This window comes from Rhipicephalus microplus, chromosome 2 (genome assembly GCF_043290135.1).
Source record: "Rhipicephalus microplus isolate Deutch F79 chromosome 2, USDA_Rmic, whole genome shotgun sequence".
NCBI lineage: Eukaryota > Metazoa > Arthropoda > Arachnida > Ixodida > Ixodidae > Rhipicephalus > Rhipicephalus microplus.
Window position 1 is genome coordinate 66,501,578 of NC_134701.1, and position 144,179 is coordinate 66,645,756.

General features: G+C 45.2%; 1 protein-coding gene and 1 long non-coding RNA gene across 3 annotated transcripts; one reads left to right on the forward strand and one right to left on the reverse strand.

Annotated features, from left to right (window-relative positions):
• Nucleotides 1-46,509: 46,509 nt before the first annotated feature.
• LOC119169868 (uncharacterized) lies at nucleotides 46,510-95,905 on the reverse strand. Of its 2 annotated transcripts, none has more exons than XM_075886527.1 (5): nucleotides 95,680-95,905; nucleotides 71,757-71,963; nucleotides 64,414-64,494; nucleotides 63,533-63,610; nucleotides 46,510-47,399 (listed from the first exon to the last, which is right to left on the reverse strand). In XM_075886527.1, the coding sequence occupies exons 1-5, from the start codon at nucleotides 95,686-95,688 to the stop codon at nucleotides 47,322-47,324; spliced, it is 453 nt and encodes a 150-aa protein (XP_075742642.1). In that variant the 5' UTR covers nucleotides 95,689-95,905; the 3' UTR covers nucleotides 46,510-47,321. The 2 variants fall into 2 exon arrangements, with proteins under 2 accessions (XP_075742642.1, XP_075742641.1); XM_075886526.1 differs by having other exon boundaries at nucleotides 95,129-95,902.
• On the forward strand, nucleotides 95,252-119,164 carry LOC119170857 (uncharacterized). The gene is made up of 3 exons (XR_005109760.2): nucleotides 95,252-95,340; nucleotides 110,057-110,171; nucleotides 118,230-119,164. It is a non-coding gene; the product is annotated as an uncharacterized LOC119170857 (long non-coding RNA).
• Nucleotides 119,165-144,179: the final 25,015 nt, after the last annotated feature.

Consider the following 144,179-nt stretch of genomic DNA (forward strand, 5'->3'; position numbering starts at 1 on the left):
CAACAGAATTGGTGACATTGGTGTATGTCTAGGTAAAGTTCTCAGTTCAGTGATGAAAATGGGTATAAGAAGTCCTGTGGTTACGAAAGTATTTGCAATGATTTCTTTCTTTGTTATTACCTTCCTACTAGTCAACAACCAGTTTTAGCAAATTCAACCATTTTAACTAATTTGTAACCGCGTATGTTCCTTTCCCGAGACGATGAGCTAAAGTATTGGCTTTGCACAAATCAAGTAACAAAAAGATGTTGACTACCGGCCCATTTCTACGACTTCTCACTTCTTCAAGCTACTCGAACACATAATTTACAACATATCATGACTACTTATAAAACGCGAGTGTACTAAATGACTGGCAGCATGATTTTCGTCGTGATGTTAGCACCATACCTCAATAGAATTCGCGTATAGAAGTGCTAAGCGCTGTACCTTGGTACGCAATTTTCGTAGTTCTGACCAAAGCTTTTGGTATTGTCGTAAACCATATACTACAATTTAGGTTGAGCCTTATTCTAACTAATCCTCAACTCGTAGACTGGATTGCCAGCTTTCGTTCAGATCGCTTGAAATTAGTACACTACAATGCTTCTGACTCGTATTTGCTGATGTTTCTTCTGGCGTGAACCAAGGTCGTGGGGTCTCGACGAGGTGAGCACGCGCCACGCTCTTTGAGTGAAAGGACACAGTAGATGCGGTTGGTACAAACCAAACAACACACTTACACTTTTATTTGCCTAATTTATAACGACGATATCGTCTGCCGAATTGATACATAACTCGTTAGTAATACGCTAATACATTGGTACACAACAGCACGGCAGACACATAACACGACATACCCAAGGTGGCGTCGCCAACGCTTGACTTACCGCGTGGGACCCTGGCGCGAAGCCCACGGTGCCGAGCACCGGGGATCCACGCTACAGACAACCGTTCATGGCATCCGCCACGCGCAGAAGAAGCTCGCTCAACTCTCGCCCGCCGCCCAGACCTGCCTTCCGCCAGGGGTCCCCGCCGGCGCTACCACTCTACGAACAGTGGTACTCAACGCGAACACAACGCCATCTATCGTCCGACGGTTGTCACCCTTGAAGTACGGCTTCTGTGCAGGACATGGGCGCCATGCAGCGCAAACATCTTTACAGAAGGTGTCAGCACCCTCCATTTTCTCAACCTTAAATCAAACCATATCCCGAAAACAAAGAGATCAGCTACACAAGCTTCAACAAAAAATTAATACGCAAGTTCATAAATGTCCTTGCACCATGACACCGCCGCTGGTCGACACTGCTGCACTGTCCGGCCGGACTTCACCTCAGTACCGGCCCCGCAACATCAACGTTGCCGTCGGCACGACGAACCATCGCTAGCGCCCACACGTCATCCAGTTGCGACCAGCACTCACGAGGGCGCCGGACTACAGGCAGTTGCGCAGGTCCCAGGCATCTCCATCGCCCGACCTTACGACCGCATTCCTGGCCAGCGACGCTGACGGGTTGCAGAAGACAGCCGGCCGTGGATGACATCCCTCCCGCTGAACACATCAACAACAAAAAACTCGAAAGAAACAATAGAGCAGGGCCTAGAAAAGGGAGCTTCGGGCTTTACGACCACAAGGCACGATGGTCAGTAATGCTAGCTCATACATCGGTGGCGGCCGAGATGCCCATCAAAATAAAACAAAGATCACTTTTCCTAATTCGTGCATCGCAAGATGAAAAAAGTGAGGGAAGCAGAACGCAACACCTCAACGTCACGATCCACCAAGTTGTGCCACGTACGACAGGCGGCTGCGCCGAGCCTTAGGCCTAATCAGTCGCTCGACAACAACCGGCATCCACCCAGCACCCAGCCTAGGCGCAGAAGAGGCAGCCGCAAGGAGACGGCCACTCTGTGAGATGGCCCTATCGCTCGTCGCACACAGCCGCTTACCGAGCGATCGGCGTCCACCGCCCCGGGCAGTTTCACGACGCCCCGGCGTCGAGCCGCAATAGGAGACAGCAACGACGACCGGCTCCCAGAGCCCTAAGGGATAGAAGAAGCTATTTACAGAAAATAGGACCACCTACGAGGCTTCCGTACTCACTCGCTTCGGTCCTGGCCTACAAACCACGTGCTCTAGGCCTTGCTCACACCAAGAGGCGGACCGCATGGCTCTCGTCCCAATTAAACAACGGTTTTGAAAACTAACAACAACAAAAAACACTTGCGAGCAGAAAAAAATAAAAACTCGAGCGCCAACAAGTTCAAACGCATCCCGAAAACCAATATCCTCGCTTCTCAAGAAAGCACACCACCGACGCTAGCAAAGAAGTCCCCCTAGGCCCACTCTACGCCCACTCTAACAAAAGCTTCTACCGAACCGCAAAAACTGTCGTCCGATACTCCAAGAGCCCCACGTTGGGCGCCAGTGTGGGGTCTCGACGAGGCGAGTGCCTCGCAACGCCACGCTTTTATAATGAACGGACACAGAAGACACGGTCGGTACAAACCAAACACATACATACATTTATTTAACTAATTTACAACGACGACATCGTCCACCGAATTGATACATGACTCGTTAGTAATACGCTAGTACATTGGTACACAACAGCACGGCAGACACATAACACGACATACCCAAGGTGGCGTCGCCAACGCTTGACTTACCGCGTGGGACCCTGGCTCGAAGCCCGCGGTGCCGAGCACCGGGGACCCACGCTACAGACAACCGTTCACGGCAGCCGCCACGCGTAGAAGAAGCTCTCTCAACTCTTGCCCGCCACCCAGATCTGCCTTCCGCCAGGGGTCACCGCCGGTGCTACCACTCTACCAACAGTGGTACTCAACACGAACACAACGCCATCTATCGTCCGGCGGTTGTCACCCCTGAATTATGGTTTCTGTGCGAGACATGTTGACTACGCGACGCAAACAACTTTACAGGGGGTGTCAGTACCCCCACGAGGGGCAGTCACTGGCCCTCTTCTCTTCGCACCTTTTTTTCTTTTTTTTATATAATACAGAAATCACTTGCCAGAAAACATAAGCACTATGCCGATAATTGCATTAATTACCACATTATTAACTCTACTTCATACCACACAGTTGATAATGATGCTTTTTAGTGACACATACTAAAACTTTTGGCCACGGTGCAATTCCTGCAAGATCAGTGTAAACTTCAGTGAAACTCTTCGAATGACATTCACTAGGTGATTTTCTCAGCGTTCTGGTACTTTTTTAGTAGTTTTTGTCTACTTAAACCTACCTCAGTACATCTCGACTTCTAATTACTGGCGATCTATCCTGGAACAAGCGTATTCTCAACTTCAAAAAACACTTCTTAGACGGGCAACGCTGGTTAAAAAACGAAAATGGCGGCTTTCGACAGGGTCAACACGGCATTTTTGATTAGCATTTTGCTGAAGTTTTTTTAAGGTGGCATAAGATCAGGCTGCTTCGTCAAAATCAATAGGTCCACCTCAGTCTCATCGGCATGGAGGGTTTCACTCCCCAAACTGAGGAAATAGTGACACTGTGCACACAAACATCGAGAAACTGTGTAGTAAGCCCGAGGTTGAAAAGGGCAAGTGTTAATGACCTCTGAGATAGGTGCTAGCAATTTAGCACTGCGTTGCTACACTGCTTCAGAGAAAGCCTTAACAATTTCTTGAGGTAACTACGCTGCGCCTCGCGCTGCCGCTTCTAGGTGGGGAACTTTTCTTCGAACTATTGGCACACATATAGCCTAATCTATCCTGGTGAACATTACTACTAAGTAATAACAATTAAAAGTATATGATTATTGCTGCATTTCAAGAACTATGAAAATATGTGTGTGCCAAAATAGCCTTTTAGCTAGTTTTGGTTTTCGATAAGGCCTATTTCGAGAAAAAGCTCTTCATGTATCCCATTGAGTTCCATGGTCGCGTCAAAAGGTCGCATGTCGTTCACTTGGTTGCAGAACAGAGGTATGCCTAAGCCACTGTATCTTTAGAAAACGCAACTCGTAGTTTCGATGGTAAAGTAGTACTCTTTTTCTTTTTCTTTGGTATTCATGTTACTAGGATTTTAATGAATATTGTCGTGCGCTTCCGAACCCTTGTTTTTTTATGTGAACAGCAGTTGATATTCAATACAGATTTACGCACACACACTACGCACGCACACTAGGCACGTTAAAAATGCACGGACATGATATATGCACGAACACGAACATACATACACGCACGCGCGACCCTCGCGCAGGTGTTTGTGTGCCTGTATATACACACATTCGAATTGAAAAAAATGGGGGAAAAGAATTCCAGCTGCCTAACTGGAGAATGGGTAGATCTACTAAGTGCAAGGAAAACAAACATACGCGAAAAATACGGTCACATACAAACTGCAACCAATTTTCTTAAAGCTTTACTTATAAACGAAACTATACTCCGTGCCGGAATATTGATAAAAATGTACAAACTTTAAATATTGATGTACTCACAGAGGAGAATTAAATCACCGCGAGCAAATTGATTAGCACAAGCTATCATGATCTCCGTCACTTTCTTTTCGAAGCGTAAGTTTATAATTTGCGCCGTTCCCTGTCATCCTTTGGAAATTAATACAACGATGGGTTGCCATCTGTCCACCGCGATGACACGCGTTGTGGCACACTTGAATAATTTTTGGACATCGCTTCCTTCTTTTTTAATGCTCACGCAAGCGGAATGGCGAAAATATTGTCACTTTACGACTGCTTCTCAGCGCATAGTATAACACAGGTTCTTTCAAGATTAACCCTGTTAGCGCCACTTCCAGGCTTGCCCACCAGGGGGCGAGCGCTTAGTTGGAGTCGCGAATTGAAACATTACGTAAGAAATCATTAAGAAAACGCTGGGCTATCTCCAACAGACCCTTTCAATTGCTTCTTCAGAAACCAAATGGCTTACGTACAGAACACTAATTCATCCATTCCCCGAATATGCATCTACAGGGTGGAATCCATTTCATAAAAACTATGACCGGATTCAGTCCGTTCAAAAGACAGGTTGCTCGCGTGCAGTTTAGGTACATGCTCGAGCTCAGTATCACCCACCCTTTTTCTAGAATCTGGGCATCACCACTTCACATGGTACCTAAAAAGACTGGGGATCGGCGTCAATGTAGCCATTATCGGGTGCTCAACAGCATTACAGTTCCTGATCGCTACCCGCTTCCGAATATACAGTACCTCATAGTAGAGCGGCACGGTAAGATGATCTTTTATAAGATAGACCTTGTTCACACTTACCATCAGTTGCCAGTTGCCGAGAAAGACATCCCGAAGACCGCCGTCATGACACATTTCGGTCTTTTAGGGGCCAATCTCCTTAAGGTCGTGGCTTGTCCTCTGTTCGTCGGCGTGACACGCAATGAATATCTATAATCACATGAATAGTGGTCTGGTTATCCATATGGAGATCTCAACAACATACGCGCATTGTAATTATTATACAACGTTGTATAAATTGTACACACGTATTCTCACGTCTTTGCATGATCGAGTGGGTGATGTAAGCAGGTTGATGATCCCCCGGAGTTTCGCCCACTTGTCATCTCGCTTTATGAATTTGTTGTGATTTTTAATAACAATACAAATGCCCCTCGGTTTACGAAACACTGGCCATTCAGTCCTGCGATTCTTCGACTCTGTCACCCAAAGCTCGCCTTGCATCTTTGCCAACATCGACAGGCTCCTTGTCATAAGTCATTTCGTCAAAGAGCATGTTCAACACCTGCGGTTGTTGTTTCGCCGCCTTGCTAGTTGAGGAATTGTAATCAACGCCACCAAGAGTGAATTTGGTCGACTGGAACTCGAGTTTTTTGGACACGTGTTCGACACGGACGGCATCCGAGCTCTATCGTCGAAAAATTGCATTGTTGAAGATTTTGCAAGACCAACTACAAGCTTCGCCAATTTCTCGGGTTCGTCAATTTCTATCAGCAGTTGATTGTCGATTATGCATGACGTGTGGCCCCTCGGGACTTTCTCTGCTAAGCTACTAAAAGAAACAAGAGAGAGAGAGAGAGAGAGATAAAGATGCAAGGAAAGGCAAGGAGGTTAGCCAGGCGCACGTCCGGTTTGTATACTCAGCACTGGGGAAGTGATGAAGGGGAGTAAAGAGGTTGTAGAGAGAGAAGAAAGGTACACACAATCACGAGCACACTCGGGGGAGCACGCACAATCTACAGGCGGTCGCTCAGGTTTGTTGTCTTCAAGTAATATAGGAGCGCTTTAGTCGCTGTCTGCGCAATTGACGCAGACGCCCAAGGTCCCAGAATCTTTTTCACAGACAATGGTCTAGATTCCAGTTGGCTCAAAACAATCCGGAGCTGGCATCGCTGCGTGTCATAGCAAGCACAGCTTCACAGGACGTGTTCAATCGTTTCTTCAGTTCCGCAGGAGCCGCATGTAGAGGTGTTAGCCATACTGATGCGAAAGGAGTACACCTCTGTGAACGCAACACCTAATCAAAGGCGGCATAACAGTGTCCCATCGGAACGGCAAAGTTGCGATGGTAGTCGCGATCTTGAGCGAAGAATGAAGTTTATATAAGTGACACCTTTGGAAGCAGGTAGACTACTAGAACGTGCGTGTAAGATCTCTAGCCAGCAAGTAAAGTTGTCTTGCTGCATCAATCCTTAATAGAGGAATCGGAACCACGCCTGTTCTTTCGTGGGCTGAGCGGGCTGCATCAACGGCTAATTCATTTTCAGTAATACTGATATGTCCAGGCAATCATTGATATGTGATATCATGCTCTCGTGCTTAGCTTGATGGTGGCAATGTCTTAGTTCACGTAATAATTGCTCATGATTCTTCTTACGCTTCTTTTACGCATGGCAAACTGCAAACTCTGAAGTGCTGTCTTCGAATCGCAGAATACGACCCATTTTCCTGGACGCTCTTGAACGAGGTATTGTGAAGTGGCTCTTACAGCAGCAAGCTATGATGCCGTAGATGCAGTCGTATGCGACAACTTAAATTTGATTGTCCTTGCTACAGCAAGAATTACAGCGGCATCTGGTGAGCTGCTGGAAGATACCAACTCATCAGTGTATATCTGCGTTAAGTTCAAGTACAACTTATATAATAATAGCAGTGTTGCTTCCTTCAATGTTACTCTGAAGTAATTGCTTTTCTTTTTGATACCCGCAATTCCTAGACGTACCTGCGGCTGGTCGGGGCACCATAAAAGACATGCAATTCTCGTAGCTGGCGTATATTTCGACGGAATGCTGTTTAGGTGCTTGGCTATGACGTCTGAGAACGCAGCATGTAGTTTTTCGGAGAATATAAGGGCCAAGTGGTGGTCGGGGACACGGCTAGCATGTCGAGTATTCAGTCTGAGGAAATCCACAGCTGTACACATGTACTGAACAGATGGTCCTTAGTAAGCCCGATTGTGGCATAGGTATAGAGCGCATCGGGGCAACCCTAGACAGATACGCAGCGTATGACCCTGCAAACTCTCTAATGAATGAATATTGAATTTGCAAGTGTTCGTCAGTACCGACAAGCTGTAGCGAATTATACCTAGAAATAGGGCCCTGTACAACTGCAGCATAGAGGCCACAGAAGTTCCCCTTGCTTTCCCTCACATAAATTTCACTATATGCACAATAGATAGCAGTCTTTTCTTCAAGTACGTGCAATGCAGGCCCCACTAAAGACTTCTGTTGAGTCTTATGCCCAAGAAACGATGCCTCCGCACATATTTGACACTCAGCGCATTGATGTAAATAGGGTATGGCGTCTTTGGTTTGCGTGTGAACGCTACCAAGGCGCACTTCACAGGGCTTGTTTCACGGAAATAAGCGCTTCAGTGGACTGAAGAGGCCGGCCACGCGTTCACAAAAGTCAAGTATGCCCTCACCAGTGCAACGGGGCTGAAACATCTAATGCCAGATGCACCGACTGCTCTCATGACAGACGCCTCGAACGGCGCTGTTGGCGCCGTGTTGCAGCAAATCATAAATGGCGCGTGGCATCTATTCACTTTCTTCTCAAAGACGGTACTTTTCACTCTTTTCGAACTCTATGATATCAGTATGACTACTCTGGCAACATCTCACCAGAAAGAAGGCCTAAAGTTCATGCATGTCTTGACTAGCTTCCTACGTCGTGCCCACCTAAATCACTTCTGCCAATTGCCTCCACCTTGCTGTACTTGTAGCCCACATAATCTTAATTTTAGCCATTAAAATTTTGAAGCCATATATATAAAACAGTTACTTTTCTGCAACAGTTCAAGGCTGGAATGTTCCGCCTGTGTTTTTCGCGCTTTGCAATGACCTATTTTTTGTCTTCGCTTCATATGAGATCTTATAGACACTCCTGCCATAGACCTTGATGCGTTGGAGTGTGTACAAATAAAATCATTATAAAATCTAGAAGTTCACTTGTTCACTCCAAATTGATGTTATGCGATGCATGCGGATGGGACGAAATAATGTTATTCTTTTTATTTAGCGAAATATTACTAAGTTGAGCTAAAGATACGTACAAATGCACGCACATACGTAAACCACTGCTTATATAATTACTTGTTTGCAGTTCTGGAGCAACTTGTATGTTATAAACACCACAAGCGGTAAGCTCAGATGAAGCACTGGTGCTCGCAAGAATCGCAGGCCTGCAAACTGCTACGTAAATCCACTTCAACGGATGGCGCCCAACTACAATTGACGTTGACAAGACATGATGGCTCTTTCACAGGAATATGTTTAAAAAAATTGATAGCCAGCACTGCAAGCACAATGAGCGTTTACCGAATGTCAGGATAGGGTCTATTTAAAAAGCAGTTCTGAGAAGTGGCGTGGCTCTGTGGTAGAATACTTGACCGCCACGCAGAACACTAGGGTTCACTTCCTGATGGGACCATGATTTCATTCTCTGCATTCTTTGCGTCAGCGATGCCAATGTCCCCTTTTCTTTAATGATCACGCGTTACAACTATCCATGTCCATTGTCGCCGTTCAAGGGACAAATATCAGCTGTCAATTACCCGTGGCATATACCTGCATTACTGTGCCACAACCGCCCGCGGGCATAGACCACACGTTTGACGAAAAGCGTTTAACGTCTTACGCGACGGCATTGTAACGGTATTCAATGCTATAACCCGTATGCGCGGAGAAAGAAGTATTTGAGTATTTGAGGAGGAGAAACTCCCAGGCAGCGCCAGCGGGCGAAAGCGACGCGATAGTGTCACAGAGCGATGTGGTTCACAATAACGCTCGGCATATGATGCTTTTGGCCAGTTGCCATCTTTTACATGTGCTTCTATAAACACGACACATAAAAATCGTGATAGCACGTGGTACACTGCAAAGGTATTCAAACTTTGTGTAACATGAATAACTAAGTGTGACAAATGTTTCAGCAGCAGTTACAAACTGATATTGTCAGAATTACAGCCGCAAAGTGCCTGAAACGATCTGCTAGAAAAGGCATGGAGCAGACGATGTCTGCCAGAGATGTGTCTATAAGAGGGAAAAGAAGAGAAAAGTGAGCCCCGTAACTGTCTGCATCAGGGTGCGACACCTCAACATTAGCTCACTGGGGATGGGGGTGAGGAGGGATTAAAAGGATAGAATTAAAGGTATAGAGAGAGAGAGAGAGAGAGATGCGCTGTGCCAGCGAGCGAGGACATATCGAGGGGATAGCAGAGATAGGAAAGATGGAAACACGGTCACAGGAATCCGAGGATGGGCACCACTTGCGAGAGCTCTTGTCGGCCACATGCACGCTCTTTTCGCTGCTCGCTCGCACGTTGTAGGCGCGCACGCGTGGGTGGTCTTGGGGGGAAAAGTTTCCCCAAGCTGTCACGGTTTTCTCTCTCTCTCTCTCTCTCTCTCTCTCTCTTGCGCTCAGTGGCTTCAGTTGCGTTGGCGGCGCTGACCATTTGCGCACACTTTTCACAATTATTTACGTGCGCTTTTCGCACCGCTACAGAAGATAGCGCTTTGTCGAATCAGAGAAATGCTTCTAAAGGATGGGGCACAGATGTGTTGTACTGAATTGTAGCAGTGGTTACGCATCATGCAAGGAGAAGGTAACTACCTTCAAAGTTCCTAGTGACCCGGCAAAGTTGGAAGTGTGGGCTCGTGCCATACCAAGAAAATATCGAGTGCTCACACCTCATGACTACACCTGTGAGAAGCACTTCTCGGACAGTGACATTGACCAGCGGCGCTATTATGGCGAACTTGGTGGCAAAGTTCTCCTTGATAGACCGAAACGACGAGTGTTGTTACCGGACGCTGTGCCTTCAATCTTTCCGCACTGTTCTGCGAAGTTATTGTGAAGTTATTGAAGAATGTAAAGTTCCTGAAGAAAAGCCTGCCCTCAACAATTCAGAGTTCCCCACGATCTTCCAGAAAGCTGACAGTGACCCCTCGCACTTTGAACAGCGAAAGGGCAAGTTATACGGACTTGTTGAAACAGATGATGGGGACTTGGATGATGCTGTCCAGGATAACCAAACAAGCTATGAAGTGATCACCGCGGTCTTGTATTGCTTAACAGGATTTCTGTCAAGAAAGATGAAAACAATGCCGCCGGGTGAAATCTGCAGACACCAACGTTGCCACAAGCATCACTGACAATCTGCGAATCAAGAGGTGGATTAGCTCAACCAAACACGCGGCTTTGCGAGATGATTCGCTATGCAGGAGATTTCTTCTCCTAGAACATGGACCATAACGACGTTTTTTAGGGAACAGTTGATGATGTTCCTCGAAAATTCGACCTCATGTTTCCATGCCACGAACACAAAAAAATGACGCTGTCCCTAAAACTCTTAACTACTACGTAAGAGTGCACATGAGACTACACTGCGCAAACGAAGCATGAAACAAGCAGAAAGGGACCCAGGAGAAGAAGGAGTGGCAAAAGATATCAAAAGGCTGACGTTTGGGAAAGAATGGTTTCGATAGGAGCAACGCTTTTTTGTTGTTGTTCCTATTGCGCAAAGACTGTCAATATTATGAAGAAAACCATTTTCACGCAACTTAATCTGTACACTAATTGTCAATTGAAAGTTCAGCATGTGCGTGGGTCTCTTTCGGTTGTCATGTTACATGACACTGCATGACATTCAAGTATTTTTTTGAAGCAGCTTCCAGCAGTGTTGTTGGTCGAACAGTGGCATGCCACGGCAAATGCGTAAGACATTTTCATATTTCTCAATTTCGCGGTTAAGGACAACGCTGACTTTTTTTTCAGAACCAACCGCGCCACCTTTCTGCGAAACGAGCTTTTTAGCACTGTCGTGTCAAAATTTGCAGCCGGCGAAGACACACTCAAACACATTCAGTTGAACGTGAAATGCGAGCGGCTAATCGGAGCGGAGTGGCCTTGAATGTGAGCGTGGTGAGAAAGCGAGGGTGTTTTTCCTCTTCCGCTAGCGGAATTTCACGGCAGAGGACGCGTAAGTGCTGTGCCCGATTTCGTGACGTTTTGAGGGAGCCCGAGCGAGCACAGTTTCACCTCCTCAAGAATTCTTGCTCCGTGCCCATGAGTAACATTCCAAAAACCATGTCACTCTCCTATACTAGTTTTGGTTTACCACAACTTAAGGGGGTGATTATGAGAGCACCCAGGCGTAGGCAGAATGATAGATAGATAGATAGATAGATAGATAGATAGATAGATAGATAGATAGATAGATAGATAGATAGATAGATAGATAGATAGATAGATAGATAGATAGATAGATAGATAGATAGATAGATAGATAGATAGATAGATAGATAGATAGATAGATAGATAGATAGATAGATAGATAGATAGATAGATAGATAGATAGATAGATAGATAGATAGATAGATAGATAGATAGATAGATAGATAGATAGATAGATAGATAGATAGATAGATAGATAGATAGATAGATAGATAGATAGATAGATAGATGCGTAAAGCGCCTGAGGTACACAAGAAAAGGAAAAAAAACTCAGTAGAATTTCTATGTTTCAGCACCGCTTCTAGAACACGTGCCGCACGTGCTCCCTCTGCAGTGAAACACACTGAATCGCTTGCGCCGTCTGCCGCCCATATTCCCAATTTACCTGAGCTTGCCGCCAGGGCCACAGCGGGGTGCTGTCGTCACTCTGAAAACTGCGGAGGGTATCGCAGGAGTGAAAAGGCCAAGTTACTCTTCAAAGTGTTCTACTGTCGGAAAACATCAGATAGAGTGAAATTCATTTTCAATCTGCATGAAACGAGAGAGTGCAACAGCTTTCTACTGTTCCGCTTCTTGAAAGAGTGAAATGCCCAAATACTTTTCAGGCATGAGAGAGTAAAACATGAGTATACTCCTACCCTTGATTACATTTAGATGTGTCGGCATACCGAGAGTGATTAGAACTACCTATTGAACACATATATATAGAGAGAGTAAAATGTACTGCATTTGTTTTTGAGGCGTTAGAGACGATTAACAAAAAAACAGCCTTTCCAGCGCACACCAGTGAATTTCAGCGCACCAAAAGGCACTTGGAACTCTTATTAATCACCTTTTTAGCTTAAGATCTGTGTAGTGAAATAAGCAAACACTTTCTCATTGAGTCGGCCATGATCGAACCTCCATGCAAACTATTATGACGTTCTTTTAAAATTATTATTCATGTTTCTCGTTATGACGATCCCACACGGGCAACGTTGCCTTAAGCCTAATGTACAGATAGATAGATAGATAGATAGATAGATAGATAGATAGATAGATAGATAGATAGATAGATAGATAGATAGATAGATAGATAGATAGATAGATAGATAGATAGATAGATAGATAGATAGATAGATAGATAGATAGATAGATAGATAGATAGATAGATAGATAGATAGATAGATAGATAGATAGATAGATAGATAGATAGATAGATAGATAGATAGATAGATAGATAGATAGATAGATAGATAGATAGATAGATAGATAGATAGATAGATAGATAGATAGATAGATAGATAGATAGATAGATAGATAGATAGATAGATAGATAGATAGATAGATAGATAGATAGATAGATAGATAGATAGATAGATAGATAGATAGATAGATAGATAGATAGATAGATAGATAGATAGATAGATAGATAGATAGATAGATAGATAGATAGATAGATAGATGCGTAAAGCGCCTGAGGTACACAAGAAAAGGAAAAAAAAACTCAGTAGAATTTCTATGTTTCAGCACCGCTTCTAGAACACGTGCCGCACGTGCTCCCTCTGCAGTGAAACACACTGAATCGCTTGCGCCGTCTGCCGCCCATATTCCCAATTTACCTGAGCTTGCCGCCAGGGCCACAGCGGGGTGCTGTCGTCACTCTGAAAACTGCGGAGGGTATCGCAGGAGTGAAAAGGCCAAGTTACTCTTCAAAGTGTTCTACTGTCGGAAAACATCAGATAGAGTGAAATTCATTTTCAATCTGCATGAAACGAGAGAGTGCAACAGCTTTCTACTGTTCCGCTTCTTGAAAGAGTGAAATGCCCAAATACTTTTCAGGCATGAGAGAGTAAAACATGAGTGTACTCCTACCCTTGATTACATTTAGATGTGTCGGCATACCGAGAGTGATTAGAACTACCTATTGAACACATATATATAGAGAGAGTAAAATGTACTGCATTTGTTTTTGAGGCGTTAGAGACGATTAACAAAAAAACAGCCTTTCCAGCGCACACCAGTGAATTTCAGCGCACCAAAAGGCACTTGGAACTCTTATTAATCACCTTTTTAGCTTAAGATCTGTGTAGTGAAATAAGCAAACACTTTCTCATTGAGTCGGCCATGATCGAACCTCCATGCAAACTATTATGACGTTCTTTTAAAATTATTATTCATGTTTCTCGTTATGACGATCCCACACGGGCAACGTTGCCTTAAGCCTAATGTACAGTAAGTCTACAGTGAAGTATTATGGCTTTAGTCGTAGAAGGGGATCAAGAATGACTGAAATTATGTCCAAGGGGGTAAAAAAACACTAAATTGTTTTGTGCACACTTCAGAATCATGACGTTTTGTACGCAGAAACTACTAACCACATAGTGAGTCAGTGCAAATGACGTTTGTATAATTGATTGTGCTAATATTGCTTTTTCTACTTTACATAAAACATGGCGGATAGACGGTCTGACCTCACGAAGCACCAAACAAACACAATAAACTCATTAGACACAACCCGGCAAGTGTTTAGTAGCGCTGAGAAACTCAAATCTATGCGTCCAAACAAAAAAATTCAGACACGCCACCAACACTACTTATGAAATCAAAAAAGAAACGCCCTTTAGCTGTCTATTAGTGTGGTGTAGTTGTAAGCGCGGAGAGATAGCCATATGTAGTGAGTCTAGAGGTGGAAGGTTTGAGTCCTACTTGGTCATGTATTTTTTTTTCTCATTTACTTACTTCTATATGTCGGAGTGCTTCGTATTTAGCAATTCTTCCAATCCGTGCACGGGAGATCCGTCAAAAACAATTTAAAAGCCCAATTACGACACAAGTACTGCTTTCTTTTTTTCGTGAGTGTACTGTTACTCTCTTCGGTCGGTCCATGCCACTCTGCTTCGAGCAACGTTATGTCACTTTGTTGAGGGGGAGTGTTTTGACCCGTTCGAGGGAATCACTTTACTCTGCCTCAACAAGAGGCGATTTTCTTCGGAAAACAGAGCGAAATATGCTACAAGAAAGTACTGTCCCAAAAAGCGTGACCAGTGCTCTCATAGTTTTGAAAGCGAAGCATTTCATAGCGAACTTAAGCGACTTTGAGCGTATCTATCTATCGATCTATCTATCTATCTATCTATCTATTTATCTATCTATCTATCTAGCCACCTACAACATTTAGCTCTCCTGGCCGTTTCGATAATGGTATCGATACCAAACTTGGTATGGCATAACATGACTGTATGACAAACATATATGACTTGTCGTAGCATGAAAATCATGACATGTATGTCATGAATGTCATGATTTGCATTTCATGGTCCTGCTGCTCTTGCGATGGTTTTGTTCACATGGCATGCATTTCGCAAAATTATTATGTTATGCCATAATTGCATGGCGAACAGAAAAGACAGACCCTAACTAGAAAATTATGACATGTGCGTCATGTAACAACATGACTAGGTGCCGCGCTTCTGATGCGCTCGCGGCTGTTTTGCTAGCGTAACGTATACCAAATTTGGTAGTGTGGTGCGTGATTAGATGACGAAGGTATGTGACTAGTGCAAACATGATAATCATTAGATGTCGTGTCATGTAACAACATGACTACATGGTACGCTCATGATGCGCTCATGGCCGTTTCACTAGCGTCACATGTACCATACTCGGTATTACCCCACGCGACCGAACGAAATAGGTAAATCACACATCCAAACATATCAATCATGACATACTTGTCATGTAACAACATGACCACATGCCACACTCATGATGCACTCGCGGCTATTTCGCTAGCTTCACATATGCCAAATTTCGCATTACGTGGCACCAATGGATGACGAAGGTGTGTGACTATGCAAACATCGTAATCATGAGATTAGTGTCATGGGAGAACACGACTACAAGCCAGAGGCAAGGCGCCAATACATTTCGACGTGGTGCGGTGCGCGTGCTCGGCGGCGTTCATTTCGTTCCGTCACGCCGGCGCTGCCACGCCAGGCGCCGGTCCTGCCATATACTCGCAGGCACGCGCCGCGCTGCGTTGCTTTGACCAACGCTTCCTTTATTAAGATGCCTGATGAATGGCACTTGTTGCCAGCTGAGTCACCCCATAGAGAAATAAAGGTCTTCTTCTTTCTCTATGGTCACCCTGCCTTCAGTTTTGAGCAAGTGCCGCACCTTGGCGCTCGCGACCGACACTGTTATCACGGCGTTTTTCACTTAGCCCCGAGAAGCGCGTCAGTCTAGAGATCTGCCACTATACACGACTGTTTCGGAGGCTATGCAAAATATCGAATTGTTGCACATTCCGCCACAAGTGACTCTATAGACCGAGAGAAATCGAAAGTGAAGGAGAGAAAGGGTGTGGCAGCTGTTTTTGTTCTCACGCGGCAGGCATCTAAATAGAAGAGGCGTTGCTTTGACGCATGCGCGTTTCAACGCTTCCGGTGTCGCTCCGTCACGAAAACATGGAGACGCAGTGTTGCCTGGGAAAGGCATCGGCCCGAAATGCAGCATGTCGCATTTCGCGCCGGTTGCTGTCGGGCCGCGCCGTCGGACGCTGGTCGTGCCAGTCGCGCCTGGCGTCAGACAACAAAGTGCTCGCGTTTTGCTAACGTAGCGTCACTGGGCCCAGCGTGCGCGCGTGTCAACGCTACATTGAAGTATACTTGGCCCTTCATGATGCGCTCACGGCCGCTTTGCTAGCTCCGCATATACTGATTTTGGTGTTACGTGACAATAATGAAAGACAAAATATATGAATAGTGTAAACATGATAATCCTGACACGCGTGGCTTGTAAGAACGTGACAACATACCATGAACATGGAGTGCTCGCGGGTGTTTCGCTAGCTGCTTATATACTAAATTTGGTAGTATGTGACGTGAATAAATGACAAAGCTAAATGACACATCCAAACATGATAATTATGACACGTACGTCATGTACGGCATTATTTACCTGCACCTCGTACTGTTGTGCTGATTTTAAAGTGACATACTAACCTTTCTCATTCGTGCTTCGCATATCATCAATTCCCATTGTACGTAGTATCTGACCATTTTTCTTTAGAATGGTCGCTCCACAAACTTCAGCTTTGGAAGCGTGGCGGTTTGGGCTAATTGCATGGTATGACATGGCGATTGTTAAAGTGCGAGAGCAGCCCTTCGTAGTCATTATGCTCACGCACTATAACAATCTTCATCCATGGGCCCCAATATGGTAGAAAAACGGGTGTTACAAACACATGCCTGCGGAACATAGATTTAGCAATACAACACGTAGTATCGCAGTGACATCGCCCAAGTTTTAAAGCACGCTACCGATTACACAGAATGGTGCCATGTTTGAAGGCTTCACTGACACAAGTCACTATCAACATCACACAATAAAAACAAATCACAGCATATTCACGCAGTGAATGATGACGAGTGGGGTGAAGCGGATGGATGGCCGGTCGCACAAACAGACAGATGAACACACGAGCGAATGGACGGACGGATGGACAGATGCGCGGACGGAAGCATGGACGGACGCACAGAAGGACACACGGTGAATGCAGGGACGGACACACAGACGGACGGACGGATGAACACTTAGACGAACGCAGGGACAGATGCACAGACGCACGGAATCATGGACGGACGCATGAATGGACGCACGGTCACATGCACAAACTGACGCACAAACGGATGGCCGCGTGGACGAACGCACAGACGGTCGGACGGATGGCCGCATGAACGAATGCAGGGAAGGACGCGCGGATGTACGCACGAGATGACGGAGGGATGCACAGAGGACAGACGGATGGACGCACGGATGGACGCATGGACAAACGCAAGGATAAAGGAGCAGTCGCATGGACGAATGCAAGACGGACGCAGAGACGCACACACGAATGGACGCACGAGCATTTGTTGGCAGCCCTATGAAACACGTACCGGCCCTGTACGTGAAACCAGCGAATGTTGCATGAGTCTTCAAAAAAGAAGAGGTTTTCATCGCGGATGTGCCTTCCTGTATGCTAGGCCACCTCCTCCACCACCCGAAACACCAGCCAAGGATGGACAGGACCCCCGGTATCGTTTACAAGATCTAGTGCGCCGAGTGCCCTTCTTCGCATATCGGCGAGACAAAAAAATGGCAGCATATCCACGGAGTGAATGATGGAGAGTGGGGCGAAACATTCGTCCGTCCATGCGTCCGTCTGTGTGACCGTCCATGCGTTTGTTCGTACGCCCGTCCCTGCGTTCGTTCATACATCCGCCCCTGCGTCCGTTCATGCGTCCATCCATGCATCTGTTTGTGTGTCCATTCGTCCATCTATTCAACACTCCAAGTCCCACCGTCTCGCATCTTTTTATGATATATTCCACATATAGAAGCACCGCCATTCAGTGGACATTCCAAGGACTAAACGAGAGGTGGCACACGCACACTTTCTTACGGCTTGCGCTTCAGGTCTACTTCCCACCTTCAACCACCTTGAGTTCATGGTATATACTAGTTCAATGTATTCATAGCACTGCGGCCCAATGCTCGCTAAACCTTTCTGAAACCAAGGAGGTTACGCCCAGCGAGTATAACGTAGCAACCTTTTCTTGTCAGATAGCGCTCAATGTACATGCCAGTGGCTGCTAATGTGAAATGAGAGACAGGAGGATTCAGCTTTTAATTTCCTACGGCTTGCGCTTCATATCTGCATCCCCCCTTTAACCACCTCGAATTCATTCATGGTATATACTAGTTCATTGTATTCATGGCCCTGCGTCTCAACGCTCGCTAAACCTTTCTAAAACTAAGGAGGTTACACCCAGCGAGTATAATGTAGCAACCCTTTCTTCTCCGGTAGTGCTCAATGTACATGCCAAGGGCTGCTAATGGGGATCGCAGCGTGCGCGTTGACTAAAAGCCAAATGCTCCTGTCTCTCAATCCCCATTAGCAGCCATTGGCATGTACATTGAGCACTATTTTATTGTTAAACAACGCACAGAAAAAATCTCTCACTGGCACCACCTTGGTGGTCAAATGTTATACCTATTTTGGGTATGTGCCACTGGTGGTTAAGTACTGCAAAGGACGCCCAAGCCACGCCATAAGGATCTTCGCCCATAAAAACCTGTAGTACAGGATCGACTCAAACCTGAAACAACACGCCAACGAAAACAGGAAGCTCCATGAATACCGCATCCATCATCATCATCATTTATTTTACCCTTAAGGGCCTCTCTCGGGGCATTACATAAGGGGGGGGGGGGAACAATCCAAGTACAAATTTCAATGAAAATGCAGTTCATGGTTACAGTTTTTGCATTACTAAAACATACAGGTAGCAACAAAAAAACAAAAAGAAAACAGAGCATGTCAAACAAAGTATTCAACAGTCAATTCACGGTCAAAAATATACAGGCGGCAGAGAACAAACAACAAAAAAAGACAAACAGCGATTAAGAGTCAAGGGTAGCTAGTAATATATCTCTAAATTTAACAGCAACTTGTTCGCTGACAATAGCATCCGTCAAACCGTTCCACTCATCGATAGCCGTAGGAAGAAATGATTTATTAAAAGCGTTAGTAGAACCAAACAGACGTTGGATACTCAGGGAATTAAATAGGCGACGGGATGTTCGGACAGGCGGAAGTAAAAGTGAACCATGTAGGTGAGGAAAGCTGTAGTAAAGTTTGTGAAAAAGACAGAGACGTGAAATTTTGCGTCGAGCTGACAAAACAGGGAGACTGAGGGATGATTTGATTTGACTGATGCTTGCTCGTTTGTCATAATTTGCGGAGATGAATCTGGCGGCACGATTTTGGACGGATTCAAGAATGTTAATTAGATATATCTGATGAGGGCTCCAAATTGCAGATGCGTATTCCATTTTACTACGAACAAAAGTTTCAAAGGCCAATTTGCGAAGGCTTGCAGGTGATAATGACAATGATCTCCTAAGATAGCCAAGAGTTTTTGAGGCATCGGCAGCTAGTCTGGTAATATGCTTGGTCCAGGTTAGTCTGCTTGTAATTATAACGCCCAGGTATCGGTAAGAATCCACTTGGGATAACACTGTTGAGTTTAATGAATACGGATGGATGACGTGAGTGTGTTTTCGTGAGACAGACATGAACTTACATTTGGAAGTATTCGGCCTCATCATCCACTGAGCGCACCAGTTATCAATGATGTGTAAATCTTGCTGTAGTATTAGCTGATCTTCGGGAGTTGATATGCGACGGTAGATGACGCAATCGTCAGCAAAAAGCCGAACCGTTGATGAAATGCCGGAAGGAAGGTCATTTACGTAGATTAAAAAAAGGAGCGGGCCGAGAACCGAGCCCTGAGGGACGCCAGAGATTACTGGAGTAGTATCAGAATGGGCACCACCGATAACAGTGAATTGCGACCGGTGGGTTAGGAAGCACTTAATCCATGATAAGGTCAGGGGATCGAGGGAAAGTGAAGAAAGTTTGTTGATTAGTCGTTGGTGAGGGACGAGATCGAGGGCCTTTGAAAAGTCGACAAAAATAACATCAGTTTGAAATGACGAATCAAGGTTGAGATGAAGATCAGTCGTAAATTCAAAAAATTGAGTTTCGCATGAGAGCCCTGAACGAAAACCATGCTGCTTATGAAAAAAGAAAGAGTGATCATCGAGGTGACGAGCAACATGTGAATATATTATATGTTCCATAAGTTTGCAAGCGATGCACGTTAGTGAAATGGGGCGATAGTTAGATGGGTCAGATCGCTTGCCAGACTTGAAAACTGGTACAACCTTCCCAAGTTTCCAATCATCTGGGATGAAACCTTCAGAAATGGACTGTTTAAAAATTATCTCCGAAAATTTACTAGAAATGATATTAGTAGCCTTTAAGACCTTGGCAGGAATATTGTCAGGTCCGGGGGAGCTGGATATTTTTAGTTTCTTTATCAGACTGCTGATGCCTTCGGAGGTAATGTCAATGGGCGGCATTTGTGAAAAATTAGATCTCGGCATGACTGGAATACTATGAAGTGGTTCAGAAGTGAAGACTGAAGTGAAGTAAGTATTCATAAGGTCCGCCCGCTGTGGGAGAGGAACGTGTGAACCATCGGAGGTGGTTAAGGATATATTTTGCGTGTTATTTTTAGGGTTGAGAAGTTTCCAAAACTTCTTTGGATTAGTTCGGGCAATGTTAAGCAAGTCATTATGAAAAAATTTCTTTTTGGAGCGCTTCAGCAAGTGAGTGTATTCACGAAGGCATGCGAAATATCTGTTCCATTTTGTTATTGACTCAAAGTTTTTAGCAGCGCGAAAAAGACGTTTTTTCTTTTGAGATAGTTTCTTTAGGAGATTAGAATACCATGGTCGCTGAGCATCGCCTGGAACACGAATAAGGGGGACGTGGTTATTGATAAGGGTTAATAATTTCCGCTTGAACAATAACCAGTTTTGGTCAACTGTTCGGGTAGAAGCAGACAGGGTGAAGGAGACCAAAAATTTATTAAGTTCAGAGTTAATCGTCGAGAAGTTGGCGTTGTTAAAGTCGCGTATTAATTCTTTCGAAGGTCTTCGCGAAGGTAAGGCAATGGACAATGAAAACAATACAAAATTATGGTCACTCAGACCGCGAATGCATGACACTGACTGAATTAAATCTGGGTTGGAGACAAGAACAAGATCAAGAGTGGTTGTGCCACGAGTTGGCATTGCGACCGATTGCGATAGGTTAAAAAGGAGACACAGTTTGAGGAAATCTCTGGATTCTCGTGAACTAGCACACAAGTTGTCCCAGTCAATATCAGGGTAATTAAAGTCCCCGCATAGCAAGAAGTTTGCCTGAGGAAACCGGAATGTCAGATCAAAAAGAACATTTTGAAGGTCATCTGTGAAAGAGTGGTCGCAGTCGGGTGCGCGGTAACAGGCTATAAGAATGTTTTTGCACGTGGGAAGGATTATTTCAACGCAAAGAATTTCAAAATTCGTACTGATTGTCACAGTTTGGGAGGGTAGGCTGTCTTTCACGAAAACTAAAATACCACCCCCTCTGCGTCTGTTCCTATCAAGTCTGTAAGACGTGAAATGCGTGTTGCTGTGACGTAATTCATTGTCGTGAATATCAGGGGTTAGCCATGACTCAGTTAGGATTGCGATGTCGGTGCTGGTGTCCTCAAGGAGAGTTTGCACAGCTTCCTTTTTGGGCATATAGCTACGGATATTCGTAAGCAGGATAGATGTAGTTTGATAGACTGGAGGAGCGATTCTAGTTGGGATGGACTCGAAAGGAGGGGAGGACGGAACCCTGGAAGCACACAGTGAACGCTATGCTTTCAGTTCTATAACTCTGTCCGATTCAGCATCATAAACGAAAGGCTTTTTGTCAATGATAAGCTTGTCGAAACGGATTTTGAAGGACACGAATTTGCTTTCCTGCGCATACAAAAAAAGCTTCTTCCTTGCCAATCTTACACGCGCTGAATAATCCTCGCGTACAGAGAATATTGAGTCCTTCAGTTTCGGGCCAGCGGAAAGTATTCTAGCCTTATCCTTAAATCTGGACAGGGTGACTATAATCGGGCGGTTTTTATTAGCTTGAAAGCGGCCTAGCCTGTGTGCTCTTTCAATATCTATGGAAGTAATTGGAACTTCAAGTTTTTCGGCGCAAAACGAGATTATACGGGATTCTGATTCGGCCCATGTTTCGTTAATGACGTCGGGTATTTCAAAAAATAGCAGGTTGCACCGGTGGAGGCGATTCTCTGAGTCATCGCATTTTTCGGCTAGCGTTTTAATGCTGGAAGAAAGGTTAGATAGGGTATTACCATTCTCGGTAGTGGGATCAGTGGCACGGGCTGCGTTAATTTGCTCAAGAGCGTCAACACGTTGGGAGAGGCGATCGACCAAGCCTTCCATGTTTGATTGTGTTGCTCGGATAAGGGCCAATTCAGAAAGCACTGTGTCTTGCGATTTTTCAACGCGAGCGATGCCTTCAGCAATACTTTCAAGTGTGGGGGAAGGACCAGGGTTAGATTCAATGTCTCCCGCGTGCATGAGCAGAAGGCAAACTAAATGGGCATTCACGGCGAAAGAACACAATGATTCACACAATAATCTACGCCACCTACGCCCGCAATCAAGGATGTCAGGGGGGCACGACACCGCAAGTAGAAAGGAATCACTTGATCGAAAAGAATTAGCGTGTTGCAAGTAACTGACCTGCATTAGGAAGGGCATTTTCATGATCGCGTTCGATGCGGTGGCATGCCCCGACTGGCCTCCGAGCGAAGGCGGCTTTTGTAGGGATGCGGCGCTAGTAGATGTCCGAAGTTGCCAGGCGATGAAGTGGTCGGCGACTGAAGGTGGCGGAACCGGTTCGGCTTGACATTCATCGTTCTCGTCGGTGAACAGAAGTGGCGGCTTGATGGTGAGGTAAGCAGGAGGTAATCCGAGAGGACATACGGGCAGCCGGAAAACGCAGCATGTAGTCGAGATGAACCCGAGCAGAACAACCTGCATTAGGAAGGGCATTTTCATGATCGCGTTCGATGCGGTGGCATGCCCCGACTGGCCTCCGGGCGAAGGCGGCTTTTGTAGGGATGCGGCGCTAGTAGATGTCCGAGGTTGCCAGGCGATGAAGTGGTCGGCGACTGAAGGTGGCGGATCCGGTTCGGCTTGACATTCATCGTTCTCGTCGGTGAACAGAACTGGCGGCTTGATGGTGAGGTAAGCTGGAGGTAATCAGGGAGGACTTACGGGCAGCCGGAAAACGCAGCATGTAGTCGAGATGAACCCGAGCAGAACAACCTGCATTAGGAAGGGCATTTTCATGATCGCGTTCGATGCGGTGGCATGCCCCGACTGGCCTCCGGGCGAAGGCGGCTTTTGTAGGGATGCGGCGCAAGTAGATGTACGAGGTTGCCAGGCGATGAAGTGGTCGGCGACTAAAGGTGGCGGATCCGGTTCGGCTTGACATTCATCGTTCTCGTCGGTGAACAGAACTGGCGGCTTGATGGTGAGGTAAGCAGGAGGTAATCAGGGAGGACTTACGGGCAGCCGGAAAACGCAGCATGTAGTCGAGATGAACCCGAGCAGAAAAACCTGCATTAGGAAGGGCATTTTCATGATCGCGTTCGATGCGGTGGCATGCCCCGACTGGCCTCCGGGCGAAGGCGGCTTTTGTAGGGATGCGGCGCTAGTAGATGTACGAGGTTGCCAGGCGATGAAGTGGTCGGCGACTGAAGGTGGCGGATCCGGTTCGGCTTGACATTCATCGTTCTCGTCGGTGAACAGAAGTGGCGGCTTGATGGTGAGGTAAGCAGGAGGTAATCAGGGAGGACTTACGGGCAGCCGGAAAACGCAGCATGTAGTCGAGATGAACCCGAGCAGAACAACCTGCATTAGGAAGGGCATTTTCATGATCGCGTTCGATGCGGTGGCATGCCCCCTCTGATTCGGCCCATGTTTCGTTAATGACGTCGGGTATTTCAAAAAAGGGGCGTACCAACTCTTTCGCGAGGCGGGAGGGGGGCAAACCTGTTTTACTCGCCCGCATATATATATATATTCATATATATATATATATATATATATATATATATATATATATATATATATATAGGCATGGTGGTTGAGTGGCCGTAGCGTTGCATATAGTCTAGTAGATCCTCCGTGAGCGGTCACAACGTGGTTTATTTCGACGTTTCGGCCTAGAGTCTGGCCTTCATCAGGAATAAAGATACAGTTTGTCGGTGCTCAGCTTTATACAATCTCAAATCAGAGGGCAAGGAAAGAGGAAAAAAAGGAAAGAAAAAAAGAAAAGAAAAGGAAAGAAAAAAAGAAAAAAGAGAAAAATAATATACGGTGTACGTCCCTCGGGTGCCCCCCTTCCAGTTTTCCTTCTACTGCCCCCCTCTCCCCTTCACCTTTCTGATGTCAGCGGTCTGTGTATGTTTCCGTTCACTAGCGCATTCCTCCCGATCAGATGGCCCCTCCTGGCACTGCCGGTTCGGTGTGGGGCAAAAAAGAGCTTTTCAGGAAGTCCTAAGCCTTTAACTACACGGGGTCCCGTAAAGAATTCGTCGTAGAAGGACGGGGACCGCGTATTGTGGCAGAGGCTGGTCAGCGGGCATTTTAGGAAGTTATAAGCCTTTAACTACTCCGCGCCCTGTCAACATTTCGTCGTAAAAATAGGGATGCCTTGTATTGCGGTAGGCTGTGCAAGCGCGTGCAATGCGAATTCCTGGCCCGCTTCTAAATTACGCGTATCGTGGGGGCCTCCCGGCTGTGCACATGGTTGCTGTTGGGCATGTCGTGCATGGCACAATTGATTGGGTAGTCAAATAAAACAGAAAACAGACGACAGTTGCACTTAGGAAGAGTAGTTACACTTGGAATTGTTTTGGGTTGTCCAGTGCCCTTCGCAGCTGCAGTGCCGTGAACTCAGTTACTATTTTCATTGTTGCCGTTATTGTTTTCTAATGCTTTAATTGCTGCAAGTGTACCAGGATTCTCATTTATTCCTCCATTGAGGGTGTTAAATCGGTGGATAAGGTATGACTCTCGTTGTTCACGTTCTCGATTTGATTTAAATCCCGTCTCTAAGACCGTTACTGATAGTTTGTCGAATGCATGGTCGGGAAGATTGAGATGTTTTGATAGAGGTAGACTTAGGGCTGATTTCGCATGGGCTCTGTGATTACTGAAGCGAATCCTAAATGGTGTTTCTGTTTGTCCGATGTACTGCATACCACACACGTTGCATTCGAGTAGGTACACCACATTAGAGGAATCGCATGTTAGGTTTCCTCATATGTTAATCAAAAACTTGGATTGCGTGCTGGTTGCTTTGTCTGTTTCTCGCATCGCCTTACATACAAGACATCGTGGCTTTAAGCAAGGGCGGCATGAATTATTGGGGGGTGATGTGTTCATTTGGGAGTGGACAAGGGTGTCTTTGAGGTTACGTGGTCGTCGGTAAACGACGCCTGGAGCGGATGGGAATGCGCGTTTCAGACGTTCACTTTGTTCCAGAATGTTGTAATGTCGTTTAAGGATTTTGTTTACATTGGGGAAGTTTGTGCTTTAAGTCAAGCAGAGGTTTCTTCGTTGTGGGTCTTCTCGTGGTGGTCGCTTCATAAGTAAGTCTTCACGCTTTAGTTTTCTCGCTTTTTGAACAGCGTCATTAATTACATGTGGGGGGTATTTTTGTTGCTCGAGCATAAGTTTTAGCCTCTATGAGCTCGTGTCAAAGTCAGCGTCTCTAGAGCAGATTCGCTTGAACCGGTGAGCCTGGCTGTATGGAATACTGTTTTTACAGTGGCGTGGGTGATCGCTTTGGTAATGAAGGTATTGTTGTCGATCCGTTGGTTTGCGATATAGGGTTGTAGAGAGCTTCTCTTCGTCTATCGATATGGTAACATCAAGAAAATTTACGGTAACTTGTGAGTATGTGTGTGTGAAGTGTATGTTTGGATGTACAGCATTGTAAGTGTCTATAAAGCTGAGAAGTTTGTCCTCGCTGTGGGTCCAAATAAGAAAGCTGTCGTCTATGTATCTTCTGTATAACATTGGTTTCAAGGAACTTTGTGCAAGAAATTCAGATTCTAACTTTCCTATAAATATGTTGGCATAATTAGGTGCCATTTTGGTGCCATTTTGGTGCCCATAGCGGTACCGCTGATTCGTCGAAAATACTCTTGGTTAAACTCGAATGAATTTAATTTGAGGACCATCCTCGTCAATGTTGCAATGGCAGAGGAATCTGGGGTGTTAGATTGTCTATGGTTTGTGTACATGTTTTGTAATGCAGCTATGCCGTCATCGTGAGGAATATTTGTATATAATGAAGAGACATCAAGAGTAACCAAGTACGAGTTTTTCGGCACACAGATACCCGCAATGTCTCGAAGAAAATGTGTGGTGTCTTTTATGTACGACGCGAGGGTGCATGGAATGTGGCTTATTAGTTTGTCCACGTACTCTGATATGGGTTCAGTTATTGTACCGATGCCTGATATGATTGGTCGACCTGTGTTACCGGGTTTATGAATTTTTGGGAGGATGTAGAAGCGACCTGAAAGAGGGTAGGCTGCTTGCATCAGTTTGTGGTCAGTGTTGGTTATCTTTTCTGCGTCCAGCAGTTTCTTTAGTTCTGTTGATACGATACGTTTGTATTCGTCTGTCGGATCACCTGGGAGGCGTTCGTAAAATCTTGAGTCGTCTAGTTGGCGGTATGCTTCTTGTAGGTAGTTGGTTGTATTAAGGACTACAATTGCTCCTCCTTTGTCAGCGGGTTTTATTGTTATGTCTGTCCTAGATGCCATAACATTTTCGACAAATCAGCGGGATTGCTATGGGCACCAAAATGGCACCTAATTATGCCAACATATTTATGAGAAAGCTATAATCTGAATTTCTTGCACAAAGTTCCTTGAAACCAATGTTATACAGAAGATACATAGACGACATCTTTCTTATTTGGACCCACAGCGAGGACGAACTTCTCAGCTTTATAGGCACTTACAATGCTGTACATCCGAACATACACTTCGCACACACATACTCACAAGTTACCGTAAATTTTCTTGATGTTACCATAACGATAGAAGAAGAGAAGCTCTCTACAACCCTATATCGCAAACCAACGGATCGACAACAATACCTTCATTACCAAAGCGATCACCCACGCCACTGTAAAAACAGTATTCCATACAGCCAGGATCACCGGTTTAAGCGAATCTGCTCTAGAGACGCTGACTTTGACACGAGCTCACAGAGGCTAAAACTTATGTTCGAGCAACAAAAATACCCCCCACATGTAATAATTGACGCTGTTCAAAAAGCGAGAAAACTAAAGCGTGAAGACTTACTTATGAAGCGACCACCACGAGAAGACCCACAACGAACAAACCTCTGCTTGACTTACAGCACAAACTTCCCCAATGTAAACAAAATTCTTAAACGACATTACAACATTCTGGAACAAAGGGAACGTCTGAAACGCGCATTCCCATCCGCTCCAGGCGTCGTTTACCGACGACCACGTAACCTCAAAGACACCCTTGTCCACTCCCAAATGAAGACATCACCCCCCCAATAATTCATGCCGCCCTTGCTTAAAGCCACGATGTCTTGTATGTAAGGCGATGCGAGAAACAGACAAAGCAACCAGCACGCAATCCAAGTTTTCGATTAACATATGAGGATACCTAACATGCGATTCCTCTAATGTGGTGTACCTACTCGAATGCAACGTGTGTGGTATGCAGTACATCGGACAAACAGAAACACCATTTAGGATTCGCTTCAGTAATCACAGAGCCCATGCGAAATCAGCCCTAAGTCTACCTCTATCAAAACATCTCAATCTTCCCGACCATGCATTCGACAAACTATCAGTAACGGTCTTAGAGACGGGATTTAAATCAAATCGAGAACGTGAACAACGAGAGTCATACCTTATCCACCGATTTAACACCCTCGATAGAGGAATAAATGAGAATGCTGGTACACTTGCAGCAATTAAAGCATTAGAAAACAATAACGGCAACAATGAAAATAGTAACTGAGTTCACGGCACTGCAGCTGCGAAGGGCACTTTACAACCCAAAACAATTCCAAGTGTAACTACTCTTCCTAAGTGCAACTGTCGTCTGTTTTCTGTTTTATTTGACTACCCAATCAATTGTGCCATGCACGACATGCCCAACAGCAACCATGTGCACAGCCGGGAGGCCCCCACAATACGCGTACTTTAGAAGCGGGCCAGGAATTCGCATTGCACGCGCTTGCACAGCCTACCGCAATACAGGGCACCCCTATTTTTACGACGAAATGTTGACAGGGCGCGGAGTAGTTAAAGGCTTATAACTTCCTAAAATGCCCGCTGACCAGCCTCTGCCAAATACGCGGCCCCCGTCCTTCTACGACGAATTGTTTACGGGACCCCGAGTAGTTAAAGGCTTAGGACTTCCTGAAAAGCTCTTTTTTGCCCCACACCGAACCGCCAGTGCTAGGAGGGGCCGTCTGATCGGGAGGAACGCGCTAGTGAACGGAAACATACACAGACCGGTGACACCAGAAAGGTGAAGGGGAGAGGGGGAGAGAGATGAGGGGGGAAGTGGAAGGAGAAGTGGAAGGGGGGCACCCAGGGGGCGTCCACCGTATATTACTTTTCTCTTTTTTCTTTTATTCTTTCCTTTTTTTTCCTCTTTCCTTGCCCTCTGATTTGAGATTGTATAAAGCTGAGCACCGACAAACTGTACCTTTATTCCTGATGAAGGCCACACTCTAGGCCGAAACGTCGAAATAAACCACGTTGTGACCGCTCACGGAGGATCTGCTAGACTATATATATGTATGTATATATATATATATATATATATATATATATATATATATATATATATATATATATATATATATTGAAATAACTTGAAGATAGCACATAAGAAAAAGATTGTATTTACTAACGTTTCGGCCGTGGCACGGCCTTCGTCAGAGTAAGTAGGTATGATACAATGCAGCCGCTTTTATAGGCTCACGTGATGAACTCTCGGTTTTGCAGCTAGGACAATCAAAGTAAAAAATGGTAATCTGTCAAGACCTTGTGTTGACATGACTGACATGTGACGGGTGCATGAATATAAAAGTTTCAAGTTTCCTTGCGCATCGACACGTGGGGCACAGTATGGTTGGCAGGACATGTAAAAGAGCTCAGAAGTAAAGAAACCACGGTTGACTAATATACAATTTAATATACACTAAAATATTTTACTAATCTAAGAAGTCGTGTTGTTATAGTGCGAGGCAGGTGAGCTTTCCTACGTTTTCATTGATACCTGAACGAATGGTGTTAAATTTGTGGATCAAGAAGGATTCCCTCACTTCCCTATCGTGATTTGTCTTAAAACCGGACTGAATAATCGTGGCCCTAATTTTGTCGAAACCATGGCCAGGCATACTGACGTGCTTCGACAGCGGTAGATTAGGGAGGCTTACGGCATGTGCACGGTGATTATTAAAACGAATTCCGAAACTTGTCTCTGTTTGACCTATGTACTGAGCACCGCAAGTTGAACACTCGAGAAGATAGATGACGTTGATACTATCACACGTGTAGTTCCCATTTATCTTTAAAGAAAAACTGGACGATGTACTTGAAACTGTTTTAGATGTCGTCATGTGCGCGCACACTTTGCAACGTGGTTTGTTGCAGGGATGACAGCCTTCATGATGGGAACACGTGGTTTTAGATGAGGTTAGTAAATCACGAAGGTTCCGCGATCGTCGGTAGACCACGCGTGGTTGTTCTGCAAAGATTCCTTTGAGCCGCTCGCTCTGTATTAAAATGTTAAAATGTTTCTTTAGGATATGGTTCACATTTGGAGCTGAGGCCGCATGCGTCAAAATTAGATTAGTCCGCGAACAATCTTTGGGTCTTTTGTTAGTACTCAGCAGGTCTGAACGGTCAAGCTCTTCTGCACGTTTGATGGCGTCTGTGATTATGCTGGCCGGATAGCTCTGTTTTTCGAGCGCGCTCTGAAGTTGTTCGCAGTGGCGGGAAAATTCGCTGCTATCAGAGAATATTCTTTTAAAACGGACTGCTTGGCTGTAGGGAATACTAGTTTTGTTGTGTTTCACGTGACTACTACTAAAGTGAAGATATTGCTGCCTATCCGTGGGTTTCCTGTAAAGATTAGTTATCAGCTTCCCGTTATGTAGAGTGACCATGACATCAAGGAAGCTTATGTTCACAGGTGAATATGAGTGCGAAAAAGAAATCGCCGGATGAGCGTTGTTAAGATCTGCTATGAAAGAAAGAAGTTGCGATTCACTATGGTGCCAGATTAGGAAAATGTCGTCGATGAACCGCTTATAGTAAAATGGCTTATATTCACAATTTGCAAGAAATTTGTTTTCAAGGAGCCCCATAAATATGTTTTCGTAGTTTGGTCCGATTCTTGTGCCCATAGATGTACCGCTAACTTGAACATAATGTGTCCCATCAAATTCTAAATTGTTAAGTTCAAGAATGAGCTTAAGCAACGTAGCTAACGTAGATGCGGAAACTGGTTTGTTGGCGTGGCAATCGTTGTACGCGCAGATAACTGCCTCGATGCCATCTGAGTGAGGGATATTAGTATACAGTGACGTGACATCTAACGTAACGAGAAACGAATTTTGAGGGACCTGTAGGTCAACAATATCTGATTGAAAGTGATTGGTATCTTTAATGTAAGAAGAAAAGCTGGACGGAATGGTGTTGATGAGGCTATCTACATAACGGGAAAGGTTCTCAGTCACTGTTCCAATTCCAGAAATTATCGGTCTACCGGGATTATCTCTCTTATGAATTTTGGGAAGAAGGTAAAACCTGCCAGCTACTGGGCTCAACGGTATGAGAGATTTCAGAGTGCCATAGCTTATTTCTTTATCATTAAAGAGCGCAGTCAAGGTATCACGAACAATATCTTTGAACTCGTTTGTTGGGTCATGATCTTTCCGCTTGTAATATGATGCATCACTGAGCTGCCTATGGCCTTCGCTGATATATTTGCTTCTGTCCATTACAACAATGGCGCCTCCTTTATCTGCAGGTTTTATAATTATTATCATTACGACCAGCGAGGGATTCAATTGCTTGTTGCTCTCTGTCAGTAAGGTTGCGGTGCAATGGTGTACGTTCTTTATATGCCTGCATGACATCGCGTTGTACAGCTCTGATATAAAGGTCCAGACATTTGTCTCTTTGGGAGGGGGGTGTCCAATGCTTGTAAGATGGCAATGATGAGCTATCGGTATTGTGAGCCGAGGACCGATCATAAAAGTACTCACGGAGGCGCATGTTACGTTCGAAATTGTGAAGATCCTTCACCAACTGAAATTCACTATAGCCTCCTGTTGCAGGGCAAAAATTAAGTCCTCGAGATAACACACTACGTCCCTCAATTGATAGATCGTAACATGACAAATTTATAATGTTATCCTGTCCAGAAGATTTACTTTCCAGCTCGGGCTGGCGCATTTCAGCTGTAGTTAGAATGTTTCCTCGTCGGGAGCATTCCTTTTTTTCTAAGTTCTCACGCGCGACCTTCTTTGACTTTTTAGCATCCAGCTCGGCTAACTTCTGTGACCGATATAATTCGAGAGTTTTTAATTCTTCAGTCGTAAACTGAGATGATTGCACAAGCTGTTTTTCCTGATTCCGCAGACCTTTTTCTGATGATTCATAATGGCTAATAAGTATGTTGGTTAGTTCAACAGACGCCCGATTTAAGGTGTTGTGCCACCTTGACAGGTTTTTCTTTGACATCTCTGATGTGGCCGGCTGCAGTTTTAGTTGTAAACCTTTAGGAGCACTTGTTGCCGCGACATACATTCTAAGCATAGAAATGTGGGATTCACAACGAGTCCGTTTTTCTATAACCTTCCTGGTCCTTAAAAAATTCATTGAGCCAACAGATAAAGTACTCTCACTTAGCTGGCGTTGTGTTAGTCAGTTGGTTCCTCTCGTGGTTGTGCCCCTGTTCCGGAGTCCGTAGCGTGGTTGAGACGGCGAAAGTGATGCAACGACTGCAGGCGGCGGTAGGCAAGACGTAGGCTGTGTAGATTGAGACTTGTTCATGTGGGTGCGCGCTGCTTTCGAGGTGACGTTCTCTGCTACGGAAGGCTTGCTCGTCATGGTGAAGGTTGCTGTCGGCGCGGTGTTGTTTCTTGAGTTCGGCTGTGCTGTAGGATGACTGGGTGCTGAAGGTCGCCCAGCTCGATCCACTCGATGCGGAGAGTCGTCATTCGTTGAAGAATCTCACCAGGCAGCTGATGTCGCATCCACCGGTCTCCTGAAGCACAGGCGGCGGATGTGGTTTGCAAGCAACGACACACCCTCGAAGCTCATATGAAGGCCGTCTGCTGCGAGGACGCGTGTGGGTGGTAACCATTCGATTTCATGATCGAGGTAGCAAACTAGCCGGGAATAGCGGCAAAAATTCCGAAGCATGTTGTTGAACACTGATGCTTCTCTGTTGCAGCGTCGGACGAATGTCAGGTTAGAGTTCCTTTGTCGACGGTTTCCACTTCTAGGCAGTATCAGCGTGGCGTAAATTCGCCGAATTTCTGGGCGGTATTTTGCAATGCTTTCAAGTAGATCGCGGTACTTTGCCAACGCCTCGTGTCCCGAACACGAAGCCACATCGACCGTCCCAACATGAAAAATAAGACAGGATGCTGAGCGGGGCACTAGACCCAGTAAGTCACGCACATCACCGATTGTAGCACCACACTGCGAAATGAAGGCTGGTGCGCCATTGCTGAGGGGGTCGAAGTATTGATGTATATACTTTGTTTGTGAATCTCCCACAACTGCTGTGGTAGGAGTGTGCACAGGGTATTTCGAAATCATCCTTTTTTTCAGTGCTGTCCCAGGACCCATGGTTGAAGAAGAACTTGAAGGGAAGGCACGACAGGTCCGGGTATTTTCTATATTGAAATAACTTGAAGATAGCACATAAGAAAAAGATTGTATTTACTAACGTTTCGGCCGTGGCACGGCCTTCGTCAGAGTAAGTAGGTAAGTAGGGAGATTCACAAACAAAGTATATGCATCAATACTTCGACCCCCTCAGCAATGGCGCACCAGCCTTCATTTCGCTGTGTGGTGCTACAATCGGTGATGTGCGTGACTTACTGGGTCTAGTGCCCCGCTCAGCATCCTGTCTTATTTTTCATGTTGGGACGGTCGATGTGGCTTCGTGTTCGGGACACGAGGCGTTTGCAAAGTACCGCGATCTACTTGAAAGCATTGCAAAATACCGCCCAGAAATTCGGCGAATTTACGCCACGCTGATACTGCCTAGAAGTGGAAACCGTCGACAAAGGAACTCTAACCTGACATTCGTCCGACGCTGCAACAGAGAAGCATCAGTGTTCAACAACATGCTTCGGAATTTTTGCCGCTATTCCCGGCTAGTTTGCTACCTCGATCATGAAATCGAATGGTTACCACCCACACGCGTCCTCGCAGCAGACGGCCTTCATATGAGCTTCGAGGGTGTGTCGTTGCTTGCAAGCCACATCCGCCGCCTGTGCTTCAGGAGACCGGTGGATGCGACATCAGCTGCCTGGTGAGATTCATCAACGAATGATAACTAATAACTAAGCTGATAACTAATCTTTACAGGAAACCCACGGATAGGCAGCAATATCTTCACTTTAGTAGTAGTCACGTGAAACACAACAAAACTAGTATTCCCTACAGCCAAGCAGTCCGTTTTAAAAGAATATGCTCTGATAGCAGCGAATTTTCCCGCCACTGCGAACAACTTCAGAGCGCGCTCGAAAAACAGAGCTATCCGGCCAGCATAATCACAGACGCCATCAAACGTGCAGAAGAGCTTGACCGTTCAGACCTGCTGAGTACTAACAAAAGACCCAAAGATTGTTCGCGGACTAATCTAATTTTGACACATGCGGCCTCAGCTCCAAATGTAAACCATATCCTAAAGAAACATTTTAACATTATAATACAGAGCGAGCGGCTCAAAGGAATCTTTGCAGAACAACCACGCGTGGTCTACCGACGATCGCGGAACCTTCGTGATTTACTAACCTCATCTAAAACCACGTGTTCACATCATGAAGGCTGTCATCCCTGCAACAAACCACGTTGCAAAGTGTGCGCGCACATGACGACATCTAAAACAGTTTCAAGTACATCGTCCAGTTTTTCTTTAAAGATAAATGGGAACTACACGTGTGATAGTATCAACGTCATCTATCTTCTCGAGTGTTCAACTTGCGGTGCTCAGTACATAGGTCAAACAGAGACAAGTTTCAGAATTCGTTTTAATAATCACCGTGCACATGCCGTAAGCCTCCCTAATCTACCGCTGTCGAAGCACGTCAGTATGCCTGGCCATGGTTTCGACAAAATTAGGGCCACGATTATTCAGTCCGGTTTTAAGACAAATCACGATAGGGAAGTGAGGGAATCCTTCTTGATCCACAAATTTAACACCATTCGTTCAGGTATCAATGAAAACGTAGGAAAGCTCACCTGCCTCGCACTATAACAACACGACTTCTTAGATTAGTAAAATATTTTAGTGTATATTAAATTGTATATTAGTCAACCGTGGTTTCTTTACTTCTGAGCTCTTTTACATGTCCTGCCAACCATACTGTGCCCCACGTGTCGATGCGCAAGGAAACTTGAAACTTTTATATTCATGCACCCGTCACATGTCAGTCATGTCAACACAAGGTCCTGACAGATTACCATTTTTTACTTTGATTGTCCTAGCTGCAAAACCGAGAGTTCATCACGTGAGCCTATAAAAGCGGCTGCATTGTATCATACCTACTTACTCTGACGAAGGCCGTTCCACGGCCGAAACGTTAGTAAATACAATCTTTTTATTATGTGCTATCTTCAAGTTATTTCAATATAGAAAATACCCGGACCTGTCGTGCCTTCCCTTCAAGTTCTATATATATATATATATATATATATATATATATATATATATATATATATATATATATATATATGCTCGTTTTTCCGTGTTTTGACACAATAATAATGAGATCTAACAGACAATGATGCCAAGGAATGATGTATGGGGGAAGTTATTAGAACCATTGTAATGTAAATAAATAAGAAGAAAAGTGGGTAAAGAAAAATAGGTTCTCATGAGCAGGAATCAAACCAATGACCTTCGAATAACACGCTAGATGTTCTAACCACTCAGCAATCGCGACTTTTTTTTCTTTATTCCCTCTGTACATACATTCGCAAACACATATACATCAAACAAAGTAGAAACAGGAATAAAAAAAAGAGGTAAAAGCGTCATATTTAACAGGCTTTTTGAAATTCCTTCATCTGTAGAAGGCTTTGTACTTGATGAAGCCATTCAGGCACCTCTTGCTGAACCTTTTGTGATTCCACGAACGAACAGACAGATTTAAAGAAGTATTGCCTAGCCGGACGTGCACTAACATCAGCATGGCGCACCACCATTATAGATTGCCATATACCGTGCAGGCCCAATAACATAACTAGGTCAAAAGGTATTCCTTCTTCATTTGATACTGGTGAAATCTGATGCCATAGGCATCGAAAGGCAGATCCTTTTTCAAAGTCCTTTGGAGAACGTTCCAGAAAAAGACTGCATCCCAGCAGTCCAGGAAAACATGTTCGATTGTTTCCGGCTTTTTGCAGAGAAGGCAATCAACACCCCAAGGAACAAATAAGCCTTTTTCTTTCATCCATGTTTTCACAGGCAAGGTCCCAGTGTGAAATTTAAAGAAAAAGTTTTTCACTCAGCTATCGCGGCGGCTATCCCCCAAGCCACTTTATTGGGTTTATATGTGAATTTAAACATGAGAGTATTAGTCAGTCTCGTCTGTAGCCATGGCCGCGAGTGGGGAACGCCCTTTTATAAGCATGTGGGGCGTCACGTAGCACGTGATGGCCCACATGCTTATAAAATATAAAGGGTGTGTGTGCGTGTGTGTGTGTGTGGTGGACCGGTCTTTGTCAGGGTTTGTGTATGAACCCTGATGAAGACAGGTCCACCAGTGGAAACCCTTGAAAATAAAACTAAGACAACCGCTCAGTTGTGTCTCTTCCCTTCTCAGGCAAACCTCTCCAGCTCCCCATTAAAATAATTCTCTCTCGCTCTTGTCTTCTCAAGTACGTTTGTCCCATTGAAAAAACTTCTTCAGTATATATATATATATATATATATATATATATATATATATATATATATATATATATATATATATATATGTGTGTGTGTGTGTGTGTGTATGTATATTTCACCTTCACATACTGTAACTCACTTTTCCAGTATGTATTTTGCTTACATGTTCATAAGTTGAACTGCATTTCTTCTTATATTCAATATTTGCCTATGTATGTGTAGATATTGCCACGTTCCATTTCCCAAGTTTTCATTATCGTCCCAAAACACCACACGATTCTCAGCGCAAACCGCGCCTGTAGTTTTCGAGAAGGTTCCGGACTGTAGTAGATCATTTCGATAAGATCACGCCCACTGTGCGAACGGTACAGATTGTTCTGGAACCTACGCCACCGCCAGCGATAACGCTAGAACATTCGACGGCAAGAGTATAAATGCCGACGCGACGCGCTTCGCCGCTTGTCAGTTGTTGAACGAAGGCCGACGCTCCGTTCGCCGCTATCAGTCCGAGACTGCTATCTGTGCAAGACTGCTGCTGTAATCGGACTTTTCGTTTACTGGGCACAGGTTCGCCCAAATAAACAGTTAAATCCCAACACGAAGTCTCCTGTCTTCGGCCACGTCACGACCCCGTGACATCTGGTGGAGGTGCTGCTTCGTTCATGTACCGGAGGCCCCCGTCAAGCCGTGAACCCAGCCCACGTCGCGGAGAAAACACCAACGCCAACCAAGAACAGCAAACAAGCCGCCGACAGCAAGGTCTCCCACCGGAGTACGGGCTTCTACAAGACAAGGCGCGAAAAGCCAAGGCCGTGACCTCTACTGCAGCGACTATGACAACCGGAGCGTCCCTGCCCGCGATCGTCATTCATCAGTCCAGCGAACCACCAACGTTTCATGGGTCATCGTGGGAAACGCCACATGAACACGCTTTCCAGGAGCTTAAACATCGCCTCCAGATGCCTCCGTTACTTGCCCATTTCGACGAATTCGCCGAGACAGAAATACATACTGACGCAAGCAGCATAGGTCTTGGCGCCGTTCTTGTGCAGAGGGCTGACGGACTTGGAAGGGTTATTAGTTACGCCAGCTGATCGCTATCCAAAGCAGAAGCAAATTGTTCCACAACAGAAAAGGAGTGCCTCGCCATCATCTGGGCTACGTCGAAATTTCGCCCCTACCTCTACGGCAGGCCCTTCAAAGTTGTGAGCGACCACCACGCCTTGTGTTGGCTAGCCACCTTTAAGGACCCTTCAGGTCGCCTCGCACGATGGAGCCTGTGACTTCAAGAATATAACAATACTGTCATTTACAAGTCCGGCAAAAAACACTCCGACGCCGACTGTCTCTCTCGTGCGCCTGTCGACCAACGGCTACCAGACGACCCGGATGACGACTACTTCTTGGGAACGATAACTACAGACGACTCCGCTGAACGACAGCGGGCCGACCCGAAACTTAAGGCCCTAATAGAATACCTCAAAGGCAGGACCACTGAAGTCCCGAAGGTATTCAAGCGCGCACTTGCATCGTTCTTCCTACGAAACGGTCTTCTACAAAAGAAAAACTTTTAACCGCTTCGAGCCAAGTACCTCCTTGTGGTGCCTTCAGCTCTGCGACCAGATTTCCTGCAGGCCCTGCACGACGATCCGACGGCAGGGCACCTCGGTGTTTCTCGCACGCTCGCGAGGATACAAGAAAGGTACTACTGGCCACGTCTTACCACCGACGTCACTCGTTATGTGAGGACATGCCGGGACTGTCAGCGGCGCAAGACACCGCCGACAAGGCAAGCGCGACTTCTGCAGCCAATTGATCCACCTTGCCGACCTTTCCAGCAGATTGGTATGGACCTACTAGGGCCATTCCCGACGTCGGCTTTCGGAAACAAGTGGATCGTGGTAGATACCGACTACCTCACCCGCTACGCCAAGACAAAAGCCTTGCCAAAAGGCAGTGCATCCGAGGTAGCCAAGTTCTTCGTCGAAAATATCGTCCTACGTCACGGTGCCCCGGAGGTCCTTATCACCGACAGAGGAACGGCATTCACTGCCGACTCAACTCAAGCGATCTTAGCATACAGCCAAACAAACCACCGCCGGACGACAGCGTACCACCCACAGACCAACGGCCTCACCGAGCGGCTTAACAAGGCGATCGCCGACATGCTGTCAATGTACGTCGATGTCGAACACAAGACGTGGGACGCCGTTCTTCCGTATGTGACCTTCGCATACAACACGGCGGTGCAGGAGACGACGCAGATATCTCCATACCAATTGGTCTATGGAAGGAGCCCGGCAACGACGCTCGATGCCATGTTACCCAACGTCACCGACGAAGAAAGCCTCGATGCTAGCGAGTACCTTCAACGTGCCGAAGAAGCCCGACAACTTGCGCGTCTCCGTATCAAGAATCAACAGACGACAGACAGTCACCGTTACAACCTTCGACGACGCTTCGTGGAATACCAGCCCGGTGAACGTGTTTGGGTGTGGACGCCGATACGCCGACGTGGACTAAGTGAAAAGCTTCTGCGACGGTACTTCGGACCGTACAGGGTGGTTCGACGTCTCGGCCAACTTGATTACGAGGTTGTCCCCGACGGCATCACGAACTCTCAACGACGCCGATCGCGACCTGAAGTCGTGCATGTCGCGCGCCTCAAGCCGTTTCATGCGCGTTAACAAACTGAAACAGTGTTTTTTTGTATTAATGTTTCATCGTAATTTATTCATTGTACTTTCTTGCATTATTATTGTACCTTCATCTTTAGTTAAAGCACCGGGACGATGCCTTTTTTTCAGAGGGGGGCAATGCCACGTTCCATTTCCCAAGTTTTCATTATCGTGCCAAACCACCACGCGATTCTCAGCGCAAACCGCGCCTGCAGTTTTCGAGAAGGTTCCGGACTGTTGTAGATCATTTCGATAAGATCACGCCCACTGTGCGAACTGTACAGATTGTTCTGGAACCCACGCCACCGCCAGCGATAACGCTAGAACATTCGACGGCAAGAGTATAAATGCCGACGCGCTTCGCCGCTTGTCAGTGTTTGAACGAAGGACGACGCTCCGTTCGCCGCTATCAGTCCGATACTGCTATCTGTGCAAGACTGCTGCTGTAATCGGACTTTCCGTTTTTTGGGCACAGGTTCTCCCAAATAAACAGTTAAATCCCAACACGAAGTCTCCTGTCTTCGGCCACGTCATGACCCCGTGACAATATATAAGTATATAAGTATATACATTTTTCTCAAATATTATCTGCACCACACCCTTGTACAATGCCCCTCGAGGGCTCTGTAAGGTGCTGTAAATTATATATATATATATATATATATATATATATATATTAACATACAATTTTATATACACCTCGCACTTTGCTATGTATTTGCATACATAGTGGTTATACGACGCACTTTTTAAGATGTCGCGAAGTTAAAGCAGACTTTAAGAGGCCGAGTAATGAGGCCCTTAGCCCCATTTCCGCGTCCAATATGCGACGCTTACTTTGCATTCAGGTCTTTCTCTTATTATGCTTTGGTGGTTAGCATCTACAAACACCACAGTAGTTTAATAAATTCACTATAGATGTTAGTCGTCCGGATGAAGATGTACCAAGCGTAAAAGAAGACACATCCACGTTTAACGGGGCTATAGCTGCCAAACACTGAAACATACATTCGGCAAACCCTGCTTTTTCAATGTACAGTAAATATTCCTTACCCCTGTAAAGCCGCGTTTTACTTTCGTGTTATATGCCGATTCCTGTGACGTAGGTATTAACAATGATTTTTAAGGAAAGAATGCTGTTATATTTTTTATAAATAATACAATTTCTAGCATAAATTCAGGCATGCATGTATTTTATTTGCCTTACTGATAGCCTGAGCACTGTACCTAGAGTGTTCAATTCTTAATAATATTGCTATTGTTAAATACTATTGTTAACTTATTGTCGACTTCTCAACCCTTTTCTTTGAAACGTATAATTTGTGGGGTTAGGGCCGTAGTATATCATTTATTGCATTTGTATCAAAATTTTTTAACGGGCCACCAGGCACCTGAATAAATACAGCAACACAAATTGTGTAAACAAAAATATCCTTTGAAAGAACGAAATGTGAGTGATCATAACGGTAAGCTATCTTTCGTTGCTTCCTTACGAAATAGTAGTTTACTGTATATTGAATTGAATAGAGTTTATGCGCAACAAGGTTGTGAGTAAACCAGGCGAAAAAGCGGAACTGAGCAGCTTGCGGGGAAGATTGAGGGAATATTGGTGCAAACAGTCTTTGCCATGCACACAGCAGAACCTCATTACACAAGGCAACAAATGACGTGAAAATAACCCATAGTGCAATAACCACTTATTGATGATTGATATATGGGGTTTAACGTCTCAATACCACCGTATGATTATCAAAGATGCCGTAGTGGAGGGCTCCGGAAATTTCGACCACCTGGGGTTCTTTAACCTGCACCCAAATCTGAGCGCATGGACCTACAACATTTCCGCCTCCATCGGAAATGGAGGCACCGCAGCCGGGATTCGAACCCGCGACATGCAGGTCAGCAGCCGAGTGCTTTAGCCACTAGACCACCGCGGAGCAGCACGTGATAACCACTTATGTAATAACCACTTATGCACGATCACGTGAAAAATGAAGAATAAACTATTTTCGATACGGCATATTGTTTGCCATTAGTTCGTAAGCATATAAAATTTTCTATTCGCCACGAAATCGCCTGCTTGTTATATGACGACTCAAAGCTAGAGAGCATCTCTTTCTAATTGTAATTCAAGCAGTCTAGCTGCCAATCACATGAACTGCCGCAATATATAGCAGCTGGCTATATGAGTTATGAGTTTAATAAAATATTTCTACGTGCAGCATAACCGTAATTAGTAGTGTATGCACGTAAGTATATGTGCTTATATTCTGTCCGAGATGTATTTTGAGATGTAAAGTACAATTCAAGTTGAGTGAAAACCAACTAGCCCGATTCTCATCTAAGCCTCTATAGTGCTAAAAAACACGGTATTTAACCTTCTCTCTGGTCCGGTGTATCAAGTTATGGGGCAAGCTTAAAAGCTGAGCTTCCTATTGAGCTCGAGTACACTGCTGTATTCGTGACCACTTGTAAAGCTGTTGCTATGGCTCCGAGGTACCATAAGCAAGGCTGATCAGGTTTATCATAGACTAAAGCTAAAAGAATGTTTGGCCTTTCAGTACGGAAAAGCCTAAACATCGAAAAACAATTCATCACACTCATCGGCTCACAACAGCTTCGGCAGGGCAGCGGTGACAGTACGTCCTTTTGGAAGAAAATTATTTTCTGGCAGCAGCAAATGGTTTGACCGGTTCATAAACAGTTTGCTCGTTCCCATCGGTATCTGCATCAACAAGCCACAGCAGAAAAAAAGCATGAAAAAGCGGTTTACTAATATAGGGCTCCTGTTCAACGCTTGCCTGTTCTGCAATACTTCAGACATACTTCCGCAGCCCCTGTAGGAAAGAGAGAGACAGGGGAGGGGTCAATAACCGCCCCGTGAGTGGCTTGAAGACGTCCCTGCATTGTAGCCCCAGTCACCCCTGAGGAAGGAATGAAGTCGGTTCCGAAACATCGTGTTTACGCCGTGTTCACGTACCTTTTGGTTGGTGTTTTCCAGTTTACATACCCAGCCAGACAGAAATCAGTCGCATGCTTACTTTCAAATAGGAAGTATGCTCGAAGTGGCTGATGTCATATCAGCTTCTTGTGTTGCTAATACGCATGTTCCAGTTGACGTCGTTGCGCAAGTGCAAACAACTGGTTATGTAAACATCTGCAACTCTTCAACGTATATCTGTGCATAAAACATTTTATATTTAGCATCATTTTAAGGCGTGTCGCTCAGAAAAAAAATTGTAATACGGTTACCTTCCCTTCGCATGCTTCGCATAACGTCGACTCCCAGGTACGTGGGATCTGCTGATATTTTTTTTCAATACCACTCTTAATGTAGCTAGAGCATCCTGCGTGGCTTCTATCTAAACTTGCGTTCAAAAGCTTATCTGTCCTACATATTGGCACCAAGGCTCCAAGGAAGAGACTTCCTTAATATCGCCTTTAGCACGTGTGAGAACCAGCTTTGTACTTGGACTTGAAATTGAATGGTTACTGCCATGTATGTGGTCAAGAATGTTAGAATTGTCTATTGGTATACTTCTTTTTCACACACCATATCATTGCCGACGTTTCGCCTTCCGTCCAGAAATGTTTTTTTTTTCATAATTCCCAATTCTCAACAAACTGCAGTGAAGCTCTTGAGATTGCTGTGCGCACGAGTTTCTATAGAGCATGCCCACGCTTTCAATTAAAAAGGCATAGGCGTCACATGATTCCAAAAGCTCAGAATGCTCAGAACATAGCCAACCACTATACATAACCTTCATGAATTACGAGAAAGCGTTTGATTCAGTATAAATATCAGTAATCATGCAGACACTGTGGAATCGGGGCGTTTTCGAAGCATATATAAACATCCTGGAAGAAATCTACAGGAGATCAATTGCTACCACAGTGCTTCATAAAGAAAGCAACAGAATACCAACCAAGAAGGGTGTAAGGCAGGGGGATACAATCCCCTCAATGCTATTTACCGCGAGCTTACAGGAGGTTTTCAGAGGCCTATAATGGGAACAGTTAGGCATAAGAGTTAATGGATAACACCTTAGTAGCCTGCACTTCACCGATGACATTGCATTACTGAGTAACTGAGGGGACGAATTGCAACTCATGATTACGGAGTTACACAAGGAGAGCAGAAAAGTAGTTCTTAAAATAATCTGCTGAAAACAAAAGTTATGTACAACAACCTCAGAAGAGAACAGCGATTCGAGATAGGTAACAGTGCAATTGAAGTTGTAAAATACTATGTCTATTTAAAGCAGGTAATAACCGCGGAGCCGAACCACGGGACTGAGAAAACTAGAAGAATAAGAATGGGATGGAGCACATTTGGCAAGCACTCTCACATCATTACAGGTAGATTGCCGCTATCCCTCAAGAGGAAAGTATATAACAGCTTCACCTTGCCAGTACATAACTACGGAGCAGAAACCGGGAGACTTACATAGAGGGTTCAGTTGAAATTGAGAACGACAAAGCGATGGAAAGGAAAGTAGTATGTGTAACCTTAAGAGACAACAAGAGAGCAGAGTTAATTATGGAATAAACCGGGATTGAGGATATTATAGTTGAAATCAAGAAGAGGAAATGAACATGGTCCGAGCATGTAGCACGTAACCAGGATAACCACTGGTCATTGAGGATAACTGACTGGATTCCTAGAGAAGGCAAGCGGGTTAGGGAGAGACGGAGGGTTAGGTGGGCAGATGAGATTAAGATGTTTGCGGGTATACATAAATTGGCAGCAGCAAGCACAGGACCGAGTTGACTGGCGGAACATAAGAGAGGCTTTTGTCCTGCAGAGGACCCAGTCAGGCTGGCGATGATGATGATGATGGTGGTGGTGGTTATTATGGTGATGATGGTGATGATGATGATGATTATGATGCCACAAGAAGAAATCAAGCGGGGCAGTTGCTTGCAAATTCCGCAAGGCTTGATCCACCGGCAACCTACAGCATCATAATCCTAAACCTATATAGGCTCATGTCTATGTACTGTGCTAGGATTACTTTGAATCTACTCTCAAATCACGCTTGGTATGAACATACTGGTTTGCTTGCAGTTGATTACCTTCAGCTCTGCGTGGAACGTAATGTAATTGTTAAGTCCACACTACCATAATTGTGGCGCAGTCCAACTACGCTTTAGAAGGAACACTATGCGACAACTTCTAGGTTAAAGCAACACCGGAGATTATCTGTAGTACCACTACGCGATGCACTGTGTCTACAAACATATTTTCATGTTCTATAGATGTTTACGCAGCTGCTTACTAAAGACAGTGACCGACCTAACGTTACCAAGTGTGGTAGCACTACATAAAGCACTTGGCGTGGCTTGATTTTACTCATCAGATTACTTCTGGTTCTGTTGTTCGACGCCTGGTTCACTGAAGCACACACTACAATTTTCGCTTTATGGTCTGTGACGACAGACACAGCCTTCCTCGCATGGGTGTGTTAAAGCGTAGTAGCGTCCGTGAACCTTCCTATGTTCGTATTTTTCAGATTATCTCAATGTATTCAAAAAACCATGGAGAATATCTTCTCTCAACATGCCAAGTAGAATCAATGTTATTTGGTGTTAGTAACATGGTGTACCGTTCTCTAAGTTCCTTTGAAAAATCTTTAGTTTCTTGGGTTTTTTTGTAATATTTGATCCCCTCCTGATCTGCCAGTTGGAGTCTGGAGACGGCAATTGTCTTGTGTTAGTAACTACGTCTCGCACAGTTCTTCAACTGTGTTGTGAAGCCGAAGCACCAGTAGTTTGTCGTTTGAAGTTATACGCGGTAACCTTAGGGCTATCTTATAGGCCATTTTTTTTTGTCTAGCTTTTCATCTTCTGTGTTCACATCATGCAGAAGGGTCTCGTAGCTGTCTGTCAGATTTTCGTAGTTGTCTGCCTCGTTGCAAGTAACGCCGTCAAATGGCGCTACTTGTCCAGGCCTTGCAAGCTCATGTTTGCGGTGATCGGCTGAAACACTTACGCTGTTTGGTGAATATTTAGGGAATCGTGTGGCCCACAACGCCGCACCCCTTCCCAGGAAGCGCTGACCGAACACACACAATTCATATCAGACAAGCAGACGCTGCTGTGGTAGATCACTTCCGTCACTGTCGCTACAATGTACCAGAAGACTGTACTTTCCCCTTGCAAAAATCACTACAAATACACAATGTTGCCATCAATTCTGGCAAGCATGGTGAGAGTTTTCGGGCAAGCTCTAAAGATCATTTCAAAATTTGTGAAACTCTCAAGCCTGCAATTTCGCAAGAGTGGCGCGAACGTGCAAATGAATGTATCCAGTGAAATTCATAGAGATTGATTAACCTCCAAAAAGCACCGTAGCTCATTTTAAAGCAAACGGACTGCTCATCAGTAGTCCTCCACTCAGCGGGATTACGAGGTGGCACTGGGAGCATATGACCTTGGCTATAGGATAGTGCCGGACGATAATAAGTTGGTCGGGAGGGAGTTGCGTCACACACACAGTTCTCGCCAACAAAAGCTCCTTGAAGAAAATGGCATGCACTAGAGGTACCGTTTGAGGGCTTGAATCATAGGCATCAGAGCACGTGAAACAGGAGACATAACTTTAGGGTTTTCTCGGATTATGTTCGTTATGTGCTCTACAGTCAACGGTTCCTGTGGTGCAGGTACTTCTTCATACGACCATGTTGCTGCTGTGTGAGGAAGTTGAGCGAACCTATGGCCAGTGCGTCGTCCTTTGGCGGCCTCAAAACTCTGGCATTCTCTGTAGATGGCATATACTTGACCACCGTCCTCCAAGACTAGAGATTGAATGCATCATCAGCTATGCCCTTTTAATATGTGCGCTACCTTCTCAGTCTTCTTCATGCTGTCTTCTTCCATGCGGAAAAGATAGCAAGTCTTCTATGTAAGACAGGTACTACTCCAGCGATGTTTCATCACGAGATTCCTGCTCTTTCTTTGCCGATATCTTAATGTAAAGTGATTCGCCGAACAGTGCGCGCATTTTTTTCTTTGCAAACTTCTAAGCTGCCAATTTCAGCTTCGTGTTTTTGAAACCACACCTTATATGTTTTTTTTTTTTTCAGGCAAAAAAATGTTCGCCAACAGGAGCAGGCCTCTCAGTCAAAAGTATGACTTGTTCACTCGTACACTGACTTTTTCGCTCGTACACTGGCAACTATATCTTGGTGTCGACTTTGTCAGTACCACAGAACAAATATGGGTCTTTGAGCTGAGGAAAAACAACTGTTGCCATTGCAGTTGCCGCTAAAGTAGCCTAACCCTCTTCTGCCATCACAGGAAAAATCAAGCATCGGCAACTGCGTCGCTTCGTTATTCTGTCTCGGCAGCCAGCACTACAACCGAAAGGTCATGGCGGGAGAATAGCCAAAAGGAAGTAAGTAATATATTAACAAATTGTACACATAGTCCTTCAGCCAACATGGCAGAGCAGCAGCAACAACGCAAGTGCTATTTTAGTTGTCGTCTTTATTGCCTTGATGGAACATTTCTTATTGTTCATCATGGCGTGTGACAATATAAAAAATAAAGCGTGCAATAAATTTGTCACACCACTTATACTTGACGAATTAAAAAAATTATAGGGGCCGATTCTCGAGACATGAAGTTCTTTTATAATAGCCATCGGATGCTTACTCCGATAAACAAGACCCCTTTATGCAGGACCCTTTTATAGGGGTCACTGGAAGCCCCTTGACATAATGAACGATAGGAAAGAAGCATACACACATGAACTGCGTAGCAACTCTCTGAATGAGGCGAATGGCAATTCAGTTTCTATCGTGTTCATTCTATTTATTCCCTGGATCCCTGTAGGTATAAAAAAAAGCCCCTATTCAGCATGCATACATTAAAGCTCCTACCTTCTCCTATCCGGAATTTGAGTGGTCTGCAAAACACAGCAAGGTGGTGGTGCGGCAAGCGACGATCTTCCTGAAAGCGATGGTGTCTGCGATACTCTTTGTGCACACAAATGCAATATGTGTTTTGCAAAGCAATTCTAGTACCTAAATGGTAAGTTAGATTTTTGAACGATTGTTATTTTCTCTACACATTTCACATTTCTTGTGAACGGGGTGAGCTGCGAGAAAGAAGAGCTTCTTTTGTGCTTTGGCTAATGCTGCGAAAGTCACAACAAAATGAGAGAGAGCGCACCATGCTTAATCTCAATGGTGCAGCTTCCGCAAACGCCACTACTTCGTGCATCACTGTACGGGTGCTTGAATTTCGGTTATTGTCACTGGCACTCCACAAAGTATATCAGAGAGGCACGGCCAGGTAGCCTCGGCGGGCCCTAACCTTGCAGCACACAGTCGTGGCCAGGGTTAATGTCACCAACTGGAAAGATAATCACAGCAGAGTGAGATATTGGGCAGGTATATCCTGTCAGATTAAAGTAATGCGCTACAGTTACTTAGACAAAGGAGTTAGAAAGGACACGTTACGAAGTCAGCACGACAAGCACATTAAGTTACGCTTCGTAACATCTGTCCTCTCCAACTTATGTCTCGAAAAACGGTAGAAAGGGGTACAGGAAGCTTGCGATACAAGATCCATGAACAGGTCTTGTGTTGAGTCAACGTTTCGACAGGCAGATTTATCTTCTTCAAGGCTAGCACAGAACTGACTTCTTTAGTGTGGGCATGTCTACGCTTCGTACCCTCTCCGCCATTTCAACATGGGAGATGGGGGCAAAATTGAATACGCAGGTGTGAGAGACAAATACAAGGCTGACACAGAAAACGTCAGCCATGAATCTTTACGACTGCTGAGCATCTGGACGCGAGATACAGAACAATATTAGGATCAACACATATAACTACTTTCAAGAGAAATACTGGCTACAAATAAAAAGAGTTGAAAGCCAAAGAACTTAACTAATGCAGAGCACTACGTCTTGAAACAACTTTCAAACAGGTAGGATGTTTTCCTAAAAGCAGCAGACAAGGGGGGTAGGGCCTACTTTCGTAATCTGCCTTATAGCAAAATGTAAAAGCAAAGCTACCAGACAACTTAAAAACAACACTCACAATCAAAGGCTAGCCTAGTACCCAACAAAAATTTATAGTAATATCATAAAACACATTATAACAAATTCTGTAGCAAGGAAATTAATCACACGGTCTAAGCACAGGTTCCTAATGCCCAAAACCAGCAAGCAGGTTGATGTTACCTCTTTCGAAAGATTCATAGGGTTTGCATAGAACTACTCACTTACCGCGGAAATCCCAGGCAGACCTATAGTCTCCAACAACAATGCATTTACTGAATAGTCCCCATCAACATTTCTAAATCATCATATATCTGACGTACCATCCACCCTACCACCAATTGTTAAGACTACTACCCATTTCTTCCCAATATTATATAACACTATTGAAACACAAACACTTTCGGGTCAGGTTATTCTGGTAACATTAAATGTACGATCTTTGTATACGAATATACCTTTAACTGAACGAACTGAAGCGTTGTCAAAGTTCATCGTAGAAAGCCAGCAGGCTCGTAATGCTGAAGTTCACCTCTCGTGACTTGAACTAATCCTGATACCTAATTATTTAGATTTGATTCGTCCTACTACCTACGATGTTTGGCATTAGTATAGAAACCCCCTTTTGTGCAATATAGGCCAATATGTTATAAGTGTAGCGAAGCCTCCGAACTATGAAATGGGTCGAACTCTTGCGTACCTTCTAGTGGGGCTACCCAACAAGGACGCCGCTCGCGCTGGGAGCCCGTGCTTTGCTGTGACTGTCGCCATTGCATATTCTCGCTCGTTGCCGGCTAATAAACGCCTTAACAATTTGGTGGAGAGTGCTGCGATCCCTGTCTATGCCTTTGGAGCTACGATCACGTACCCTGCCATCTACTATGTACCAAGACGCTTCTCAACAAACGCCTCCTCCAATGCCACCCCCTTGTCCCGGTGTCCCCAGAATCCGCGATCCACCCATCTTCACTGGCGCTGATGGCACTGACGTGGAGGACTGGCTCGCCATTTACGACCGCGTGAGCGTCCCCAACAAATGGGACGAGGACGGCAAGCTGGCAAACTTGGTGTTTTACCTTGCCGGTGTCGCCAGTTTGTGGTACAACAACCACGCGTCCGATTTTGCCACCTGGTCCGATTTCAAGACCGCAATCGTCAACGTCTTCGGCCGCCCTGCTGTTCGCAAGCTGCAAGCCGAGCAGCGCTTGCGTGAACGTGTTCAGGAGGCTGGTGAGTCATTCACCAGCTATATTGAAGATGTCCTGGACCTATGCAACAAATCCAATCACACCATGTCCGAGTCTGACAAGATCCGAAACATCATGAAAGGCATCGACGATGATGCCTTCACGATGCTGCTCGCCAAAAACCCCGGCACGGTGGCTGAGGTCATCACACTGTGCCAGAGCTACGAGGAGCTCCGCCGGCAGCGTTCGATGACCCGACGCTCCCCACCACGAGCTGCAACGCTTGCTGGCTTGGAGGCCAGTTGTGACCAAGTAGCGTTGATGGCAGAACTGAAGTCCTTTATCCGTGAGGAAATCGCGCGTCAGTTCTCCCTCCTGCCCTTTTCCCACCAACCTGCTGTTCAACAATCGGCTACTACCCTTCTCCCTCCCATCCGCCGAGCGATTGAACAGGAAATAGCGGAGGTAATGCCTGCTTACCACCCCCAACAGCCTCCGGCTCCTGCGTCCCTGAGTTACGCGCAAGTGGTCGCCAGGCCACCCCAAGTCGTTCAAGCACCCGCCCCTCTGACCTACGCTGAAGCTGCTGCACGACCTCCGTCCGTTGCAGCGGGTATGCCCGCTACGTATGTTGACGTAACCCCTCAGCCTCAGCTTCAGTCCACCATGCAGCCACCGTTCCGTCCATCAGCCCTTGCGACATGGGTGAGACCTACCCCGGTGAACAGATGGCACACACCCGACAACCGGCCCATCTGCTTTGCCTGCGGTTACGCCGGTCACGTGGCCCGTTATTGCCATCGCGTACAGCCGGCTCCAATTTCTTCACCTGTTGCTGGCCAACTCAGCCATCCTTATCGCAAAGAACCACCGTCTATGCCCCCTCGATCTCGCCCAGGTCCGTCTCGAAGATCACCGTCTCCACGACGCCGTTCCCTGTCTCCCATGCGGCCAAGTGCGGCATCTCATGAGCGGGAAAACTAGTCGTCGCAGTCCCTGAGGCAAAGACTGCGACGCTATCGCAATGTGAAAGCCCTCAGAGCAGCCCCTCGAATGTCATTGACGTGCTTGTGGACGGTGTTTGTGCATCGGCTCTTATTGACACTGGAGCTGCCGTATCAGTTATGGACGAAAACCTCTGCCGCTTACTTCGAAAAGTGACGACGCCACTTTCTGGGTTATCCCTTCGTACTGCGAGTTTGCACCGGATTCATCCTACAGCAGGGTGCACAGCTCGCGTTGTCATCCAGGACGTTCTGTATGTCGCCCAGTTCATCATCATTCAGGCATGCTCTCATGACGTCATCCTGGGATGGGACTTTCTCTCCCGCCATGACGCCGTCATCCATTGTGCCGCTGCCGAAATTGAGCTCTCACCCTTCTCGCATTTGACGCCAGAAGACAGTCCCCCGACACTGAGCAAGATTCTAACGAGAGACGATACAACAGTGCCTCCAAACTCGACGACGGCTGTGTCTGTCTACTGCGCTGGTCTCTCCGACACCATTGGACTTGTTTCGCCATCTGACCGCGCTTGCAGCAGGAAAGGGTTGCTAGTACCTTTCGCGACCGTGCAGGTCAACCAGGGCAACACTGCTATTTTTGTAACCAACCCGTTCCCGTACGCTGTTACCTTGCTTCGAGGGGAATGTCTCGGCAGAGTGGAACCAGTCGACGACGCACAAGTCCTGGACGTACCCGATGACACGCGCGCTCCCAGGTCGTGTACCATCAATGCTGTTTCCACTTCTGATTCGTCGTCTGCTGATGTATTTGGCCCCTCCATCGCTGACAACCTTACGGCCGTACAGCGTTCCCAACTTCTGGACCTGTTACAAGAATATCGTTCTTCTTTCGATGTCGGGCGAAGTTCTCTCGGTCGCTCGTCCGTTGTTACGCATCGCATCGACACTGGTGACCATCCACCTTTACGGCAACGTCCATATCGCGTGTCGCCTGCTGAACGTCGAGTAATTAATGATCAGGTTGACGATATGCTCCGACGCGACGTTATTCGGCCCTCCGACAGTCCATGGGCGTCTCCTGTTGTTCTTGTTGCGAAGAAAGACGGTTCTGTTCGGTTCTGTGTAGACTACAGACGGCTCAATAAGATCACTCGCAAGGATGTTTATCCACTGCCACGCATCGATGACGCGATTGACAGCCTTCATGGAGCCGATTTTTTTTCTTCTCTCGATCTGCGCTCGGGGTACTGGCAAGTACCCATGGCTGACGACGCTCGACCAAAGACCGCCTTCGTCACGCCAGACGGCTTGTACGAGTTTAACGTCATGCCGTTTGGTCTATGTAAGGCACCTGCGACCTTTGAGCGCATGATGGACACCATTCTGCGCAACTTGAAATGGTACACGTGCTTGTGTTACCTCGACGATGTCATTGTCTTTGCTCCGGATTTCTCCACGCATCTCCAACGTCTGAAAGAAGTTTTCGCACGTGTGAGCAATGCCGGCTTACAACTAAATCTGAAAAAGTGCCGCTTTGCAGCACGGCAACTCACCATACTGGGGTACGTCGTGTCCAAAGACGGCATTCTTCCTGATCCTGCCAAGCTTCAGGCCGTGGCCGAATTCCCCAAACCTGCATCTGTCAAAGAACTGCGTAGTTTCGTGGGCCTGTGCTCATACTTCCGACGCTTCATACGAAATTTCGCCACGATCATATCACCGCTGACGAAGCTCCTTGGAAGCAACGGGCCCTTCAATTCGTGGTCATCCGAGTGCGACGACGCGTTCGCGAAGCTCCGCCATTTGTTGACGTCGCCTCCCATTCTACGCCACTACGACCCTACAGTCCCAACGGAGGTGCACACGGACGCCAGCGGAGTAGGCCTCGGCGCTGTCCTGGCGCAGCGAAAACCCGGATTCCCTGAATATGTCGTAGCATATGCAAGCCGTACGCTCACGAGAGCCGAGAAAAACTACACCGTCACGGAGAAAGAGTGCCTGGCGATCGTCTGGGCTCTTACAAAGTTTCGACCTTATTTGTATGGTCGCCCATTCGATGTCGTCACCGATCATCATGCACTATGCTGGCTTTCATCATTGAAGGATCCCTCAGGCCGTCTCGCCCGTTGGGCTCTTCGCTTACAAGACTACGATATCCGCGTGCTGTACCGCAACGGACGCCAGCATGCTGACGCCGACGCCCTCTCGCGCTCCCCTCTGCCTGAAGGTGATGTGCTCTGCTCAGTATCCTCGGCTGCTGTTTCTGCCATTGATGTTGACATCATCGCTACCGAACAGCGAAAGGATAATTGGATCGGCCCGCTCATCGACATGCTCTCTGACCCATCCGCAACGCCATCCACGCGTGCATTGCGTCGTCAAGCTCGCCATTTCGCCATTCGTGACGGCCTCCTACACCGACGCAATTACGACGCCGACGGCCGGCAGTGGTTACTCGTGATACCCCGTAGTCTGCGGTCAGAGATATGTGAATCATTCCATTCTGATCCGCAATGCGCGCACTCTGGGGTATTCAAAACCTACCATCGCATTCGACAACGCTACTTCTGGCGCGGGATGTACCGCTATGTGCAGCAGTTCGTTCGCTCTTGCCTCACTTGCCAACGCCGTAAACCGTCAGCCCACATGTCGCACGCCAGTCTACAACCGTTACCTTGCCCTGACCGTCCCTTTGGGCGCGTAGGTATCGATTTGTATGGACCACTTCCTCTGACGTCGGCTGGTAACCGCTGGGCCATCGTTGCCGTTGACCATTTAACTCGATACGCCGAAACCGCCGCTCTCCCTGCGGCTGCTGCGCGCGATGTTGCGTCCTTCCTGCTGCATCAATTTATACTGCGCCACGGACCACCCCAAGAGCTTCTCAGCGATCGAGGCCGTGTCTTCTTGTCGGAAGTCGTCGAAGCCATTCTGACGGAGTGCCATTCTGTCCACCGCAAAACTACTGCTTACCACCCACAGACGAATGGCCTCACCGAACGCTTTAACCGCACCCTCGGCGACATGCTTTCTATGTACGTCGCTGCCAACCACACTAATTGGGATAATATACTGCCCTTCGTCACCTACGCCTACAGCACCGCCCCTCAGAGCACGACTGGTTTTTCACCTTTCTACTTGCTGTACGGAAGGCACCCGTCGCACACCATGGACACGATACTCCCGTACACGCCGGATCCATCTGAGTGTACACCTATTTCCGAGACAGCCAGGCTTGCTGAAGAGTGTCGCGAGCTTGCCAAGACTTTTACGACGCAAGATCAAGAGCGGCAGAAGAGTATCCGTGATGGCTCCACCAATTCTGAGCTCATGTTCCTTCCTGGTGCGCTTGTATGGCTCTCGACCCCAACCTCTGCCGCTGGCCCCTCTTCCAAACTACGTCCCAAATACGAAGGCCCTACCGTGTCATCGAGCGCACCTCACCCGTCAACTATCTGATCGAACCCGTTGAACAATCTTCGGACATGCGCCGCCGTGGGCGAGACATCGTCAACGTGGAGCGCCTGAAGGCTTATTATGACCCGCTAATAATAACAAGCTGTTAGGTCGCCAGGCGGCTCCCTCTTCGACCCCGGGGTAATTGTAGCGAAGCCTCCGAACTATGAAATGGGTCGAACTCTTGCGTACCTTCTAGTGGGGCTACCCAACAAAGACGCCGCTCGCGCTGGGAGCCCGTGCTTTGCTGTGACTGTCGCCATTGCATATTCTCGCTCGTTGCCGGCTAATAAACGCCTTAACATAAGTGAAGCTTCTTTAAGCATTGGTCATGCGTCCCCGATGTAAGTAGTAGTAGTAGTAGTAGTAGTAGTAGTAGTAGTAGTAGTAGTAGTAGTAGTAGTAGTAGTAGTTTTTGTTGTTTGTGTTGTTGTGGTTGAAGTACGTAAACACCTCCTGATTAGTCTTTGGAACGTCCGCTGAATTGTGGTCTTGTATATGATGAATATATAATAAAAAGATGCAGGATGGCAGTATTTTGAGTGTTCATTAGATGGACACACGGACACACGTACAGACAGCTAGAAGGATGGACGGACGGATGGACAGACATACAGGCGATGGACGGACAGATAGACATACAGACAAACTGATGGATGGACGGACGGATTGACGGACGGACGGATCGACGGACGGACGAACGAAAGCACGATCGGACAGATAGACGCACGCATGAACGGACGGACAGAAGCACACAGACGCCTGGATGAATGCATGGATGGACGGACGCACAGATGAACGGATGGACAGATAGACGCATGGACAAACGGACAAAAGTACGGACCCCCGGATGGATGTACGAAGGACGAAAGCAAGAACGAACCGAAGGACGGACTGACAGACACTTCGCCCTACTCATCATCATTCACTCCGTGGATATGCTGTGCTTTTTTTATGGGACACTTACCCCCGTATTCTATAACATCCTTTCACTCAACGCTTCACTTTCACTTGAGAAAGCCCATAAGAGCGCGTCTGTAGGCACGGTAAGTCACTGCATATTGTATCGATCGAGCAATGCTTGTAAGCCATTCACACGCATGCACCACCGTCAACGAAACTAATCTTAGATAATGTCCACGCGTGGTTATCATGCTGCAAACTATATATAAGCGTTCCTTGTTTAAATAAACGGTCTTTTGTTACTGGCTTCCACTCGTCACAGATCCGATACATGTCAGAAGTAGGCGCGTCACTCTGCGACGTAGATAAAATGGGCCCACAAGCTGCAAGCAGTGACCGGTCTATGCAATTAGAAGCCACGACCGCCCAGCAAAATTGAGTATTAGCAATGGAACTTCTCCAGGCACCAAAACGCTTGCTGCTATCCGGAAACACGGCAAAGAACTGGGAGAGATTCACACAGAAGTTCGAGCTGTTCTTGGAGGCGACATCACCAGCGAAGGAACCAGGACTCCAGCTGTCAAGACCGCGCTCCTGCTGAGCTTTGCGGGAGACGAAGCAGTCGAGGTATTCAACACTTTCTATTTTTCTGAGAGTGAAAGCAAGCAAGGCTACGAGACGGTTGTAAAGAAGTTTGATGAATATTGCCAAGAGCAGCAAAATGAGGTTTTTGCGAGATATCTGTTCTGCATTAGAACACAAGCAGAAGGCGAACCCTTCGAGCATTTTCTACGCGACCTCGAGAGACAGGCACGCAGCTGCAACTTCGATTCTTTGACAGAATCTTTGATACGGGACCAGATAGGCTTCGGCACAAACAACGCCAAGCTGCGCGAAAAAATGCTCAAAAATAAGGACTTGACGCTCGACAAAACGGGGCAAATATGTCGAGCTGCGGAAGTATCCGCCCAGCAGAATGAAGCGTGGTCCCATACATGCATCCAGGTAGACGGGGTTAAAAAAACCGCAACAGCACGTTTGTGCCAAATGCAGTCACTCTCATGCGCGTGCTAGGTGTCTAGCCTTTGGAAAAACTTGCTTCGTGTGTAAAGGAAGAAATCACTTCACTAGGTGCTGCACGGAACGTCAAGTAGACGAGGTTCACAAAAAAAGCGATGACTTCAGCGTTTTGGATGTAAAAATTTGCAACATCAACAGCAGGGAAGATTGGACAGTCAAAGCGAAGGTTGCGGGTGAAAAGGTGGTGCTTAAGGTTGACACAGGCTCTCGGGCAAATCTGCTGCCTTACTCTATCTACCGAAGGTGCAAGGGGGACCTGAAGCTTTACCCAAGCTGTGCCGTACTTCGGTCCTACAGTGGAGGTGTTATGAAACACGTCGGCGTGGCAACACTGCAAGTTGAGACGAATGATCGGTCATGTAGCATCCCCTTTTTCGTTGGGAAAAAGAGCAGTTCCACTGTTCCTAGATTAGCCGCAAGTCAAACTCTGCGTCTGGTGTCGCGCAACGTAAACATGGTCAGAAAAGATGGCACCAGTGACATTGTCAAAGAATTCCCGCCTTTATTTCAGGGAACTGGCTGCTTTCATCAGCAATACCACATGGTCTTACGCAAGCATTCAGCACCAGTAGTAATGCCAGCGCGGCGCGTACCATTGGCATTGCGAGGACCACTGCGAGATGAGCTCGAGCGGATGGAAAGAGGCGGCATCATAGAGAAGGTCAACGCGCCAACAGACTGGGTGAGCCCTCTAGTAATCGTAAGAAAGAAAAACGGAAAGCTGCGTTTCTGAATGAATCCTAGGAACATCAATGAGTGTCTAAAGCGAGAACATTATCAAATGCCAAAGCGAGAAGATATTGAGGCTGAGTTAGCAGGGGCCAAATATTTCTCGCACCTTGATGCAAACTCCGGCTTTCACCAAATCCCTTTAGACAATGCAACGTCCAATATCTTCACGTTCAGCACACCGTTTGGGCGATACCGTTTTCTCAGGCTCCCATTCGGTATAGCTTCCGCTCCAGAAGTTTTTCAGAAGGCGATGAGCGAAATCTTCGACCACGCAGCAAGAGTGCACGTGTATGTTGACGATGTCCTAATATATGGAACTACTAAAGATGAACACGATGCGCGCCTCCGTCATGCTTTGCAATTAGCTAGACAGGCTGGTTTGACGTTCAATGCTGATAAATGCAAGTTCGGGTGGACTGAACTTCATTTCTTGGGTGACGTCATATCTAAAGAGGGAATAAAACCAAACCCTTTGTTGAGCGCATCACTGGGCGATTTACCTCACCCGGCCGACAAGGCAGCCGTACACCGGATGCTAGGCGTGGCTAATTATTTTGGCTAATTCATACCTAACCTGGCAGATAAGACGAACCTGCTGCGCAGCCTTTTAAAGAAACACACCATTTTTTAATGGACAATAAACCATGCGCGTGAGTGGGCAGTTATTTGCGAGCATCTCATCAAACCACCACTGCTCGCCATCTTTGACGCGTCTAGAGTAACTAAAATTTCTGCAGATGCTTCGAAATGCGGGCTAAAAGCAGCTCTTTTACAGCGTTACGGTGACGCTTGGCGGCCAGTTGCCTATGCATCTCGCGCTATGAGTGATGCAGAATGAAGATACTCTCAGATCGAAAAAGGGGCGATGGCAATTACCTACAGATGCCAAATGTTTCACCAGTTTGTTTATGGACGCAAGATTGTGATTGGAACTGACCATCGTTCATTGATTACCATTGCTACGAAACCTATTGGTGACATGCCTCCACGACTTCAGCGTTTCTTTCTGCGTTGGTTCACCTATGACTTTGATCTTTACTTCGTGCCAGGCAAGCAGCTGCTCCTGGTGGACATGCTGTCCAGGGCGTCACCAGCGCCGCAGGAGGCGTTGGATTCAACGAGGACGTGGAAGTCCATGCAACGATAATCGTGTCCGATTTGGTAAGCAAAAAGACCATGAATCGCCTAGCATTGGAAACTGCAGCCGATCCCGAGTTTCGAGCTGTTATCGACTCGAGCTAGAAAAAGCTCGAGGGCCCATTGAAACCATTCGCATCCGAGTTATCACTCGTACAGAACATTTTATTTAAGGGATCCAAAGTGGTTGTCCCAAAGTCATTGAGGCGAGAAATACTCGACCGCATTCATGATGGGCACTTGGGTATGAACAAGGTCGAAGCAAAAGCTAGACGTCTGGTTTTCTGGCCAGGGCTTAACGTGGACATCGAGCAAGATGCTACAGGGCTGTACAGCCTGCCGCAAGTACGCTTATGCGCAGCAAAGGGAGCCGTTAGTATTGAGGCCAACACCGCAATACGCGTGGTACAAAGTTGGCGTCGACATTTTTCAGCAAGGTGGAAGTTCATACCTCTGTGTCTTCGATGCTTCGTCAGATTTTCCAGAAGTCGAAAAACTAACGGACTTGACCGCTATATCTGTAATCGAAAAGCTCAGCGCCATTTTGGCTAGATATGGCGTCCCAGTAAAAGTTTGCAGCGATAATGGTCCTCAGTTCTCATCCTATGAATTTGCACGTTTTGCCTCCAAATACGACTTCCAGCATGCGACATCTAGCTTTGGATTCCTTCAGTCCAACGGCGTCGCTGAAAAAAGCGTTCAAATTGTCAAACATATCATGAAAAAGACTGCGGAAATGAAACAGGACTTCTGGCTTGGGCTGTTGAGCTATCGTTCATCACCCCTCGAAGATGGTCATTCCCCTGGTGAACTCCTCCAAGGCAGACGTCTACGCACGAGCCTTCCAAACTTCAGCCACCACTCAAGCATTCCCGTGACTAAGCACTTCAGCCACCACTCAAGCATTCCCGTGACTAAGCACAAACAGTCCGATGATCGGGGCAGATGCTTGCCAGCGCTCAAGAAAGGCGAAGTTGTACGCGTCAAAGACAAGGCGTGGACCAGAAAGGCGCGAGTGCTAAAACGAGTCGCGCCGAGATCTTACGAGGTGGCCACGGAGGACGGCAGAAGGTTTCGACGTAACCGGCGCCACCTACTGAGGACAGGTGAGCAGTATCGGGAAGACTTTGAAAGTGAGTGCTCATCTAGCGATGAACGTGATGGATTTGACGAGCCAGGACTGGCTCGGCATGAGCACAGTGACGAACATAGAAGGCCCAGTAACAGATCATCCGAGAAGCCGCCAGCACAAGTTTCAGTTCCTCAGCAAGGCGTACTTCCTCCCCTACGCCGGTCTGCTCGGGAGACACGATCACCGGATCGACTACGCTATGATAGTAACTTGAATCAAGTAACTTAAGTTGTTTTGTTTTCCCGCGGGAAGATGTATCGATCGAGAAATGCTTTAATCCATGCACACGCATGCACCACCGTCAACAAAACTAATCTTAGATAAGGACCACACTTGGTTATCATGCTGCATACTATATATGCGCGTTCCTTGTTTGAATAAACGGCCTTTCGTTACTGGCTTCCACTCGTCACAGATCTAATACACATATCAGCGATAACCTGCTGTGATTCTGGAGCAGCGCAGCGTCATTTTCAGCTAAGCGGTAGCGCAGTGCTGAACTCTGTCAAGTGAAGGGTGCAAGTCAAGTCGAGGAACGTTTGCGAATACGAGGGTTAGAATAAAATTGTTCAAATCATCTCCAGTAAAAACTTTTACGTATCTCTGATACAAAGACAAAATATTTATTGTATGAGAACATTGCATAGGCACACTAAACGCATTCCCTCATCCTTGTAACAAGTTTCACTCTAGTACTAAATTGACCATGCACCATTCTCCCAATGACATTAACTTCTTTGGCACTACGTATATACTGAACAAGAAAATAATATGCTAGCTTATCTGTTATGCTCGGTCATCGAAGCTAACTGAAGGCAAGGGAAGCCATTTCGATTGATATTGATATGTAGGGTTTAGCGTCCCAAAACCATCATATGATTATGACACACGCCGTAGTGGAGGGCTCCGGAAATTTCGACCACTTGGGGTTCTCTAACGTGCACCTAAATCCGAGCACACGGGCCTACAACATTTCCGCTAAGGGAAGCCATTTTAAATAGTTGATTGCTGCGATCGAAGTGAACCTTTGAACAGCTACACTAAAATCACTTGGAACCAGGCGTTCGGAAGTGCGGCCATGTTTACGTACACCACTCTAACACGGTAACGTTAAATGTGAAAAAAAGCCCACTTTTGGTGAGCGGTACAGGTAATGTAAGTATCTGCGCATGCGCACTTCGATCACGCTAACATGGTGAGCCCGCTATCACAGTATAGCTGGTACACTATAACCGTCTATTCGTTGAAAGAAGTTACCCATGAGACACCCTAAACAAGGTCTACTACGTAACATGTAAACTACAAGGCAAACAACACTAGATAAAAAACCATAGCACAACCCAACCAGCCACCAGCATATATAACTAAATACTCAAATGCGCTCCTGACCATTATTAATATGCTGCGTAAGTGTTATCCAATATTGTCGAGCAACGAGTGCCTTAGAAAAGCGATTCCCGAAGTACCGAAGTTCGTGTATTGCCGCAATAATCACACTAAGGACGTGTTAGTGCATGCAAGAGTAACTTCTTATTCAACTTTCCAAGTAACACCTTGCTCCCGTCCACGAAACAAGATTTGAAACACCTTCAAGATGACCTGACAGTTAAAAGCAACGAGAGTAATTATGCCATCATATAAAATTTAGTTATACCTGCACTAATACTAACGTTATCTACATTATCGAATATTCATATTGTCATAAAGAGTACACCGGCAAAACGGCACAGCCTTATAAAGTTATATTAAATGTCAACGCGGGGACACGGCAACGAAATTGCCGAAAGCAGTGGCGCAGTATTCTACCGCAGCAGGACACAACTTCGAGAATCCCAAGCTCCACACATTGAAGTCGTACTTCCGGTCCGCAAGATTAAAAAAAAAATTGGCAGCATATCCACGAAGTGAATGATGGAGAGAGGGGCGAAGCATTCGCCCGTCCATTCGTTCTTGCTTCTGTCCGTTCATGCGTCAGTCTGTGTGACCGTTCATGCGTCCATCCGCCCGTCCGTGCGTGCGTCTGTTCGTGCGTCCGTCCCTGCGTTCGTTCATGCGTCCATCCACGCATCTGTCTGTGTGTCCGTTCATTCATCTATTCAACACTCCAAGTACCACCATATCGCATCTTTTCATCATATATTCCTCATATAGAAGCACCGTCATCCAGCGGACATTCCAAGGACTAAACGAGAGGTGGCACACGCACACTTTCTTACGGCTTGCGCTTCGTGTCTACTTCCCACCATTAACTACCTCGAGTTCATTCATGGTATATAATAGGTCATTGTATCCATGGCACTGTGGCTCAACGCTCGCTAAACCTTTCTAAAACTAAGGAGGTTACACCAAGCGAGCATAACGTAGCAACCCTTTCTTGTCAGATAGTGCTCAATGTATATGCCAAAGGCTGCTAATGGGGATTGCAGCGTGCGCGTTAACTAAACGTCGAATGCTCCTGTCCCTCATTCCCCATTAGCAGCCATTGGCATGTGCATTGAGCACTATTTCTTATTTCTCAACAACGCACAGAAGAAATCTCTCACCGGCACCACCTTGGAAGTCAAAATGTTATACATGTTACATAGTACAACGGCTACGAGGGATGAACGGGTGGCGCTATTAGAATCTTCACCCCTAAAAATATACAGAGTTGTACCTTATTCACAAGTTCAATACACTCCAGCCAGTAGGTGTAAGCGTTTCTGAAGGAGCTCTTGAATCCATTCGGTAACATACAGAAAGAAAATTACTGTGAGTTAAGCCCTTTCTCTAATAATTTCAAACCTGCCATTGCGAACTTCTGACAACCGTGATTCAGCAAAATGTCTACATCCTCACCTCTGCACCACTTAATTTTTCTTCTTTTTATGTCCTATCCTTTTTATGTCTATTCCTTTGTCAAAATGGAGGAGAGGGCACAAAACGCTTAAGAAATCAGTTCTGTTCCAGCCTTGAAGAAGACAAGTCCGCTTGTCCAAACGTCGGCTTGACGCAACCTTTGTTTGCGGATTTTCCAGGGCTATGCCTCAGTAACTGTAGCACAGAATTTTAACCACATAATTACAGCGTGTAAGTGTGGTTGTGTACGAATATATTCGGGACGATTTGTCACCTTCAAGTGAAATACTGTACTGCTGACGAATCATCGTCTTTCACTCCTTAATGATAATTCAGCGCAAAAACCAGAGTTGGTAGCAAAAGCCAGTAACACCGAAGCCACCGTTTCCCTGTTGGCAGTTTTATTCTCTAATTTACGAATATATAGGCAGAAATACACTTGCACACGGCTTAAGAAAGGAATATCTGCTGCTGAACGGAAATCTGTCTATCATGCAAACCGACTGACATTAGGAAACAAATATCACTTTTCTTCTTCCTTAAGGAAAAGCCCCTGCTACTTTGCGGGTAAGGTGACTTTAATGTCCTAATGCAATCTAAGATCTCGCGAATAGTACAGCTACGTGATCAGCTGCATTTCACTCGGTTACAAATCAAAAGCAGTGTAGTTCATCACCGTGAAAACACCCCCCTTCAACCAATGGCGTAGACAAGCCATCGTGACGTCGTGGCCAATCACCTACACGCTGCACTCATGAGGGAAATTAAAAAGCGTGTTTTTCCATGCTTGTGGAATTCATGAAATGGCTGTCTCCACTGTTCGCGACAATTCGTTGGCGTCGTGAGAGAGATAGTGCTCTTGCAAGTTGACTTTCGCACGATTCAGCCATATCATACTTCGCGTTACGCAAAAGTCTTGTTTGTTGTGGGCACTCTTCTCTCACGACAATGGCTGTGTTGTTTGTTCAGCGGTCTAGATGCTCGGCGCTCCGTTGTGACAGCTACCGATGCACGTGGTGGAATATTAGAGCCGCTCATCAGCGCATAAATAACATACATGTGTGATACGAAGTGGGCTTCATCATCCTCTACCGGTATTTTGCCTTTAGCGCAAAGTGTTGCACAGTCTGTCAGTTTGTTCCTTCTCTTCGTCTGTGTTCTACGTTGTTTTTTTTTTGCCCTCCTCTTGTCACACCAGGGACTGCGACAGATTGCGATAACTACTTGCTTATTTCTCATTGATTACAATATCCACGAGAGGGTGCGCTTGCACTTGTTCCCACAACTAAGTCTTTTTTGTCGTGTTGCGCCCTTTCTTTATATATTTTAACTATGCATCAACTAGCCAAACAGCAAGTTTTATTAGCTTATCTTTTAGGCTAGTAATTTGCTGACATTACGATTGTGCTTACCACACCGTGTTAACATGTGCTTTACGCTTAAGGCTCCTGCAATACTGGCGTTTCAGATTTATAATCACTGAAAGAGTGACCGTTTGATACGCAAAACCAAAAATAAGTGTTTTAGGAAAAACCCGGAAGTGGGTAAATTACTTGCCAGTAAAAAAATTTAAATTCACTGCTCCACTGACCAGTAAATCATTTCGTGTGTTTTATTCCAACACAAAATAGGAGAATTGAAATAAACCTTTTCAGAGAAAATTTTCCAGAGAAACTCATTAGGATGCCGAAGCCCACGGAGGAGCTTGGGTCCAAGCGCTAATTGCAGGCGCTACGTGACCACCCGCAGCGTCACGTTGACGAAGCGTCACCATTAATACGCTGTAGGAAGGGTGGGGTCTTTTTACGACAAATTGTCGCACTGTTCATGACTTCTAACAGAGCTGTATCACCAGTGTGTTGGGAAAGGGGGTAAATCCGCGAAAAATATTCAAGTTTTGTGGTACAGCTGCAGATGTAGGTGCCCAATTATTGGGCGTACGCAACGCCAAGATGCGAGCGTACACAACCAACGCAAGACGTTGCCATGTCCGAAATACTGTTCTCTGCGATACCTATAAAAGTGGTTATTGCGAAAACCTATGCACTTACCAAAACAAACACCGCCAGCGACTGCACCAAGATGCTCCAGTGTCGCCGACTGTTCACATCAAAATTTTTCGTGCACACCTGAAAATGTATAGAAGAGGCTCTTCGAAGCATAACGCGAAAACGTACATTTCAGGAACTCTATCCTACTTCCAGCGAATGCTCTTTCTTACGAGAGATGTTCTGTGAGGTGTGGTCAAAAAGATCATCATAAATATGTACTACGTGAAAAACTGCTTTAAGTGAGACAAAGAAACGTTTTTTTCCTATATTGTTTTTATATGAAGGATATTACACTGTCAACTTCATGAATTTAGTGATCTGAAAGAGTCAGCAAGTAAGCCAGCAGTCAAATGAAGTGTTAAACGCTATAAATAATGGCATTTTCAAGCAAATAATCCAAGTCCTAATACAAATACTTGTCCTCACATGGTCTCCGTGAGAAAGCCCGCGGTCATTCTTTAGCACATTTACTTAACCAATGCTATGGTCCCAATAAAGAAGGCACCCGTCCTCGGTTTTAGCGAAACGAAACCCCGGATTTCACCATGAGCTGCATTTTGGCTTAGAAGTTATTTGTGTTTGATTCACCATTCTGCTCACACCAACATCGAAGTAAAACACATAATTGTACTGCATCTACCAGTTGCCTTACTTGACGCCATGGCAAACTTGGGAGCGTGAACGCTTTTCCCATGTTTTAGTAGAAAATAAGTGTAAGAGTGTCGGCAAAGTTGCGACTTCTTCATTCAGCTGAAGAACTATATTGTGCACAAATCTTAACGTCTTTGTGTACAACAATTCAAGCGCGAAAAGCCAATCCGAGGCGTACTCCGCGCCGTGAACAGCGTGTTTAAATAGGTGGACACAAAGCGTGCACGCACTCTTTCCTTAATGCAGGCGTTGAGTTGCAGTCCCAGATAGACGGTCAATGCAGCCGTCACCAGCGCCATCAAGCTCACGTACTGCGAAAGAGAAAGAAAAAATAGTAAACTTTATATATCTCTTTGCACTTGATTCTAAGAACTTCGTTGAAATAACTGAAGCGTTATCATAACCAAAGTGCGAAAAATAAGCAGTTACGATTTTCCAGCGAACTTGTTCACCTCTAGTTGGGCAATATTATTTGTGGCGCTCTCATACATGACAATATTGAGAAGCGAGAGTGTGTATGGCGCAGTACCGGGGAAACTTGGCTTCTACCAGAAGTTCATTGCCTTTTACGTGGTAAATTTACCCTAATATTACAATCCATTGCGCAAACCTACAATTTTTCGAAGTCTCACGCTTATCGCTACACCTACCGCGTGAAACATCGCAGTTTATGGCGGCCCATAAAGGAGGACCTTTTATACTCAAGTCAGGGGGTCTGACGCAGCAGAGTCACGCATCATGGCATACCACCACCGCACAATTTCAATATAACGCAGCATTTCGCCTGGAGTCTCATAAGTGTTCCTTTATCGAGTTTTGAATGTTTCGTTACCACGCCTATTAAAATCGCTCAGCAGTGATCGACGCTTTCAATCGTCAATTTTTGCATGTTTAATTTGTTTTTCGTGCACACAGCACATTCTAATAGCTAGTCCTTCCACTCAACTTTCATAGTCAATTTGAATTTGTTCATTTTGTTACACATATCGATTTTTGACAGGCCTTTGCGCCAATCAGTGTGCGTGTACTGTGGGGAAAATGCACTTGACCGGCGAAATTCATAGTGCATATGGTCCGTGCCCCTCGTGGTCATGTTGCAGTAACATCAAAATTCTGTATACAAAAGACACTTTGCAAGTTAAAAATTGAAATAAGGTGCCAACTTCGCAATCTGACAGCGTTGAGAAGTAATATTTCCCAGACATTTATGCCAGCTAATAAATGGTGAGTTGTTGCTAGGAGTAAGAAAAAGTTTATTCAACAAAAAATACTTCCGAAGGTGCGCCGCACAAATACAATGTGGAGGTGGCCTGCTCAAGCAGTTTCGAGCAGCGTTGATTTCGCTTGTATCATTATATCAGACACAGGGCCACAATTGGTGTCCTTAGTCACTCCTGTGGCGTCGTAGTCACTCGCGCATCAGTGCGCCCCGGCGCGGCTAAAAACAAGCGCCGCTCAAAACTGTCTACGAATCGCACCTGAATTGAGCAAGGACGAGGTTAGAGTCCGAGGATGAGGGCACCTCAGCTTTGTGGCGACAATGTTTTGCGTCCGCCAGAGACATCCGAAGCCGTCCATGGGTTTCTTTTGATTGCGCCGTCAAGTTGTCTCCTCCGCTGCAAGTGTGTAGCTGCTGACCTTTATGCAAAATTGTACAGCTACTCTGGTTACGTGCGAGGTTGACACGTCGCTGGGGCGTAGTGTGATGGCGCTGGTGGCAGAGATTTTCCTCACAACAAGAAAACGACTGGAGCACATCCTGCGGCCCGCGATGGGCCAAACGTTTTAAAACTGCGACCAATATAGTTTTGTCTCTTTTTGTTTTTTGCGAAGCGCAAAAACGCAATGAAATGTGCTTAGTTGTGTGTACCGGAACCCAAACTATTTAGTGAAACGGCTCATGCGGAGAAGTGACGCTAGACGAAATAGCGAAGCTCACTGTAATCTGATTTATAGAAGCATTATTAACATAATGGCCATAAATGCTATAACAGAATTGCTGCAGGCTCTTATCGCAATAAGAAACAGAAATCCAAGCAACGCCTTGCTGCATGGCACGAGCAACGAAGTGGCACCTTGGTTTCCATTTTCTTTGTCTATGTGAAAGGAAACTTGTTATACGATATTTAGTATTTTTTACTGTTCCTGGGCCATTTATTCTGAAATTGAATATTCGGAATTTTCTTTGTTTTGAATGTTCTAGCATAAGTAGTGTATTTTATTGCACGGTTTCTTTGCTGGCTTCCAAAAATACACACTTTTCCTGTTTTTATTCATTCCAAGATATTTTTTATTGCCCTACAACATACATTTTTTGCGAGACCATATCAATGTGCGAAAACTGACATGCTGCAATGCGTGCTGCAGTGCTTTTCAGGCTGGCCAACACTATCTTCCTAAGACATATAAAAATAGCCATCTTCACACGGTAACCAAATAGTTAACAGAAAAAAAGTGGCTGCACATCAAGTATTTGAACCTCTACTGCACCGTTAATGCTGCCGCTCTGCATCTGAGCTTGATATCTACAACACAACTGTTACTTTCCTTGTTTACACTGTGCAATATATGGTTGTATACAAATGTGAATATAAAATTTTATCGTACGTTCTGCCATGTGAACCAATAAATTGCTCCAAATAGGAGTTTCAGCTTAGATCAATATATATCCCATATGAAACACACATTCTCCACAAGATTCTTTATTGCTGAATTCGTCTTAATGTCTAGCGTGTCTAACCAACACATGTGTCTCCCGTAGTGCATGCCTGATTATTCCTATATGCATGTCAGCTTCCTTTTGTATGAATAAGTTCCAATAGATGTAGTGGGAATTACTTTCTGGAAGGTCCTCTGCAGCAAATTCCCGGAGAATACCTTATTGCGACGCTTAACAAAGAACGGCCTGCTCAATCGTTTCTGGCTTTTCGCACATTACACAATATGCTTTTCAGGGCTTGAATATTATTTTTTAAGCCGCTATGTGTTTATCTTAGCTAAGGAAGACCTGATATTGCGCTCGGGGATGCAAGTTTAACTAGTCAGGGCGCTGTCAGACAATGTTTCATTTCGTGAGAGCATGCATGAGAAAGAGACAGTGTTTACACAACAAGATAATAGATTAATTGATCTTGCACGTCATCTCAGCACATAAACTAGCTTTAAGTACTCGTTTACAAAGACTCTGAAACACCTTTATGGATAGTTAACCAGTGACTTCACTATCAGAGTTTATTTCATGACGAATGATAATTCTTGAAGGACGAACGCATGCTTTCAGCTCTTTCTCTCCAAGTTCGTAACAATAAGAGCTCTGAAAGCTCACAAGAGAGAAGCTGGCGACGATGACGCGGGGCTACACCGGCATATCACGACCTCGAGCTCTCTTTCCTTGTTTTTAAAGCATGGCTGTCTGTGAGTGTGATGACAATGTTGCTTGTGCAGATCATAGTGAGCGCAGACACCGCGCGATAGACCACTGCGGTTGCTTTAACTATGCGGCCCACAATGCTCACGTTACGCAATGGCCATGCCCATGGGCTATGGGGTATGTGGCACAGTTGATTTCAGGCATATAGCCTTATTTGGGGAAGGAATGGTGAGTAGTTCCTTGCTGACCTTGGAAGTTATCGTATATTCCAAGCCAAATGCTGGGCTATATAGTTTTTATGACACGTTCGTCGAAGTATCGGCTACCAATTGGCAGCATATTTTTATGTTTAAAATGTTGCCGGCCCCTTTAACTTAGGTTGGGGAATAAAACTGGTTCATCCCACGCCATCTGCTTAGAAAGTACCTGCACCAGCAGTAGGGAAGTAAATGTAGCTGGAAGGAGGAAAATACCCACAGCATTTTCTCGTTCAAAAGGTGTTGGAAGGCCCCTTCAAGACAAGTTTGTTCATTCTAGCACAGCTGCTGAGAAAGTACATCCGCATGTGTGACCACTTCCTTGTGAAGCACACGATAAAATTCTCGCACCACGAACGGAAACGCTGTAGAATGGCATGTGATGAACAAGCTATCTTTTCCCAACTGATCAGGAGCTATGCGGCTACTTTATTATGGCATGTACAGGTCACCGTTTCGACTTGAACTGGTCACAAGTAGTGTCACATGTAGTGTCAGACTTTAACACGATTGCGTTACAAAAGTTGTTTCGCATAAATTCCAACGTCAGTGCCCGGGTTGTTGGTTCTGAGCGAAAAATCATCGTCTTGTGCGTGACTTTTAAATAGAAAAAGATGAAAATAAAATAAATAATAAAAAGCTCTAGGTCTGAGTTACGATCAAACCCAGGTCGTCTGCAAGGCAAGCAGGTGTTTTAGCACATCACCACGCTTCTGCTTGTGAATACAATGAAAATACCTCTGTTAGAAAATGCAGTGAAGGTAGCTTTCATGCTTTACAAATACAGGTGTCTTATATGCATGCGTCACAATACAACATGAAATATTACAGCAATTCTGATGCGTCGTACGAGCGTACATTACCCTCAGGCGTCAGAGCATGTTGCCTGGTTGGTGGGTTGTTCCTCAGAGTCATGGCGCAATCCGCCACGGCGGATAGGCCATGAAACAGACGGTACCAAATCTTTGAGATGTAATTGTTTTACCAGCCGGGATGTTTAGATATGACTGTTTTAGCAAAGAACAGATTGATAAACGGTGGATTAGATATAAAATAAAAAAGGTAATGAAAATGAAAACCCAATAGGCTAATATCGCTGCAAATGGCTCATGGTTTTATAAGCTAATAAAACTGCACTTCTTTCATTGCACAGACGCCAGAACTTTGCCACTGCTAACTATATTATTAATGGCTGCACAGTGTCTTCTTTCTGCTGTATTAAATATCTCGGCGTTAACATTTCGCAGAATCTAAACTGGTCTTCTCATGTAAGTAAAATTGCTATAAATTCAAACAAGGCTCTTGGTTACTTTCATCGTAACATACGTCTTGCCCCTCCTCCAGTCAAATTACTAGCCTACAAAACCCTGATTCGCCCAAAACTAGAATTCACATCCGCCATATGGGACCCACCGCAAAGTAACCTAAGTAAATCTATCGAACTATTTCATAACCGCGCCGTTAGATTCATCTATTCAGATTACTTATATCACACCAGTGTTACTACCCTTAAAAGTAAGGCAGGTTTACCTAACCACGACCTATGGCATAAGATTTCTAGACTGTCCTTGTACCACAAAATGTCTCATGCGTTTCATTATAACTCCCCATTCAACCAGCCCATCGGGTTTCAGCCCGCACAAGTCACAACAAGTCCATCTACTCCCCTCCTACTTGCACCACAGCCCACCATCATTTGTTTTTCTTTCAGGCAGCCAGGGACTGGAACGATCTTCCCTCAAGTGCCATCGACCATTCTAACACAGATACATTTAGGAGTGCCTTAGAATCATTGTTTCAGTAACTGTATATTTTTTGCTTACTCCCTCATGTAAAGCCCTCTGTTGAAACCCTTTGAGGTATATCCAATAAAAAAATAAAAATATATATACGGTGAATTTCTGCCAGCTTAACATTCTATTCGTTTCTCTCTTATGAAAAATCGCACACGGCTTATCAAACGTTCTTCTGGCCAAATGGCTTTTCAATTTCTCCAAAGGAAAGAACCACCGGAGGGATATATTTAAAGTCAACCTACGAAGAGGTTCTTCTAACAGTCGTTCTTTTTTGTTTTGTAAATAAGCTGCATGATAAGAAAAAATAATGCAGAGATTTACTCTCATTGCAGTCGAGGCATAGGTGAGACTGTGCCAGACCATACCTGTGTAGATAAAAATTTAAGGGGAGGGAGGGGGGGACTCGGCATTGTAGTCTCATAATTGATATCTCCGCCATTCTAGGGGAGCACCATCGATTTTTGCAGGGGCACCTAATATGAATAAAATCACAATTTGCCAAGCTAGATTTTTGGAAATTATGTGATATGGCAATTTTTTAAGGCGTGCCGGGGCGATAAATTCTAGGGTCGGCAATATGAAAATCATGGGACAATTATGTGAGACTACTGCGAATGCATCTACATATTCATTGAGGGTTAAACATTTGTGCCCTTGTATCCTCACAAAGTGAATCACTCGTAAATGTCTTCGGGCAAGGGCGTAAAACATTTCTAAAGCATTGGACATATTAGGCGCCGTAATGAAGTACTCACAGACAGGCACTGTGTAAGAATTATACCAGCTTAAGATGCAATTCCCGCTCCTGCCTTTTCTTCACAAACTGAAGAATTAGTTGCTAATAACAATCCTTATTTCTAATCTTGCCAGATGGTTTTTCGAAATGGCATTTAGGTACCTACTGGGAAGATTTTCCAATTAATTCTAAGTATATTGTCAAATTCTATTTTCATTTTACGAATAGATATTCTTAGTACCAGTACTTCGCAAAAGTTTTCCTGTGATGTTTCTAGGAGCTTCTGTTAGGCGATGACTTGTGGGTGCCTTAATCTAGAGCACTGTTGGTTAAAAAAAACGTCGGTACATTAGTGAAAACATACTGCGACCTCCTCAGTGGGGATGCATATATCTTTAGGCAGGTACGACCTGTTAGTATTTGCAACCTTGCATGAAGAGTTGGAACATTGCACAAAAAGTGGGAACTGAAGCGTGTGACATAATGACTTCTTGGATTAAGCTGGTCACCGATTACAAAAGGCACACACGTTACTTCACCTGCTCCCTTAAAAAATACAGAACAAAAAATGGGAAAAACTGACTAAATTTTGAAATTAAAGTCCAAAGATGTCACTGTTCCAATAAACGAAGTTAATTTTCCGTATTTTTGATTGTCAGCGCGGGGCGGTTGCTCGCGAGCGCGAGCCGTGATGTCGCACTCACCAAGTTACACGCAGGATGCATGTGTTTTGCCCTCCTCTTCCTTTTATTCACCCCTCCTTTCATCCACTCTTTCCCTTCCACAAAAGCGCTGCTTCTTTGCCCCAGTTGGAAGCATTGTTCGCTGCTGTTGCTGTTCGTACTAGTTTTGGGAACTGAAGCGGGTGTTGAGCGAGTCGAGGTACGCGGGCGACGGTGGGCATTGTTGACTGGCCCGTTTAGGGTGTGTGACGTCACCAAACGTCACTTTCTCTAGTTCACGGCGCGGCCACTAGACGCTGCAATTTGTGAAAAACGCAATGATTTTATTGTTTTCTTGTAGTTTTAAACTGAAATTAAAATTGTCTTCATCTATATCGGTGCTCAGTTTTTAAAACTTTTCTGAACATCTTGGCGGCAAGAACTTTTTCCAGTATCCCTTCAAGACCCCTCAGAGCCTGCCTATCATGTTGGAAAATGATTTTATGCACTAAGTGTTTAAAGTACGCGCTCAATACAAGATATCGCTACTGCGTTCAACTCACAAAGTTGAGACTTATGAATCTGCCAATTTTTAATGGTAAATGCAGCGTACACTTTGTTTTCTGTGGGTGATTTTGTTCTTCTTGAGATTCCCTAGTTTGATAATTAACAGCTCGCTAGACAATCCGTGGCGCGTTGGAGTGAAGATAATAAGTGTTTTGAGGTTTTGCATTACCATCAAAAATACTTACCCCCACCATCCATGCATAGCGCTCTCCGCAGGAGCCGCCACAACCCAGCATGGAAATTAGCAGAAGCATGCCACCAGAAACGACGTAGAAGCCGGCTATCTCTGCTGGCGGTCGGCCGCTGTCGTCATCCAGTAAGACACGAGAGATCTCCCACTCGGGACGGAGTAGTGCCACCAGGCCACCAGAAAGCAGCGCTGCACCCACCGTCTGCGTAGAAAAAAAAACCTCATCGAGCTCAAGACATCGGTATTATACCTGCCGTAACGCAAAAGCTGTTGACTTGAACGATCAGGTTAAGTGCCACGTGTTGGTACAGTTATGACTGGCAATGCATAGATGCGGCCTGCAAGAGACCCTCATCGGCGTACGTCGAGTTTACCAAGGAGTTTAGAATGTAATACTGTGTCGAAGGCCTTTGCGACGTTTATGAAGACAGCGTCAACCCGGTTGCCATAATCAAGGCTAATAAAATTATTATGCATGCATTTGACTGATTGGGTTGGGCTAAAACCGCGTCTATATCCACGCTGCCTGTTAGTAATTAATTGGTTTGAATTGCAAGAAGAGCGTAACGTGTTTATGAGTTATATGTTATAACATATTGCGTGACTGAGAACTCAATCATATCGGACTATGATTTAATGAAGACTGCTTATAGCCAAGTTAAAAGAGAGGGAAACCCTTAGCCATCTTCCGTGATGAGGGAACAGTGCCAGAAGAAAAATATTTATTGAATTTGATTGTTAAATACCTGGATGACCACAAATAGTAGAGAAATCAGAATGGCTTACGTATCCCGTCTGTGCCGATGTGATATTTTACATTGAATATTAAGGTAAGACTGAGGATGCCTTCATTCATTATTTTTGTATGACTGATTGGTTCAGAAGGAGGAATGCCTGTCAGAGAAAAAAACGGTGTTGTCAGATATAAACGCAGACTGGAAATGGTTATTGAAAGCTTTAGATATAGATGGGGTCAGTAATGACGTCATCATCTATTTTGAAAGAAGGCGAGACAGCATAAGGCAACATCACACACCAAAATTTGCATGAATTTGTTCTTAAATTATTCGGCAACCCAATGCGGTAAAAGAAATCTTTTGTTGTTGTTGTTTTTTGTTGAGTAGAGTTCACACGTAGCCTTCCAAAACCGGTCTATGACAATGAGACTGCTAGATCTTGGGAAGCGCCTAAGTCGACCGACACGACGAGATAACTGTAAAAGTTCACGTGTCATCCTAGGAAGGTTATCATTGCTTCTCTTTGTCCTCATTGGCACTAATCTTCGGATACACGACTTCACAAGATCGTCAAATTAATAACAACACAAGTTACATTCTGACTGTCAGAAAGCACACAAAACGTATCAAATTGAGCAGCCAAAATATCAGTTAAGGAAGTGTCGTCTTCACGAGTGCAATCAGGGAAGCTGGTGAATGTATACGGCGATTTGCACGTTGGATGGCAATGTGTTAACGAGACACCTTTATGACATGATAATTCGTTTAACTCTATCGCAAGACCACTTGCTCCCAGCTAGATATGTACTAGTAAAAACTGAGTGTAGGATATAAGTGAGTCTAGGTGGACATTAGTTGACTTGAGTGTGCCCAAAAATAGATAAATAATTGATTACATGTCGCAGCATCAAGACCCGTTGCAGACGGAGAAGGCCAATGGATGTCAGAAGCGTTAAAATGGCGCATACAGAATAATCGTGACGAAGCAATATTTACATCACACAAGAAATAGGCAAGAACATGAAGAACTTCAGTTAATGATCCGGGTGAGCGATATACAACGCTAACTACAGAACACAGATTTTACGTCGACCTTACAACAGAGCGGTTCTGTTTCAGGAGGCGAGGGTAGCACTGAGAAACGGAGCGAGTAAGCAGTGCAATGTCACCCCCAATGCCTTCCGCCCTGTCCCTACGTACGGGAACAAAATTGGGTGGAGTAAACAAAAAGTCATAAATATTACGATAAACCCATGACTCTGTGATGCCAATGAGTTGGCCAATGAGTTGTGATGCCAATGAGAAAAATGAGTTGCGACAAGCGACAATGGATCTGGAAGCTTTCAGCAATAATACGAGCATTCACATTCAGGCCTACCAGGTCCTCATGCCAGCTGTATTGAGGTCATGTAGCAGATAGGGTAGGATTCGAAGATGCGGGTATAGAGAAACGAGAGCCAAGTGCTTGATTTGAAATGTTCACCAATGAGTTTGAGGTGTTGTCCTATTTATAAGGTACATTGTCAATGAACAGAGGATCGTATCTTAACTTCATCGCACAGCCACCTTTGCGGAAAGAAAACGAAGCCTCCCAAATTCCTTTTGAAAATGTATAATACGTGAAAAAAAAAGTATTCTGAAATAAATATGTTAGAGCCTTTCAGTTTAAGTGCATTTTTCAGAACAACGGCTTTTTTCCCCGAGGAACAAAGCGTTATAATTTAAGGTCGTGTATAGCCAGTGTGTACTTTTCCAAGCCTGTGGACGCGTTCGATTTGTGGATACGTAACTTTCAATATACTGTTAAACACAGAAGTTACGCTGCATAACAGAACGCTAGCGTTATCATTGAGGTTTTCTAAAATACCCTGTGTGATCCGAATATTTCTCCTTGCACGGTTTTGCTTACCGTGCCGTATATGTTGTTCACAATAAATTGAGGGGAAGTATAGTGTTTAGAATAAAGAACCATCGCACAACACTCATGATCAACCACAGATCTGGCGTTCTTACTTAAAAAGCCAGTAAGGTAGGTGTATTTTCTCCAATATTTAATGACTTCTTTGTAACTAATCATCGAAGCACCTTTCTGCTAAAACTGAATAGGTATGTGTAGAGAGAGAAAACACAAAAAATATTGCCCATTGCATACACGGTTCCAAAGGGTAAAAACCAGGGACGCGAAGCAGCTTTTCAAAATTACAAAAAGTAATGAGCCATGCATAATTATTAAGCCTACATAATAAATAGACTAGGTGATAACGCATAGGCGTTCCAGCAGGACCACTGTACTCTACAAGATAGGTAGTTTGCTTGATGAAGTGTTGTGCTTTATGGTGCAAGAGCCAATTGAACACGAAAAAGCGTCATTCGAGTGGAGAGGAGATTTCAACAATGATATGGTATGTGGCTGTATAGGCGCCTTAAAATTGCTCGCGATAACTCGGGTAAAAAACATAAAAGCAGTAAAATCATGACAGTGCCGTGAAAGATGTGGTGTGAGCATGAATGACGAAAAGTTGTGATAATAAAACCATGTTGAGGATGTAACCGCCACCACCATGACCTCGGCACACAGATCGTGCTACGTATCAACTCGGTATATGTTTGAAAGCTATGTGCGTCATATAAAAACGTACAAAGGGATTAAAGTTTAAAAAGCTGATTCGTACCGATGAGCATGACAGGATGGAGTAGATGCTGGTAAGTGTGGCTTTTGTGCGGCGTGATCTCGATACTTGCGTCCAATTCCGTAGATGTGGTTTCATAACATCAAGTTTATTCTGTGTTTGTCGGTCCCATAATTGCTGCCAATGATCCCTTAGTTTTCATTTTAGATAGGGTTTCAGGTCAGGTGCAGGGACTACTATGACTGTATTGGCAGCACTTTCGTGGGCGAATGCAGCTAGCTGGTCCACCAACGTGTTTTCTTGAATCACACGGTGCCCGGGCATCTAGAAAACTACGACATGCTGCTTCTGTGCATAGACCGTTCATAATGGTGAGTAGACTTGTATAAGGGCAGAGCTCTTGTGGCTTCTCTTGTTTTCAAGTCTCTTACTACACTCACGAAATCAGTGCTGATAACTGCCTTCTGTAGTTTGAGTTGTTTATTAAGAACTTTCATTTGTATAACACATGTACTTATTATGTGCAGTATCATGTGACACCCATCATGTGTGTTTAGTGAAGTGAATGACGTGTAGACTATTATGCACACACGAGCGAATACATCTTCATAAGAACCATACGTGTACTCTTCTGTTTTGTGCTGGTTGGACCGTGTCTTTATGAGGGACACTATCAGAGACTTCACTCGTTGATTTTCGAATAGTTCCTTATTATTTTGTTGTGACATGTGCGTATAGGTGTATCTTTGCATATCTTCACCCGACTGTTCTATTTTTCATGCACTGTTTTGTTTGTATTGCTTCAAGATACGTGTTCAAGCTTCACTCAAGGGCTAAAGAGTAGCCGACGCCATAATTGTGTGTCAACATCTCCTTATATATCATATCAATAAAAGAAAGTTTAGTGGCCGCAACTATTGTATAGTCTTCTGCTATGAAGATACTTGTATTTGTGTGGTACGCCGACAACCTAAATAGGTGGGCCGATGGCGACTTATGCATTCCAAGTAAGGAAGTACGTATAAATATGTGCAAGAGGAGTGTTTTGATACTTCTACGAGTGACATCTAAGTCTATAGGCAACCACTGCGACGGTGTAAGATTTCCAGCAGGTGGCCCCAGCAGTGTTCTAGAATAGGCACACCCACTTCTTCGGCTAGGCCTCTCACATGAAGTGCGAAGGCTCCCGTTTCGAAGGACAGGTATGAAAAATGATCATCATGTCATCATCATCATCAGCCTGACTACGTTCCCTGCAGAACAAAGGCATCTCCTATGTTCCGCTAGTCAACTCAATCCTGTGCTTGCTGCTGCCACTTTATAACCGTAAAATTCCTAATGTCGTATGCCCTTCTAACTTTCTCCCCGTAACCCGTTTGCTTTCTCTGGGAATCCGGTCAGTTAGTCTTAATGACCAGCAGTTACACTGCCAACGCGCTATATGTCCTGCCCATGTCCATTTCTTCTTCTTGATTTCAAGTACGATATCCTTGACCCCGGTTTGTTTCATTTTCATTTCCATCACTCGTTGCATCGTCCTCAATTAAAGCTTAACACTCTTTGTAAGCCTCCAGGCTTCTGCTCCGTAAGTAAGTACCGATAAGATTCCGCTCTTATACACCTTTTTTCTAAAAATAGTGGCATTCTACCAGTCATAACTTGAGAGTGCTTGCCGAATGTGCCTCATGTCATCCATAATACTTCTATTTACTTCAATCTTGTGGTTGGGCTCCACTGTAATTACTTGTCCTAAGTAGACGTAGTCTTTCACAGCTTCAAGTGCCAGAGAAGGATGTGGAGTCTTGAAGTGTGCGAGCGCCACGCCACGCCATTGGAGTGAAAGGACACAGTAGACACGGTCGGTACAAACCAAACAACAACATCCCTTTATTTAACTAATTCAGAACGACGATATCGTCAGCCGAATTGGTACATCAATTGTTATCCGCACGCTAGGAATCGTTATCCGCACGCCAGGGCACCTTGACGACAAAGCAAGCCACCTCGACGGCCAACAACTCTTTCTAATCTGTCAGTCGGTCAGGTATGTCTATAGAGTTTTACGAGGGGCGCCGACGACCTGGGAAAACTAGAAATACCATCTCTCTGTTGTCGCCTCTTGGTGCATCTCTGGGAGTGCTGACTCGGAAGCAAATCATCATCACTCGGATTTAACATTACAAATTCTAAATCATCAATCAGCACTGAGTCAGCACTCGGATTCAACATTACAAACTATAAATCATCGATCGATCCAGGCATACCTATACAGTACAGGCAAAAGTTCGTAGAAATTAAGCAATGCTCGTCCGTTGCGCGCCATGTAACCTCGGGCGGGCCGCAAGGCAGCACACTGGGACCACTCCTATTCCTCATCTATATAAATGATATCTCGGGAAAACCTCCCTAGTGACGTGCCTGTACATTTATTTGTGGATGACTGTGTCATATTTAAAAAAGTTACCTCGCAGAATGATCACCAAAGCTTGCTGCAATCAGTCACAGCTATTTCAGAGTGGTGTATACTTTGGGGAATAGAAATAAACGTACAAAAAAACATTTTTGATGCGAGTAACAAGAAAAAAAGAACCTAGCATATATTCTTACGTTCTTAACGACACCATAATAGCCAATGTTGACCAGTATAAATACTTAGGCGTCACGTTTAATAACAAACTTACTTGGTCAGATCATATATCTCTTACAAGTCAGATCATATATCTCATATATCTCTTCCGCCTTGCGCAAATTGTGGTTTTTCAAAAGAAAGCTTAGCAAAGCTCCGGCGAGTACAAAGCTTTTGGCATACAACGCAATTGTGCGTTCAAAACTTCAATATGCAGCGGTTGTATAGGCTCCTCACACCAAAAAGACATCATGAATTTGGAGCGTGAGCAGAGGAAGGCTGTTAGATTTATTTTTGGAAAATACAAAAGAGAACATTCCCCTTCACTTGTAATGCTTACCAATAAAATAAGTACACTAGAACATCGCCGCAAACTTAGTGGCTTACAGTTCCTGCACAAAATAATAAAAGGGAAAATTGGCCTTCAGAAGCCTCACTATTTAGTACTCCTAAATACACGGTCGACTAGACACAGACACAGCTTTTCTCTCACGCCTATATTCGCCAAAACCGAATCTCACATGAACAGTTTTTTTCCGCGCACCATAAACGAATGGAACTCTTTACCACTTCACGTCATACAATCGGAAAACTTTACTAAAGAATTGGAAAACCCCTTGTCTTAATATTTGGTATAAATACGATCAGTGTTTAAACATTTCTTACAATTGTGTCGTGAATCCCATGCTGTGTGTAGTGCTCTGTTATTGTCTTAAGATTTTCGTTGCTATCACTTGCGTAAATTGTTTTGCGAAGCAAGCGTCTTGCAGTGTACGTTCTTCTTTTTGAATTATTAGCCTTTTTGTGAATGCCTTGTCATTGTATTATTGTATTTTCCCCTCCTGCATGGGCCAGCATATTGGCCTGCAGTATCGATAAATAAACAAACAATTAAGGTAGGCTCAGCCACAATGTCTCATGCGACAAAGTCGCGTCAAGCCAGGTAGGCCGATCCTAACAAGACCACATGGCTCTTGTACTAAACTGAACAACGTTCTTGAAAACCACTACCACCACCAACAACAAAAAAGACTCTTGCTGCAGAAAAAAATAAAAACTTGAGTGCCGACGAGTTCAAACACGTCACAAATACCGATCTCCTCGCTCTCAACAAAGCACACCGCCAATGCTAGCAAAGAAGCCCCCTAAGCCTACTCTACCCCGGCTGTAACAAAAACTTGCACCGAACCACGAAAACTGTCGTCCAATGCTCCAAAAGTACTGCGTTGGGCAACCAGCGTGGGGTCTCGAATTTCCGAGCGCCATGCCACGCTCTTGGAGTGAAAGGACACATTATACACGGTTGGTACAAACCAAAGAACAGCATACTTTTATTTACCTAAATTAGAACGACGATATCGTCAGCCGAATTGATACAGCAATCGTTATCTGCACGCTAGGACATCCTTACACAATATTACCATACACTCTATGACAAACACAATAACACGACAAACACACAATAACATGACAAACATAATAACACATCTCAAGGCGGCATCGCAAACGCTTGACTTATCACGGGGGCCCCCGACGCGCAACCCACCATGCCACGCACCGGGGACCCACGCTTGAGACAGCCGTTCGCGGCAACCGCCACGCGCAGAAGAGACCCCTTATTTCTCGCTCGCCGCTACCAAGGCTTGACGCCGCCGGCGCTATACCATGATGATGATGATAGTGTTGATCACTGCTCACATACACAACGCCACCTATCGCTCAATAGTCGTGACTCCCAAACTACGGCTTCTGCACGAGACAAACGCACCACGCGGTGCACACAACTTTACAGGGGAGTGTCAGTACCCCCACAAGGATTAGGCCAACCTTGTGCAGTATCTAGCCTCTACCTCCCTCGTGCATACGTCAATTAATTATCGGAAGTGATAGAAGATGACGAATCATTGTCAGACGAGTGTGTAGGCTGTTACTTGTTTGCGTTAATGTTCAGAAAGTGTGCGATTGACAAATAGGACCTCTACAGACGGAGCGACCACTCATGCAATTCAACTTTGAGGCTTTTTACAGGGCTAGTGCAAAGTGCGCCCGTAGATAGGCAAATGCCTAGATGATGAACAAGATGAAGTATCTCTAAGGCGCTTGGTGGTGCGGGCTGATCGATCATTGCCCCGTAGTCTAAGCGAGTGCGTATGAGGATATTGTACAGCACTATCAGATACTTCTTCCCACTGCAACACGTAGTGCGTGACAATGCTGTTGACATTTATTGTTTTATGCATTTATTCTTCAGCTGCGTATCGGATGATATGAACGTTAGCTTGCTATCTTAAATCAGGCCTAGGAACTGGTGAATATGAAAGTCGAAACCATCCTATTCTGCCTATTTTGCTAACTTTTCAGACCTAGCTGGACCTGCCGGTCACACATCGAAAGATTGCGCGATTTAAAACCAATTGGCACATCGTCGATATTTGTAAGTTAAACATATTTCGTGGGATGCAAAGACGAAAGGAACTAATCTTCATAATAAAAAAATGGCCCAAATCTGTATGCTACACTGCAAATGTCGTCGAAAGACAATAGTCTTGCGCCTGGAGAGAGTGAACGAAGCGTTTATTCGATGTTCTGCGCAAGAAAATCGGTGAATGGTATTCTAGAAACGCTGAGTTAGAGTGCCTCAAACGTGTAGTGGAGGCGAACGAGCGCATCGAGCCACGTTACACACGAGCGCCACCTGACAGTTATCTTCCAAAACGAAGGCGTGCGTGTCTGCAGAGAAAGATGCGTGCCAGTCTCGGTAATGATAGGGTGTAGAACGCAAAGTGACGGGCAGGTGCCACCACTGTGTCGTCGTAGCAAAGCGTTGGAAACACTTATTTTTTTTTTAGCATCACGCTACACTGTCAGCGCAGCGCAATAACCGCTACAGTCCTTAGAGTTACTTGTGTGTGCTTCTTCTAGTTTAAAGGCAGGCATGCGAAACAACGACGTATTGTTATCACGCCTCAGATATGCACCGTAATTGCTTTTTAATTGACAATCCCACAACTATGAAGGATAAACCAAGAGAAATAATGGTGGGAGCTGCGGATAGGGTTGGCCGTTTGGTGCCATTTAAGGTATCGATAAGGGCAGACAAACAAACAAATGGGCAGACAGACAGACCGACCAAAGTTTTTTTTGTTGTTGTTGAAGGTTTCCAAGAAAGACTATCGTCTTTAAAACAGTGCAACTGTGTACACCACCTTGCGCCACTCCTGTTCCTTGGACAAACGTGTGGGACAAAATATCGCCTCCTTAAACACGGAATGTCCGGTTTGACAAGTAACTCTCGATTATGATAAACTTTTTACCATGTACACCCAATCGGGACAGGTCTCTTATTATTACAAATGGCCATGTTATATCGTAGGCCTTTTCCATATCGACCAATACAGAAAGAATATATTGATTGTGGACGAAAACGTCTAGGTAGCAGGTGGTCGAAGGTAGATCTACGTTCTCGAAACCAGCACCGATACTGGTCAAGTCGATTTTTTGTTTCAAAGCAGTACACCAGGTGCCTGTTTTTCATGTTCTCAAAAACGTTTACAAAGGCAACTTGTTAGTGCGATGGGCCTGTATCTCACAACGAAAGATAGATCCTTGCCCTGTTCGAAAATAAAAGTGACGACAGCCTCTTTCTAGGCGGTACACTCTTACAAAAAAGTCAGTGCTACTTACTAACTTTAAGGTAGTATATATTTGTCACAACATTCACTACCTAAGAGTAAATGCAGGTAGTAGATATCAGACATTTACTATCTCGGGTTGCTTCTACAGTAGTAAACATCTGTGCTCTACTAACTGAAGTAACTACTTAGGTAGTGAATGTTGTGGCAACAATTCACTACCTCAAATTAGTAAGTAGCACTGCCTTTTTTCAAAAGTCTAGTTATCTCAAATGCAAACCATATAGCAATGTACACATAAAAAGTGTTCTCTCTTTCAGCAGCGTTTTTCAAAATTTCATGTAATGCGCGATCAGAACCTGGGGCGGACCACTTACGGCAGTTCTGAGATGCCTGTAGCTCAGGTAAACAAAAATATTGATTGTGAGTCTCGTATTTGGCACATTTGAGTTCCAGTTTCTGTTTTTATATTAGTTTTGTATCCCCGGAGGCCTGTGATGCGACTGGTGCGCGTTATTGTGAATGCTTGAAAAGTGCGCGAAATCAAAAAATGACTGAGTGCACGTGCCGGGTGACTTGAATAACAACGACAACGTCGAGGACCAGTCCGCGTGAGAGCGCGGAGCGCAGGTATTCGTCATGCTTGAGACCTGTGACATTCAAAAGCGCAACCTCGGGCTTTTGGGAAGTCACTATGGCGGAACCGGCAGACGTCATAATAACTGTAAATCAAGCGGCTCCCGGTCCAGATCAGATTACAAACTCTATGACTAAATTGATATTTAATTCCCATCCCGATGAGCTTTTGAATATTGTTAACTGCTCCTTACAGCACACGTGGATTCCAGGCGCATGGAAAATGGCTAAATTTGTGTTGCTGCGAAAACATCCAAGCCTCGGATATGTCCTGGATAACATTCGGCCAACTTCGCTTACTTCAGACCTATTTAAAATAATTGAAAAAATTCTTCATATAAGGCTCAGTGACTTCATCGCTCGTCAGGACATCCTCTCACCAAGGCAAGTAGGATTTAGACAGGGGTGCTCTATATGGTCGGCTCATGTTAATTTGAAAAGCCGAATTCGCCTTGCAAAAGTATCTGGTGAGCTTTCTGCATTAGTCACGTTAGGTATCGCAAAAGCCTACGATAGTGTGGAACACAGTACATTAATTTCAAGATTAGTGAACTGTGAGGTGCCCAAGTACATAATATCTTGGGTTCAGGAGTTTCTCTGTGAGAGACAATTCTTTTGTTTTCACGAGGAAGTTACTTCTGCCTCATATAAGCAAACAAGAGGTGTTCCGCAAGGATCAGTCCTGTCACCTCTTTTATTTAACATATTATTATCAACCATTCCCGTTCATAAAAATGTTCCTCTTTACGTCTACGCCGATGATATTGCTTTTTTCTCGTCATCCCGAGATATCAATAGTTTGTATCAAATCTTACAGTCATAAGTGAGTGAGCTTGAGGTATGGCTTGGTGGGCTGTCTATTTCACTTATTGTTAGCAAATGTGCTCTGCTTGTATTTCCTCTATCCGTTCCCATATTTCTTTCACTGCATTATCGAAATGATCTGATTCCACAAGTAACAGCACTAAAATGTCTTGGCATTGTTTACGTGGACAATTTGAATTGGCAGAAACAAATAAAATCAAACACCCGTAAAGCAGAAAGTGCCCTAGAATTGCTATACGCCAGTTTTTCAATAAGAATTCAGGGATCCGCAGGGATACGTTACTTATAATATACAAACTTTACGTACGCCCAATTTTGGTGTTTGGTTGCGTTCTGTTTTCCGGAAGTGCCGAGTACAAATTAAGACTCTTATATTGCTAGAAAGGCAAGCTCTGCGGCTGTGTCTCGGGCTACCTAGGTGTGTCGCGAATAGCGTGCTTTATTTGGAAGCTCGAATCATTCCACTTGATGCTAAATTTCGACAGCTTATTGTGCAAACATTTTTGAAACTTTACGATGCGCCCTTCTTCTGTTCACAGACAGTTTTCATCAAACATCCAGTTTCTTTCTTTCAGCGCCCGTGGTTTCGTTATCAAGACCCCAAGTCATTTTCGTCGAGTCTCTGTTGTCAAATCTTCACGTTTCGCTCCGGCATTTAACCCCCAAACCCTATGCTCGGTGCCAGTTGACTTAACTTTTGATGATATTTTTCCGAAAAATGCCAAGTTACTTCCAAAGCATGTTCTGGAGGGCCTCCTTCAAGACCATCTCTGTCATTTTCCCGATTACGTCGTCATTTCGATGGATGCAACGCAAAATCTTCGGAAGGCTGGAGTAGGTACTTTTTCTCATCAGCTTAATTGGTCTTTTGCACTCCGATTGCCTGAATTCACACCAATTTATCTCGCAGAATTTCAGGCTATTACATTGGCTCTTCGAAAACTAAATTATCAGCAATCAAAAGCTATCATTGTTTCGGATGCTTTGTCTGTATGCACACATCTAACGTCCGCAAAGCAGTCTCCTCTTCTCAGGATATTTTGGTCTCTCGTACCGCATAGCATATCAGAAGTTCGGTTTATTTGGGTCCCCGGGCATGCTGGAATTGTACTAAATGAAATTGCTGATTCGCTCGCTTCGGCATCTTTAAATTTCCCGGTGGTGCTAGTAGCTCCACAGTTTCCTTTTATTACTGCCGAACGATTCAAACGCCTGTTAATCTTAAAAATCAACGAAACATCGCTCCTACAATCTGAAGAATTTCGGCACTTGCAATTCACATGGAACACCGCAAAATGCCTTTCCCGTCAATGTGAGATGACCCTCACAAGTTTTCGCCGTAGAGTTCCTCGGTTAAATTTTCATCTCCACAAATTGGGATTTTCATTACCTAACCTATGTGCAGTTTGCAATCAGCCGGAAACAATAGATCACTTTCTTCTCACATGCCGTCGCTTCACCTCACTGCGCCGAATAATTCTTAAAAGACCGATTGGTATGCTCGGATTGCCAGTCAATACATCCACCCTATTATCGTTTGAAGCCAGTCAGTTGGGTGTGGGCCGCAGTGCTATTTTGTCAGCGCTACATAAATTCATTCAGGCAACCGGAAGGATGCGCTGCTAGTTGTACTGCTAGATATATCCAATTCTTTGTCCCCCTTCCTCATTCTTGTTAATTTGTTTTGTATATTCTGGTAAATCGAATTCTTCTGCACTTTTTCACGTTTTTTCAAAGGAACATTATTATTGTTCTTATCTAATTTCTCTCTTTTTTTCAGCAAGCGTTGTACAAAAAAAAATATCTATTATAAGGTACAGTATGGCTAATCTCTCTTGTGGGTATGAGCCAAGATTTCCTAGGCGACATGACAAGACAAGGTATCCAAGTCTTAAAACAAACAAATGCCAATGGCTGGTCACCACGAAGTTTTAAAGGGCCAATCGGGACGAAACGACTGTGCCCCAGAGCAAGCCAATACCGAAGGGCAAGAGAGCTAGCAGTTCGAAGCAAACGAGGCAAGAGGAAGGCCGCATCTGGGAGCTGAAGACAGGAAGTCCGGTGGTGGACCTGAGCCTTCTGGACTTCACCCGGTCTAGGCCTCCGGACAGCGCCTTCCAGGGATTGCGAGCTGCCACAATGCTCGAGACCAAGGCCTGCCGATTCCGGTGCGGGTGAAGCAACGGCAGTTAGGTCACGGGCCTGAGCCTGGCAACCAGCCGACTCATCGGATGAATCTGGGCTGCTACAGGCACCACCAAGCGAACCCCTTTCCATCGTCACCGCTAGCGAGCATCAGTACACGCCATCGCCACCATTCCAGCAATAACGTTTTGGTGAGATCGAACTTGCTGCCTTCCCTGCTCCGCCGAATCACCGCGTCAGAACTGTATCATGTAGCTGTGACTTTCAGCCGACGTTTTCGGGACTTCAGACGTTTGTTTTCCGTCTGAAGCCAGCTTTTAGCCAGATACTCATTCTTGTAGTTTGTGTTGAGTTTTTGCTTTAGTTCTGCAGTAAATGTTTAGGTGTTGTTTTCGGAATGAACGCCTTTGTCATTATTAGTAGAAATCTCCGGGGCTAAGCACAGGACAAACAAAATCAGCAACAAGGACCTGCGTCACAAGGCCTCAGTGTAGTGCAAGGAGCTACACACCCATTGCAAGCATTCGCCCAGAGAGTTCATCTGGTCTTCAAGGCTTCCACTTAGTGTGTTTACCAGAGGGAGTGAATACACGCGTCTTCCGATCACCTTACTAACCCTATTTCGGACCTCACCCTTTTGTGTATATTTGATAATGCCTGATATAAATTTATGCTATCTTTCCCGTCTGGTCTTTCGGTGCGTCCTCCTCCCTCAATCTTAACCATTTTAAAATTTGTAAAATTATCTTCTATCGCAGAGTCCCAATGCAACATCCATGCTTTTTAGTTGCGAAGTAGCTCTTTGACTAGCCTGTGTAACGCTGTGCCGCCGTACCTACCAACGCGCTGCGCGCCGCGGGTGTTGGTACGGTGCCAAGTAGGTCACGCCGCTGATGCTCGTTGACGTCAAGCTCCCCTAGCAGTGATCGCTGACGTCGCTCTCCCCTCGCCTGCCACACGCTCGCCACGGCGCCTACAGCTTCCACCTCGTCCGTTCTCTCGCAACACCTGTCATGACCGCCGCTCGCTTCACCACCGTCTCGTCGGTTCACTTGCGATAAACCTGACGCGCACCTAACGTGCGCGTTGTAACATGTCTTTTGCACGCGTCGCCTACAAAAACACTACGCCAGCCATCGCTTCAAACGAATATTCCAGTGCTCACCGCAGCACCCGCATTTGCGCCGTTCAATCTGTGACGCCACCAATGCGCAACGCTGCTACTGCGTAGCCCATTAGGGATCCCTTCGTAAAAATGGTCCAAGTGTTTTTTTTTCTTGCGCCCATTTCGGCACTTATTGTTCCACCGTGGAACACATTGTTAGGTGGGCAGTGCAGATGTTTGCGGGATGCATTGAATTACAACATCAGTCAATATGTCTGTAAAGTATTCTACAGCTTTATATATGCTTAAACATAATATTTTAGTCTGATTTTGGTGAGTAATCTTACGAATTTTTCTCAAGTAGCTTTATGTCTGAGCCACTTTTGAACTTTGGAGGGCATTCAGTTAATACTGGTGTGCTCAAAACTACAGGAAAGTGGTCGCTTCCGAAAGTATTATAGATTACTTTTTACTGGAGTAGAGCCGAAAGTGATGAAGTTATAATGCTGAGGTCTATGAATAAGTACGTTTTATTCGCGAGTCTACAGTATGTGGCTGCTTTTCGATTCCGTAGACATGCACCGGAATAGAACAGCAACTAATTGTGTCAAATAATTGAAACTCTGTAAACAGTAGTATTTCAGAAATATTTCACGTAAAGTACTACGTGCAAGTTTAAGTAAAGTTTCGTGCTTATTTAGAACACTCTGGAGGATATATTTGAGTGACTGCAGTTTATAGTCAGTGTGAAAACGCGGTATAAGCCAGTCTTCTATGTAACTAGTGCTGATAACATGCTTATAATGCTGCAGAACAGCAGTTCATTTATTTATTTATTTATTTATTATTTATGTATTTATTTAGTTATTTATTTATTTATTTATTTATTGATATAGGCACTTTCAAGGGCCAAAGTCACTACAGGATGGAGTGGCATGAACTATCGTAGTGCAGTTTAAACAAAAAGGAATTTATTCAGTTGACTGAATAAATTGCTTAAATGCAGAAGCACACACATAAAATGATCGCAGAATGCGAAACACCAACTCCTAATAAATATTCATTTTACTATGTTCGCGAAAATAGGTCGGAGATAAATAAGCGGTGTTGACAATGTGACAGATAGTTTTCTTTACCGAAAGCAATATTTTTTTTATGTTACGTTGAGTTGTAGTAAGCCAAAACAGACTGCAATAATTTATGTGCGATTGGAACAGTGCTTGATACATTTACACTTTTACACCTGTTGGGAGAATTTCGCGACAATGCTATGAAGCACCCGTAGTAAAAGAAAGTTTCTTGCACAAATGATTTACGTGGCAATCTCAACATAGATGACATAAAAATGTCACACCGAGAATTTGATGTTCTTGAACAACACTTACTTTTAGTCTGAACACATTATATTCTGCTTAACCTCTAACACCCAATTTTTAGCTCTATGTATAAATACCATCACTGTCATAAGATTAATTTTCAGTTTGGTTGATAATGACCCTGATATAATGTTACAGAATAAACGGTAGCAACTTTCTACCAACGGTTCTGTATTTGTACCGGAAAACAATGCAGTGGCATGATCCCCATACTATCTAAATGTTGCTGACTTATTCATATTATCACTATCATCTGTAAAAACAATAAAAAGGAGGAATCCTGATACACTTCTCTGCGGGAAATGTCTGCTAACAGGCAATGAACATGGGTGATGGTTACACAAACACATACTATGTGACTGTTCTGATGAATCTAGTTTTATTAGAGCCAGGGAAATGCTGCGAAAAACGTACATTTCTAACCTATGGAGTAACATAGTATGGTCGATGGAACCGAAAGTCTTGGTAAAATCAATGAACAAATCTAATGCAAAACCCCTGCTGTCAATGTGGTCTGAAATTATTTCTCTGAGGCATAACAAAGCTGACTCCGTTGGTCTTCCTTTACGAAAACAAAACTGAGAATCACCTATAATGTCATTTTTGAAGAAAAATTGATCATTTAGTTTGCAGCATTTTTTTTTCAAAACCCTTAGCAAACACCGGAATAATCTATACTTAGCGATAGTTTCCGCAGACGTTTTCGTCACCACTTTTAAACAGTACAGACACATGGGAGCGCTTCTTTTCACGTGGAAATTCTCCATACTCTACCGTTAAAATAAATATGTACACAAATATGGGAGCTAACTGTTGTAAAACAAAAATTTTAGGACCGATCTGAAGATTGCCAATATCTAATGCGCCGTTATTCTTAAGACTTCCACATTGTATCAGGGTATCTTGTGTGGATACCAGCAAACAACGTTCCATAAAACAGCCCCGCCGCGGTGGTGTAGTGGCTAGGGAACTTGGCTGCTGACCCGCTGGTCACAGGATTGAATCCCGGCTGCGGCGGCTGCATTTTCGATGGAGGCAAAAATGCTGTAGACCCGTGTGCTGTAGGCCAATGTGCTCAAATTTGGGAACACGTTAAAGAAGCCCAGGTGGTTAAAATTTCCGAAGCCCTCCAATACGGCGTCTCTCAAAATCATATGGTGGTTTTGGGACGTTAAGCCCCACATATCAATCATATCCATCATCGTTCCACAAAGCACTATTTTAGCCTTTCGAAGGGGACTGATTTCTGAAGGGTTTATACTGTTTTAGTAAGAGTCTCTCTCATGATTTCAAGATTGCATGAAAAAGCTCATTTTTTGTTTATCAGGCGCCCAATATCAAATGTGACCAATTGTTTTCTTTAGTTCACTGGACGGTAAAATGATTTAAAATTAAAATGAGTGAGTTAGATATCGGTAAAACAGTCTGTAAATTTCGAGTACGTTTCATGAGCCTTTTTTATCATACAAAGGAAAGACCAGTCGTATATGCTAATAGCACGCTTCCAAGCCTGCAGAGACTCATAGGTGATATTCTGCACTGTAACAATTGGATGTTGACGTCATTTTCCTGCTCTTGAGGAACTGTACTACTTGAACACTGGACAGTGGTCACTGGGGTCTGATGAAATAGTACCAACGTTTGAAACAAGTGTATCAGAATTGGTAATCATCATGTCTAACAGTGATGAACTGGATACTGTGATCCGAGTTGGCATTTATATTAGATTTGTAAAACTAGATGAGTAAAGGCACGACATAAACTCGCACGCACTTTCAGTAAATTCTAAAACGTTCACATTAAAAATACCACCCCACACAAGCCGATATTTCTTTTGAGTGGATATATTAAAGGCAAGACTGAAAAGTTCCAAAAGTTTATGAATTTACGACTTGGGGGATGATCAACAGTATGCCGCAACAAATTGAATGTCACTTCGAAGCGTTAAAAATTCAAAATGATCTGTAACCGCGAAGAAATAGGGAATGAGTTTAGAGGTGCGAAAAAAATCATTAAAGGCACAGTCTCTCCCACCTCCACAATTCGAATCGATTATAATAAAATGTGAGTAACCATCCAGAGGAAGCATATCACAGCCATTGTATAGCATAACGTCTAAGATATCATGATTGGCCAGACTTAGACGAAAACTGAATAAGGAAGCATGCTATGTCATCTGTTTTACCAACTGCGCAACGTGCATTCAGATATAACATGGTGCTGTGCAATAGACTATCAAGGTGATATTTTGTGGTAGAACAAGGTTACCATAGTTCATATTGACTTTTTTGTGTGATAGTTTATTAGGTTATTTTTTTAGGCTAGCTTCGCGAAGTATCTGTGCGGCATTTGAATCATCAAACTATCACGCGAACAATTTCCCAATAAAATACGAAACGAATTGTCAATGCTTTTCATACCTGCGCTTTACTGCCATACAGAGAAGGCGCCTCAGAGAAGCACAGAGTTCCTCATTCATGTAAATCTGCACAGAATCTGCCTGAAACTCCAAAGCCATTGTTACGGGTGCGCATATTTTTATCTTTTTTTCTTCGATCCCGCGACCTACGCATCAGCAGCCGAATACCTCAGCCACTAGACCACCATGGCGGGGACAGGTTTTTATACCACAGGTTTTAACAGGCTCATTGATTCCCTCACCAATTTCTTTAGAGGACACTTAAAACATTCTCATTTTCTTCTCTTTTCACACCCAGAATTTCAATATTCGAATTTCTAGAATATTGGCTTTCTAGCTGAACAACCAGTCTCTCTAGGTTCCCTGTATGGGTCTCCGAAGTGTGGCGTTTGACATGCAGTTCATCGTACCTAGTGGATAGTTCAGCATTTTTCACTACCACTACTGCCAGCTGCTTCTTCAAATTTTCTATAGTTGTATGAGTTAAACCAAGGCTCTGAGCATTGCTACATGACTAAGTTCGGAATTCACGCGTTTCATTTCGGAATTCCCTTTCAAACGATTAACGTGATTCCTTCTTTTCCTGCATGAATTCATCACGCAATTTCAAGAGGCCATGCTTGACATCTTCGTTAATCATTGCAATATCCTTCCACATGAATACATGGTAACGGGTAACACACACAGCACACACAACAGACCGCAAGATATAAGAAAAATTATGTAGCTTGGCGGCAGTGACAATATATGTATAAAAATGTTGGCGTGCATAAAGCCCACCACTTCTTTTGGAATATGCGCTTTGAACATGTCGTTAATAACACCAATCGAATTCTCGGATTTCTACGCCGTAATAATTCATCTGTTCTTTCAGATTTCAACATAATTTTATACACAACACTCGTTAGACCCAAATGAAAATTCGCTTGTTGTAGTTGGGATTCATCTAGCTCTTAATTAACCATGGCCCTTGAGTCCGTTCAGAACCGCACAGCTTCTTTTGTGTTTTTTTTTAATTACTACGTCCACGCGAGTGTTTCTGTAATGAAAGCTACATTAGGTCCATCAACACTTGAGTAACACCATAAGCAGTTCCGCTGAAACCTGTTTCACAAAATCTTTTAACAAACCCAACACTTGAAAGTAATCCAACAATGACTAGAAGTAAAACACGTATAAAAGGGCACATATGCGATCTACATTTTGTTGTGTCAATGTTTTCAACAGATTTTATTCAATATGCATGTCATGGGATTAGGTGCATTTAAACGTGTGGAGTGAGAGAGAGACGTTTATTTACAGAAAGGCAGGGAGGTCACGCGCCTGCCTACTACACTACACTGGGAGAGGAAAAGGGAAGTAAAAAATCATGAATGCCGGTGGTGAGTTAGAGGTTAGAATGCACAGTCCCATCAGGTTTGCGCAATGCTAGAGCCACGCCGAGAGTCCAGTGGCTTGCAGAAAAACCATAACCGCTCTTCCGACTGTTACACTCAACCGGTTATGTAGATGGAGTTCCCAACTCTCGAAGAAAAATAGGAACACGAAATTGCGCAGTAAAGTATAGAACGCTGAAAATATCCGTATACGTTACTTTCCATTGTATGATATCCCCACAGTAATATATTTGTCGTATAAATGACTTCTTCACGTAACTTACCTGAAACTATGTAGTGATAGTAACGTAAATATCTACATGCTTTCGTATTTAGAGTCTTTACAAACAATATTTGGAGCAATTCTTAAAAATACCTAATGACTACTGCACGCAAACAATCCTGATAGAACATATCTTGCAGGTGAGTAGCTGGTGAGAAACATTACAAGAGGTGTCTCGTCGCGAAACCCGTTTGTGCAGAAACGCCTTGTCATTTAAATCAAGATGAAAATGTGATATTTCTCTGTACACCGAATGCTCCATGAACATCGTGAGATTTCAGAAGTGAGTTGCAAATATTGTACTTCATTTTAGGAGTTGCGTTGAGTTTCTTTCTTTCACTAGGGCTGCGTAAAACAACTCAGTTATTTTCCCCGAAACAGTAAGCGGAATGAGTGCGCGATTAATGAATTTCGAAACACAATAAAATACGAATTTAATACTACTAACGCCGAATCGAATATTGTTCGTATGGTTTCAGAATAGTAAAATAACCGTTTCTACACCAACCATGCATTTCTGAAGAGATTTCATTAAAAGAAATGGTCACCAATTTCAATAAAGCAACACGACGATTACTTCTAACCTACAAAAACTGTAGGTTAAAATTCGGAATTTCAGAATTCACAGTGACTAAAGCCTCCGAGATTTTCAATAGCTCTTGTTTCACCTCAACAGTAACTTCAGTATTCAGGCCCATAATTCGCCATGATCTTTTGAATAAACAAAACTCAAACATAAAAATAAAATTTTGTTTCTTGAACCTACACCATCATGAGACTCCCGATGATGATAGCGGATGAGACTCTTGCTCCGGGGGCACTTGACTTTTAACCAAGAACGCCTTCATGCCGTGCACTATATAGCCTCGATAGTCCCGGAAAAGCTTCAGCGGCATGCAATTCAGTACCTCATTATGTAAAACAAGAAAATTATTCCTCGCAACTCCAATGTTGCCTTCTTTTGGGGTCTTCCCACTGTATTTGAATATTCGAGAAGCATTCGCAAATTTTCGCAAATATTTCTCAAATAATATATTTCATTCTGGACACGAATCGAATAGATTGCTACGCGAATTCCTATTCAAAATTTTTGAGTATTCGCAGCCCCTAGAAAACGGGCACATTTCACAGGAGAGATCATGCGAACGGACAGAAGTGTAACAGAAAAAGTGGAATTGCATTTCATTTGGTCTTTGAAGTTAACAGGGTTGGCACGTCAGCTGTGCCATCGCGAAACTAGACACGTGTTCGATAACGCAGATGCCAGCATGTGCGCCCCATCTGAACAATAATTGTGGCTATGCCACTGCTGCATTTTTGTATTTTTGTATCTGTATTCTCTTCGTTTTTCTTTTTTTCCCATCTCTCTACTTCTAGTCTTGCACATCGCCAAGCAGAATTTTCGTTTCTAAGTGGGGCTCGACCACTCTATGTGTCGTTATACCCACTTGTGGCTGTCTGCGTACACCAGTTTTCACTGTTGGCATAATCAGTGTCGCTGTTCAAAATTGAGTGACGGGCAACGTGAACACGAATTGTTCTAAAAATAAAGTCGTGCGATCCTGGACGTAGTGCAGCACCGAGTGATTGGCTGAAATGTTCAGAAGGAACATTTCGGCACTTCACTTACCCACACACTCAAGAAACACCCACTGCCCTCAGCGCTGTATTTGGCGTGTTTTTTTTTTTGAGGGCATGAATGGGGTGAAATTTTTTTTAAAGGAGTGCTAAGTAGGCCTAAGTGCCTACAATATGACGATTGTCAGTTTCATTGTGTTTTCTTCTTTTGGACACAATTTCGAATGGTGCCCACATTTCTGCACTTGTGTTTATCACTTCTGTCCCCTGCTGGCTAACAACAAACAATAGACATTCAATTTTGAATGAACTGGATATTCTGCATATCAACCGTGCTTTCATTTAATAAAAGCACGGTCTACAATTTTCGCCAGTAACACTAACACTTTTTGGCACGCTCACTCTCGACAGCTAGGTCAGTACTAGTGTTTCCTCCGAATGAATACGACCAATGAATTACGCACTTACAAGGAGGCTTACATTTTAGTTTTATGTGCAATGATACTAAATGCCTGTTTTCATAATAAATATATACGTAATGAAGTTTTACAACATAATTATAAATAATAAAATGCGCACACCAGCACACTTCCACCTTGTCCTGAGCGCAACAGATTATCAAACGCCTTGCCATCGACCTAGACAAGTTTGACACATTCACAAAACTTTTGTCACAATTCAAGCCTCAAAAGTTTAAACTCAAGTGCAGCTTAGAGATACCTTGTCTTCTTTCTTGTTGTTGTTTTAGTCTCTGTGATAACTTGAACAACACTAAACAGTAAAACAACTTTTCACGTACTATAAAATTAGTTTCACGATACCGGAAGCACTACTGTAACAGCAAGAGCACTCTTGACAAGTGAGAAAACGCGCAAAGCAAGTACAAATGGTGACCCGCTTTACAGCTCTCGCACTAGCTTACTGAGTTGCCATCAAACTTCGACAGCGTCTGTTACAGCATATAAGTAATCATTTGTCACTAAATATATGACATATCGTGCGTTAACTGTCCCTGAGTTGAAAATAGCAAGTGTAGGAAAGCCTCATACGCAACAAGACTGAAATTTATGATGTCACACTACTGTTTGCACTCACAAATTCAGCGACGAACATTTACAATCTATGAAAAAGCAGTAAGCTCCTGTAATGAGTCTCAAAAACAGGCTATCATTTTCAGTCACAATAGCTGGAGGCTCTTGGTCTTCCGCTTCTAAGAGCTCATTAGCAAGGACGTGTCTGCTTCAAGAGAGTATGCATATACAATTATAGCACCTGTCAATTACTGTCAGGTGAAGCAACGCACGAAAGGGAAACCCACTGAATATTAAGAATGACTTGCAGTGCCTACAGCACACATTTTGGGATCACAACATGCAATTCGTCGCTGCTCATCAGGCGAAAAGTGTACGATTGTTCGACATTTTCAGTGCTAATATACATAAGGGCTGAAAACTTTGAGGACAGCAAGGCTGCATCAGGAAACAATAGGGACCACGCAGCGTGTTTTGCATGCTGCTTGGTTCGATAACAGACCAGGAAAAAGCAATAACAGACCCAAGCACAGCATGATTTACATAAGAACAAACATGAGTAGCATATGTTCTAGCTCATTTTGAGCAAAAAAAAAAGAACCTGAGCAGGACACGTTAGGCGCAGAACTGAAAGACAGCGGTCTATAAAAACTACGAGACTGAGTCCCAGGAATGGGCAACTAAGATAAGAAAGCGAAATTAACAAGTGCCCACAAGTAAACAGCTCACACAATATACAAAGAATCAGAGACATTTGAGAGAGGCCTTCGTCCTGAAAAGAAGGTATCTGATATGGGGACGTATAGAATATGCTGATGACAATATTATGATTGCGTGAAGTCTGCATAGTTATGTAAGGCAAAGAAGTGTTCCACTGTGGTGCGATTCGCTTACGATATTTTGATCCCAAGTTATAAACTCATCTAAACGGAGCACAAATACACGTATTCACAATTGCACACACTCACCCATAGAGTAACGTTTGTAGTAAGAAGAAGGCATCGTGCTACGGGAGCCATGAGAACGACGTATCCGATCTGTACTCGATAAATTCACCCTCACGTACGTTATCAAAACACCCACTGGTCAAGGCTTCTTGCTTCAGAGGCAACACAACGTTGCGACGATGGTGTGAAGCATGGATCTCTCCGGGAGCTTCACAGAGCTGCTTTCGTGCTAGGTATGTAAAACTGCAGCACTGGTGGTTTTCCTTTTTGCATCACTTTCTGACGGCTTTCCTATTTTTTTCACCTGATAAGCTACTATCTTCGCTTCTGTTTGAATAAATTTGCGAATTTTGTGCACAATCTGTCAAAATATCCGTGCAAGTGGAAATTGTTGTCAGCATGCGTCGGGACACGTCACAGAAGGGCCCGAAATTTAGCGTTGTAATCGCCACTTGTTGTTTGATGCCCTTTCGGCGCGTACTCAGTGGTTTGAGGAAAAGCGCAGCACATAACAAAGAACAAACTTTTCGCCGGGATCCGTCGTTCTTGAAGTAGGCAACCGCATACATTACCCACGTCATGCGGCTTCAAGAATGCCACGTCGAAGCTGTTCTACGGGAGCCATGAGAACAACGTATGTGATCTGCTGGCTGGCTACATCAAAGGCTGTATATCCTCGAAGCAGATGTCACAAGCAGAAAAGAATATTCAACGGACACAAACGAAACTCGACCGTTGTATTTGTGCGCACATGCGACGTCAAACGAGACCTCTAGCGGCAGTTTTCCTCAGCTGTCGTAATCTGCTCGCGTTGACCCCCTTTTCTTCTTGAGTGACTGCCGTTATCTTAAGGGACACTGATAGCCCCTCCTTGGGTGGACGTAAGCGTGAAGTTGAATGGCGCGACGCCTAGATCACTGACGACGGCGACGCTGTACGCGATGGCCTGCGCATATCGCCACTTTTATTCGCCGTCAAACAGCGTCCGCGAAGACTCGTTTTTAGCTATGCGCATGCTAGCAAGAAACGCTACGTGCAACGTGGAAAAACGTATAAGCTAACATTTCATAGAAATCACAGGGGTCAAGCTTTGGATTCCGCAACTTTGGATTTTCTTTTTTTTTTCAAATAGGGTATGGCAATGATAGCATGACTGAAAATACCTACAAGAAACACAGTCGGCCAGTATTTACTTATTTATTCGACAATACATAGCACACACTAAAGGTGCTACACGGTGCCTTATGTGCATTGATAGGGAAGCCTGCATGTTCTTTGAAGGGCAATGTTTGGAGCAATCAGATGGAGTAGGAACACAATAACCACTTTCGATGACCCACTTGTATATATCACCCGCTCACTGTGTAACAATGTTTCCTAAAGAACAAAAGAACGGTGTGCGAAACAAAGGAGATATCTATTATCTATAGATAGATAGATAGATAGATAGATAGATAGATAGATAGATAGATAGATAGATAGATAGATAGATAGATAGATAGATAGATAGATAGATAGATAGATAGATAGATAGATAGATAGATAGATAGATAGATAGATAGATAGATAGATAGATAGATAGATAGATAGATAGATAGATAGATAGATAGATAGATAGATAGATAGATAGATAGATAGATAGATAGATAGATAGATAGATAGATAGATAGATAGATAGATAGATAGATAGATAGATAGATAGATAGATAGATAGATAGATAGATAGATAGATAGATAGATAGATAGATAGATAGATAGATAGATAGATAGATAGATAGATAGATAGATAGATAGATAGATAGATAGATAGATACGCCCAAATTCATCAAAATTCTCTAAGAAATGCTTCGCACTTAAAACGAATTATTAGAAAAATGATATCTGATACGACATTTTAATATCTTAATTATCATTGCGCGAAGAAGACTGTTTAGGTACATTCATTTTCTAATATGAGTGTAGGATGAAATGCTTCACATAGGTGCTTTAACCGCAGTTTTATTTCACGCGATGATAACAATTTCCATTCTACTTCATTTTTTACATGGTTACAGCTGTCATTTTTGAGTAATGGCTTTCGACAAAACTTGAAGCGCTGTTCTGTATTTTTTACTGTTTGTCACTTAAGGACATATAACAAAAAATATCACACGAAACTAGCATATTCAGGCATACGGAGAATGTATGCTAAGTACACCGTTGATTGTAAACATGCTGGTGCCTGTCACAGGCTTCGCTGTATGAAGTATAATTATTTGGCGACCTTCGCCAGCACTCAATCAACAGGAGAATTCCATGAGTGGTCCTCTGTGGTTTTTCATTTGTACCCCAGCAACCCGCGGCTGCCCGGAAAAACGTGTTCTCCCTTTCCCACCGCAACACCCAAGATTTCAGGGAGATTCTTCAGTTCTTTCAGGGCACTGGACAGCTATTTGTAGACGGTGGTCTCCACGTCCTGAACCATGGACGTCACTTTTATTTTCTTACCCCATCTTTAATTCTGACTCCTTCTTCCCCTGCAGACGCTGACACATTCTTCCACTTGGGCTGCAGAAATAGCGTCTTTTGCACTCCTCAAGCTCCTCCTCCGATCGTTCGCAGCATGTCAGCTTTCTCTTCGTTGAACCTTATAGTGTTTAGAAATATCAATGCTGCCTTTTTTTTACATGAATAGGGGTTTCGGACACAAATTCGGACAACGAAGATCCGTCATTTGTCGGGCAGTTAATTATGATCTTGTGCATATCGGGCCATCGTCGTGAAGGGCGAGTCAGGACTGAGTCGAAGAAGACGTGAGGGCTCCCGTCTCGCGAGCTTCCAGACGATGCCTGCACTCACGGGGCCGCACTGTCAAGATGTACGTCATTGATCTATAGACTGCCTTTACTTGTGAATATCGGGCCATCGTCATGAAGGGTGAGTCAGGACAGAGCCGAAGTAGACATGAGGACTCCCGTCTTGCAAACCTCCAGATGGTGTCTGTACTCACGTCAGTCCATGGGTGCTCCTAGTGGTCTTAGTTGCAACTGGAGTCGTGCTCCCAGGTCACAGCGGTGATTATGTCTCGCACATCCACTTTACCCATAGCGGCTTCACAAAAGTCCTCGAGGCTACGGCTGCGGTCGAAATTTGTGCACTCCGCTCCATCTCACCACCGAAGGTCCTTCCTCCCGGTTTTTACGGCACCAAATTGTTCAGGAAAGGAACGAGCCGCTGTCCCCATGGCGAAGCCCCACCCGTCCACCTCTTCTTTATCCCGAACGCTTTGGCTGGTTTGTTGTTCCTTGGAGTCCTGGTGCAATCCACCACGGGGGATCGGCCATGGAATAGATGGTGCCTCATTTCTGAGATGAAATTGTTTTACCAGCTAGATCATTTAGTTAAGGATGTTTAAACAAAGAACCAATTAGTAAACGATAGATTAGAAATAAAATAAAATGAGGTAATACAAAAAACGAACAAGCTATTATGGTTTGAAATAAAGTGAATTTATGCCTCAGCTTAACATTCTAATCGTTTTGTTGCGTTTAGAGAATCGCCTATGGCCTCGCAAACGTTCCTGTTGCCAAATTCCTTTTCAGTTGCTCTAAAGCAAAGGACCACCGGAAGGGATAAATTTAGAGCCAACCTAAGGAGAGGTTCTTCTAACAGTCTCTTCCTTTGGTTTGTATGTAACCTGCATGTTAAGAGAGATGGTGAAGAGATTCACTCTCGTTGCAGTGGAAGCATAGGGGAGACTGTGCCATACCAGACCTGTGTAGATAAAATTTCAAAGGGGGGGGAGGACTCGGCATCTTAGTCTCGTAATTGATATCTCCGCCATTCTAGAGGAGCACCATCGAGTTTTCCAGGGGTACTTAAAATCAGGAAAAACAGATGTTGCCAAGTGAGATTTTTCAAACTGATCTGACATGAGAAACTTTTCAAAGCGTCCCACGGCGATAAATGCTAGCGTTGGCACTATAGAAACTGTGGGATAATTATGTGAGGCCACTGCGAGTGCATATGGATGTTCATTGAGGAAGAAACCTTAATGCCCTGGTATCTACACCAAGCGAATGAGTCGTAAATGTCTTGGGACAAGCGCAAAATACTTTTAGAGCATTGGACATATTAGGCGCAGTTAATGAACTACACACACAGAAGCAGTCTGAAAGAATAATGCTTTGCTTTGCTTTGCTATCCTAGATACATGGCACGTACCCACTTTGAGGGATTGGCCAAGAATGCAACGTAGAGACTGTCAAATGTTATTTTAGGTAACCTACAAAATTTACAACTAAGAATAAAAAAATGATATGACCATTATACGTAAAATATTTTACTTAACTACAAGTAATATGCTTTTGAGCCTGTATTCCATACTGCCGTAATAACCTGACGGGAATAACTTTGAAGACTTAAGTTTTACCTTAATGAAATGACGAGGAATTTTAAATACCTGATTAAAATGACGCTCGTTGAGTATTTATAATGTAGTTACACACGGCATCAAAGGCATCCTTGTGGCAGAATACCAAGCCTGAGGCACCAAAGCCTAAAATATTTTCTCTGATAAGGTCAAGCCTATTTTTGTAAAAGGAATAATTTGAAATCGATTTCTGATCCGAGAATATTTTGCACATGACAACAAGTAATGTGCGATATTTTCCAGTTCTCCGCAGAATTGGCATGACAACAAGTAATGTGCGATATTTTCCAGTTCTCCGCAGAATTGGCAGAGGGGTGATATTGTCAGACCAGCCCTGTACCAATAAACGTTTAATGGGGGAACATGACATCGAAATCTGGTGATCATGACTTCTGATTGTCGAGAATGGCTCCACTGCGATTTCCATGGATATTTTAGGTGACTATGCACTGTCCGCATCCTAAAGATAATAGTGGCGCTCTTCGTCGTTCAGCATCAACAAAAAACAAATAAATTTGTGTCTTGCTTTGGCTTTTGTAAGTAACAACCTCATTATGAGTTTGTGTTATGTATACTTCTCTATTCTGTGGTGTTTTGGTCGCTGAAAAAGGCTGCGCTGCAAAGTTGTGAACGAAAAACTAGACTAGCACAGGGAAAGCGCATGTAACAACTCAAGTGTATTGAAACAAATAGCCTAAAAGGGGATGGGCGGAGTAACATAGAAGGGAGCGGGCACTGCAAGCAAATCACGTATGGTGCTATCGGGGTGCTATCTATGGCGTATTGCACGTGCTTTTTTTATACAGTTTTTCATCCAGAACTTTTTCGTCAACAACTTTGCAGCGCAGCCCTTTCCTGCAGTATGTTTCAACTAGCCCCCACACAAGCTTTTCTGAATGTTTTGGTTGCCGTTCTTTAAAAAATCTTTTACTGGGAGCAGAATGTTGCACATACTGCATCACTGATGTTTGTTTAGAAACTTAACCTTCTAATACAACTTTTTTTCAGTTTATAATTGTTGCCTCCCTCCATAAAACCAACTTGGGGCATCTCAAGCAAGATTAAGCACTGATACAGTTTTAGTGCCACCATGTGCTCACCACTTCTATGTTGAATAATCTTATCTTCTGTTCTATCAGCTTTCCAATTTGTGGGAGCTGAGAACCAGAGAAATATACCAATTTCATTGTTTAACCGTCAGCTGCACAGCTAAGCGGCAAAAAGCTGTCACTACACAACAAAAGCTAGTCGACAAAAATAACCTTCGTAAATTATGGTACACTGAATACCTCAGTAACATTCATAAATATAAAGGAACATATAAACTTATAAACATACAAAAAAGGACACGAAACCGCGTTTGTGCGCCAATGCTACTTCTATAACACTCTCAGAAAAAAATGACCTGTTCTCATTTGAGACAATATATGTTTTAAAAAGGGTGCGAGGCATTGGCGTGGCTAAAAGCCCCCCCCCCCCCCCCCCCGAAATTTTTAGCACCAACCCCCGTTTCTCCCCCGCCACTTACCCACCTTTTTTAAAGAAGATAATCTTTCTTGGGGTACTTCAGCGCAAAAATTTTGGTCTGTCTTTCTGTACATTTGTCTATTTGTCTGCGGTACCCAAGCGACATCAAACGATACCTCAAACGGCCAACCCCAACGGCAGCGCTCACCAATATTGCTTCCGCTTTTCGGGCAGCTTCGGACACAGAGGGGCATTCGGATACGTCATGAGGTTTCAGCGAACATACTTGTGCGATTGTCAATTAAAAAGCAATTATTGTGCATTTGGGATGCACCATAACAACACGTCTATATTTTTAGATGTGTCTTTATACTATATAAGGCATACATAAGTAATTATAAGGACAGTAGCGTTTATCACGCTGCGCTGACGATGTAATGCTGTGCTCAGAAAGGCAAGTGTTTCCAACGCTTTGCTAAGACGACACGGTGGTGGCACCTGCCCGTCGCATTGCGTTCTACACCTTATCACCTCCGAGACAGACTTACACGCCTTCCTTCGTTTTCGAAAATAACTGCCAGACAGCGCTCGTGCCTGATGTGCCTCGATGCGCTCGTTCACCTTCGCTGCACGGATCGAGACTCTCTAACGCAGCGCCTCCAGAATACAATGCACCGATTTTCTCACGCAGAACTTCAAATAAATATTTTGTTGACTCTCTGCAGACGCAAGACTATCGTTTATCGACAACATTTGCAGTGAAACATTGAGATGCAGGGCCATTTTTTTTTGTCGATTCGCGCTGACGTGATTTAGAAACGAAGCGGTGCTACAATCACAATATCATTCCTGGGTGCTTTCACAGTTAATAATGTCTGCACACGAGAAGACCTCGCTGTCTCGGGTTTTTTTTTTAAGGCTTTGGCACAATGTGAGACTTTGGGCAGTAATCTCGGCGGCGAGCGTTGTATGCGGGCTTGACTACGGGATTAATGCTTCAGTGGTAGTCATACGGGTACCCGCCGAGACAGATTTCCTTATAGTCAATCGCTACAATAATTTTCACTATAGCCTGTCTGCTAACATTTACTAGACTGTCTGCTAACAATTAAACACACGCGCGCACGCACACGACAGTATACTTGACTTATCCACCAAAATTCGCTTGCATTCGGGTGTACAATATATTGATACATATCTATATTATATCATAGCGGCTGAAGGCACTCCGAAGTGTAAATGACGAAGTTGCAACACAGGCAAACGTGCAAGGCAACTCACTGATCATGCAACTTAAGATGATAAATAAAAAACGGTGATCATAAACCTCTTTTATTCGTTGATATGTGATGTTTAACGTCCCAAAACAACCATATAATTGAGAAAGACACCGTAGTGAAGGGGTCCGAAAATTGTGACAACCCTAGAGTTCTTTCACTTTCACGTGCATCCAAACCTGAGCACAAAGGCCTACAGCATTTTCGCTTCATCGAAAATGCAGGCGCCGCCGCCGGGATTCAATCCCGTGACCTGGTGATCATAAACCTAAAGCAGCGCATTACGAAATTCAGTATGAGCAGCTGTGGTGAGCGCAAGTTTTATTGTTCAGCAGTGTGCAGAACAGTGCAGAACAAGAAACATAATGCTGAAAAATATACAAAGGATATATATATATATATATATATATATATATATATATATATATATATTGTAATGAAGAGGAAGTACTCACGCGCAGAGGCAGCAGCATCGAGTGTGCAGCAGCGGCTCGAGCTCGGAAATTGCGGCTGGTGCATCGCCTTCCAAGCCTTCCAAGCATCAACCTTTCTGCTTAATAAATCTCCTTTATAATTGGTGGAGCCGTGCCGGGTACCGTCCCTTACACCTTCTCGCTACCATCCTGGAACTCCGTTCTCGACGGCTACCTTCTGCTATGCCGGACGCCAATCAGCAGACGCTTCCATCTCTTCCGGCCACGTGTCCAGGCAATGTTCCTCAGCTGGAGCCTCCAATCTTCAGTGGAACAGATGACAACAACGTTGAAGAGTGGCTCTCGACTTTCGAACGGGTGAGCGCTTTAAACAGATGGACGGACGCGGACAAGTCGACACGCGTTTCGTTCTACCTCGCGGGTGTAGCCAGCCTTTGGCTTAGAAACCACGAGGCAGAGGTCCGAACGTGGCCGCAGTTTAAAACGTCGATTGTAGCAGTCTTCGATCGACCTGCCGTCCGAAAACTTCGTACCGAGCAACGTTTACGCACACGCGCACAAGAAACGGGTGAAACCTTCACAAGTTACATAGAGGACGTCGTCGATTTGTGCAGACGCGTGAACGCCGAAATGACGGAAGCTGAAAAATGTAAGCACATCCTGAAAGGGATTGAGGACGACGCTTTTCAAATGCTCTTAGCGAAAAGCCCGACCACTGTTAACGACGTAATTAGCCTCTGCCAAAGCTACGATGAATTGCGGAAGCAGCGAGCTCTGACAAGACGTCCTCCAGCGCACGATTTGGCATCGCTGTCTAGTGTGATCAGTGGTCATGACCACGCGTCACTAATAGCCAAAATAAAAGCATTCGTCCGCGAAGAAGTTGCACGACAGCTTTCCTTGGTGCCTTTCACACCAGAAGCTACCACAACTTTACCATCGTCTCTACGTGACGTCATTCAAGGAGAGGTCGCCGAGGCCTTACCAGCTGCTCGCGAGCCTAATCTTGTGGCTGCTCCTCTCACCTACGCCGCGGCTGCAGCCATGCCAACTTGCAAGGCGCCTGCGCCTCCGTTCAAGCCTCGCGCGAGCTATCCCCCAGCTCCAGTTCACTGGACCAGCACTAACACCGCCAACCCGTGGCGCACCCTCGATAATCGCTCGATATGTTACGCTTGTCGATACCCCGGACACGTCGCAAGGTGTTGCCGCCGCCGGACGCATATCACCAATGAAAACCGCCGTGAGCCTTTCTTCCCGCTTGACTCCAACGCGTGATGCGGTTCCTCCACTCCAATGCCAGCCCGCTACCAGGACGACCACCGCCCTCGGTCGGGACGTCTTCGCTCGCCCTCTCCACGCCGCCGCTCGCCTTCTCCTATGCGTCGACGGCCCGCACCTAACGAGGAGGAAAACTAGACGACGCAGTTCCTGAGGCAAGAACTGCGCAAGTTTCGGTTTGCCCAAGTCCTCATTTGTCACCTACCAATGTTATTGATGTGTTCGTCGAAAATATCCGTACTCTCGCTTTTGTAGATACCGGTGCAGCTGTTTCGGTTATAGATGCTGGATTTTGTCGCTCAATTCGTAAGGTTACGACGCCTTTCTCCGGATTATCGCTTCGCACAGCCAGTGCTCAACCTGTTCAACCGACCGCAGTATGTACAGCCCGCGTGACAAATCAGGACATTCTGTATACGATAGAGTTCATGGTTCTTTCATCATGCTCCCACAATATTATTTTGGGATGGGATTTTTTGTCGCGTCATAACGCCGTAATCGACTGTGCTAGGGCTGAGGTCGAATTTTGCTCACTGGATGACCAAGCGTCCGTCGACACCCAGTTTGTTACTAGACTTGTCGTTAGCGATGACACCTACATCCCTCCATGCTCTTTTGCGTTCGTGCCAGTTTCATGCAGCGCCATATCCGACGGCACGGTCTTCTTCACACAATCTCCAATATTCGTCACCCGAAGAGCCCTCCCCCTGCCTTTTGCTGCTCTCGATCTTGTAGAAGGCTCAACCACAATGCCAATTTATAATCATGAGTCGTCGTCTTTATCCCTACTTTGTCACGAATGCCTTGGCCACGTCGAGACAATCAGTTCTTCCAGAATTATATCCGTCCCCGATGAGGTGCCTTCTACCTCCGTCTGTGAACTGGCTGTCGTCTCAGCGCCTGACTCAACGTCAGCAAACATATTTCAACCATTCATCGCTGCAGATTTGACATCTTCGCAGCGTTCACAGCTCCTCACCATTCTTGAGAGCTACCGCCAATCTTTCGACGTTGAACAAACATCTCTCGGCCGTGCCTTAGCAGTAGAACACCACATCGACAATGGGTCCCACTCACCACTGCGACAACGACCATATCGCGTGTCCGCTACAGAACGCCGCGTCATTGCTGACCAAGTAGACGACATGCTTCGCAGAGGCGTCATTCGACCTTCACAGAGCCCATGGGCGTCTCCGGTGGTTCTCGTCAAAAAGAAAGACAGTTCTATTCGTTTCTGTGTCGATTTCCGGCGATTGAACAAGATCACGCTGAAGGATGTCTATCCACTACCGCGCATTGACGATGCTTTGGACAGTTTGCAGGGTGCCGAGTTCTTTTCCTCGTTAGACTTGCGGTCAGGCTACTGGCAGGTGCCTATGGCGGAGGCCGATCGCCCCAAAACCGCTTTTGTCACGCCAGACGGCTTATATGAATTCACCGTCATGCCCTTCGGACTTTGCAATGCACCTGCAACGTTCGAACGAATGATGGACAACATCCTGCGTGGACTAAAATGGAAGTTATGCTTGTGTTACCTCGATGATATCGTGGTATTCGCCCCTAACTTTGACACACACTTACGTCGCCTTCAGCACGTCTTTACTTGCTTAACTAACACCGGTTTGCAATTGAACCACAAAAAATGTCGATTTGCCATGCGTCAACTGAACATTTTGGGCCACGTTGTTTCCAAGGAAGGCATCCTCCCGGATCCCGAGAAAATGCGAGCTGTTACGGCGTTTCCTAAACCTGCCACCATCAAAGAACTTCGAAGTTTCATCGGCTTGTGTTCGTATTTCTGGCGATTTGTCCGAAACTTCGCGTCTATTATATCACCTCTCACGCAACTTCTCAGCAGCTGTAAAGACCTCTTATCGTGGTCCCCTGCCTGCGACGAGGCATTCACCACCTTGCGACGGCTTCTCACGATGCCACCCATTCGACGCCATTTCGATCCTGAAGCTCCAACTGAAATCCACACCGACGCCAGTGGTGTAGGCCTGGGTGCTGTGCTCGCACAGCGTAAACCGGAACATCAGGAATACGTCGTGGCATACGCTAGTCGCACACTTACCAAGGCTGAGAGCAACTACAGCGTCACAGAAAAGGAGTGCTTAGCCATTGTGTGAGCCCTTGGAAAGTTTCGCCCATATCTATATGGTCGTTCTTTTGACGTCGTGACCGACCACCACGCGCTGTGCTGGGACGTTGAAAGACCCATCTGGCCGCCTCGCTCGCTGGGCGTTGAAAATTCAAGATTACGACATACGCGTGGTTTATCGGTCAGGACGGAAGCATGCTGACGCCGACGCCTTTTCCCGTTCCCCCCTGTCCCAGAATGCCACAGCTGACTCCGCTTGCGATTCCACATTGTCATCGCTTGACTTTGACACCATTGCTATCGAACAACGCAATGACCCGTGGACTGCATCTCTCCTCAATCATCTCTCCGACACTTCTGAACTCCTAAAGACGCGAACGCTTCGGCGCCAAGTTCCACACTTCTCGATACGTGACACGCTTCTCTATCGACGTAACTACGCACCAGAGGGACGCAAGTGGCTGCTCGTCGTTCCACGAACCCTGATGTCACAGATTTGTTCTTCTTTTCACGCTGACCCACAATGTGGCCACGCAGGAGTCTTCAAGACCTACGAAAGGCTTCGACATCGCTACTACTGGCGTGGCATGTATACCTTCGTCCGCAACTTCGTCCGCTCTTGTGCCGAATGTCAGCGCCGAAAATCTCCACCACACGCCTCCGCTGGTGAACTGCAGCCTTTACCATGCCCTTCCCGACCCTTCGAACGGGTTGGAATAGATATTTATGGGCCACTTCCATTGACTCCGACTGGCAACAGGTGGATAATAGTTGCTATCGACCACCTAACGCGCTATGCTGAGACCACTGCTCTTAAAACGGCTACAGCAGAGGAGGTTGCCACTTTCCTACTGCGTCATTTTGTGTTGCGTCATGGAGGCCCTCAAGAACTCCTCAGTGACCGCGGCCGCGCCTTCTTGTCCGAGGTCATTGAAAAATTGCTCGCTGAGTTTGCTATTGTACATCGCACATGTACTGCTTACCACCCACAAACCAATGGGGCTACCGAGCGCTTTAATCGTACTCTCGGTGACATGCTATCTATGTATGTGACGCCTGATCACTCTAACTGGGACTTAGTTCTCCCATTCATTACATACGCCTATAATACGGCAACGCAAGCGACAACAGGCTTCTCCCCTTTTTGCCTCCTCTACGGCCGTCACCCCTCCCACACCATTGACACCATTTTGCCCTATCGACCGGACGCGTCCGAGTGCCTACCGATCTTGGACGCCGCCAGACACGCAGAAGAATGCCGCCAGTTACCTCGTCGCTTTACATGCGATGACCAAAACAGGCAAAAAGCAATTCATGATGCCCAGACCTCAACTCCCGTTTTTCTTCCGGGTGCTCTTGTATGGCTGTCAGTGCCGCATCGCACACCTGGGCTCTCTTCCAAACTTCTGCCAAAGTACGATGGGCCATATCGTATTGTCGAACAAACTTCGCCAGTAAACTACCTCATTGAGCTTCTTACGCCACCATCAGACTTGCGACGTCGCAACCGCGAGGTTGTACACGTCCAGAGGCTCAAGCAGTACCACGGTTCAACGCCGCCTGCCCAGGACTAAGTCGCCAGGATGGCTCCTTTTTTCTCCGTGGGGCCATTGTAAAGAAGAGGAAGTACTCCGGTGCAGAGGCAGCAGCATGGAGTGTGCAGCAGCGACTCGAGCTCGGAAATTGCGGCTGGTGCATCGCCTTCCAAGCCTTCCAAGCATCAACCTTTCTGCTTAATAAATCTCCTTTATAATATATACATATATATATATATATATATATATATATATATATATATATATATATATATATATATATCATAAAAAGGGGTTTATTCACGTGCGTTGCGACGGTGGCTCTACGATGAAAACACGATCGGGACAGAGCAACGTTCAGGCAGATGCCGGTGATGATCAGCACGAGGCGAGCGAGACGAGCCCAGCACCCGCCCAGTACCCACGCGGTGGCGATGCTGCTTGCCAACGATGTGTATTCTTTTTCACAATTTGCCCCCGCCGAAGAAAAGCCATCCTGGCGGCCTAAGAGTCTGGAGGCAGAGGGCTATGGTATGGGTTAAGGCGGGCGACGGGGACGATGTCACGTCCACGCTGGCGCATGTCGTCAGATGGGGAAAGTGGCTCAATGAGAAAATTCACCCGCGAAATTTGCTCTAAACCGCAGTAAGGGCCCTCGTACTTTGGGAGGAGTTTTAAGAAAAGGCCGTGGTTTGGTAAGGAACAGCCAGCCATACAAGTGATCTTGGGGAATAGCTGTGGCTTCGTGAATAGTCGGCGTGGTTTTCTTTCTGGTGCTACTCTTCTTGTGACGTGAATGTACGTGCGAGTTCACGGCACTCTTCTGCTTTTCGGGCAGCTTCAGACACAGAGGGGCATTCGGATGCGTCATGAGGTTATGGAAGGAGAGTGTCGATGGTGGGGGAAGGTTCGCGTCCATAAAGCAGAAAGAAAGGTGAAAATACAGTGGTAGACTGTGCTGCAGTGTTGTATGCGAACGTGATGAATGGGAGAGTGCGATCCCAGTAAGTATGATCAGATGTCACATACATCGCGAGCATGTCACTGAGGGTGCGGTTAAATCTCTCAGTGAGCCGGTTTGTTGGCGGGTGGTACGCCGTGGTATTGCGATGAACAACATGTCATTCAGAAAGCAGAGCCGCGACGACCCCTGATAGGAAGGCTTGACCTCGATCACTTAGTAGCTCTCGAGGTGCACCATGTCGTAGTAGGAAGCGATAGAGGACCGCGCAGTGGCACTTGGCAGGGTGGCGGTCTCAGCGTAGCGTGCTAAATGGTCCACAGTGACTATGATCCACCGATTTTCATCTGATGGTATTGGTAGAAGGCCATAGAGATCAATTCCAATCCGATTGGAAGGTTCGGCAGTGCACGGAAGCGGCTGAAGCGCACCGAACGAGTGTAAAGGCGGAGAATTGCGGCGGTGACAGTCATGGCAGCTCATAGCAAATTTTCGAATAAAATTATACATTCCGCGCCAGTAGAAGCGATGGCGAATACGTTCGTAAGTTTTGAAAACTCCGGCATGGCCACATTGGGGGTCGTCGTGAAAGCAGGCACTCATTTGTGATTGTAAGCTACGGGGGACAACCAAGAGCCACCTACGACCTTCAGGGGCGTAGTTGCGTCGGTGTAGCAGCCGATCACGAATTGCGAAGTGAGGAGCTTGACGCCGGAGAGATCGTGATACCGTAGTGGTCGATGATCCAGAGAGACAGTCAAAAAGGGAAGCGATCCACGGGTCCTTGTGTTATTCACTGGCAAAGAGTCAAGGTCGAGAGATTGATTGATATTTGGGGTTTAACGTCCCAAAACCACAATATGATTATGAGAGACGCCGTAGTGGAGGGCTCCGGAAATTTCGACCACCTGGGGTTCTTTAACGTGCAGCCAAATCTGAGCACACGGGCCTACAACATTTCCGCCTCCATCGGAAATGCAGCCGCCGCAGCCGGGAATCGAACCCGCGACCTGCGGGTCAGCAGCCGTGTACCTTAACCACTAGACCACCGCGGCGGGGCTCAAGGTCGAGAGATGCGACAGAGTTGGTACCAGTGGTTCCGCAGGCCGAGTAGGGAGGTAAAGGCAAACGGGACAGCGCGTCGGCGTTGGAGTGCTTGCGTCCACTCTGATAGATCACGCGAATGTCGCACTCCTGGATTTGCAGTGCCCACCGAGCTAGGCAGCCAGAAGGATCTCGCAATGTGGCGTGCATGATGGTCCGTTACAAGGTCGAATGGGCAACCGCACAAATAAGGGCAGAACTTGCGCAACGCCCACACTAGCGCTAAGCACTCCTTTTTAGTGACGCTGTAGTTGGCTTCAGCTGTAGTGAGCGTGCGACTCGCATAAGCGACGACGTATTCAGAGTAGCCCGGCTTGCGTTGGGCGAGGACAGAGCCAAGACCAGCCCCTCTAGCGTCTGTGTGAACTTCTGTTGCAGGTGTTGAGTCGAAATGCCGAAGAATGGGAGGAGAGGTTAGCAGACAACGGAGCGTGGCAAACGCGACGTCGCACTCAGGAGACAAGGATGAAAAGTCAGCGTCACCGCGTAGGAGGTGGGTACGTGGTGATATGATTGCCGTGAAATTTCGAACGAGGCGCCAGAAGTACGAGCATAATCCTACGAAACTGCCTAATTGTTCCAGCTTAGTAGGTTTCGGGAACTCAGCGACTGCACGAAGTTTTGCAGGGTCAGGTAAAATACCGTGCCTGGACACAATGTCCCCTAAGGTGGACTGCTCTCACGCGGCGAAGCGTTACTTTTTAAGGTTCAGTTGGAGCCCAGCGTTGGTTGAACACGTCAGAACCAGTTGGAGCCGAAGCAGATGTGTAGAAAAATCGGGAGAGAAAACGACAATGTCATCGAGGTAGTATAGACACACAGACCACTTCAGTCCACGCAGTGTGCTGTCCATAAGTCGTTGAAACGTGGCAGGAGCATTACAAAGCCCAAAAGGCATTACGTTAAATTCATACAGGCCATCTGGTGTAATGAACGCAGTTTTCTGGCGGTCAGCTGCTGCCATAGGAACCTGCTAGTATCGAGATCGAGAGTCTAAGGAGAAGAATTCGGCTCCTTGGAGGCTGTCAAGGGCGTTGTCGATGCGTGGTAATTGATAGACGTCTTTCCGCGTCACCTTGTTTAATCTTTGGTAGTCGGCGCAAAATCGAATCGACCCATCGTTCTTTCGAACTAGAACGACAGGAGATGCTCAAGGACTGTGCGACGAATGAATAACGCGACGGCGTAGCATGTCTTCTACCTGGTCATTGATGACGTGACGTTCTGCAGCAGAGACACGGTACGGTCTTTGACGCAATGACTTTGACCCAATTGCAGCTGAGAAACGCCGAATGAATTCGGGAAGTGCTGGAGGAGACTAAGAAGCTCAGCGCGTTCTTGAGCACTCAAGGTGTCGGCGATGGAACTCCGGAAGATGTCACTTGACGAGCATGCCGTTGTGGAAAGGGCATAAAGTTCGGCCGAGGCGCTACTGCACGATTCGTCTGGCATGTTAAGGAAGAAAAAAGAATCAAGGTACTCCACTCGACCGAGACATTCGCCAGCAAGTAGCGTAAGTGGTGCAGAAAGGGGGCTGTGGACGCAAATATTGCTGTGGCCAGCAGTGACGTCAAGTGTAGCGAAAGGCAAGAAAACGGCTCTGTGGCTCATTAAAATGTCGGAAGGTGTGAAAATTACCGTAGCATCGTTATGGTCATTGCAGCAAACAGAGACATATAGCAAGAGAGGCTGGCGGAATATCAGTGTCTTCATGGACAACGAGTTTTGGCGACTGCTCAAGAGTTTCGTGCAAAGGTTCGTCACACAGGTGCGAAAGTTGAACTTCAGTGCGTGCGCAGTCGAAGACGGCTTGATGATGTGACAGAAAGTCCCATTCGAGGATAACGTCATGCAAGCACATCGCAAGCACATTAAACTCGACAACGTACGTAGAGCCTTGTAAAGGTGCCGAGAGATCAAACTGGTTGTGCGCCAGCCGTACGAAGCGATAGTCCAGAGAGTAGCGTGGTCACTTTGCGTAGGGAGTGGCAGAGCTGGGCGGCTATAACAGAAACGGCACCACCTGTGTCGATGACGGCAAAGGTAGAAACACCATCCACTGATATGGCAACGACGTTAGCAGGTGAAGTGCGAGGACTTGGGCATTTCGACGACGGTGCAGTTCTTGCCTGTAGAACTGCGGCGTTCAGTTTTCCCGGTTGGAGAAAGCGGGTCGCGGACTCATCGAGGACAGTGATCGCCTGCGAGGAGACGGGGAGCGCGGAGAGTAAGTCCGAGATTAGGGCTTGGGTGACTGAAACTCGGGAAGGTTTGTGTAGCCATATTGTGGTGAGGGATAGGGAGCAGGTAGGTGCATGGGCTGCGGGTCATACGGGAACGGCCGAGTAGCGTCGTGGAGTGGTTGGAAGCGACGGCGACAATATCGTGCCACGTGTCCTGCAGTACCGCAGGCGTAGCAGATCGGTCGATTGTCAGGAGTGCGCCGGGGATTGCTGACTCACGGTGCGGCCCAAAATGTCGAAAGAGGGGTAGAGTGGGGAGCAATTGAAGACATAGGTGGCAAATACTGCTGGCGGGATCTGCTGTGTGCCACCTGGGCATATTTAAGAGGCGCGGCTACGGGCTGCGTAGCCGATGCATGGGAAACAGGCGTGGCCACAGACTTCTGCTGGGCAGCGACGAGAACAACCTGAGCTACCTCTTCGGCAATAACGTTGCGGAGCGGTGAGGGCAGATGAGAGAACGGCTGCTGCTGCGTGAAGGTAATCAACGACAGTTGCCGAGCTACTTCTTCGCGCACAAAGTCTTTAATCTCTTGCAGGGTTGGTGAGTGATCGGGAACAGAAGTAAGACTGGAAAGCGAGTCGGCATGTGAGGAAAATGGCTGAGTCAGGGCGCGCTGCTTCCGCAACTCGTCGAAACTTTGACATAAAGTGACAAGTTCCGTAACGGTGGCAGGATTACGGGCCGGGAGCATCTGAAATGCGCCGTCATTTATCTCTTTGAGGATATACTGAATCTTCTCAGACTCAGGCATGGCGGTGTTCGCGTGGTTGCAAAGATCAACGCTGTCTTTTATCTAGCCGGTGAACAATTTCAATGGCTTCAGTGCGCGAGTCCGCAAGCGTTGTTTGACCCTGAACTTGCGGACAGTGGGTTGGCCAAAAACGTCAGCAAAGGACGTTTGAAGATAGACAACGTCGTAATGTAGTTTTTGTGGTTGTTAAACTACATTTCGGCAACGTCAGTGAGGTAAAAGATGACGTTAGTCGAATTGTCGGCGTCATCCCACTTGTTGTTTGCGCTCACCAGTTCGTAATGGGTGAACCAGTCTTCCACATCGGTCTCATCAGCTCTACTAAATACCTTGGGCTCTCGCAAGCGAAGAACGCTGGGGGTGCTGGAGGATGGAGTGGAAGAGCCAGGTTGCGCGTTGTTGCTGGCCATGATGGGTGGTAGTGTTCGGTTGCGGAGCTCCAGGTTTAGGTGACGGCGAATGGCAGCACCCAGGTTCAAGCAATGGCGAATGTCAGGACTCTCCACCAATTTAAAAGGGGTTTATTGAAGTGCGTTGTGATGGCGGCTCTATGATGAAAACACGATCGGGACAGAGCAACGTTCAGGCAGATGCCGGCGACGATCAGCACGAGGTGAGCGAGACGAGCCCAGTACTCAGTACCCAAGTGGTGGCGATGCTGATTGTGCTGATTGCCAACAACAATGCGTTTTCTTCTGCACAATATATATATATATATATATATATATATATATATATATATATATATATATATATATATTATATATATATATATATATATATATATATATATATATATATATATATATATATATATATATATATATATATATGAAAGTAGATGCGCTTTCACATAACAACTGTTTATTGTGCCGACGTTTCGACAGGAACCCAGTCTTTTTCAAGGCATAATACTATTTACACATGTTCCGTGTCTTCTTATATCCTGTCGAGACAGGAGGGCAGGGGTCAAAAGAGAGAGAGAGAGAGAGAGAGAGAGAAAAGAAAAAAAAGAAACAGCGAAACGGGAGGACAAACAATAAATAAAATATAGAAAATTTAGGAGAAGAAGCAAGACCGACACGGCGTAATTAGAAAGGGGCAGCATTTCAACAGAGTAAAGCAGAGGTAGATAAGCAATGTCATCATTGTCAACAATACCTCCCCTGCACCCACTCTTCCCCAAGTGGGCAGGGAGCCGCCGTTCTTGTATTTCACCTTTCCGTGTAGTCCGCTGGCGATATATATATATATATATATATATATATATATATATATATATATATATATATATATATATATATATATATATATATATAATTAGGAATGAAGGAGCACACTTACGAAAGTTTGATAATTGTTTACTCTACGTTTCGGCCGTGGCACGGCCTTCGTCAGGATTGACGAATTCATAGTGGGATGGGAAACCTTTACACTATGATACATGCTTGTGGTCTCTGTGTGCAAACTCCAGTACATCGGACATACTGAAACGCCTTTTATACTGCGCTTTAATAACCATAACTCACATGCCACAAGCCTACCCAATCTACCTTTGTCTAAGCACGTTATCATTCCTGGTCACTCATAAAATAAACTAAGAGCTACTATACTGGAATCAGGTTTCCCTTCACATGATGATAGGGAACTGCGCGAGTCATTTCTGATACACACGTCAAACGTGATCTTATCCGGTATAAATGAAGATCCAGGCAAACTGACGTTTCTTCCAGCGCAGAACTAAGTTCTAGTTTCATCACAGTCTGTTCAGAATCACTGTTAACGCTGATTTTCACTACACCTATTCAGGGCAGTGAATTTCTTGACTTTGTGTTATCAATTCTGTTTGAGCCCCATGAAATTCTTAGTTACGCATCTTGTTCCATTTGAACGTTTTTTGCTATACTTTTTTGTCTTTTTTGTGCGTGTGATTTGCTGTATGGGTTTGAAAGTTTTGTTTGTAGATATTACTGTACTTTTCAAACTGATATTCATGTGATCTACTTGATGTAAACCCCGTTCATGCATTCTCATAATCTTTCTTTGACATTGCTTTGACATTCTCTGCTGTTCATTACTCGCACGTCACAGTAGATAGTGTATGATAGTGATTGTTCCCGTGTCAGGGGCCATTGATATACCATGCCTACTCAAGAAAAGCGCAATTACATATCGTGTTTTCCCTGATGAAGGTTGGTCCCCGGCTGAAACGTAGGAAAAATAAAAAGTATTCGGTTTGCCCGTCCTCCACTTCTTGGTATTTTAAGGACACCTTCTTTTATAAATATATATATATATATATATATATATATATATATATATATATATATATACATATTGATTCGCTTCATCTGCTTGTTCTTTTACATTGACATGACTACAAGGGCGCACCAAGTGATTTCTGCCACTTGCGACGTAACGCACGTTAAATTCACTAAATGAAGAAACGTAGGTGGACATGTTATCATGTAAAAATTAAAACAGTAAACGCAATAACTGTAATTTTTTACAAACAATGAAGTAACCCTGTACAAGCAACGTTTCACGCAGAAAAAGACACATGACACACCGGAAAATTGTTCGTTATTTTTTTCAATTGCCACAAAGACTGACACGTGTATACAACAGCAGTCTTGTGGTAGTCATACTCGTTGTGCCTTCTTATGTTTTCGAGCGTGTTCTTCCTACGCGTGAACAGAAAGAGGACCGCGACACTCTAAAGACTTGGTGAGTCCCCTTGTCTGAACTTTGTTTTCAAAAAAGTTCACATTCCTTGCAGAGAGCTTCTTCCTGAATTTAAAAATACACCAACTAGACAAACATTTCTAGCCAGAGAGGTTAGAACTTCAATCAGCGCTCACTAACGAGGAAAATGTGTAGTTAGCACCTGGTTTCTATGGCGTCTTAGCAAATTTCGTCTAGTCTCGTTGTACTGCAACACTTCGCGTCTTGGGCATTGTCATCATCTGGAATCACGGTTTCCGTGCATGGTATCTTTCGATCGGTTTCCGGGAGTTTTTTCGGCACACTATAGTCGTATTTAGGCAGTGCTGAACTACAGCTGCGAACCGTTTCTTCAGCTGATGTAGCTTTTTCACCAGTTGTCAAGCGTGCACTGGGGCAAGCGCCACCTATCGAGAAATAATCATCAAGCGTTTCCTTGCGGCGTTTTGGCGTGGCCATCGAGTCTCACGGAAGAGAACTGATCGACACAGAACACGAACTACCCACCAATACGTGTAGACAGCGTATTTCAAGGGGGTGACTTTGCGTTGCTAGGGAGCAACGCACTTAGCAAAGTTCGGGCGGTGACACTTGAAGCTAGAATCGAGAACTCTATAGATGATACATGTCGGCTGGTAATGTTCCGCCTTAAACACCAGCACTCGTTTCTCCCCTACTGGAAAGATTCGCAGGTATACATTTCATCCGCTTTCCTAAAGGTCCCGGCAAGGTCGCGTTTGCCCAGTATCTAACTGTGTAAGGGAAACGTCTCGCGTTTGTGATTGTGCTCCTACAGAAGGCCGGTAGTTCTGTTGCGTTGTGATCCCCTACCACAAACGTGAATGACTCCGAACGTGTTGATGCCAGCAGTGAAGTTCCAGTGACTCACTTCACAATGCATGAAACAGATAACCGACAGGCACGGATGGTGCGCAGTAAAGCGTAGGTAAACTCGTGTTGCATGCGCTGTCACTTCTCGTCGGAGTTCATGTGTTCTGAGAAACCGATTATGGTGCACCATGCTCTTAAAAAGACCGGAGTTTTTTTTCTTCATCACTAGTGAACAGATCACTAAAGGTTTTGTGTGGCACGAGGCTGCTCCTGTTCGCGCCGGTGCAAGTGCTAGTTAGAACAGTGTTTACATGAAATATCTATGCTGCGTGAAGAAATATTCTGTACAATTTTTAATTTGTTGTCGTAAAAAGAAATAACAGCTGCATACTTTCAAACAAAGTAGGAAACCCTGCGGCAACGTGATCATTTCAGGGGGCAGATCAACAAAATCAAAGAAAGAATTGATAAATAAAACGAGAACATTACGCGTATTTGCACGTATTTCAGTTTTCTTCTGTATGAAACCACCGAACAAGCTAATTCTATGTGAGTAGCTGTAGTCTTGTCCCAGGTGCATTTTTTGTTGAGACCAACTGACATCTCTAACAATAGTTACTTTGTCTTTGCGGACTGCGCGATGAAACCTCTAAGACTGGAGTACTTTATTGCTATGAAAAGTGAAGGTGCAACTGTACTGACAACCAAGTTCGCGAAAACGTTTGCCCGAAAAATAACGCATGCGAAATTGTGTTGCTGGCGTGAAGCACAACTTACAAAAAAATTACTTATTGCGTATGGCAAGCATTTTTGGATGCACGCAGTAAAGTAAGCAATATTGACTAAAAAGCTAGCACTGCGTCAGGGCTGCTTGACATGTAGAGCTTAACATAAAAATGATTTCTAGAGGCAAGTAGTCCCACGAATCAACATTAAGAAATTATTCGCTCAGCAAATCAGGCAAAACTGAAACGAAATTATCAATGTACAAAAACATGCTGCGTGTGTACTACTCATTCCTCGTTGTAAGCGGTGCCGTCCTTTACTCGTGAAGCGCACTTCGCCCTGACGAGGACTACGACATCTACGCTTAACAGAGATTAACGAATAACAATGTCTTCTACGATCGGACGGCTCGTCGCAATGATGCGTTTTCAAAGACTAGTACATTCCATGGTGCGGCGACAGGCCGTTGCTCCGAACGGTTACTGTACATGTCGTTTACACCTGCCGCGGGTGGTCTAGTGGCTCAGGTAGTCGGTCGCTAACCCACAGGTCACGGGATTAAATCCCGGCTGCGGCGGCTGCATTTACGATGCAGGCGAAAATGCTGTAGACCTGTGTGCCCAGATTTGTATACTCTAAAGAACTCAGGTGGTTGAAATTTCCGGGGGCCTCCACTGCGGCATCTCTCATAATAATATTACGGTTTAGGGATGTTAAATCCCACATATCAATCAATCAATTACCTGTCGTTTATTGCATTACTGAGATTACATTAGTTGTACTTACTCTCTTCACAACCATACCCTTGGGGAGACAAGGGTAGTCTCAAGACATTGATACACATGTAGACAGTACATAATCTGCTCAAACCATCGCTTAGTCACGTGACAGAGGAAAAACTGATGTTTCTGCTCCCCCCCTCCCTCCATTGAGTCGGTATGAACCTCTCCCCAAAAAAAATTTCTAGCTACGCCCCTGGGGCGAGGATGAAAGAATATTAATTTTTTTACGTCATTTCTTTCGTATCGATGGGGCTCTTGCATGACTATGCATGCTACTTTAGTAATAAACTTGTAGTTGAAAGTAAAAAAATAGAAGCATTATGCCGTCCAAAAACACTTTTCCTCCTGTTTCTGCAGGTGCTGTCCTCCCCATAATCACGCATAACAAATTAGAACAAACAAATGCTTTTGCTGTGTGTTTTGTTTAAAATTGGTGAAAGTGATTGCCTGAAAGAAACAACCTCAGGATATTTTTTTCTATTTTTTACAGATGGAAGATGTACCCTGTTCAGCAAAACTGACGCAGCTGTTTTAGACGTAACAAAGGGATGGCTCATGCTTTCTTCAGATGAAGAAGGTGTGCCTATGTGATAAAGGCATACCGCTATTGCAGATCACTCCAACGGAAGCTGAAACAATGCTTTAGGATCGCAAGAATTGTGGAAGGAATGAAAAAAATGGCATGTTGCCTTGTATATGTGTCAAACCTGAAGCACCAGAACTATTTGCTTTCTTACTTTTCTGAGGGGAGGGAGTAGGGGCCATGAAAAAAAAATTATAAAGAGGTAGCCAGGCATATCAAATTGTAGCCAAGACAAAAACTAAAATCAATGTGCAAGAATTTTCATTGCCCAAAATGCTTGGCTCTGATGCCAAGAACATGCCTTGCTATTGCATAGCATTCCAGTACAGCGCCAACCACGGAAACGAGTGTTTCCCATGATTTGGCAAGCACAGCCTTCATTTGCTTGGCCAATAGTAAGCTTCACACTTGTCGAGCACATATCCCCCATGGCCTCCAATAACTTTCCTAACATGGACAGCTTGGCCACTGATGGTGTACCATGCAAGCAGGTTTCGCTGGTAGGGAGAGCAGCACTTCACAATTGGGCAGCAGTGACCACGGGTACCAGCCATGTGCTTCTCAAATAAACACCAAAAGCAGAGAGCAATGGTCTTTCGAACAGCGTCGAGATAAGATCAGTGAAGCACAAATATTGTGTATGCATCCTTGGTATGTATCTCATGGACATTGTGAGTGTCTCTCAGATATCCATAAAATCCAAATTGCGAAGATTAAATGTACCCGCAACTGTGAAAAACTCGGCCGAGTAATGTTGCAGGTACGTTGCACATGGACACTGATTGGAAATTCAATATATCCACATATACAATGTCATATAGTAAATAAATGTTTCTTTTACATGCACTTCGCATACTTACCGCATGTCGTTGGTTTGTTAGACCTGCGGTACAATGGCAGTCTTGCTCCTCGCCACTCAGCTGCACTTTAAAGAACGCTACAAAGGCGTGAGGCTGGCCGGATCGATTGATCAGTTGGGTTTAGCGTCCCAAAAGCACCACAAGATAATATGAGACGCCGTAGTTGAGGGCTCCGGAAATTTCGACCAGCTGGGGTTCTTGAACGTGCACCCATATTGGCGCGCCCGGGCGTACAGCATCTCTCCCTCCATCGAAAATGCATCCGCTATTGCCCAGATTAAACCAACGACCTGCGGGTCGGAAGCAAATTTTTTTAACAACTAGACCTTCGCGGCTGCGCGAGGCTGGCCGGATTGCTGTCAGACGACATATTTAAGGCCAGCCTCACGGTGTTGATGCTTTCTATAGCACACCAGACTGCCGTCGGAGCGCACGTCTCGGGCACACAAAGTTGTGTATACATGCAGCAATCCTGAAGAAAGTGCGTAGCTGGGAAGTCTGCTTTGTTTCACTTGAGCTTTCTGTCCTCCTCTCTATCTTTTTTTCACATCTTTCTGTCTTTATTTCTTCTTTATTGTTTATCTATTTCGGTTGCCCTTGCTATTTTTATTCGTATTTCTTCCTTTTCCATCTTTCTTTATTTCTTACTTGGATCATCTTTTCTATTTTTTATGTGGTTTTGCTTGCGTTACGGCAAGCGACGGCAGTCCAGGGTCTTAAAGCAATTCACCCATAAAACCACCTTCGGGCTGCATGAGTTCACGCTATCATGAACAGCAGCACTAACGCCACGCCTATTATCTTTATGGTAGTTCACGTGCTTTATCTCCTTGCGGATATAAGTGTATGCATTACGCACGCTCTAACGATACAGGTTCATTATGTTTGAGTCCTTTCTAGATTTTACATGCTAATATATATTTATCATTCTTAACGTCAACTAAAGCGGTTTAGAAAAACAAAAAGTTCAGTGATGCATTTGATGTTGTGAGCACGTGTATGCGACATCATTTGCGACGTCTAGTAGTTTTTGTCTAAGAGAGAAGTGCATATGGCGTTAGTAATACGTAGGCTCTCTAGACTGTAAGGGTGGCACATTATGGGGATGTCGATTAGATGTTATCGATAGACGTAGACGTATGAATCTTATTTCTATATTGACAGATTATAAGTGGTTCACTGGGACCAACTGAACCACTCTTGTAAGCTTTAATCACCATGACTTTTCACGTACAAGGCGCTGTGTGTTGTGATGTTCGTCATACACCGAAGAATTTCTATTCAGATACATGAAAATTTTATATTTCAGATATTTCTACCTGCAAACGTTGACGAAATTCCAAGATTAATGTTGTTTCCTTCCTCCATGCCAGCATATTTTCCTGCACAACAGTACTAATTTCTACCTCCATCCACGCACAAACACAGTACAATTACACGTGTGTGGCGTACTGGCACTTTTGAAATATGACTAGCCCCTAATAGCGGTTGTCAACGCAAACCGAGAGATATGACGGATGAGTCGATAACAAGGCTTTGAGAGGGTGGAAATACACAGAGAGGTGAAAAGGTGGGGTGGTTTTCAACGAGACAGAATTCACTTCGATTGGTAGCTAGATCATAAGGTGGGTTGGCGACTTGCAGGACGCACAATAGCTCTTTTAGGGGGCACGCGGGCCTTTCGAGGTGCAGGCTAGCTATTAACGAGGAAAACAACCAGAGGGAAAATTTGACAGGTGGTATGGACAGATACGATTCCAAAGTGTACCAATGTCTAAGATAGGTAGAGTCCGGGGCATAAACAGACGTAGCCACGAGGGCCGAGCCAATTCAGACATAGTGTATATTAACATGCAGGGTGGCGGGAATGGGCTGAAGTGGGAAGAGATAGAAGCTCTGCTAAGGGAGGAGAGGCCGATAGTAAACGGTTTTGTACAAACGCATCTTAGCGACATAGAATAACCTCCAAACAATTCAACTACGCGTGGGAATATTGTATTGGAACAGAAGTCAGCAGATGAGGGGTATTATTGGGGCGTTCATTCATAAAAGTACAGACTGACAAAGCGTCGAGCAGGAGTGCAAAAAACATTTATGACTGAAAGGGAAAGTGGCAGGGCAAATGACGCTCCTTAGTTTGGTGTACTTAAGAACGGGAGCAAAGGCCAGAGAGGAAAACCAGGAAATCGTAGAGTGTATATCAAAGGACATAGAGGAATTAGGAGGGAAGTGCGAGATAATAATACTAAGAGATATGAATGCGCACTTAGAAGATATAGATGGACATACCGACCAAACAGGCAAAATGATCATGAATATGTGTGAAAGGCATGCTTTGATCATTTGCAACAGTACTGAGAAGTGTGAAGGGCAAGTAACATGGGAGGTAGTAAGGCTGCATTCGACAATAAATTACGCACTGATGTCACATAGGATGTACGATAGGCTCAAGGGAATGCCCAAGGATAAATGTGTCTTCATGTGACTGAATAATGATCACAAACGTATCAAGATAAGTTTTGGAAGAGCAGTGAAAGTGGGAAGGAGACAAGATGAGCAAATACAGGAAAATGTTTTTTCAGAAAGGCAAATATAAATAGTTACTAAACAAGTTGAGAAAGTAATCACTGAGGATAACGAAACAGTGTGGACATTCACAAATCTAATTAGAGTGTTTGAACTAGCGCTTGCTAAGGCACGTGACAAGTCACCTCAGAAAACAAGACACAATCCCAAGAGTTGGTGGGATGAGGAAGTTAGGAGAGCCATAACAAAACGTCAGGAAGCCTCTAGGGAAGACAGACATGCTAAGCAGCGGGGTGAACCGACATATGATGTTTAAAGAAAATGGAAACCTTTCTAAGCTGTAGAAAAGAAGCATTCCTTCTGATCAATGAAAAGATTAAAATAAAGAAGCTGAGTAGCTGGCAGAATTACATAAAAAGGATAGAAAAGCAGCGGCAAAATTTTGGAACCATCTAATTTCCGCAAAAATTGATACGAGCGTAGAGCAGACGTTTATAACTACAGCTCAAGGTGCTAGGCTAGAAGGGGACAAAGCTATTCAATATATAAGAGCAAGGGTGACAGAAATTTTTTAAGAAAGGAGTATCTTATGCACCACAGAAGACAAGAATTAATCAAGTGGCGCAATAGCTCCAATTTCAAAATGGGAGTGGGAAAGGGCTGAGAAGAGGGTTCCTCGTAACACATCAACAGGCCGAGAGCTTTTCAATTATGCTGATAAAGACATTGGGTCCGAAGTCTAAGCAGACTTTGAGAGAGACAGTGAGCAATATAATTACCGATGGCGAAATCTCCAATGAATGAAAACTTAGCAGGGTGATCATGATCTATAAAGGAAAAGGGGACAAAGCTGACATAAACAACTACCGTCCTATAACAGCGACATCAGTGGTCTACAGGCTGGGGATGAAGGTTATGAAGGGAAGACTGCAGGCGTGGACATATAATAAAGGGGGGCTGGAGAACTACGGAACGGGTTTCAGAAACACAGGCGGTTGGAATACAATCTGTTCTCACAGACGCAGTGCATCGAAATAGCAGAGAAGGAACACAGACGCCTGTGGCTAGCATTTTTGGATATCAAGGGAGCCTACGATAGCGTCGTTCAAGAAGAGTTCTGGGGAATACTGGACACACTAGGTGTGGAAGATGGTGTCACTAATCTTTTAAAGGGTATCTATAAAGGAAACAAGGTAGTTATAAAGTGAGAAAAACAGGTATCCAAGCCCACAGAGGTAAAACGGGGGCTTAGGCAGGAGTGTCCCCTGTCATCCTTATTATTCATGATGTACCTACAAGGATTAGAGGCCAAATTAGAATGAAATTAACTGGACTTCAACCTCTCTTTCGTCAAACAAGGAAAACTCATTCAACAGGCACTACCAGTATTGATGTACGCAGATGATATAGTGCTGATGGCCGACAACATGAAGATTTGCAGAGATTGGTGGACATCTGCGGTAATGATGGAGGTTGATTAGATTTCAGATTCATTACGGAAAAATCAGCAGTCATGATTTTTAATGACCAAGAAGGTAGTGAGCTTAGAATACAGGAGGTCACACTAAAGATAACAGAAAAATACAAATATCTGGGCATATGGATAAGCAATTGGGCCGAGTACCTAAGGGAACACGAAATATACGTGTCAACTAAAGGTAACAAGAATGCAGCGGTAATGAAAAACGGGGCACTGTGGAATTATAATAGGTATGATGTTGTGACAGGAATATGGAAAGAGGTCATGGTTCCTGGTCTGACGTTCGGCAATGCGGTCTTGTGCATGAGACCAGCAGTTCAAGCAAGATTAGAAATTAAGCAACGTGGAATAGGTAGGCTTGCCTTAAGAGCTCACGAGAATACGCCAAATCTGGGAGCACAAGGTATTCTGGGATGAACATCATTTGAGGGCAGGGAAGCTAGCAGCGAGATAAAATTTGAGAAGCGATTGAGAGAAATGGGGGAGGAGCATCGGGCTAGGAAGGTATTCAGCTACTTATACATGAAGAACGTCGATACAAAACGGAGGAAGCAAACCAGAAAATTGACTGGTAAATACTTGGAAAACAGCAGGGGGCCAAACCAAAAGGAATTATCGGTTAAGAAGAAGGTGAAGAAAGCTCAGACCAATATGTGGAGAATTGGCATGATTAAGAAGTCCGCACTAGAGATCTGTCGAACTTTTAAGCAGGAAATTGCCAAGGAAATGATCTATAACACTACTCGGGGTAGTTCTTTACTGTTTGAGGCCAGGACGGGAGTATTGCGAACCAAGACATATCGGACCAAATACGAAGGGGTGGACATGGTATCCAGTGAGTGTGGAGAGAACAAAGAAACTGCCGAACACTTGATAATGTTCTGCAAAGGGCTATAGTTCAGGATGATGGCGCAGAGTTTTTCAAAACACTGGTGTTTAGGGACAGGGAGGGCAAAATAGACTTTAAGTGGGCAGAATTAAGTAGAAGGAGGTTATCTGTTTGGTGGCTGAAGTCAAGGCACGAGTGAAAATTAAACCCTTCACAGCAAAGTACGAATCCCCAACCTCATGATTTAAGGAAAAAAATAAATCTAGCTTTTGGTTCATCAAGTATTACGGCTTCGTGGCGCTAGCCATCGCCCGATCTAAAGGGTACAGCCCTATCAATATATCGATCCATCCACGTCATCGAAGGCTGTGACGCGCTGCGCAGAGACGAGAATCGACCACGAGAGCGGGCAATGTAAAGCATTTAAAATATATTGTCTTACTCGTGCATGGCCTCAAATGGTGACCGAGAAAGTATGTTAGATAGCTTCTGGGATTACAAGATGCCTGCGCGGGTGCGTGACTAAACTGTAATGTCGTCAAGGTGAGCGCGTGATGGCGCTGAAACAATTTATCGATGTGAAGTTGTAGAAGAGATGAACTCAGTTGTGAGACATTGCTTGCAACACCTTTCACGGCGAACCATCATTTCCTCAAACGCTAATCTGTAAATAAAGCCCCATGATTTGTAACATGCATGGCTCGTTATAGCTACTTCTGCTTACGCATAATCAAACTCAGAGACGATAATCACAAGCAGTATCGGTATGAGAACAATTTATTTTCTGCTCACTCGTCTTACAACGCATTTCCGAGAAACGATTCACTATACAACTTTACAACAATGCATTCTTAATAATTGATCGCACATCTTTTTTTTTAATCACAAAAGATAACAAGCTTTATGGTTCACAAGCGCAGCACAGAAAATCGTTTCCCTTGGCTAGGTGACGCGCCTGAACTCCAGGTACTTCCTCATTTGACGAAAAGATGCTCGCTTTTTGTGGAGTGCCTTTGTGTAAAAACGCGAATGGGTGAGCAGAAAAAACTTAACTTGAGTGGTTATGCTCGGACCATAGGCCCGTGTACATGGACGCGACGGGGGCGGGCTGAGTTGAGTGGCGGGTTCAGCTTACCTCGACGCGCCCGAGTTTATATGAACTCGCACGGACGAGTTGAGGTGAGCGGTGATCGCAGCGACGTTTTGCGTCGAGGCGAGCCAAAAGCCCGTCTTTCGGTACCGGTTTCCGCTCGTCCAAGCCTGCGCTCTCGCCGCTGTGGGCTGCGGTTGTTTACGCAGTTGTCGCTCGGCCACCGCGATGGCTGTCTTGGTATTTTTTCTCAGTTTGCACCAGCTGTAATTTATGGTTGTGTTGGTGTCTTGGCTAACATTGCACAACGCGATGGCAGCAGTGGTTCTGTTGCGCCATAGCGCTCGCCGCAGGCGTATCCGCAGCCTGACGCACCGTCCCCTGTTCACCCCTGGCTGGTCTCTCCAGGAATTCGCCGTGATTCATGTCTTGTAACGCCTTTCATTTGTGTACCTGATGCTGTGGAAAATTCTTTGAAGCCCTACACGCGAGTAATTTTCTGCAATAGTTGGGGCTTGTCGCTAATACGAATTAAGCGATGCCCTGAACCTCGTTGAAAATTTTAAATTGAAAACAATAAGCAGTTTTTAAATGAAAATGACTAAAGACCCTCATCAATTGTTGGAACAAAGTGTACAGTTCCACCACAATTAAGTGCACCGTGTTCCTCTTGCCTCATACGCTCACCCTGTTTGGCTAATCTGATTTCTGTGGCTTTTGGACTGGATGGTGAGATCCTTACACGATGAATTTTTAATCTGAGGGCTTGTAATTTCAATTGGAATGCAATATACAATTTTGAGTAAAATTTCTATCGGCTTACGTAAGCGTTTTTTCAAATTCTTCCAACAGGTCCTTATTTGCTCCCACGTCCAAGTCAGGCCCTGTTCCTTCAAACATCTTTCCAGGTCCATGAATATGTCCTTATTTTTTTGCCGCTTGCTATCGAGCAAATCACTCAGTTTTTTCTCGTTGACTAAAGCTAGCAACGTCGTTATTTCATCATCTGTCCACATGGTGCGTGGAGCCCGCGAGGATGTCATCGTGCCTAGCGCGCCCGTACCGGCCGACAGAGAAAGAGCAACGTCGGAGTGATGGGGACAGGGGAAGCGGAGATCGCGACGGGCGGGAGAGGTCACGAGCCGTCAACTCAGCGCAACCGGTTATACATGCCCTTTCTGAGCGCGGCGAGTTCGGTGAACCTACCCCCTGTCTCCAGGTCGACGGGACTCGCCGCGACGACTCTCCGCCCCGACGCGTCCGCTTATACATGACGAGGGTCGGTCCAGAAAACCTGTTTATTTCGACTCAACGCGCCCTGGTCGGGTCAATGTAAACGGGCCTACATGTTTTGCTCAGCCTAGTGAGACATTTTCTTTTTTTTTTGCAAGCAGAAAACAAGTTTTTCCAAGCTCTCACTGTGAAACTCATTAGGCCCGTTTACATAGACCCGACGAGGGCGCGTTGAGTCGAAATAAACAGGTTTTCTGGACTCGCCCTCCTCATGTATAAGCGGACGCGTCGGGGCGGAGAGTCGTCGCGGCGAGTCCCGTCGACCCGGAGACAGGGGGTAGGTTCACCCAACTCGCCGCGCTCAGAAAGGGCATGTATAACCGGTCGCGCTGAGATGACGGCTCGTGACCTCCCCGCCCGTCGCGGTCTCCGCTTCCCCTGTCCCCATCACTCCGACGTTGCTCGTTCTCTGTCGGCCGGTACGCGCGGTACGCGCGGAGGACATCGTTCTGTTATGCGGTAAATGCAGATCACTTTTACGTTTAAATCTTGCTTGGCACGTCCTACGAGAGCTTGTTGGTTATCGTTCTCACGACCGGCTATTTTGCTATGCCCGTAGCAGGAAATCGGCTTGTGCGCCAGAAATCTCAAATACGTGCACATGAATGCTTTAATAAAGTTTCTGGTCACCTCGCCATCAGAATACATTTGCTTAAATTCACAGAATTGTCTACTAATGCGCAGCATTCAAACTCCGCTTGCATTTATTTTGCGTTCTTCACAGCCAGGTTCGACTATGAAAAGGCAAATACTTTCGGGTATTTTATTCTTTGTAAGTTTTGTTCTGGGTTTTTTTGCAAGTGGTGTAAATTGACTTTATCACAAAAATTAAGTGCCTTTACCAATACATGTAATTTCCCCCAGAGGAAAAGCATAGTTCAGGGTTGGTTTCGCTCTATTTAATTCGTGTTTCATGAATCCCTGAATGGACTTAGGCATTTCGAACGTTTTTCCGGGTTTAGTGTTCGGGTTTTGGAGGAGATGAGGGTCGTTCCACGCCAAATATCCCAGACAGTACGCTAGACCATCTACGATTACACTATAAGAAGTACTGGTTGGTCACTTTACTACACTATTCATTTTGGGAACCAATTTTCTAAAGAAAATTTTAATTTCATAAATATGGTGGCAGTTAGGTTACGACGAAACTTCGAAAAAGTGAAATATTATACACAGCACGGTAAAACGATTCCAGTCGGTAGGAAAAGAACCGCATTTCCTTGTTAAAACGCATTCACCACTAGTGTATGTTAATGTGCTTTGCGGGGAAGCAATGCAGTGTTATTGACCAAAGTCAGAAATTTTAACAGCTTTTCAACTTTTCTAGAGACAACGCAGCTGCATAGCTTGCATGAATTGTTGACGTTAAGTGGGGGGAAAACACGAGTCGCGAAGACAGTAGTTTGGAAGCGCTGGCACATGAACTTTGAAAAATTTGCAATATTGCTCATGTTCAGGCACTTATCGGTCTGTGTGGCGCTCGATATAAAAATATACATACACTTTGGATCATTTCAAAGGGTGCAGAAACGATATTTCTGTAAATTTAATACGAATCTTTGTTTTACGCGAGAAAATATTATTTATATTCGGTACGGCGAATTCCTGGAGAGACCAGCCAGGGGTGAACAGGGGACGGTGCGTCAGGCTGCGTGTACGCCTGGGGCGAGCGCTGTGCCGCAACAGAACCACTGCTGCCATCACGTTGTGCAGTGTTAGCCAAGACAGCAACACAACCATAAAGTACAGCTGGTGCAAACTGAGAAAAAATACCAAGACAGCCATCGCGGTGGCGGAGCGACAACTGCGTAAACAACCGCAGCCCACAGCGGCGAGAGGCGAGAGCGCAGGCACAGAGAAAATCAGCTCGCCTCGACGCAAGGCGTCACTGCGATCACCGATCACCTCAACTCGTCCGTGCGAGTTCATATAAACTTGGGCGCGTCGAGGTAATCTGAACCCGCCACTCAACTCAGCCCGCCCCCGTCGCGTCCATGTACACGGGGCTATTGTAGCTAAACCGCTTTGAAAAATCGATGTCAAGGGCGTCAACAAATGCGAAGAGCTTCTCCGAGAAGCCTATTCTATATGCGTCCCACACGAAGGGGGTAGAGGGGTTGGGCATCCTCCCCTATTCACCTGAGAGGGGGCGGGCACTCTTTTAGTCACCTAAAAGGGGGGCACAAAGTGTTCCTTATACACTGATTTAATAGAGAGGGGGAGGCACTGCAATGAACCTTCCCCCCCCCCCCCGAACGGGAATCCAGCGCACGCCAATGGGCCTACCCCTTTCAATGCGGACAATGTCGCCGTTCACAGTGTGCTCCAAGTGCCAGGAGATGTACCTCTTGCCGAAGTGCAGCTCGCACACAACCGAGTTTTCTTGAAGCAGCTTTTCAGCGTGCTGGATCGTTCGCCGCCACAGCCAAAACAGCTTCGTCCTTTGTAACGCCGAACAACGCATGCTTCTTTTTAGGTGACTCGTAGCTTGTAGTGCACCCCGAGACTAAGCAATGACTTTGTTATCGCGTCATGACAGTGCATCATAAACGTCAGACTCAGGCACGGTGTTAGACCCTATTCTAACACCGTGGACTCGGGACTGGAGGGATGGATCGATAGATGTGGCTGTACCCTTTAGATCGGGCGGCGGCTAACGCCACCTAGCCGTAATATTTAGTGAACTAACGATTAGATTTATCTTTTTTTTTCTTTAAATAGTGAGGTTGAAGATTCGTACTTTCCAGTGAAAGGCTTAATTTTCACTCGTGCCTTGACTTTACCCACCAATCAGATAACCTCTTTCAAGTTAAGTCTACCCGCTTAAAGTCTATTTTGTCCTCCCTGTCCCTAACACCAGTGCTTTAAAAAACTCTGCGCCATCATCCTGAACTATAGGGTGAAGCCCTTTACAGAACATTATCAAGTGTTTGGCAGTTTCTTCTTTCTCTCCACACGCACTGCATACTGTGTCTACCCCTTCGTATTTGGCCCGTATGTCTTGGTTCGCAATACTCCCGTCCTGGCCTCAAACAGTAGAGAACTACCCCGAGTATTATCATAGATCCTTTCTTTGGCAATTTCCTGCATAAAAGTTTGATAGATCTCTAGTGCGGACTTTTTAATCATGCCATTTCCCCACATGTCAGTCTCCGTTTCCTTCACTTTCTTCTTAACTGATAGTTCCTTTTGGTTTGGCCACCTGCTGTTTTCTAAGTATCTACTAGTCAATTTCCTGGCTCGCTTCCTCCATTTTGTATCGACATTCTTCACGTACAAGTAGCTGAATACCTTCCTAGCCCAACGCTCCTCCCCCATTTCTCTCAATCACTTCTCAAATTTTATCTCGCTGCTAGCTTCCCTGCCCTCATGTCCATCCCATATCACATTGTACTTTCTGATTTGGTGTATTCCCGTGAGCTCCTAAGGCAAGCCTACCTATTCTACGTTGCTTAATTTCTAATCTTGCTTGAACTTCTGATCTCATTCACAAGACGGCATTGCCGAACGTCCAACCAGGAACCATGACCCCTTTCCACATTCCTCTGACAACATCACACCTATTGTAATTCCACAGTGCCCTGTTTTTCATTACCGCTGCATTGCTGTTACCTTTAGTCGTCACGTATATTTCGTGTTCACTTAGGTACTCGGCCCCATCGCTTATTCATACACCGAGATATTTGTATTTATCTGTTATCTCTAGCGTGGCCTCCTATATTCTAAGCTCACTACCTTCACTGTCATTAAAAATCATGACTGCTGATTTTTTCTTACTGAATTCGAAATCTAGCCCATCTCCCTCATTACCGCAGATGTCCACTAATCTCTGCAAATCGTCCTTGTTGTCGGCCATTAGCACTATATCATCTGCGTACATCAATGCCGGTAGTGCCTGTTCAATTAGTTTTCCTTGTTTGACGATAGAAAGGTTGAATCTCAGTCAACTTTCCTTTAATTTGGCCTCTAATCCTTGTAGGTACATCATGAATAATAAGGGTGAAAGGGGACACCCCTGCCTAAGCCCCCGTTTGACCTCTGCAAGCTTGGATACCTGTTTTTCTCACTTTATAACTACCTTGTTACCTTTATAGATATCCTTTAAAAGATTAGTGACTACATGTTTCACGCCTAGTGTGTCTAGTATTCCCCACAATTTCTCTTGAACCACGCTATCGTATGCTCCCTTGATATCCAAAAATGTTAGCCACAGGGGCCTGTGTTCCTTTTCTGATATTTCGATGCACTGAGTTAGAGAGAACAGATTGTCTTCCAACCTCCTGTGTTTCCAAAACCCATTCTGCATATCCCCCAGCACCCCCTCATCCTCTATTCATGCCTACAGTCTTTCCTTTATAATGTGCATCGCCAGCCTGTAGACCACTGATGTCACTGTTATAGGACGGTAGTATTTATGTCAGCTCTGTCCCCTTTTCCTTTATAGATCATGCTAATCCTGCTAAGTTTCTATCCATCGGGAACTTCACCATCGATTGTTAGTTTGCTCACTGCCTCTCTCAAAGCCTGTTTAGCTAGACTTCGGACCTAATGTCTTTAGCAGTATAATTGGAATGCCATCTGGGCCTGTTGAGGCACTTCTAGGAACCCTTTTCTCAGCCCATTCCCACTCTCGTTGTGAAAATGGAGCCATTGCACCACTTGATTTATCCTTGTCTATTGTGGTTCATAAAGCACTTTTTTGTTGAAATTTTTCTGTCACCCTTGTTCTTATATCATCAATAGCTTCGTCCTCTTTTAGCTTAGCACCTTGGGCTGTAGTTATAAACCTCTGCTCTAGGCTCGTCTCATTTCTTAGGGAGTTTAGATGGTTCCAAAATTTCGCAGCTGCCTTTCTATCTTTCTTATGTTTTCTGCCAGCCACGGAGCTCCCTTTCTTCTGATCTTTTCATTAATCAGAAGGGATGCATCTCTTCTACAGCTTAGAAAGGTTTCCCATTTTTTTTCAACATCATCTGTCGGTTCACCCCGCTGCTTAGCATGTCTGTGTTCCCTAGATGCTTCCTGACGTTTTGCTATGGCTCTCTTAACTTCCTCATCCCACCAACTTTTGGGTTTGTGTCTTCTTTTCCGGGGATGACTTGTCACGCGTCTTAGCAAGCTCCAGCTCAAGCAGTCTAATTAGATTCGTTTATGTCCACACCGTTTTATTATCCTCCGTGATTACTTTCATAATTTGTTCAGTGGCTATTTCAATTTGCCTTTCTGAATAAAAGTTTTCCTGTAGTTGCTCATCTTGTCTCCTTCCCACTTCCACTGCCCTTCCAAAACTTAGCTTGATACGTTTGTGATCACTACCCAGACTTCTCGAGCCACCTTCATCTATCTCCGCAGGAGTGCCTGCGCAAGTAGGCGTTTGGTGTGTAGCGACACCACGGACCCGAGCTAACGGGGGAATTTTGACTCCCTCCCACGCCTAGCCGTGCGTGACTTTGCCGTGTCCGAGGAAAAGGGGATCCGGGGGGTTGAGTCGACGCTGGGTGATTGGACCTTTGAGGCCCCTCAGACGAGGCAACACACCCCTTTAGCCCCGGCTTCACGTAGACGGCACCCCTGGGCTGACCCACCCAGGGGAAATCGGCAGTCGCCTTTTTCTATCTCTCTCTCTCTACATCTTCGACTTTATCTCTCACTATTTATCTGTTCTGTCTTTTACTCTCTTCTGTTTACTTCCAAACTTCCTGGCGGCTAGGGTTAACCCTGTGCAAACAGCCTACCTTGGTCTAGGCGCATTGGGTTATAGTAGCGTTGTACGGCTGGCGTCTGCAGGTTTTAGCATCCGCAAACTTGTAGCGTCCCCTCGTTCGGCTCCGTGGTGGGTGGCCACCAGCGCTTCTGAAGGAAATTAAACTGGCATGCGTAGAGCGTTTCCCTTATTAAGTGATCGCACTGCCTTAAAGCGCGTAAGCACCGAAGACTTAGGCTTTTTCAACCAGTCAAATGAAAACTTCCCCCATTTTCATGTTATATAAGATAAGCAGGAAGCAAGCCAGAACTGTATCCCTCTTTGTAGTAGCCAGATGTCTCACAGAAACTCTTGGAGCCGGGTACAAAGTTACTAAAATGGCCAGGGGAGACCTCCTCCTTGAAGTTCGAGGAAAAGAACAGTTTGAGAAGCTACAGAATCTTTCAACATTTGGTGACACTCCGATCACTGTAACACCACACAGATCTATGAACACAACCCGTGGAGTAGTATTTGATGCTGATTTGCTCGGCTTGACCGAAGAGGAACTTCTGGAGGGGTGGAAGAGTCAGAATGTGACCAATGTACAAAGGATCATCATTAGAAGAGACAGCAAGGTAACACCAACAAACTACCTAATACTCACGTTCGCTTCCAGTAATCTGCCAGAAAGTATTCAAACAGGGTACACGAATACGTCGATCAGGCCGTACATACCTAACCCAAGTCGTTGTTTTAAATGCCAAAGGTATGGCCACGGCTCACAAATATGTCATGGTCACAAACTTGTGCGCAATGTGGAGTGTCAGGTCACAATTCTGACAATTGCAAAGAACCATCACACTGTGTGAACTGTGGCGAAAATCATGCCGCATACTCATGATCTTGTTCATTTTGGAACAAATAAAAAGAAATCATCACATTGAAAATTAAAGAAAATATCACATTCAAAGAAGCAAGACGAAGAGTGTCGCCATTTTACGGTGCTACATATGCTGATGCGGCGCGTCAGGGGGCAACGCCGCACCAGCCCTCGCCACTCCTTCGTCCAGCGCAGAGCGAGCCGTCGGCTGTGGCGCCTGCCCACAAGGCAGCAGTAGTTCAGTCTGCTCCGCCTCCTAGCGAATTGAGGCCGGAGACTCCAAGGTCCTCTGGTCTCAAGGCCTCCCCTCACCACGCGAGGCCTAAAATCCGAACCACCAGCTCGCATGTGCGGACACCCAGTGCCTCTGAAGAGGCAATGGGTACAACGGTACCCTTGGTACCAAAAGTGCGGCGCAGCTCCTTGGAGCACGCCAAGAAAAATAAAAAACCAATAACGCGGCTGGACGACCGTCCTGCCACCTGAATTAACGAGCTCACTCCAACACAGGATACTCTTTGTACACACAGCAGCATCTCTCTTGTTTAAATATGCAGACAGAAATATTACAGTGGAACATCCGAGGCCTTCTTCGAAACCTCGATGGCTTACAAGAACTCCTCCATGAACACAATCCTAGAGTGCTGTGTGTACAAGAGACACATTTAAAACGAACAAACACAAACTTTTTACGTAACTACGTAATTTTCCAAAATGATAGAGATGATGCCATGCCACCATCCGGTGGTGTAGCGGTTATAGTTAGTCGAGGCATAGCATGTAGACAATTACCCCTTCAAACTTCCCTCGAGGCGGTGGCTGTCCGAGCAGTTATTCTAAACAAACTCGTCACTGTCTGCTCTTTGTACATACCTCCGCACCACCGTCTTGAAAAACTTCAATTCTAGACTTTAATAGACGAACTACCTGAACCTTGTCTGGTCCTTGGGGACCTGAACGCACATAATGGTCTGTGGGGTGGCTCTCGCTGTGATGCACGAGGTCGTCTCATTGAACAATTTCTCATTTCATCAGGTGCTTGTCTGTTGAATAGGAAAGAGGCAACATACTATAACCTCGCCAACAAAACTTATTCTTCTATAGACCTCAGTATCGCATCTCCTTCACTTGTGCCATTACTTCAGTGGAAAGTCATAAATAATTCATACGGAAGTGACCATTCTTTTTTAGTTTTGAGTGCACCAATAATATATGAATGTCCTCCACATGTTCACAAATGGCTGCTAAACAAAGCCGACTGGGAACAATTTCAAAAGATTACTAACTTAAGTTGAACTGACATATGCGGATTAGGCATAGATGAAGCTGTGTAGTACTTCACGGGTTTTCTTACTGACGCAGCAGCCAAGTGCATTCCACAAACATCTGGACTGCCCAGCAAACGACACGTCCCGTGGTGAAACACTGGGTGTCAGAATGCGCGAAAGGAACAGAACAGGGCATGGAGGTTGCTGCGGAACTCGCCGACAGCGTAAAACCTTGAGAGCTTTAAGAAAATAAAATCTCAAGGCAGGAGAACGCGTCGGCAGGCCAGAACAGAAAGCTGGCACAAGTTTTTATCAGGAATAACTTCGTATACACAAGAGGCTAAAGTCTGGAACATGGTTCGTAGGGTAGCAGGAAGACAAGTACACTCACTCCCACTCGTAAACACACAGGATGACAGCCTGGAAGATCAGGCGAACTTCCTCGGTGCACACTGCGAGCAAGTGCTTAGCTCATCACACTATACTGAAGCTTTCCAAAGATATAAAGCAAGAACAGAAAAGCAGAAACTAGAATACAAGTGCGCAAATCACGAGGCATACAACCAACCTTTTAACTTAGCTGAGCTACAAACATCACTAAACTCTTGCAGGTTTTCTGCCACAGGCTACGACCGTGTCACGTATGAAATGTTGAAAAACCTGCGGCTCGAAACGCGAAAAACTTTGCTCTCTCCATACAATGCTATCTGGCTTTCTGGCCCCATCCCTGCTTCCTGGAAAGAGGCTATTGTTATCCCTATTTTGAAATAGGGCAAGGACCCTTCCTCAGTTTCAAGTTATAGGCCCATTGCACTAACCAGCTGCCTTTGCAAACTTTATTGAAAAATGAGAAACCACCGACTTTTACATTTTCTTCAAACTCACAATCTGCTTCACCAGTTCCAGTGTGGGTTTCGAGAAGGTAGATCCACCACCGATCATCTGGTGCGTATTGAGGCACAGATCCGAGACGCTTTCGTCCACAAACAATGCTTCCTCTCGGTGTTTCTCGATATTGAGAAGGCTTACGACACAACATGGCGTTTTGGCATATTAAGAGACTTGTCTCACCTGGGTGTGCACGGTGGAATGCTTTCCTTAATCGAGAGTTACTTGTCCAATCGGAAATTCCGTGTCCGTGTGGGCAGTATTCTCTCCCAAACATTTGTGCGAGAAACGCGAGTACCGCAAGGTGGTGTACTTAGTTGTACACTTTTTATTATCAAAATAAATTTCTTGCACCTGTCCATTCCCCGCAACATGTTCTATTCCACATATGTCGATGGCGTCCAGCTTGGCTTTAAGTCATGCAACCTAGCAATGTGTGAGCAGCAGGTTCAGTTAGGTTTAAATAAGGTCTCCAAATGGGCAGAGGAAAACGGATTCCGACTAAACCCAGAAAAAAGCACGTGTGCCTTATTCTCCCGAAAGAGAGGCGTGCACTCAGAACCTCACATTGAACTGAACGGTCAACGTCTGTCTGTCAATGCGGAGCATAAATTCTTAGGCTTAATCTTGAACAACAAGTTGACCTTCGTACCACACATCAAGTATTTAAAAACAAAATGTTTAAAAGCCATGAATGTTTTAAAAGTGTTGTCACGTACTACGTGGGGTAGTGACAGGCAACGTCTCATGAACCTGTATAGAAGCCTCATTCGCACCCGCTTAGATTATAGGACCGTTGTTTATCAGTCTGCGACTAACAGTGCTTTGACGATGCTGGATCCCGTGCACCATTTGGGCATCCGCCTTTCTACGGGTGCTTTTCGAACCAGCCCTGTAGAAAGCCTTTACGTTGAGTCACATGAATGGTCGCTTCATCTACAAAGAACTTACATATCCTTTGTATATTTTCTTAAGGTGAAAGCAGAAGAGAAGCACCCCTCATACTCCACTAATAATGATTTGTCGAGCTCTATTCTGTTTCGAAACAGGCTTTTGGTGAGGCAGCCCTTCTCAGTTCGCCTGAAGGGTCTAGCTGAGAAAACTGGAGTGTCACTTGAACAGTTTAATGGCTCCTGTAGTATACGCGCCACCGTGGCAGTGGCAGATTATAGAGTGCGATGTGTCTTTCCTAGGAGTTACAAAACATCCACCTGTTGCCCACATCCGAAACAACTTCCTGGAACTTCAACACAAATGCACACGTCCCGAGTTCTTTACAGATGCCTCCAAGTCTTACTCCTCTGTGTCCTACGCTGCTGTCGGCCCATCCTTTTCGGACGTTGGCCCTCTACACCCAGGCGCAAGTATCTTCACAGCAAAAGCTTACGCGATACTTGTGGCGGCTAAACACATCAAGCAATCACAAATACAAAAATCAGTACTTTATACGGACTCCCTCCGTGTGGCTATGGCTCTGCACAATCTTAAAAAACAAAAAAACCCTGTCCTCGTCTCACTTTACTCTATTTTATGCACACTCTACACACTCAAACAACATGTTGTAGTGTGCTGGGTGCCAGGGCACCGTAAGATCCAAGGCGACGTGATGGCGGATCAGCTTGCTGCATCCGTCCATGAAATCAGTGCCACTACACCCATATCAATCCCGTCCCTTGATCTTAAGCCGTCTCTCGAACGAAAGCTCAGGGACTACTGGCAGAGCAAGTCGGATAGACACACACAAATCAAGCTACACGTTATCAAGCCACACCTTGGCCATTGGCCACCAGTATCGTAATCACATCTAACAGAGGTAACACTAACAAGGCTCAGGATAGGACAAACATACACGACACACTCATATGTTTTGTCCAGTGGCGATCCATCATTGTAAGACAGATGTGGTGAGGCAATAACAGTTCTTCACGTTTTAATCCAGTGTAAACACTTAGACACTTCAAGAAGACAACACTTTCCATTACCCTACCAACAACATATAACATTACACCCCGCAATGTTTGTCGGCAGGGAACCACTTTTCACCCATAAATCACTGCTAGCTTTTTTAAGAGATGTCGGTTTTTACCATGTATTATACCCAGGTATTGCGTAGCGGGACCTCTCAAGAGAGGTTGCTGCTGCAGCGGATACATTGAGAAGCACTTGCCTCTCGGCCCTCGGACACAAGGGTGCTGATGAGGCATTTGTGCTAGTGCCAAAAAAAAATTACACATGCTTTGATTATCAAAACCTTTTGTCACCAATTTTTACTATCCATATCACGCCATTGCCGTGATTTTATTAGTTATGTTTTTACCCGCGTTAGCGCAAGGAATTTTAAGGCTCCCATACAGCCACACACCATATCATTGTCCACATATTTAGTCAATGAAATGGCCCTTTTTGGTCACCAATTAGCCCTTGCGCCATTAAGCCCTACACATCATGATCATCAACCTTGATCTATGTGCATTATCCTGGGCTTATCATACATCCTATGTGACATCAGTGCATAATCAATCGTCGACTGCAGCCTTCCTACCTGCCAAGTTATTTGCCCTTCACACTTCTCGGTACTGTTGCAAATGATCAAATCAAGCCTTTCACACATATTTATGATCATTTTGCCTTTCGGGTCAGTATACCCGTCTATGTATTGTATGTGCGCATTCATATCTCCTAGTATAATTATCTCGCACTCTGTTCCTAACTCCTGAATGTCCTTTGATATACTCTCTACCATTGCCTGGTTTTCCTCTCTGGCCTTTGCTCCCGTCCACAAGTACACGAAACCAAGGAGTTTTATTTGACCTGCCACTTTCCCTTTCAGCCATAAATGTTCCTTGCCCACCTGCTTGACCCTTTGCCAGTCTGTACTTTTATGAATGAATGCCCCAGTACCACCCCCCTTTCTGCTACCTTCTGTTCTATTACAATATTCCCATGCGCAGTCTGGATTGTTCGGAGGTTGTGCCATGTCCCTGAGATGTGTTTCTAGAAAACCGTATACCATCGGCCTCTCTTCTCTCAGCTGTTCTTCTATCTCTTCCCACAGCAGCCTGTTCCTACCACCCTGCATGTTAATATACCGTATGTTTGAATTGGTTCGGCGCTCGTGGCTACGTCTATTTCTGCCCCGGACTCTACCTATCTTAGATACTGGTGCCACTTTGGAATCGTATCTGTCCATACCACCTGTCAAATTGTCCCTCTGGTTGTTTTCCTCGTTACTAGCTAGCCTGCACCTCGAAGGGCCCGCGTGCCCCCTAAAAGAGCTATTGTGCGTCCTGCAAGTCGCCAACACACCTCATGACCTAGCCGCCCATCGAAGTGAATTCTGTCTCGTTCAAAACCACCCCACCTATGCATCTCTCTGCTTATTTCCACCACCTCAAAGCCTTTCTCTCGACTCATCCACCATATCTCTTGGTTTGCGTTGACAACCGCTCTTTGCAGGTTGCTATCACGCACCGGTACCTCCGGTATCGTGCATATCACTACCTGTACCTTAGGAGAAGTGGCGCGCATGTCATCGACGCCTTTCGCCAGTGTGGCTGCTAGTCCTGCTGTATCTTCATTTAAGACATCGTTTAAACCGCCTGAAATTATCACGAGGTTTCGTCTATCAGCTGTAGTTTTGAGTTTTGCGCTCGCTTGCCTCATGACTGCTTCAAGCTTGCGTCCTGGGAACGCCCCTACTGCAACCCTCTTGTCACCTCTTACCCTCTCTTTGATGGCTTCTGTGCATCAATTTAAATTTGAGTCCCCGGCGATTATCACATGCGCCCCGTGTACATGGACGCTACGGGGGCGGACTGAGTTGAATGGCGGGTTCAGCTTACCTCGACGCGCCCGAGTTTATATGAACTCGCACGGACGAGTTGAGGTGAGCGGTGAACGCAGCGACGCTTTGCGTCGAGGCGAGCCGAAAGCCGGTCTTCCGTTACCGGTTTCCGCTCCTCCAAGTGTGCGCTCTCGCCTCTCGCCGCTGTGGGCTGCGGTTGTACCCTTACTTTTAACATTTATGAAGTTTTTTTCTATGTAAATTTACTTTCATTGTAGCCATCCTTGCCTTTGTGAGTTTTAAACCGCAGTCCCTGAGTGTGTCTGATTGTATTTATTGCTCAAACTTGTAATGTCATGTTTCCCCCTGTGGTGCTGTATATTCCCTGGTCCCTTCAAGCTGACGCTGTATTTCTATGGCTCCTGTTGTTAGCACTAAAAGTTGACGCTTTTTTCTTTTCCAATGTTGTCCTCCAGTGTGTCAAAGTTGTGATTTCAATTTTGTATGCAAATAAAAAATTTCAAATATAGTTTCGTCTGAATGGTGCAATAAATTTACGCTTTAGGCTATTTCAAGCAAAAAAAAACTTTGAGGAAATTTTTGCCTTTTGCGGTTGAGGCTCCATTTTGTGAAACCTTATTTGAATATCTCAATTTAAGTTTTTTTTGGCTCTCCCCCGCTGTTGCCTTTGCTTATATAAAGGTTTCTTGATTTTGGGAAGTTTCTGATTTAAATGATTTAATTCATGGATCCCGGGCGACTTTTCAATCGCGGTTTTACGGTAGTCGTTTTCTAGATCGGTTTCTAGATCGTCGGATGCATCTCCTTCCTCTTCGCTGCCATCTGCAATTATAAGTATTGGATTAGGGCATTTGCCATAGGTCTTCATTGTAATCAGGGACGGGAATATTGACAGTACAACCATGTGCATGGTCAATTCATGATCTACATTTATCTTGCATAGCATTCCTTTCCGAGTACCCCAGCACCTTAGACTGTTGAATGCCCTGCCTTCAAACAAAAATGCGTGACGGGTGGAGTAACACATTTAATTGTTATAACCGAAATGGAGATAATTGGTCAAAGAGAATTTTATCGCCATAAGAGCGCAAATTCCCTTAATTGGTCATATGTCATTATCAATAAAAAACAAGAATAACCAAAATTTTAAAATATCACAAGAACGAAGTTACGAAATAAATACATGGCTCATTCCACACGAAACGTTCTAAGCAGTACGCTCGACCATCTCTGATAAGAATATAAAAATTCATGGTCGATCGTTTGACTACACTAACGTTTGACTACACTACACTACACTGGCGAGGTGACCAGAAACTTTATTAAAGCGTTCATGTGCACGTATTTGAGATTTCTGGCGCACAAGCCAATTTCCTGCTACGGGCAGAGCAAAATAGCCGGTCGTGAGAACGATAACCAACAAGCTCTCGTAGGACGTGCCAAGCAAGATTTAAACGTAAAAGTGATCTGCATTTACTGCAAACAGAACGATGTCCTCGTCTTCGGCGGCGGTGTCAACGCCGTGTTCTCTTGCTTGCACCATCGGGCGGTCGCCAAGCAGAAGGCTCATTTTGTCAAACCACTTCCACTTTGACGGCTCCCCGCCACTTTTGCATAGGAGCAGGCTTTCCTGCGAATGCCAAAAAAGTCAATAGAAATTAAAGCGCCGGAAAACTTTTCGAATCAAAGCGAACAGGGAGGTACTTACAGCCGTGAAGCGTTTCTTCAAATTCTTCCAACAGGTCCTTATTTGCTCCCACGTCCACGTCAGGCCCTGTTCCTTCAAACATCTTTCCAGGTCCATGAATATGTCCTTATTTTTTGCCGCTTGCTATCGAGCAAATCACTCAGTTTTTTCTCGTTGACTAAAGCTAGCAACGTCGTTATTTCATCATCTGTCCACAGGGTGCGTGGAGCCCACGAGGATGTCATCGTGCCTAGCGCGCGCGTACCGGCCGACAGAGAAAGAGCAACGTCGGAGTGATGGGGACAGGGGGAGCGGAGACCGCGACGGGCGGGAGAGGTCACGAGCCGTCAACTCAGCGCGACCGGTTATACGTGCCCTTTCTGAGCGCGGCGAGTTCGGTGAACCTACCCCCTGTCTCCGGGTCGACGGGACTCGCCGCGACGACTCTCCGCCCCGACGCGTCCGCTTATACATGGGGAGGGCGAGTCCAGAAAACCTGTTTATTTCGACTCAACGCGCCCTCGTCGAGTCAATGTAAACGGGCCTATGCTGTGACTTTTCAGCTGGAGCGTCCTGCACCTGGGGGCTACTTGCACCTGTGACGCCGGCTGCTTTGTCCCCTCCCAGCCCCACCACTACCTCGCTGAAGCTGGGCCTTGCGACAGTTGAACCGGCTAAACCTGTTTTTTCCAAACTTGCTTGCTCTTCCTTCTCCACCATTCTGGTTGCCGGTTCTCTACTGTTCTCTCCGTAGGCCGCTTCTTTGTTCAGCTTCGCTAGTGCTTCCTTGGTGGACTTCAGTCTTTCTCCCACTGCCCTCGTTTTCTCTTGCTCTGTCGCCAACGCAGTCTCGAGCTCATCGATTCTCACCAACAGTTCACTTTGGGCAACCATCATTTTCTCCATTTTTTCCTCGACCTCACATTGCCTACACTTCGCGTCAGCCTCTTCTCCATCCGCTTCTACGCTTGGGTCCACTTTCAAACCCACCCCACATCCTGAACACTTTACAGTCTGTTTAACCATGTCTTTCTGACACTAATTGTCCTTATACTCAATAATTACTAAACTCGAGCCGTGCACTACGAAAAAAAAAGAAAGTCTAAGCTCTACTACAAAAATTTGCGTGTTCAATGTACGCGCACCTCCCCCACGGGGTGGCAAAAGAAAAAAACCACAAAAAAATTTCAAACACACACACCCGCACTAACTAATAAATACCTGGTGACTGGCCCCCGAAAAAGCCGTACCATAAAATAAGTGCTACGAAGATTTCAACTACTGCCTTGTAATTATAAAGACAAGCTCAAAACATGCAAAAACACTTATCAGCGCAGTCGATCCGGAGCGCTCGAAAAACACGTCCATCCACCGTGACAGCCCGAACAGAAAAAAATTCGCGGACACGCAGCGCCACCTGTCGACGCAGTTTTGAGCAGTGCAATGCCCGACTTCCTTGCAGTTTGCTCCGATACTAGGTGCAGCTACAGCGTACGAAAAAAACGATTGAGCTAAGTATTACATCTATTTGCGCATTGAACACCGAGAAAAAGAGCTATGAATTTCTCTCTGCTAGTCGGGCACGTCACCGAACGGCCGTGAAGTGCTTGCTGGTTCACTAGCCCGAACGACGTTGAAAGCAAGAGCTGACACAACGGCTCTGCGCTCTACGAAAAAGACGCCAGTCTGCGCTACTGTTGCGTTGGGAATCGCTACGATTGTAGATGTCTTCAGTTTCAACGAGTTCCGCAGCTTTCGCAAAAGCAGAATGGCGAGAGCGCTAGATACAGAATACGGGCCATTGCAAACGTGTTGGATATGCGAATATTCGCGTTCTCTACAGCTGTTCGCTTGAGTAAGTGTGATAATACGTATGTCTTTTGTTACTGTTTTGAGTAGCCTTGACGAAGAACCGTAGTAACTCTGATTATGAAGCTTAACAGACCCTTTGCCGCGGTGCGCGAAGCGCAACAGTAGACAGGTGAAGCCCGGCCCCGATAAACATCACACACGCTGCTACAACTGATAATCTGAAGTTATCGCCACCACACAGCATTACGCACACTAGGGCATTGAGGCTTGAAGTGCCACCCCGTCGCGGTGGTCTAGTGGCTAAGGTACTCGGCTTTTGACACGCAGGTCGCGGGATCGAATCTCGGCTGCGGCGGCTGCATTTCCGATGGAGGTGATAATGCTGTAGGCCTGCGTGCTCAGATTTTGGTGCACGTTAAAAAAACCCAGATGGTCAAAATTTGCGGGGTCCTCGACTACGGCGTCAATCATAATCATATGGCGTTTTTGGGACGTTAAACCCCACATATCAATCAAGGCTACAAGTGCCAGCTTTAACCAGGAAATGCGAAGACGTACGTCATACAGATAAATCGCAAACTGGTCGCTACCACAAAGAGCTTTTTCTGTTGTTGTTGTTGGTCTACGGCAATACCGGAGCAATCTCAGAGGCATCGGTTTTGCCTTTCGTTGTACACCCAGAAAGTGGACACGTATGTATCCCCATTCGCTGTATAAACACAAGGTCGACAACCGTCAACAGAACATTCGAGCCTGCGTAATAAGACACTTCAATGCACAGCAAGGAACTACAAGCAAGAGTGCAACTGCAAAGCGAAAATCACCAGGGCCATTTGTGCCGGATAAAGTAAGCTTCATACCATTTATCGCAATGATTGTTCATGTATGCACTTAGTTTAGTGCTTGCCACAAACTCGATGCCATGCAACACTCGCTTGCACTTGAATTCCAGGTGCAGCACGCCGAAATAAATTAAACATATTTTGCATTCTGCCCATATTTTGTTTTGATGTGCTTCCTATTTTTCTAAAGCGAGCTCGGATTTCAAGAAGAAGCTTGGCAGCTCCTTAATTTTCATGAAGCCGTGCCTCAAAACCAACGAAAGAGGAGGACCTATGCACGTTCGCTTGTGGACGGCTCTCCGTGCTCTACTCAATTATGGTCGGTGCGACGACGGGAGTACTGGTGGCAGCGTTTTTCGCAGCGCCGCCTGGGCAGATACTGACGTCCATTGGTGTCAGAGTGCCACCGCACAAAAACAAACGAGAAGAACGCACCCGACGAAACTGTCGGAAACGTGCAAACAACGTTGGATGAATAGATGGATTCATATAGCTGTACCTTTTAGATCGGGTGGCGGCTAACACCATCTAGCCGTAATACATAGTGAACTAACTATTACATTTATATTTTTTCTTTTTACATTGAAGTTGAGGACTGGTACGATTCAGTGAAGGATTCAATTTTCACTCGTGTCTTGACTTTAGCCACCAATCAGATAACCTCCTTCTAGTTAATTCTACCCACCTAAAGTCTGTTTTACCCTCCCTGTCCCTAAACCCAACTGCTTTGAAAAACTCTGCGCCATCATTCTGAACTATAAGGTGAGGCCCTTTACAAAACATTATCAAGTGTTCGGCAGTTTCTTCCTCCTCTCCGCATGCACTGCATACCGTGTCTACCCCTTCGTTTTGGCTCGATATGTCTTGGTTCTCAATACTTTCTTCTTGGCCTCAAACAGTAGAGAACTACC

What these genes read in the sequence shown, in the direction of transcription:
- LOC119169868 (XM_075886526.1), bottom strand. Translation starts at nt 95,179, where the DNA reads ATGGCTCCCGTAGCACGATGCCTTCTTCTTACTACAAACGTTACTCTA. An exon ending in CTACAAACGTTACTCTATGG is followed by an intron (nt 71,964 to 95,128) that starts GTGAGTGTGTGC and finishes TTTTCTACGCAG; the next exon opens with ACGGTGGGTGCAGCGCTGCT. An exon ending in GCTATGCATGGATGGTGGGG is followed by an intron (nt 64,495 to 71,756) that starts GTAAGTATTTTT and finishes TCTCTTTCGCAG; the next exon opens with TACGTGAGCTTGATGGCGCT.